A 144,179-nucleotide genomic window follows, 5' to 3' on the forward strand; every position below is an offset into this window, starting at 1 on the left:
TTGCAGCAGATGACAAAACTAGATGATGAAAAGGACAAAGTTGTGTCAGCAAGAGTCACTCTACAGTTCCTTTCCTAGTGCCACAGTATTCCCATCCTTTTTCTCCAGTGTGAGCTGTTTCCCAAAATAAACCATTTGGTGGGTTTGTTGCACCTTTCCCCCATAAAAAAATTCCTGTGGGAATCTCCTGCAGCAAAACCATCTCTGGGATTCCACCTCAGTGTCTGGTTAGTTCAGCCGGCACCATGCAGCTTCGCTCATAAGATCTTGTGCAAAAGGAGGAAGAGGGATTTGTTCACCCTTAATCCCTGAACTCAGGGGATCCATATTCCAGCAGTGCTGGCTTTGAGGACCAACTTGCTGACGTCTCCTTCATTTGAGAATGGAGAAACATGGGGCAGCTGTGCCCCAAAACCTGGCCAGCACCAGCCTGTGCTGTGAAACACATCTTTCTTGCATTGTGGAGGAGTTGGATCCCAGAATCATAGAATACTCTGAGTTGGGAGGAACCCACAGAGATCACTGAGTCCAGCTCCTCGCCCTGTAAAGGACAACCCAAAAATCCCACCATGTGTCTGAGAGCAAGAGTGTTGTCCCAACACTCCTTGAGCTCTGGCAGGTTTGGTGCTGTGCCCACTGCTCTGGGGAACCTGTTCAGTGCCCGACCACGCTCTGGGGGAAGAACCCAATCTTAAACTGCCCTGGCACTGTTTCATGAATGATGTAGACTGGATAATACCCATCAGCTATGAGTTACATCCTTCTGACACATACCTCCACAGCCAGCCCCACCTTGTACTTTGGGTGTTGAAGTGCAACCTGCCTGCTCTTCTGTGCAAACCTTTCTGGTATATAACAAAAATAAACAAAGAACAGCCTCCGCTGCACAGGCCAAAGATCTTATAGTTGCTGTAGGAAACATACACAAGCATCTTCCAATGGAAACAGTGTGATGTCTTCTTGCGTGTCCAGAAATTTTTCATTCTGTCATAACAGTGTAGTCTCTCCACTCTTCTTCATAAGCTCTTCATCCCTCTTTGCTAATGGTTTACAATATAGAACAATTTAACTGTGTATATTGGTGTAAATAATGTCACCTTCTCTGTGAATTATATAAAATAATTCATTCTGAAGAACTCATGGAAGGGTTTTTAAGGCTGCAATTCATCTTCTCTTTTCCATTACCCTGGGCAAGAATAAAAACCAGATACAAATTTGGCTCTTTCCTTCAGAAATGAAAACATGTAGTTATTTCATACCTGAAACTAGTTTCTCTATGTTCCTAAATTGGACTGTACAAGTTCTGAGGAAGGTGTGTTAGTCCAGACTCCTTCCACTGAGATCAGTGGAACTATGGACAGCAGACAGCATAATATATATTGTTTCTGAAGTCCCAGATTGTCAATAATACTAAAATAATTACAGGTAAACTCAGATTCTTTCCAAATTTTAAACTTCATACCCACCAAATATTCCTATCAAGTCTAATTTATCAGTGCCTGTACACTTAAAAGTCACTGTTGGATAGTTTGATAGGAGCTGCCCCTTGTCCCATCCATCTCTGGGGTGTAGAAGATGCATTTCCTTGGGAGTGGGGAGTCCTGCCCTATGTCCACTTTCTGCTCACTGGATGCACAGGGTTTTGATTGGTACCGTGGACTGGCAACCACTTCCCTCAAGTGGCCACCATGGCTATAAGCAGGAATGACCCTGCAGATTTCCTAGGCTGGGGAGAAATAATTTTGTAATCTTTACATGCCTGCAGTTATTTGGAAAGCTTCCAGACTTCTTTTAAAGGAATTATATTTTACTCAACTTGTATTTTCCCATCTCTGGTTGCCAACGTTAGCACACAGGGTGGCTGACTTGCACATAAGATTTGATATTGAAATACAGGCACTTAAACAAGAAGTGAGGATTTAAATTTGGTCCAATTTAGGTATATGAAATAGGACTTTCATACATTTTTTTCTCAACCTCACCACCCAAAAGTGAGATTCACATATCCATTTAGGTGGCCACATCTGAGAAACAGGCACTCAAAACATATACAAGCTCATTAAGTATGCAATTATGGTCACCTAATTGTGGTATTGCACACAGGGGCAATTGCTTGGATTTCCTGTGGGGAAGAATGAGCACAAGTTTGCTGTGGAACACGAGAACATTCAAACTGTAGGCAACTGTACTTGTATGCACAAAATGCATGGAAAATCCTTGATGTGGGGCATCTGTGTTACACCAGAAAAGGAGAGCCCCAGAAACTCAGGTATTAGGAGTTAACATTACAATAGCACAACTTTTGAAATCCCTCCTTGTACTGTCACTTTAAATGTTTTATTGATTAAGGCCTAGATTACTTAACCTAAAGCCCTATATTTATATTTAGCCAAGGTAAGTTATGAGTCACAAGTAATCCTTTTGATCCAGAGGTTGCCATGGGTCACCAGAGAAATGAGTTGAGTTGTAATATCCTAGCAAACTAGCTGTGTGTACGGAAGAATAAATTAAATAAACTCTCCTTTAGAAGGTCTCAGTGATTCCATACTCTGTTTCTGTTTAACCAGAAAATGTTGTGTTTGTTTTCTTTTCTCCCCCTTTCTAAAACTGAAATATATTTGTGATGACAGATGCAAGTACAGTCGTTGATGCTTCTAGCTAGCTGAATTGTCTTTTCACTAAGGGTGTTAGCCCTGCTGTCCAGAGCCTTCAGCTGAGAGCTGGGCAGTGGTCTTTAAAAACACATCTGAATTAACTTGACTCAGGTGACTTCTCTGTGCTGAACTCCAAGTTGAAGTGGCATTATCCAGGTGTGTTTGCATCTGCCAGCCCAGGTCTGCTGTTTACTATTACAGCCAAACTAAGCTGATCTTCATAGTCTTCAGAACCTGCAAAACATGTGAAATACAAGTATGGGTATTCCCCTCTGTGTGCAAACCAGTTCTAGCCACAATGCACTAAATCATTTCAGTTCTCAGGCAGGCCAAGCCTGCAGACCCTAATCAGAATAGGAAATCCTTTTCTTCTTGCTTTTCAAAGTTTTGGGCCGTGTTAAACAAGTGGTGAGTACCCACATCTCCCCTTCAAGTCCTGCAGGCCTGGTTTGGCATCAGAATCTGCTTCACAGACACTGCAGATGCTGAGGATGCAGAGACCCCCCTGAAGGAGGGTGCTGTGTGAGGTGACCACACAGCCAGCCCTGTGCACACAGTGGGAGAGGGCTGAGATCTCTGCACACTCTGGGGAATGACACAGAGTTACTCCGGAGCCTGCAGAAGCTGTGCTTGCAAATTATCTCTCTGGACACACAGGAAATTTTGCCTAACACTGGCCTGCTGACAGACCTTGAGCTTTAGAGCAGACATAGCCCAAGTCATAGGTCTGAATTCACTTTGAACTGAAATTGGTATCATAAAGTAGCAGAGCCTTTTGCTTTGTTTGCTTTCTTTGGTGTGGTTTATTTTTAAAATGTATGCATATTTCCAAGAAGCATCTTGAAAATTTATTTTTATCGTGGAAATGGAATGTTTCTTGGCTTTTTGTGAGTCTATTGGTGAATGCTTATGTCCTAGATCAAGTTAGTGTCAGCACTTGCATACCAAAACCATGTAGAGATTGAAACTGATGTGATTTCCCATCCACAGCAGGTAGACCTTGCCCATTTCAAGCTGGATGACCAGAGGCTCACAGGACTGTCCACTGAGTTTTTCTGCCATAAACCTACTGAGGTTTACTGGGCTTGCTCAAAATATGAGATACCTCATAGTCATCACAAAACAGATGATGAGTCCCAGATGTTCAATGCTCATGGATTACTAAGGAAAGCAAATAGAGGGAACAACTTTTAAGGACTTAAACAAAAAATGTCTGGTCCATTTTAGGTTCCTAACTTGCCAAGTGGGTGAGTGTCTGTTCATATCCAAAGAAGTGTGGCAGCCCTGGGGCTGTAAAGTCATTGCATTAAAAATTCTCCAAGAGCTGGGACTATAGATCCCATGGAAATGTGGCAGCTGGCTGTGGATTACTTCAGCCTCTGAGTCTTCTTTTAACAAATGCTCCAATTTTATGGCAGAAAAAACAGAGTCATGAATTAATCTTCATCCAAATAACTGGGGGAGACTGGGAAGAGTGCTAGTTTCAGGGCTTTGAAGTACGTAATTGTCAAAACTCCCATTTTTTATTAAGTGGCTCTTCCATCCACACCAATATGTGGTTGTGTAATTAACTGGGCTTAGTTGCACTTAATCTATAAGCATAACTCAGCAAAAGACTTGACCTCAGGAGATTTCCTGTTTTACAAGTGGCCTGTTTTTGAAACCAGAGGATAATAAACAAAGGAGTACTTTACTACCCTGGTTCAGCAAATGGTTCCATATTGATAGACTCCAGTATTGAGCAATAGAAGATCCATTTGCTTCTTCTTTCCATATACCACCAGCATTTTCTTGTTCATCAGAATTCTTGAATCAAGAATTCGGATATTTATGCTAACCAAAAGCAGAGTTAGTCTGCAAAAGCGCCCTCTGCTTTTGCACAATCTTTTTTTCTCCATATTTGATGCTCAGTTATTGATCTACAACTCACAAACCCTTCTGCTTACCTACTTCAGTGACACCTCCATCGCAAAACTGAATTCCTGTATTGCAGTGCTCAGTTTTACAGGTTAATAGTTTGTCATTTGCTTGAACGCACAGGAACTTGTTGGCAATTCATCATTCTGCCTTAGTTCCTTTTGTTGAATAGGCAGGTCCTGGTAAAGCTGACCTTTGCACAGGTTTAATGTTTCCCCTTCACACCTTCAAGGCTAAGGAGTTTGACTGACATCAATAATTAATTTTTGAACAAATACAGCACACCTTTTCCTATGGTTCCCCTACAAGGTATGAGTCTTTGTGCATTGCAAAGGCATGTCATGAACAGGAGGGTCCAAAGGACACTGGTGGGAATTGAAGTCCAAAATTCAGCCGTCTCAGTGCAGTTGTTAGTGCTGTGTCTCACCTCTGCTGTGCTCTCATGTCCTTCTGGGTGCCACAGACCAGACAGAAAAATATGTGTGTGCTCAGTACATTCACAACAGGCTGGACCAGCTGCACCGAACAACTCAAATATCTGCTTTGGGCAAATGTAATGATCACAACAGGTCATTCTGGGAGCAGGTTAACTTCAATTGACTGTGTATGTCAGAGAAATTAAAACAAAAAAAAAGATCCTCAGATTCTGCCCAAGCAGTGAGGTCCCAGAAAAAAAAGAGGGCATGATGTGGAGAAATCCTGCAGTGGCTTTGCCCCTTCCTATGCTATCCTGGCCTGAATGGGAGGTCTTGGTTTGCAGGGCCACATGAGGACTGGAACATTGCAGCAGGTCATCTCTCTTCTCTTTCCTTTCCAGGTGATGTGGGTGAGATGTAAGCCAACTTGGGTTGGCAGAGACAGAGAAACTGTCTTCTTTGACAGTCTGATGGGAATTAAGCACTCACATAAGGCAATGGAGAAAAGGGAAGATGATTTATTAATATAGAGTATTTACCTCTCCTGGTATGGCTGACCATTGCTCATCTGATTTATCAATCTGAACTAGTCACCAGTATTGGCACAAAAACCTTAACAGGCAGAAGAGGTTATTGTGAGAGCAAATGATGCAAAATTGTAAAAAAATCTTTCCTAAGTCTGCCTTGTCAGCTTTGCTGTGTATGTCAGCATGTGCTGGCAACTAAGAAAAAGAACAGTTAAAAAACAGTAAGTCATCAATGTGCACAAATAATCTGTCTCATATTTTGCTTGCTGGGTATTTGTTATTATAATTTCTGTTCTTTTCAAGGATGCTCAGACTAAACAGCCAGGGTACTTTTAGCCAATATTATTTTTATCATTCCCCTTTTCCTTTATATAAAACATTTTTGAAATACCCACTTTGAAATTTGGGTAAACTAGCATGCCAATGCCTTCAGCTTTCAGAGTCCTGAATCCTAAACCATGCTGGCCATGACTCGACCTAGCAAGAGACTGATCTGGGGAAGAGGGAGGAATCTGGACAACAGGTGCTCTGTCAGAATTCCTCGCCTTTGAGGGCAGCATAACTTACAGTGCAATTTGTATTGCAACATAAATCAGGGCTGCCTCGAGCTCCACGTAATTCCTCTGGTGCAGAGTCTGCAGTTCATGTGATACGGTGGGGGCTGAGGGCTGCTGCTGCAACAGATGTTGGTGAAGAAATGAGGTGACAAGTGACATGGCCTCCATGGCACCAGCCTCCAAAAACAAGTGATGGACAAGGGCAGCTTTCTGACGGTGGCAACTCCTCAGCAGCAGATAGACAAAGGGAAGATTTGGGGAAGGTCATTCAGTTATAGAAGGCACCACACAGAGGCTTTGGAACAGCCCATTCAGAGTTCTTCTTGCATCTTGAGAAAATGGTAAAAATCTGAATCAAAACAGAGGAAAAGTGAGATGAGTGAGGTTTGCCCTTCTGCATGCAAGGTGGAGGAGGATTTGCTTTGCTTTTGAACATACATCAATGAGGCCTTCCTGTCACATATAGAAAGGGAACACTTCTACAGGTGTGTTTAGATTTGCAGGAGTCTTTCCAAATGTGCAGTATTTAACATTACAGGTTCTGCTGGAAGATGCTCAGTGAATCCTATTGCAGGTGGTTATTTCAGTCTCCATGTGCAGGAAGCAAGGGAAAATTTGTAGGTGGATTGAGCCTGGGATGAACAATCTCTGGGAGGAACTACAGCCAGCTCTGGTGAGGAGATCTGTGTATTCTGTTGTTATGAGATTCCATGTACATAAATCTGCACTGTAGCACAGGAATCCCTATGATCTGCAGTTTCCGTGGCTGCTGAGCAGTGGTGGAGAGACATCAGCTTCTAAACACTGCTTTACATTTCCCTCTTGTCAATGAATCTGTGTGAGTTTGTAGACACTCAGCTCCTGAGGAATTCCCATCGCCTTCATTCCAAGGATGAACTGGATTAGGTTCTCCCCACGTGTCTAACCCTGCAGGGCCCAAGTCTTGCTGCCCAGCAAACCCAGCATGAAGCCAGACAACACTGGCCACTTATAATGTGTAAGGAATTCAGCTATCTCCATTCTCTTGGCTTGAGTATGACAATGCAGCTGTGCCACATGCCCATGCAGACAAGGGGGCAGAAAATCCTCCTGAATCTTGCCGTCATGGTGTTTTGACCTCATTCTGGGGCAACTCTTGTATATGCTGTAATGTCCAGACACCAAAAGAGCAGCAAAGATTGATATTTCATGGCCATTGTAGGACAAACTCAAACATATGGATGCAGGATGGAGGTGGGACATGGTTCTCATCAAGTCATACTCTTAAGTAATGTTCTTGTCACAAAACTCTGAAAAAATGGGAGTCACCTGGCGCTAGAACAGATGTCACTGTTCTTCAACCAAACTCCATTTCTAATCCTCTGTTTTTAATGTGTTTGAGACAGACGGTAAAAAAAAAAGGAGGGAGAAGGAAGTCCAGGAGAATTGTAGATCTTTACTGCACATACCATGAAGAGGCAGCACAGTGGAAGGCACTGCTGAGCTTTGAGGAGCTGGCAGGCTTGAAAGTTTGTAGCAGCATTGCAAGCAGCTTTCCCTTTTACTGGAACTTGGAAAATTCATTAGGACTGAAAATTGCCAGATCTGTTCCAAAGGGAAGAGAGAAGGGTCATGTAAAGTTTTGAGAAAATTCAAAACGCTTTTTTCTTTCCTTTTTTTTCTTTTTTTTTTTTTTTTTAAGAATTTACAGATTGTGAGAAATTGACCTGAGCTTCCAATTGAAAAATTTTGTCAAACATTTATGTTGGGTGGGGTGGATCCAGCCAGGAGATACAGTGATGAAGTGTTGGGCCTGGGCAGTTTCCACTGGCAGAGATCTCCTGGAAGCCAGGCTGGATTTTAAAGCTCCCAGCAGGAGCAAAGCTGGCCACTGGTGCTCATTCTGTTCTGCTGCTCCATCGGCACTAATCCACACGTGCAGCAGCACCCCCGTTATTTATAGCTGACTTACATTCAAAAGTTGGTTATGAATGTGCACCAGAAAGATGCAGAAGGAAACCTGGAGGATGCCAAAGGCAGAGGGGCTGTGCAAAGTGTGTATCCAAAGGGTGAGGGCAGGGGTGGGAGCACGGAGCAGGTTGATAATGAGTTCTGAAAGCTGGGATTTGTTGGCTGCTGTTTAACAAAATGGAAAAGCGAGGTAGAGTGCAATTAGGAGGATTACTGTGAGCTCATAACTCCTCCCCAGCTCCTGAGAGAGTGGTTTGTTCAACTGACCTTTTGTTGGGCTGGGCTGGAAAGATATAAATTAGCTCAATGCACGAATATTTTCATTTAATAAAACTGCCCCCAAATTTGTTTGGAGTTCCCAGGCTTCTTGGGAGAAAAAGAAAGAGATCTATTATGTTCTACAAAAACAATGACATTTTACCCTCTGTATTTACTCTCCCAATAGAAAATCTGCAGTCGGCCAAGGTCCCTATCACTGCAGCTCTCCCTCCCTGCATTCCACATGCCCTTACAAGCACCCAAAATCCACCCAGAAAAGCACTTCATTCATCAGCCAGGACTTCACCTTCCCTGCAGGAAAACAAATCGCCCCAAAGTCCTACTGACAGATAAACCTTCTTACCTTGAAGAAGTTAAAAATAGATGAAGAACAGAAAACCATTCAGAAGGGAAACCCAGGATCTGCTGGAGGCACATTTTGGGTTATCTCCCAAGGGCATTGGGGGCAGGCAGGGCAGGATCACTTGGTGCCCAGCAGCTGGTGAAGCCTGGGCATGTCTCCCTCGTGCCTGCTGCTTCCAAACTGACCATTAGAGGAGGGCAGGGCCTGGCAATAGCTCTGAAAGCTCAACAACAAATAAATGTTCATTTGGAAGCTCCAGTGGCACCCCTTGTGCCATGCTGCTTGGATGAAATGTGCTGATCTGTCCTCTCCAGCAGTGGCATGGGGAGGGTCAAGGGGCAGCAGCACCGAGTTAGGGGACATGGGCAGTGTGAAGCAATCCCTCCTCTCTCTTTGCCTCAGCTCCTTTGAGCCAAGGCACACACAGAGGTTTCGGGGCAGACACTGTCCAGTAATTAGCCCCTTGCTTTAATTGTTAATATCCCCTCCATGGTGCTCCAGACACCAGATGCTGCTGCAGGCAGGTCTGCCCATTCTTCCCCAGTGCATTTTGCAGAGCCTGAGGTAGACAGCACAACCTGAGGGGAAAATGCAGAAAACAAGGGGGTCATTTTATACCCAAACTGGAAAGGGGAATCCTGGGCCAATCACAGAATGGTTTGGGTTGGAAGGGACCCTAAAGATCATCTTGTTTTAACCCCTGCCTTGGGCAGGGACACCTTCCACTAGACCAGGGTGGCTCCGAGCCACATCATCCTGAACACTTACAGGAATGAGGCATCCACGTCTTCTCTGGGCATCCTGTGCAAGGGCCTCACCACCCTCACAGGAAAGAGTTTCTTCCTAAAATCTGATCTCACCCTGCCCTCTGTCAGTTTGAAGCCATTTCCCTTTGGGGGCTGACAGGACTCTGGTGCTCTAAGCAAGGACAGGTTTGGACACAGGCACTGAGATGGGTGTCAGTGGTCTCAGGGGCACTGCAGAAATGTGGAGAAAGGGAGCCATTGAAAAGTCACTAAAAGATCCTCTTTCCTTTGAAAACCTCCCCATGTGGTTTGCCTGAGTACCAAGCAACTTAATTGTTGGATGCATTTAAGTAATATTAAACTCTGCCTTTTTTTCTTCATGTTCAAAGGGAAAGAGGCTGTATCGGTGCGATTCATTTTTTAAAGCCTTTTAAAAGTTCTCTTTGGCAACACCTCTTTGAAGTCTAATCCAATCTGCAATATATGTCTTCCAAGTTAATCCCAACTTTTGCAGGACAACCAGAAACGTTACATAAAGTCCTTCCAAAGAACAACAGCAGTGCAAAGCACAAAATAGTGAAATCTCCTGGCAAGTGGAATAATTTTGCTATTTACAACAGCATAAACCCCCAGTTACTTCAGCAGTGTGTTGACCATGCAGGCCCAGCCCTCCTGGAAACCAATTTACTTCACAGTTTTGCTGGATTTATTCTGTATTTGCCACTCAAAGTGAGATTTCGGTTCAAAATGTTAATTTTTAATAAAGCAGCAGTTTTATTTTAGAAACTTCCAGGAACTGTTTCTGGTTTGTGTTCATTGCAGAGCTTTATAGCTTTCTCAGGATCTCTGGACCTTCCATATGCATTTTCTAAGTACCTTCCTTCACAATCTGTGCTGTATTATGTGTGATCCCTGAAGAGTGAAGTTAGGTACTCCTTCTGATACAAAAGAAAGCGCTGGGTTAAAAAAAAGGAGTGGAAAGACCCTTAAATAGAAAGGAATATCATAAGTGGAAATTAAATTCTGGGTTACTCTACCAATCAAATATGGCAAATAAACATCTCTTTAGGGTTGGCAGACAAAGTCCTCTGGCTTCAAGTCAAAGAAGGAAAAATCAAACCTGGAAATAAGAGGTAACCTTTTAAACACAGTGTAACTTATTAATAAAACAACTTCCCAAGGGACATGATAGAGTCTCCATCACTCAAACTCTGGTCTTGTTGTCCATGAGGATTTTCCTCACAGGATGCCTTTCTCCAGCTAACCCTCCAAAACCCAGTTCTTTGTCCCACAGGGTTAAACCTGAATACTTTCCTCATCTCCTCATCTCAAATCACCCTTTTTGCTCAGCCTAACAGGATGACTAACGTAATTACACACCACAGAGATGGTTTTCTAAGCCTGTGTTGGTTTTGACATCAACTGCTTCTCCAAGGGCTTTTGTGCCCCAAAGCCTCTCCATTGTTTTCCAAGAATATTTGGTCTAATGAATAAGCAACTCTTCTCTGCCTCTCCAAAACAGTCCTTTGGAAAAATCCATGAGAGGGCTCTGTCATGTGCTGTAGAATTTGGTGCAGGAAGAATTGGCTTGAGTGAGAGAAGTGCAGCCTTGTTTTTTGTGTGATCTCCAGGACCTCCCAAACTGGCCCTGTGTGTCTCCAGACTGAGCTAGGAAAGGCTTTATGGTAAGGTTTGCCCCAAAACCCCTCAAGCACTGAACTATGTTCCTGCTTCTTTGTCATCAGAGCAACACCTGGGCAAAAGCAGAGGCTGCTCTGAGCTGCTGTGGGTTTGGCTGTTGGGCTCTATGTTCCTGGATGGTAGATGCAGGGAAATGTTATGCTCCTGAGCCAGCTTTTCTGGGCCACAACTGCTTTCCAGGACTTTCATTATGTGGCACAGGTGTTCTGCATTATAACTCATTTTTCGCTCCCAGGGCTGTAAGGGGATAGGGCAGTCCTACTTATTATTGTAGTTGGTTTTTTTTTTTTTTTTTGCAAATGATCTGCATTGGTGTTCACAGTTTGCTGATGGCTCATTTGTACCGTGAATGGTATTGATACGTCTGGAAATGTGACCCAGCAGATTTACTGCACAATTGGCAGCATTAGAGAACCCTGAGACATCAGCCAAAACCCAGAATAGATTAGGTAGATTGCTATTGCATATACAATATACTTCTCCAGTGTTCTTCTTGGGGTTCTTTTGGATGCAGCTAAATGTGTTTGGCTATGGAACATAAATCTGTTTCCATCTGCATTTATTTACCTTGTAGGGTGTACAGGATGTTGGTGTGTCATCTGTGCATGCACATGTGCCTGTGTGTTCCTATATATGGGTTTAAACACATGTATATTATGCATCTACCACATATTTTTCGGTTCAAGAACCTCTCATATGTTATTCCATCTGTTCCCTTTTACTGATGTAAAAGACGTTTAGTGAAAACAGTTATTTTCCCTTATTCTCTTTCCTGAAGATGTGCTGTTGGTCTGCAAGAGAAAACATAATAACAATGTTTATACAGCAGAGACATCAATGTAGTGTAGACTTTGCAAATAGAAAATAGTGATATGTGGAACTGATAAAATCTTAGGCAAGATTTTTCTGCAAAAAAAAAGTGATGAAAACAAAATTTCCATTAAGAATAACTTTTTGGTAGAGACATACATAAAATTTGTACTTTTCAGGAGATATATTTCGGTGCCTGGGTTTTCCTTTTTCCAGTGAAAAGACAAAATTTTTAGCAGAAGCAAAGCACTGTCCATGGATTTCTTTTCATTGGAATAACAATTTTCCACAGAAAAACCCCAGCTGGGTTTTTTAAAAAAATTTTTAAGGCGGTCTAGCTGTGTGGTTTTCTGGCTTGAGACAATAATTTCAGAACTGACTTAAACTAATATCTGTCTAGATGGACAAACCTAAGCTAAATGTAGGTCCAATGCAACACTCATGTCCCAGATCTTTGCCTTGTGGCCTTTATGACTCCACAGTGTTTCACCAGAATAATCTGACCCCTTTCTCAGAGTGATAAACAACTCATTAGATCATGCTGCCACCTTCAGCGTGGGATGACCCCTTTTTCTGCCCAAAAAACTGCTCCCCTTACTTGTGGTGAGCACAGGACCCAACAACTGGTTATGGAAGTACTAAATTTGTGCAGCCATAGTGGGGAAGGACATGTCCTGTACTCCAAAGGCTGCACAAGAACATGGAACAGTTATTATATGATTTCAGATGAGAAAACCCATATTTGCATCCAATTTGATTTTACTAAGTTTATACCTGAAGGTGACTCATGCAAAGGCAGCAGTTGGGTTTTTTAGGCAGCCAGGGGCTGCTACAGCTCTGAAGAGACCATCTGAATTCAAGTAGGATGAATTGAAGTTAATAAAAGGATTAAAATGTCCACAGGTAAACACCTGTGCCATTGTCACTCCATCCTCTAAACTTTACCTCACATGGAGGCTTTCCCAAAATCAAAACACCTATGGATTTCTTTTTTCCTGCCTGCAGAAGATCTGGCCTTGAGCAAAAAGCAGTAGAAGAACTTCAGCAAAAATAATTCCTCTGCCCTTACCAGAGTTATATTTCCAAGAATACAGTCCCTGAAGAAAAGGGAGACCAACTTATTATTTTAGTTTTAAACTGAAAACTGAGATTCTACCTCAAATTTCTTGGTCTCCTCTGCTGAGAAGAAAAGTTAGAAAGGCCAGTGGCTTTGCAGACCTACAAAATTCACCCAGAGCCGTTCTGAAAATAAACAGCATCAGAACGAGATAGTTTTGCTGAAATAAAACCCTGCAGTAATAAAACAAATGACTAACACTTTCTATTGGTCTACATAGCATAGAACACGAAACATACATGTAAGCAAGTCAAGATGGATGAGTCATCTTGACTTAATAAAACTTACAAATACTTGCTAAATATTTGAGAAGTCACATGCCAGGAGCCTTCATCACTTGTTTTGTTAGACTCCTGCTTTGCCAAGTCAAAACAGTCAGAAATCATAAAAAATAATCCACACAATCTGTCTGAAAACACAGTTTTCTTGCATTATTTTTCTTGCTTTACAGCACAGAGTCCTTCATTCTGCTGTCAAAATTTTGCAATAGAGAGCATGACTTCCTCTTCATAAGGTAAGCAAATGTTTTGCGTTTATCAAGTTCCCAGAGTCTAAATGGAGGGAGAGTCAGCAGACCTCACATGTTTATGTTTCTTTACTGGAAATGAGCCACGGGAAGTTGCAGTTAAAAGGCTGCTGTGTCTTGGGGTTCAAGGGACACAATAGGCTTCAATGACTTTAACATTGCTGAACATCTGAAGCTCTGTTTGCCTTAAATATGAATTATAAGTGTTCAGAGCCTCCACAAACAGGGCTGGAAACCAGAAAACTACATTTATTCATGAAGCCCACTGCTGGTTTGCATTGGTTCACAATCTTGTTTTCCTATTAAAAGAATAATAATTGCCCTCACCCCTGCACCACCAACCTAAACCACATCCAGCCTAGAAGTCCAACATCTGGGTTTCTCTGGACACATTTTCACTCTTTTCTTGGAAATTTTGCCTGAGTTCAATTTGGAGATTTTAAAAAAAATTTAGGAGGGGATATCCAGATGTTTAGTAATCCATCTGGGTTATTGTGCCAGTTAGGCTGCTGACCACCCTGAAATTTCAGCTCTGTCCATTGTCTGTGAGTAGATCAAAGCAATCCCCAACATGCAGTGAGATAAGTGCTCTGGGGATGGTCAGATCTTCAGCTCAGGAGCTGCAGGCAGAGCCTGCACCAGTGATAAACATGATGTGTTCAAGACACGGTGGGCTTGCTGTGCCAACACATGCACACAGGGACTGAGGCTTCCCAGAAATGTCAGGCTTGTTAAATATGTCAAAAAGTGGAAACCTCAACTGGTTTCTGGAAAGAAATATTGCAAGGCAACCCAGCAGTGCATGAAAAGTCCACACAGGTGACAAGAAAAGCTTGTCATTTTGAACAAAAGCAGGGGATACAGCTGGACAGGTGGAAGAACAGAAGTTTCCGTGCCAATTTCCCTCCAAATTACCTGTGCAGGTTGAACCTGTTACTCACTCAGCAGAAATGTGATAATCAACAGTGAAACAGGCTGCTCTTCCCTTGCAACTGTGCTCCATAAATCAGAGCTCAGGTGTGGCCCTTTAGCAACAGAGATAAAACAGTGATTGAATGGCAGTGGAACAAAACAAGCAGTGGAAAGGGCTAAACGTTATACACCGACTTGCTGGGGAATTAAATTAGCTTAATTGACCATAGATGGATAAAATTTCTCTCATTACCTGCTTGTGGTGTTTCATTTGCCATCGAGGGGCTTAGTGAAGCTTTAGCTCTCTGCTCTGCACATGTTCAGTGCCTGGGAGGAGTTGGTGCTCTGCTGAGCCAGAGTTCTGCAGTTATAAACAGGAAGAAATATCATTTGGCTTTTAATGCAAAATTTGTGTCCCACAGCCTTCCTCCCTCAGAGTCATCATTTGTCTCTGACACAGAGGAGGAACAGCAACATTACTGGGAAAAGGAGAGAAGTTGCTCCTTTTTAGAGATGGCCTCTCTCCAGCATTGCTCCAGGGACAGCAGGTTGCTGAGCTCCAGTTGTAACTACAGAAATCAAATTTGCATCTGTCTGATCAGCTTCCCCATGAATGTACCCAACACTGACATAGGAATCACCTTTACCCCCGGAGGCTGTGGTTTGTCCCACATGGCACACCTTTTTTTGCTGTTGTCTGCAAGTGAAGGTGGAACACACTCCACAGACAAATTCGTGCAAACAAAAAATCTGTGAATCTCAATGATTTTGGAGAAGCTTGTCTGAGCAGTATACAGGGCAGTACTGGAGCCCTGGTGAAGAATAATGGAGTCAAACCCTCATTCACAGAGGGAAAATCATCTTTCCCATTCTATCTACATACTGCTGGAGTGTTGCTGTGCTCTACATCTTCTGTTGCTTTGCTTTGGGTCCTAAAGGACGCTACTAATTGTGAATTAAAATTGATTCCCCATGTCCTGCTCTTCATGGTGCACACAGAGGGAAAATGCTCAAAGTTAGGCAACCTGTAACTGGAACAAAATGCATAGACCAAGTGTATTTCTTTCAAGGTTAAATGAACATCAAATCAGAGTGAATTTTCCTGTGAGGCTATAGGGTCACCATGGCTGCTCTGATCTGCTCTGCCTCTTCAAAGGCTGTTTGAAAACACTTTTTTTCAAGCAGCCAATGATTGCTACAAACAGAATCACTTACATTATTTACATTTTGGTATGTTTGACGCTCTGAAGGAAGAACTATACATTTGTGAGCTTTTTTAATTTTTCCAGTAAAAACAAGAGTAGTAAGGATGCAAAGAGGACAGCCCTTTCCAGATAGTCATTGTCCATTGCATATCTCTGGTCCCTGGACCTTGAACCTTACAGCACATGTGGGGTCTTCAGTGCACAAATCAGGATTTTATTGAGTTTTTTTCTGACTGCCTTCCTTTGGGGAGATGGCCAATGTTATAGAGAATTCTGCTCGTCACACCTGTACAAAAAACCCTATACAATACCAATTATATTGGAGGAAATTGTGTGTGGTATAATTGTGGTTAATGCATAGTTTTTAATGTAATTTTTGGTGAAATAATGCACATTGTGAATAGGTATTAGAAATCACTGTTGCCTTAACCTGTGTTTGGTGCTTAAGTGAACTTCTTTTTTCTTGAACCCATTGCTGGTACCTTCCCAAATCCTTGCCTCAGGCCCTCTAAAAATCTGAGTTTCTGTATCAGTGGCTAGATGTTGTATTACTTCTTTTTAATTGTAAAATTTCATAAGTAGGAATACAAAAAAAAAATTGTAAACCTGGCAGTTGAGCACTATTGCCTCTGCCAGTGGAAGAGGTGCTTTAGACAATTCTGTCTGAAATGAAATAACACAAAGCTCTTTTACAATATGTTAACATTACTGAGATTTAATTTTAATTAACACAGATCTTGTGGAGGATGGGAAATGAGCATCATTAAACCACCACTGTACTGGTAATATCTGTGGTGGCACCACTGGTTAAATTTCCACCAAGTTTATTTATTATTACAACTACAACTACAATAACAATAGCAATTACAATTACAATTGCAATTACAACAACAACTATATTATTATTATTGCACATTCCTAAAATGTCTAGAAGATGAATAGATTTCATTAACTGTACAAAAACCCAATTCGAGAATGAACAGGGATCTTAGCAATAAGCACAGAACAAAAGGACAAATTTTGTAGAAGATCTACCATGCACAGGGCATTTTTGGACCAGAAGGACATGCTCTTGCATTGTTTCTGTCTGTCTTCAGGAAAATTTGTATGTCCCAGGAATATGGTACTGCTTGTGTGAAGAAGGGAAAAAACTGCAGTGTTTTAGCCTCTTGGAGAAAAAAGAAAATATGTTCTTACTTCAGTCTCTGTTTTTCAACAGCTTGGGACTTCAGTTCTACAAACCCTTTCAGATAATTTTTAAAAGCTTATGTGGAGAGCATGCAGACAGTTATGAAGTCATTTGTCTGTTGCAACAGAAGATTAGGAAGGGTTTGATCTTCACTCAGGGAAGGACATTGTCTCTACTCATAAAACCTTCCCTTTGAACGTGCAGGGGTTCCTCCCGTGGGCCTGGATTGCACCCCCACTGCTGCCCCATAAACCCTGAGAGAGCTTTTCCCTGTGGATTTCCCATCCATCACCCAGCCAGGAGGGCAGAGGCTGCTCCCCTCCTCTTCCCCCAGCTCCATCACTGAATTCCCTCGTGGGCTGATCCGTGGTTCACAAGCTCCAGGGACCCCCTGGGATCCAAAAGGTCTGGTTGCTTCCTGGACAGACCTTTTTCTCCAGATCCTCCCTAGAGCTTCAGTGTTGCTGCTGCTCAGCCTCTCCCTTCGGAGCTCCCTGGACCACCTGGGGGTTTCTCTTCCCACTCCAGGGTGGAAAGACAACGCAGGCTCACATGTGGTGTGGTGAAAGAAACAGACTCTTCCCTTGGGAATTCCTTCTGGGAATTTTCCAGGAATACAAAAAAGCTAAAGAATATAACCTCACAGCAAAACAAACTCAACACAGTGATTTATAAACTGATTTTGGAATTCTTTTGTATTTGTTGGCTGCTTTCAAGGAAATCACTCAATAATATATATCAATGACAATAACTTCACTCTATTACATTTTTAACTGCTGATATCCAGTGTTCAAACCATGGAGGGTAAGATTTATACAATTAGTTATTTATTAGTGCTGAAATTTTAATGAATAGGACTCTCTTTCCATTACTGGCATACTTAAATGGAATGGCATTATCCCTTTTTGATAGTATCTGCCTTGGTGTTTCCTTCACTTCATAAACAGGGACACATCAAAGATTTTATACTACTGTAAAAAAACTCTGAAATAGAATTCAGTGCTCCTATACGCCCGTTTTCCTAGCATTGTCAGAATGTGGAACTTATTTTCATTTCTGAGTATCTTAAAGGACTTAGCACCCTTTCCTTTTTAGTAATCTTCTTTGTGTTTGCTGTGCACTATGGTCCTCCTAATAAAACAAAATATTCAGACTCCCATTTTACAAGCTTTTAAAAGAACACCAGACTCCAGTGACTTGGTAAACCTCCTTTTTTTACCCAAAGCTTAAAAAAAAAAGGAGTAGATAACTTGGGAATGTGTGGCATTCTTATTTGCCTCAAAAGCCTTTGATTTGACAGTATTTGCAGCCACATTTTGTACGCAGTGGTTCAAGACAAGCAGTGACTGGGTCTGCTTATCTGGGGCTCTGCAGCTCCTTGGTGGGAATGACTCTCTTTACATAAAATCCAAGCAAAATGTACTTTTGCTCCTATTTTTTAATTGCACACAGAAAGCCAAGGAATTCTGGCAATTTCTATGTAAATGTAGGGGAAAGGTATCTTTTAAATTCAATTTTAATATTATATACTAAATATATATATATTTATTTGGTGTATTTGTAAGATCTTTCATTAGGCCTGAAGAGGGAATGTTTTGTCACAACAACATTACTGTAATTATTATTAATTATGATACTCATAATATTATGAATAATAATACTACTCATAATATCGGAGTTTCAGGCTTCTACTTCAAATTCATTTAAATCTAGTCAATTTACAGCTTTACAAGTCTTTTAAATAACCTCAGAGAATTCTGAATCAGGTCCTAAAATACTTCAAATTAACTGAAAATTCAATGTCAAGAAAAAAGAGACACTGCAGGCTAGCTGAAAAATTATACAAAATCTAGTGGCTGTGTGACATTGAAAGTACATTTTCCATTTTCAAAAATCTGTTTAAATAATTTCTAAAACCTTTCCATTATTTTATTCCTTGAGTGTTTGTTTTCTACAAATGAAAACAAGTAATTTCAAAACATGGGAGCTGCTGATTATTTTCACAGAGTGATTTCCTCCAGCCCTACATTTCTTAAGTCAGTAAAAATAAAAAAACCCAGCTGTTAGCTGATTATCTTATTTATTCTTCATGTAGAAACCCCCTTCAACCAAAATAAGCTTTATTTTTATAGCAAAAAGTGGGAAGAGGTTTTGAGCTAAGAAAATGTGTTTTCTCTGCATCAGCAGGAATAACAGAGATGAACAGCTTAAAAATCAGTGGTGGATCATAAGCCTCTTCTCATGTTAGTCTGTGCAGCTGAACTGCATGATAGCAGCTTGTTAGGCTGTAGGTTTTTATTGAAATGCCTATTGAGCAAAACATAATTCATGCTGCTGCTTGCCCTTAAAACAGGAAATAATATACCCATTTAACTTAATCACAATTTATATTACATGTGCATATTTCTAAACAAGTGCTGTAGATGGAGAGTTTGGTAGCAATAATATTTATGAATTACACTTTTAGTTAGCAAAGGAAAATGTGTGACCTCTTACATTTTGTTTGACATTTGAATTTGGTATCCCGTATATGTGACATGGGTGATGGATGCTTATTAGCACAGTGTATAAACAGGAAATGCTTCTAAGCTGACCATTTATTAGTGCAGTATGTGTTCAAACTGAAATTTGAATTTTAGCTGCAGTATTCTTTTCTGATGACTGCAGAGCTGAGGTATAGGTGGGTTTCTTTTTCTTTCTCTTTTTTTTTTCACTTCTCATTTGCTTTCCTCTACAGAATGGTCAGATTTACCAGTAAATTTTATATCTAAATCAGTTTTCCCTATGGAGCTTGAGTAAGTATATGAACACAAAGACATCTCTTTGAACTGTAAAAACAGAGACATAGGAAACGTGTGAAGTGAAAGAATTTTGTAGAATTCATAGTGAATTTTCCTGGTTAAATAAATAAGTATATTCACCCACATTCCCCGCTGTGTCCTGACGTATGCACTGAGCCATTTCCCATTTACTTCATTCCTGTAGAAAGGCAGGGAAGAGCCATTCCTTCCCCAGGAGTCTGACAGCTGATCCACTTTGGGTCTGTCCTCCAGGACTGGAGACATCATCATTTTTCACTCACACTTAATTGCTCTTTCTAAAGAACCCACCCTTAAATTCCTGACAAATATCTGAAAAGCTTTGTCAGTGAAAGTTTCAACACTTCATCTTATCAAAGCAGGAGTGAAAAACTCCACGTATTTAGAAGGTTTCTCCCAGCAGAGGAAAATAATACAGTTTTTTCTAAAAAGAAGCCACTCCTCTCCACTTTTCCTGATGACTTACTAGAGGAAATATATAGAATAATACAGAGACACTGTTTCCCTTTCTGTATCCCATTTAAAAACAGCCTTCAAGAGAGAGAACATATATCTATTTTTCCTAAGCACAGCCTTAATATTCCAAAATATTTGGATAAAATTTATTTGTTTAACAAAAAAACTATGATGACACAGTAGAGTGACTCAAAGGAAAGATTTTATTTTAAATATCTCTCTCCAAAGAGCTCTACTGTATTGTAAAGTGTCTGTCAAAGAAATTATTTTCTATGTAAAAAGTTAGTGGAGAAATTCCACCTAATTCGTTAATAAAAGTAGCAGGTATGAGACAATCCCAATGGTTACTGCTACCATTAAATACCTTTACTAAATGCACAGCTTTCCACTGTGCAGGACCCAATCACAGGAAGGTTAGCAACCTGGAAATTGAAACTGGCAGATCTTTAACATTCTGCTTTTCAGTGGAAAAAAGTAACATCTTTATAGATGAGAGTCAAAGGTTAAATTTAGTTTGTATCAAATTACAAAAATATGCTTTTGGTGAGGTTAGATTCTCATGCTCAGAGCAATTCAAACTGTAATGAAAGCAAACATTGAAAGAGATAATCCCATTAAAGATGAACTATTCACTTTAACCTCAAATATTTGGTAACTAAAATAAAACCATCTTAGTAGGAGGATGAAGTTCAGCTCTTAAGGGAAACTGGAACTCAATATTATACCTCAGATTGCAAAAGGAAAAGAAAAAAAAAGCACTCTCCTGTTTCTAAAATAAAATGTTATTTGGGGGGAACAAATTAATTCGTGTTCTTCTCTTGAGGTCTACACAAAACAGTGGTGACCTTTGTGGCAGTGTGTGCTTGTGCACTGCAGGGTGAATTGTGCTTTTCTCCAAGCAGCAGCTTTTGCAGGAGCAGCAAAGCCAAGCAGTGAGGAGCAGGGATGGATGTCTGTGCTGGGAGGTGGCTCAGAGTCAGGGTGGCACCCATGTGGGGATGTCTCCTTTCATGTCAGCCCCTCAGCCATGCAGCTGCTTTCTGATTCTGATAAAAACCTCGAGTTTCAGCTCGGAATAAAGTCTTGAACAGCCCTGATTTCAGCCTCAGTCTGCCCCCTGAGCCACCCCAGCCTGGCACCAGCAGGGAGCACAGAAGGAGCCCTGAGCTGGGGCTTGGCCCAGGTACTCAGTGTGCTTTGGAGGTCTAGGCAGTTTAGGATTATCCACTTCTCTGAACAAAAAGGGGAGCAAGAAATATTTTTAAAGCCCCATTGCTAAAGAATTGAGCTCTTTAATATAATGTGACAAAGCTTTTGACTTTCAAGAAAGACCAAAAAACATCTTTAATCCCTGAACTTCTGATACCCCATTGAAAACTCACCCATAAATGCAGCCACAGCCAGAGTCTTTCTTCACTCCCAGAGGCCTGGATGATGATTTAAAGAATTTGGGAAGAGACTCATATTCTTTCCTTTTACAACTCAAAATAGACTGAAAAGATTTTTTTTTTTAAAGGTTAAGAAAAAAATATCGTAGACTGATATTTCTTTTTCATGCCAAGTTTCAGCCTGGAGAAAATTTTATGGCTGAGTTCTAATCCACTGGAACCCCTGGTTTATAACAGAAATGCTGACACAATGATAACTGCAGCGTTACGAATGCTGGCGCTATGATATTTATTGCTCCCTAGTGCCAGCTGGGGTTAATCCTTATTAAATGCATTCATTTTCTGGCCTGGTGGAGAACAGATCACTCAGTGATCAGGCAGAGTTTGGGTCCCTGGTAGCGTTAATGGAAGATATCACAGAAGACACAGTAAGTGAGGAGACTTTAAGGGGGCTACTGAAGGTGTTTTTGGGGATTAAGTGGCATTCTCTGGGGGCTTGAGCTCAAATCCAGGGTGTTTGTACTCAGAAGTGTCTTTTGGAGCAGCACATGCTGAGAACTTTGTTCTTTTTATCATCAATGAAGGGCTAAAGGAAAGGAAAGGAAACATGACGTGGTCATGTATTTGCATAATGGGCAGTGGAGTAAATCCCAGTGAGAAAGAATTATCAATGTCCCAGGAAGGATATCCAGGTGTGAACCCAAATACCCCAATTGTGTGAACCTAAATATCCCAAAACCTGTGCTATGTTGAACTGTGCTATTTAACAGTGTTGGAAGAGGGGAGGACTGACAAGATCCCTGTTCAATACACACCAATTTAATCTTTCAACATCCACCAGAGAACGTGAAAATTATGGCTTAATTTTATCCACAAGTTTTTCATATCCCACCCTCCCAACCATTTATATTTTAGCAACAAGGGAACTGAAAATCTCACAGAAAATTCTCTATGAAGCTATATGGGACAGTGGGTAAATTTTCTCCAGAGATTTACACACCAACATGGTGCTTGCTGTATTTATATGGCAAACTGGATATACATGAAGGAAAGCTGCAGATTTAGCTCAGAAAAGAGTAGGATTCAGTGGACATTTTTGCATTTTGCTCTTGCTCTGGGTTCTCCAGAATGAGCCTCAGCTCACCTGCCAAGCTCAGCCTGCAGACCTAAAGCAAGGAGGTCGTTTGCTATGAAAAAAATCTCAGGACCAAAGGAGTGAGCATGTGTGCAAAGTTCACCACGAGTTCAGTGAATGATCATATTTTCCCCACAATAATAAATACTTCTATAATTTATAAATGCCTCAAAAGGCTGAGATATGTGGGGGATGCAGAATCAAAGTGGCTTGACAGGAGAGAGACAAAGGAATGAGCCAGAGAGTGAACTGACTACTAAAATTCCTCGTCTCTGATTTGTTTCTTTTAGAGCTTGTCCCCAGAGAAAAGGCTGCACTTTCTAGAGAGGCTTAAAAAATCAAAAGAAATCCTCTGGGCTTGTGAACAGCCAAGAAGAATTTAAAAAACCTTCAATTTGAACACAGAGCCAAAGAGTAATACTCAAGATTTTATGCTCTCTATTTGATAATAATTTTTTAAAATATGAGCAATGAGATGGGGAGAAAAGTCAGGCTTTTTATAAAAATGTTAAAATCAGAGATATGTTTTCTTCATTTCAATGTTCTGCCTCGTTACATGGAAGCTTTCTAGTAAAAGAGAACCAAAGTAATTTTCATCAGAACTACTTAAAAGAAAAACAAGAAATGTTCAAGGGAACAGAAAGCCATGTTTTCAGTATTAGCAAAAACATGAATATATGAATGTTTTTATTAAAAAGTAATTTTGAAAGAAATGGGGCTAATGCACTTTCCCTTGATATTCAGAGAAACTGGAAATCAAAATAAAAATAGCTTTATTTTTGTTTAAAATTTCCACAGGGCAAAATGCAATGTCGTGACCTTGTCTAACAGATGGAAAATAGAAAAATGTTCATGTGAAGAAAACAGCCACTGGAACATTCAGGAAGGTGCCTTTAACAAGGAGGCAAAAAATACTCATTTTCATTTTCCCTCTGTGAGGTACAAAGGTTTTGTGTTGAACCATGGACTCCAGGGAAGCAGGACAGAGCAAGCACAGGGCTGTAAGGTCCCGAGTGTCCCCAAAGCCTAGGAATTTTTAATGGGAGCTGGGAGGGGTGAGTGCAGGGCAGAGCTAGTTAGAATCAACAGGATGGAGCTGTGGAAGGACAGGCAGGGCCAGCCAGAGGTTGCTGCTTCAGCCCAGTGCTGTTCCCTGCTCCAGCCAGGGGAAACAGCATTTGAGCAAAGATGGGCACTGGGCAGCTGACAAAACTTCTGACACAGAAAAATTATTAAAAGGAGGAAAGGACAATATTAAATCAACTTGAAACATTTGCAGGGATGCCAGAAGCTTTCATTGAATCGCGGAATCACTGAGGTTGGAAAAGATCTCCAAGATCTTCAATTCCAACATTTCATGGTCTTCTCTGCAGAACAGAGGGGGAAATTCAGAGGTTCATTCCTTACTTGTAGGGCTGCTTAGCTTCCCTTGGCCACTAATTTGTTCTCTGCCATCATTTTGAAGAAGGATTGAGCTGTACAACTGGAAAAAATGTTTTCTCACCCATTAGCCATTTGATACAGAGAGAGATTCTCACAGAAATCAAACACAGCCTCTTATTAACTGCTCCACCAGCACAGACTGGTCCAACACAGCTTTGTACATCTTTGAAGTTCACAGCCTAAGTGAGCCAGGTCTTTTTATAAGGTTGCATGTGAAATTGTCAGAAGAATGAAACCATTTGCAGATGGTGGAGTGATAAAGATGGTACAATATCTCACTTGTATTTGCCCCCATTTCCTTGGGAAGAAAAGGAAAGGGGAGAAAGGGGGGAAAAATTAAAAGCAGGGGAACAGAGAAACTCCAACAAACAAAATTCTTTTGACAAATCGGTGTTGAAGGAGTTAGTGAGATTTCTGGCAAAACCACCAGCACTCTGAAGACAAGCTGACTGCTGCGATATTTATTACTTTGCTTTCATGAAACCTCTGACATCAAGGACTTTAGTAGTGACTGATTTTTGTCAGGATAATGCTGCAGGAACTGGAAGTGACAGATGATTTTCTTGGACATGAAGCCTGTGCGTAATGGCATGAGAAAGAGGACATAAAAAAGTCTGCCCTGAAGCAGCCTAATGTGGCCCTGGAGAGCAGAGCTGTTATCACAGCTTACTGATGCAGCCACAGCAAGAGGGGCTTTTGCAAAGAAATGGATCCTGAAGTCAGACAGTTCAGCATGGGAAAGGTTTCCTGTGAGTTGTGCTCCCTCACAACAGCCTCGTGTAGGCTGGGGCTGGCAGGAGGGAATCAAGCAGAGAAATGCACCTCCAGAAATGAAACAGAAATTGGCATTATTGTGTCATGTCTGTCTCCTGCAGTGCAGCACCAGAGGATCACATGCAGCAGCAGTAAATGTGTTGAGGTTGATGCACACAGCTGGGGCTCCTGGCTGGTTCCAGAGCAGCCATGGCATCACAGCAGCTCATGTGCAGGCAAATTTCAAATGGAACTAATACAGAGCATCCAGGATTATGTGATTATAGAAAAGCTGGGGAATAGTTTAACATGTAGGAAGAGCTGTGGAGGATATTTTCAAAGGCAACTATTGATTAAAATATTAACCTGCCTTGTCCCAACTCCATAGGTCTTTGAAATTGCTCCAAGCCCCATCCAGCCTGGCCTGGAACACTCCCAGGGATGGGGCATCCACAGCTTCTCTGGGCAACCTGTGCCACTGTTTCACCACCTCATGGGGAAGAATATCTTCCTAATATCTAACCTAAGCCTGCCCTCTGTCAGTTTAAAGCCATTTTCTGTTGTCCCTTAAGGGAGACATCTGTTCTGATTCTCTTCTCATCAAAAGGTTCCAGTCGAAAATCAGAGATGGAGTCACAGTGCTCTGCAGCAGAACTGATATTTTAAACCTAGAGACCAGTGTGACAGCAAGATACCATAATCCTCTCTGGCTATCTCAGTACATTCTCTGTGCTGTACAAACACCCCTTTCTGCTTTGATTGCATCTCAGGCAATGCAACCATTCCTGCTTCCAGTGGGAGTATTGTGAGGCATATAGCTGCTATTTATATATTTTGGTGCAAAAAGGCAAAATCTTGTCAGACCCCAAACTGTGTATTTATTAAAATAACATTTTGTTTTGACTTGCCTAAATATTGGTTGTGCTTTTGGAAACATAAATATGCCTGAATAAAAATAAGAGCAAAATACCTTATATTTACTTATGTTGGAAATGTAGAAGATTACCTGAATGATAAATACAACTCTTTCTGGCACAGGGAAGTACAGTCACAACCAGATGATGCATCACTCTGGAATGTGCTGCAACTCCTTTTGTCTTTTTTGTTACACAGAAAAGGAAAAATAAAGAACTACTATTGAAACATCCATATGTGTGAGGCCATTAGTGGGAATTTGTAATTCACACAATCTCACAGAATGTGACAGGATTTCCAAGTACTGAACTGGCAGCCACTTAGAGATGCTGTAAATTAACCCACACGTGAACCTGCCGAGTGTCCTTTCTCTCGGCTGCCTCATTTCAGCTGGATTGACAAGACAGGATTTCTCTCTGGATCCTGGTACATTACATACACCTGTCAAGCAGAAGCTTCAAGTCAGCCCTGGGGAGCATCTTTACAAGACAGTCCTGCAATACCAATGAACTCTCCATCCACTGGCAGTCCCGTTCTTTAATAGGATCATCGATTTAAGAACACACTGACCAAACCACTGCCATTTTCATGCACATGCTCAGGGCAGAGAATGATAACATCTGGGGTTGGAGCTGCACCTCCTCTTGCACACCCACAAGTGAGGGTAGGCTGAGCAGCAGTCAGGGGGAACTGCCTTGTGTCAGAAGGGAGGGCAAGGACAGGTTGCCCAGAGAAGCTGTGGATGCCCCACCCCAAAAGGGCTCAAGGCCAGGTTGGACAGGGCTTGGAGCAACCTGGGAGAGTGGAAGGTGTCCCCACCCATGGCAGGGGATTGGAGTGAGATTAGTTTTAAGGTCCCTTCCTGCACAAAATTCTGTGGCTGCGTGACAGGTTCCTCTGGCCAGACAGTGGCTGCTGTGCTTGCACAGGTCTGTGGTCCTGCAGGATGCAGCAAGGGATGCTTCTGCAGAAGTCTGGCTTTCAGTAGCACACAGCTCCAAGTCGCTAAGATTTGACAGCAACTCTGCTGAGTGCTGCTGATATCTCCTAGCCAGTATTACAATGTCCTGGCCCCAGTGCTTGGCTAAGAGCTGGGCACACAGAGCTCTGCTCCCCAGGGCAGCCATGAGCAGCCTGCAGGTTACTCTGAGCAACTCCTCCCCTGACTTGTGTCTCCCAAACACTCATCCAAGAGGCTTGAGTGCTCAGCTGGGTCCAGGGGACACCCTCTGCACTCCTCTGGGGCTGGGGAGTCACTGGTCTGCACATGTCCCTCTCTAAATCCTGGCTGCCTGCTCAGGAATGTGGATACCAGCTTGGCCCTGGGCTCACAAGGCATTTGAAATGTTGCCTTGTGCTTCAGAAAGAACACCTTAACACCAGCAGGACTTTGCTGGCTGTTTTTGTGCAAAACCTCTTGTTTGCTTTGAAAAAGATGGGAGGATTCAGCTGAAGTTTAAACTGGGCTAAAGTATGTCACTGACTTTTTTTCTTTTTTATTGTATTTTTTCAGAGTATGCTGGCTCCTAAATTTATGAACTATTTTTAAAGGACTCCTTACATAAGCATATTTAGATGGTTTAAATTTGTTCTTAATAAGTGGAAAGATTTACTAAAACAGGCCTGATGTGATGACTTGGGAGGGATTATTCACTACTGATGCCAATATATTCCAGACAGCCTGAAGAATTAAGCACTCTGGGTGTCGAAAGCAATCTGAGTATCACCTAAAACTTGTGCTAATGGAGCTCTGGTCTGCAAGGGCTGAGAGTGTCAGGAATTCAGTGCAAACCAAGGGACTGAATGGAGGGCAAAGGCAGGTAAGACTGAACTTTACATTTTTATGGGAGCTTTTTAAATGATTATGTAGCCAAGATCTGCAAAGAAATCTGTCTGATAAAGATGTGAGGCAAAGCACAGCTCTGATAAATGATGGGCTACAACTGCATTCCTACCAAGTGCTGCTGTCACTCACTAAGTAAATTTATCGAATTTTATTCTAAAGTGCATTGGATTCCAGGGTTAGGAATTTTCCTCTGACCCTGTTATCCTGCTTGTGGTTTCACTTTTCTTTAAGGAAACAGATTTAACCACTTATAAACCGAATTTGCTAATAGATTTTCATTACGCTCTCTCAGACGGGAAAGGAATCCCAAGGAACTGCTGACACTTCCAAAGGATCAGTGCATGCAGGTGGCACTGGCATAAGTCACAGCAGGGTCCTGGCAGGATGGCACTCTCTGTGAGGAATGCTTTCCAGTGGGGTCATTCAGCTCTGATGTGCTGAGAAATAACCAGAAGGAATGATAGGGGTTATTCCCCTGGATGAAGTATGGCCAAATACTTGTAGGATACTTTTTTTTTTTAAACAAGCAGGTTCAGCTCCATTTGATGTACCTGCTTGGGTAACTCTGAGTGCCCTGCAGAAGGCAGAGGTGTCAACTTATATCATCCTCTGTCTCTGATCAGTTTTCCTGAGTGAGTATTTTCCCAGAGCCCATTCCATCGACAGCTGTAAAACAGCATGAAGGTTTCTGTTCAGTAGCCCCAGCTTTCCGCCTCACGGCCACCTGTTACAATGTAATACAGACTGCTAAAGACCTATTTAAAGGTGAGCTTGATATTTTCTGTTTCTGTAGCAGCTACAAGGAAGTGATATCATTGTTAATGGAAAGAAAAAAGGCACATTTAATTGCAAATGAATTGTCACTCAATGGCAGAGCCTTGAAACTCCTTTTTAAACCCTGTGTGGATCTTAATTTATTTGATTTATTCAATTTCCTGTTACCCTCTTTGGTCAGGTGCCATTTCTATTCCAGATGACGCACGACTCTCGCTGCCACAACGACCCAAATCACACTGACCATTCAGTTCATCTGTTCTGTGCTAAGATAATTACCAAAACTTGCTGACATTTCACTGGCAGGGAAAACGTGCATGGGTTCACTTCCTTTTACCACAGCCTCTTGCACATTTTATTAATAAGCAGGTGGAAGCCAACACTTCAGGAAGATATTGCAACTGCAGAATCTAGAGTTGGAAGATGACAAATATTTAAATGATTTGGTCATAACAGGGGGCAGAGATGTGAGGAGGAGCCTTACTTGGAGTCCTGACCAAGGCCATCCAGCTGACTGCACCACGAACAGGCTGAGTGACAAGGCTGGGCATCAAACACCTCCAAAAGTCCTGCTAGTGGCATTGCTTCTTTTTACTTTTTAACTTCAGAAATCAGCAAGCCTGAAATGTGCCAGGCTGAGGTCCAGGTCTTTCTGGGATCTGTGGAAGGGTGTTTCTAGGAAGACTGTAGAAAGTTCCACTTGGCATGCCCTACTGGATGACATAACTAGTGATCAAAGCACAAATTCCAAATCTTGCTCAACATCTGTCCTTCTACAGCTATAAAAACTGAGAACAGCATGAGGTGCTAGAGGCCTTACTCCAGGAAAGAAGTTCTGTACACCAAAAACATGGATTTTTTTGTTACTGTTGTTTTTGCTAGTGTGTTTGTGAGGAGTGATTCAAAGATGTCTTGACTACACTAAGAGCAAGATAAACACTGACATAATTTTATTTCTATTTTTATCTATCAAATAGTCACCTTTGAAATGAAGGTCTGTAAAGTCTTGGCTAGGGAAATGGCACCAGTTCCAAGTCTGGAATCTCACTTGTGGTACACACACAGCTCTCCCTATTCAAAGTTAGAGGCTTGCTTGGACTTCCCTACAGCTAAACCCTAGCCAGGAAAGTTGGGATACAGATGTCCATTGGATTACACACAATCATTTTCAACACTATGCAGCATGCAAGAATGTCAAGATCCTATTCCAGTCAGGACAGGTACAGCTGAGGTCATTTTATGCTGAACTCCCATCCCCAGTGTTCCCATTGGCAATGCAGGCTCACAGTGCATGGTGGAAGACAGGCTGCCAGGGCTGGGATCTTTGTATTTCAGGGTGTGAAACTCCCTCTTTGGGAACTAAACACTTCAGTGGTACCGGGGTCTGGTCATAATTCTTGAATCTTCCTCTCTCCTTCTCTTGTGCGCGTTAAGAACCTTTATTACTTTTACTTACCAGATAAATTACTTTATTCTACATTATTTCTTCATCAGAAATGACTCAGTTAGAAGATCTGATTCACATTTATCTGCTATGTAAAACATCTCAGAAGGGCAGTAAATTGTACTGCTATTTTCAAGTCCCAGGTGGTAAGAGGCAATCAGCCCAATCTTCCCTCCGTTTTAGGTATTCCTGCAACCTCTTCATTGTAGGAAAATGAATTGGCTAGATCCATCTGAAGCAATTCTGGCAGGGAAAACCACACTCAGCTGAAAGATATGTTTTAGCCTTTTGGATACAGTTTCAACTTTCAAGATAACTGTTCCTTTGAGGAGCTCTAACTCTAAATCCCCAAGTGCCCGCAAGGAGTTGGGTAGGAGCCAAAAATGCCAAGTCAGGGGAAAATAATTGTTTTCAAATGGTGACAAACCTGCAAGGTCGGCAGAGAACAGAGGGGCTGTACTGCTGTATGGACATAGCCATGCAACTCAGGGCTGTGAGTTCTGTACACTAAACAGAGCCTAATGTCTCCACAGGGTGTTTGACGGCTGCAAATGCAGAGGGGAACTGGTCTGCACTGGTCTAACTCACATGGCAGAAATGATATTGGAAGAGAATCTAAAGATGTGGGGTACAGACACAGTGTGCAGTGCTAAAGGTTTGGCTCATTCTGGTTTCATTTCCCTGAGGTGAAGAAATGACAGATTTTGTATTTTTTAAATTATTGCAATGCAAATAATTTGACAGCTTGCTCTGGAGGTTTTGTGCCATGAAATGTTGTTTGAAATTGTGCAAGGCAATACAGTAATTACACAGTCAGGCATGTCTAAGGATGAAGGATACCTTGAGTAGAGGCTGGGAATTTGCCACTGGTGTGGGTCCACTTTCCTTCATGCCTTGGACAGATTCCTACGCAGTGTGGGAGGAGTACCCAGGCTCTGGGAATAGCACTGCTTCGAAACTGCAGTTGCAAGTCATGAGGAATCAGCTTGAGGGAGCCTGGTGATTACTTTCTAAGGATATCTACATATGAAAAAGTATGCCTGAGGGTATAAATCAGCATAGCTCTGCTGGCTGCAACATAGCTGCATCCATCTCCTCCAGCTGAGGATCTGGACAAAAGTACTTAGGCAACACAGAGAACTGAAAACTACCAGAACACCTTTAAAGCTCTTGTGCAGCACGCAAGAGAGGCATTCAGCTGTGTGGAGTGGACTTCTTTCATCTGGGGCAGTTAAAGCAGAGAATGAACTTTAGATTCTCACAATTTTACTGCATCTGTTAAAGCAGTATTGGCTTTCAGCAATGAAATGAGTATTCAGGCCAAGTGTCTCTGCAGAATTTCGGGCACTCCATGAACGGATAAAATTTCAATTGCAGAAACAAGAGAAAGTACCAGACACAAATGCACCACGTATTACATTTAAGGAAAGACAGTGAAGGGGCAGGTTATACCGTGGGAATAGGCAGCAGCTGGTGGCTGACTCTGGTGTTATGACTAAGTCATCGATGAGGCCACAAAAAATCAAGAAAATTAGTAAGTGAGGGCAAGAAATCCAGGAGGGCTGGTCTGCAGGCGAGCAGCAGAGAACAGTTATGATCCAGGCTTGGGCTCCACACCGGGTCCCTTGTTCCCAGGCAGACGGAGTTGGCAGCAGCATGGATCACTCTCTGGTGGCCCCTTGGGCCAGAAAGAGGAGGTCCGTTGGCAGCCCAGCCTGGGGACGCAGCCAGCTCTGCCTGCCAGAGCTCAGGTTGCTCCATCGGTGCTGAGAGAAGGGCTGGAGCAGGATCCCCTTGGAGCAGCAGCCACAGGGCTTGCCAGGAGCCCCCCGAGAGCTGGGGAGCCAGGCCAGCAGCCACTCACCTGTCCGAGGGTCCTTGGGTGCTGTGGGGCAGAGCTGGGCATGTCCATGGCAGTGACCCTCTGCCCCCTGGCCAGCTCTGTCGGGCTCAGTGCAGAGAGTTCCCAGAGACACCCGTGCTCCAGTGGCTCCTGCGGCTGGAAAAGGCTGCAGCTCTGCTTCCCAGTGCACATGGCTTTTCTCTTTCCACTGCTGGTCTGGACAGGCCTCCTGCTCATCCTTTCAGTTCATTCAAAGGGCCTCGGCCCCTCCTCCAGCATCTTAAACACAGTGCTGGGAAATTCAGCAGTGGCAGGGGTGACAGGCAGAGCTGGAGTAACCACAGCCTCTGCAATTACCTTCTGTCTAGGCGAGACTCTCAGCCATTATCTGGCTCTTCTGATTTTCATCAGCTGAGGAGCTGCATCTTTGGGATTATCCTCTCAGCATCTTTGCCTACCCCTCAATGTCACAGGCTTTGGCCTGTTGGTGCACTTATAGCTTGTCTCAATTCCAGCCTCATCCTCCTGCAAGGGTAACTCACAAATAAAGCAAAGTGGGAGTTGCCATGTTGATGTGCTTTCCTTGAGCCCTCGGGGAAAGGTCCTGAACATGATTTCTTCCGCTTGGATGGAAAGAGGAATTTCTGTTAGAGCCTCCATGAAATTACAGTCTTCTTTTTTTATGAAATGTAAACCAAAGTAAATATTACCTTAGAGTCTCTTATTCGTGTTGCAATAAAATGAGACACTTCCTTGGAAATAAGTTTTAAGACACGAGTCTTGTAATGTTGGGATTTATTGGAGTGGAGTTCACAGCTGACCTGAGGTCTGGAGGGTTTGGAAGCAATAGTCTATGTGAACTTCCCCTTCCCCAGCACATGAGGTGCAAAACTGGCCAGTTATTCAGAGACTTCCCCACCCTTTGTAAGCTCGTGTGCTCATATATCTCTCATGGTACATAAAGAATGACATATTGCAGTGAATCTGCTAAGAATAGCTTGTAAAATACATCATTATATGAATCAGCCTCATTAGAAGTCTCCTTCTTTCATGATTTAAACCAGACACGGTACTTGCAGGAATGGAAACCAATTTTTTTTTTCTCTCCTGCTGGCATGTTGTGCACAACCAAATGTTGAAACAGAGGAAAATAATTCTCTGAACTCAAGGCCAGAAGTAGAAAGTAAGTACTGCATTACCCTGATGCCTCTCTGGCATAATTAAGGTCTTGGGTGTTTCCCTGGATGTATGACTTTTCAGCTTTGTTAATAGAATATTATGTTGCTCTTCCAAACAGCACAAAGCTACATTCCTAGCATACTCCCAATCCCCCTGACTGAGGACCCTGTAACACCTCACTTTCAGCATCCTTAGCCATTCCAGGCTTTTCTCCCACAGCTGCTGCTGTTTATGAAGGGGATTATACAGCGTGGTGCCTGTGATAGCAGGAGACAAGGCTGGGTGACCCAGGAGGCCTCTCTCAGCCCTTTCTTCTGCAAGGACTGGAGCTCCAGATGCCATGGCTGCATGACTCAGACCTCATTCATACTGCCTGTCTGCTGGGGCAACCACTTGCCAGTGAGCTCAGTTTAGCTCAGACAAGGCAGAGGCAGCCCCAGTGACGCCCCAGGGATGGCTGCAGCTCTGGGCTAGTGGCCATGGCATGCAGGACTCATGGAAACAAAGGGATGGCTCAGTGCTCCAAGGCAATGAAACAGCATTTCACTCCCATTTGTAGAGCTCACTGACACACTGCAGGTACAGCAACTTTTTATTGTTTCTCTCTTGTCACTTCAGGATCAGAGAATGTTGTATTTCTTGCTGTTGTTTCTTTTAAACCATGCCAGCATACGCCCTCCACAGCATGCTGGCTTATAAACCTCTGGCTGCACTCTTCTGAATCACACAGATATTTTAATTAACTGTTGTAAGATCAATTACTCAGCTGCCCTTGGTTGCTTTGGCCTCCTGTTGCTTCCAACCCTGTAAGCCATTCTGTCTCCCTGGTCTGCTCTGCATCGTGGTCTTGTCACCAAGGAGCCTTGTTGGGTGAACACTGCCATGTGTTTGTCTCTCACCCAAGATTTTGGGCCAAGGACATCTCCAGGAGGCTGGTCACAATCAAGACATCATGATTTTGCAGGCAAGCTCTATTTCTCTTGAGCTTACTTGTTTGTTAGACTCTGCTTTCACTTTTGCAGAAGTAGGTCAGAAATGCAGTCTGGATAAATATTACCCACAGAGGTGATGAGCAGCTTCTGCTTAGCCCATGGAGGCTCCACAGAAAACACCACTGCCTGTACCTACAGGCTTTAAATGCTGCCCTTCTATCATGCAGTGTCCTCAGGCAGCTCTGGAACCTGCAGAGCCTTTGGTTGCTGTCAGTGTGGTCGCTTCTGTGCACCTGGGAGCATCTGCAGCCTGGATTTCAGTGCTAGCTGTGCTTGGAGGTAATGGGCCTACTGGGATGGTCATCAGCTGCACTAAATAAGTCATAGAGAGACACAGGTAGGAGTCCTGCACTAGGGATAGAAGGTTTTCAGGCTCCACCCGTGCTTTGGATATCTATTTCCTTGTCAGTAAGGAATACAAATCCCTGATTCTCCTTCTGCCAGAGTTGGGCTGTCCAAGCAGGTGATCAGTGGATGGTGCTGAGGGTTCAGCATGGTCTAAAGATGAAAAAGTGTTTGCAAAAACCTGTGTACTCTACTCTCTCAGGTGGTGGCATTTCAGGGCATAGAACAAGCACATTTCGTCCTTATTTCTAGACTTGGTCATCTTTTCCCACACATTTGCCTACTGTCATGGTTTGAAGGAATTCTTTTTTAATAGCAATTCACATAACCTTCATGTCACTGCTGGTTTTGCCACGACACAAGTGGGTTTACTTTTCTCTAACTCTCACTTTGTTCATCAATAACCATTTTACAAGCCCTGTTGTGTTTCAGCTGTGATTTTACCTCAGGACTGTGCATCCTTTGCAATACAAACCTCATCTGCTGCCCCTCGGATTTGAAAGTGAGGATCTGGTTCCCAAAGCTGGGATTTCACAGCTGTGGTCTGCCTGGTTTCCTATCAGCACATACAAAAGGAGTGAGCACACAGCAACAGCTCAATACCCACTTCAAACCTCAGCCTTCTCAGCTGGAACAACTGTTGCGGTTTGAAGTTGTTTTGTTAACTTCTTTGGCTAATTGATAACATCTGCACCTCTCCACCCTTCCTCGCCTCTCAAGCTACTTTCAAATAGATGGACAGATAGTGCTGGGGCAGATCTCAGTTTCTGTATTAGTGATCTATTGTTACACTTCTGGAAAATTGTGTGAGAACTGGGGGGTGTCTTCGAATAAAGCCTCCTTTATAAAGACTCCTTTCACGCAGGCTGAGAAACAAGCCCAGAGACACTAATAAACCCTCATGCTATTCATTTGGCATTTCTCTTGTGATCAGATAAAAGAACTTATGATTTCACACTTTTTCCCTCCCTCTCTTTTTCCCCACCATGTTTTCTAAAGTTGGAAATTTTCACTTGGGCTTTAAAATGTTGGAATTAGCATTTATTTCTTGTTGGTTTTCATTTTCTTAGTATTACAATAGATGGATCAGGAACTGGTACATGTGATATTTCAGTAAATAAAATCCTTGTATTCAGGATCACTCTTGAAGTCTGGTAATACACAGTGACACCATATAGGTCCCAAGGAGCAATTGTGGTTGTAATGGAAATATCATATATCTCATATCCCAGGTCTGATGTATCAACTCAGCAATAAAAAGAAACAGGATATTTGCAACTATATTTTAAACAGGGATTTTGTTCTTACTATGAGAACATGGATTACTTAGAAATTTCAGTGAGAAAACTCCTTAATGGTTTCATCAATGTCTAACCCCTGGAGATTTCAGTTCTCTCCCTGTTATTGAAATAGCTATTAGTGCAGTGAAAATCAGAAATAAATGAGTGTGGCTCATTGGTGTCTGCATGCACACCGAGGTAGGTCTCAATGCAGGTCAGATGGTTCCTTCTCTCACATTGCAGGGTTCCCAGGATCAGATTTGGGTCATGCCTAGAGACTGTGCACTATGAACTCTCCCCACCTCGACACCTTCCCATTTGGGCTGGGGAGATGTTCCCTCCTCCATCCCCCTCCTGGCATTGGGGTGGTTGGTGGTGTTGCTAAGCCAGGTCTGGAGATGTTGTGATGTGCAGGGAGCTGACGTAAGCTGACACTCGAAGGGTTGGTGCTGCTCAGCCAGCCAGAAGAGCCTGGTGAATTTCCTTGTAAAAGGAATTTCTTAGGATTCAGGGAGACTTGTGTTACATAATCCTTTGAAAACAACATTTGACACAGGATAGGGCTATCCCCTTTATGAATTCCCCAGCAGAATCTGCACGCTGCCATGAGCACTGTTATTATTGCAGCTCTTTTACTTTGTGCCCTTTCAGCATCACCAGCATCTACAAAAAAGTTAGATAAAATCCCAAATACAGATCTCATAACTTCACCTAATGCAAGCTCAACACATTTGGTCTTAATCTGAGTGCCTGGACTGGGATGAGTTCTGCAGGGCTGTAATAAAATAAATATTTTCCTGCACTGAGAACAGCTCAGGGAAAGGTTCAATGTCAGGTCAGCAAAGGGAGCTCTTTAACCATGTTGTGCTAGACATGGACCATATCCTCCTCTAGGAAGCTGTCAGAGCTCCATAGTGGCTGGTGGATGGGAAGTGACTGAAAGTATTCACCTCTTGCTCATTTTAAATGTTGGATTTGGTTGGCATTTGAGCCAAATTGGGCAGTGGGTACAGCCCAAGCTTGCAGCAACAAGAATGTTTCTACCAGAAAAACAAAAATAAATAGTGAATGAAGGATTTTTGGTTGGAATTCCCTTTCCTTCCCTGCCCTGCTCAAATCGGATTACTTGCAGGAACAAAGGGAACAAGCAGTCTGTTGCAGCAGACCAGTCCCAGGTGAGTAAGGCTGAGCTACTTAACAATTGGCAGTGTAGGGAGAGCTCCTTTAATTGTTTTTTCAAACAAACCTGAGCCACCTGTTCTGCCATATTAATGCAGGAACCAATGGAAATGTGATCCACAGGTGCATTATAAAAGGGAAGGCAGAGGTGCTTGGGAAGGAAGCTTCCCCTTTTGCTGCAGTGTGAGACAGTGCCTGAATGTTTTGTGTCATTGCACAACTGGGGCAGAAATAACCTGAACATCAGAAGAACTTGTTAAGGTTAGTAGTTTTCTATTCCTTTGCAGACATGTTGTTTATTGGTAAATGAGCAGAAAACCCCATCTTGCTGCCAGGTCATTCAAAACATACTCCTAAAGAGACTGTGCCTCTACTAAATCTCTTGGTCTCCTTTCTGTAGGTGGGTACTGCTATAAACTCAAGATAGTTCCCTTTCAGTTTACTGGGAACTAATTATGAGCTCTAGAAAGAAAATGTGATTCTTTGGGGTGTGATTCCTTGCATTTAACTGATTTATTGAGTAACTTCCCTAAAGGTTGATACTTTTCTAGTTTGAGAAGTAATTAGTCTTCAACTTAAGCGTGCATTTAGTTATTGAATGAACGTTCTCTCTTTTGTACTAGACAGGAGTGTTTCTTCTCATTTCCAGACTCATACCAGCCCATGCAAAGAACTCTAGGTTTTGAACAAATTCAAAAAGAGGACTATGAGCAGAGCTGGAAATGAGTGCAGGAGTTCTGGTTCCAGGTACCCCTGACTAACTAATTATCCACTGATACAATTCAGTCTTCAGGAAGATCAGACATGCCCACACAGACTAAGCTCAAAGCAAAGGTGCTGGGTGCACATCTGCAGACCTAGGTCAGCAAGAAAACCATTATGGACTCATAATAGCAGTGGATGATGCTCTATACCTGGGCCTAGACATTTTGCTACTTATTTAAATTCAGTAAATGCATTCCATGTGATCCCATACCTTTTGGAAGAACCTAATTCTTCCAAATTTCTTTGTTCAAGGAAATACATATTTATTGAAACACTTCAGAGGCCACTCAGGGGAAAGCAAGTGGCTCTCATGGTTAGACTTAGTTAATGAATGAAGACTTTTGCAGCATTTTCAGCAGAGAACTTTTAAGGAAAGATTGAGTTGACTATCTATGGTTTTGTTTGCTGGCTATCAGTGAGAGGGTGATGTGTCCTGTCCTTGCAAAAGTTGGTTAAGTGAAAGTATTTCTTTATGACCATTGCCATTTATCCTTTAACTTTGGAGCAGCTCTAATCCCTCTCCTTTCAGGGTGTGTCAGTACTCTTACAGACCATGATAAGTTGCCCAGCATTGAAGGTTTTACAACCTTATGTATATTTTTGAATTTTTTTTGGGACACATATAGATCATGTTAAAAACCAGAAGTCCATTGTTCAATCAATCAAGTTAATCCTGGTGCTCCTTGATAACTATAGCTATCACATTTCAGAGTGATTTTATTGGATATTACTGGGATTACTTGTAGTAGCCACTCAGTCTAGACAGGGGTTTCTATTACAGTGAACACAGACAAAAGGGTAAGAAATATTAATGCCCAACATCCATTAACCATGCACAAGCTGCATATCAGAGAGTGGATCCTGTTCACTTGGCTGTGGGTCTCCCTCCCTTTTGTTTATCTCTCAGAAGGGCACTGGCTTCTTAATTAAAAGGAAATAGGTTGTCTTAATAAAGAAGTTTAAAAAAAAAAAGGAGCTGATTGAAAAATTTACCTCTTAGAGCTAATGGAAATTGGAGATCTTTTGATCAACTGTGCCAATACTGAAAGGTCTGAGTACTTTGCCCCAGAAGTTGTCTTTGGGATGACATTCTCTTCCCACCTTTTGGTGGGATGGGAGCAGTCATGGTGATCTTGCTTAGAAACTTGGATCTCCAACAATCCTGCTGTTGTGAGAAGTGTGATGAAATGGACCTCCAATACTCACCAGGGCTGGATAAAATTATACAGCCCATGGTTTCTGAAACAAAGCCTTTTAGAATGACAAGCACTCCAGGAATGCTGCTCCTTGAATAAATGTGATGTGGTAGTGATGTCGTTCCCACCATCCCCTGGAAGACAACTCTGCTCAATTAGGGTCATTGACTGATTAAAATAAGACCTAGTTAACGAGGCACTGAGTGAGGTAATGAAGCTAAACTCTAAAGCATTTCAAAATCTCATTTTATACTATTCCATATGTTCATAGAATTGTAACACATGGGCAAACATTGTATTTGCTGCCTAGACCACTTGTGTCACAGACTGTATTTTGGGTAGGACATATTTCAGATTGTTGTCAAGTTGCCCATCATAACATGAGCTCCACCAGGTCTTTCAGAGAATTTTGGGAGTCGGGGGAACAGTAGAAACACTCAAACACTGCTTGCCTATGGCTTGCTGTCCTGCATTCATGCACCCAAAGATCTTGATGTCCTTTTGTTTCTTCACATCCTTTTGGGATCAAAAGTTAATTAGCTGGCTGTTGGGAAGGGTCTGTGGATCATGCAGAAGAGTGAAAATTTTTTTTGGGGGGCTGAATGAAAAACCAATTCCCTAGTTATATAAGAAGCTTGCAATTATTTTAAGATTCCCTTAATTCCTGGGTTATGAGGTCAATTATGCCCTATATAGAGACATAAATCAAGATTTTCCTGCAAGACCTTAGCTTGGTGTAGACTTGGAGAAAATACTCTGCATGCCAGTGCTCTCAACCCCGTTTTATATCTGACAGCTGATATTGGTGTGCTTGAAACCACTCTGGGGGCACTGGGGGCTGTGTTAGGGTTGCTCTCACTATGTTTGTCATGCAGCTCCTGTAGCCCAGCCCTGCTCATCCCTAATCCTCCACAGCAAATTGGTCTGGGACCGGAAATCTTGCCTGCTGTTGGCAGAGCACAGCAGCAGGGTTGGTGGGTCCCAGTTGGTTTATATCCCTGCTTTATAAATGGAAATGCTGCCATCATGAAGCTCCAGATTTATCGAAGTATGAATGCCTGATTCTCTGGGTTATTTTAAGCAGCAGTTACTCTCTTATACGGTTATGGCTATTACAGTAAGTTACTTGCATTAAACCTGTGGAGCAGGGCAAAGCAGTTGGGTTCTCTCAGATGTTATACTTAGTAATGAACACTTTTTCTCTGTGTGTTTATCTTGATCCAGCAGCTACAGGTCTGCTCGCCCTGAGAGATCTCCTCCCTTAAACTTTCATTTCATGGTAATAAACCACGAATTTCCAGGGTATTTCTCAATGTAGTGTCAGAAAGGAGAAGGCAGCATAAATTTCTGCCCTTGTTTCCAGGAAGATTATCTTCCAAGAAGAATTATTGTTATATAACTTTAGGATCACAGTATCAAGCGATACATATAATTTGAGGCTGTTTCTAATAAGCATTGTCTCTAGCCTGTGGTTCGCTCTGGTTTAAATGTTCTCAACTTTTTGGTCAAATGACAGCCTAGAACAGTATTTTTAGGAAAGATGATGCTTGGCAATGGCTGGGGATTCTGTGGCTTTCACCACCCTTCAGAGGGTTTGGGCTAACGTGTGTACTTTTCAAGAAAGCAAAAAACCACCCCATACTGGGAAGGCTTTAACAGAAACACCATCCAAGACAACTTGCAACTTTTCCTTTGATTGTGTTACTGATGCAAGGGTTCTTCTTTTCTCAATATAACTGGACTTTCTGAATCTCTTTGCTAAGTTTCTTCTTTTTTCCTACTTTCCTCTGGCGCTTTCCAAGCGCCACTCAGGCTCTTGCAGGCTGAGCAATCAATGGTACTACACCAATGTCATTACTTTTGGATCAAACATTTTTCTTTAAACTTTGTCAGAGATGAGAACATTTTGGAAGTTGGACTGTGAAGGAGGCAGTTGTCCATGGAAAAGGCTGGCTGGTGCTGTTTCATCAGCCATCTGGCTGGGAGATCCTGTTTGTCCCCCTTCTGACAGGTTTTGGATGACTGCTGAAGATGTAGATGTTTAAATGATAATTGATAACATTACTCATCTCAGTGATTCTCTTGGCAATGTTCTTGCTTTAACATTAGTTTTCAATAAAGCTTGCCACTTTAAATTTCATGTTAAGCAGAAAAAAATGTTTTTAAAGTTTCAGATTTGGAAGCTTTTACAGAGCTTAATAAAAACTCACTTGGGCAAAATGCAACAGACAACTGTGTTGGTACTGATGGTTTCTATTTAAAAAACATGTCCCTTTTGTTTGCTGCATCTTGCAGCTGCTGAGATTCTTTGTCTTGCTTCCTCTAAGTTTTTCTCTTGCCACTTCACAGGCATCAGAGAGGGGGGGAAAGTGCCTCCAGCACTACCTTTGCAGAGAACTTGATTTTCTTCTCTCTTGCATGACTCAGATCTTTGCATTGGTCTGGGCAACGACCAGGGATGCTGGGGGAGAAGGAGATGCTCTCGGTAAATTGGGATGGTCAAACACCTCACCATGCTTTATAAACTATTGTTTGATATTTAGGCAGCAGGATGGAAAAATGCACCAGACCTTCATAGAGGAGAATAGACCCTTAATCCTCACCCCTGTTCTGTGACTGTCCCATCAGGTAACTGAGCAAAGTGCTCTGAGAAAAACTTGTTGGGACAGAGGATATGTGTGTTAAGCTGCATTAAGGTTCTATTGAGAAAGGAATGACAGTGCTCTGGCAATCCTGATCTGCTTTTGGATTTGGCATTCAAAGGACAGAAAAGCAACAGCAAAACAACTCACAGAGTAACACAGACTATTCCAAGAAAATAATTTAGGGGAAAAAAAAAATCACATCCGAATGTGCTGGGTAAAACATCTCTCTGGGGAGTCTGGGATCTGACTCATCCTACTGTCACATTTCTGGATGTCCCTCGCATCTCTGGGGAGAAGTTGGCAAAGTGAAGAAAAGGAAATAAATAAAGTTAATCTCTTGCCTAGCTAGTAGCTGTATCTCTTTACCAGCTTAGCACTTCTGGGCTGTATATCCATGTAGGAACCCCAGTTGTACTTCTTTTTATGTGTATTGACTTAGTGAAGTGCAAACATGTTAAAAAGTTCACTTTCTCCTTTATACGAGTCTATAAAAAAGCTCTTAAAATGGAGTCATAGTGTTTCAATGAGACAAATGAATGATCAGCTGAGACCTAACAGTACTTTCCAATGGATTAGGTGCTTGAGTGTGAGAAATTCTAAGATGCTAATCAGCCTGGAGAATTTTCATGCCTCCAGCACTATGTAATGACACAAAATATTGTGATGCCTCCAAGTTATAATGGGATAGGCGAGGGGGATTCAGTAATAGGTATCACTCCTGATATTTGATTCCAGCTAGAACTAGATGTTCAGAAGTCTCTAGGCAGCAGAGATTTCTTATGCATTTATGGACATTGGGGTAAAACTAAACACATCCACACTAGCCTGGAATTTTTTTCTAACAGCTCTTTGGACACAGTAATGTACAGAAATAATTATAAACACATGCACAAGTAGATCAGTGTGTGTGTTTTCAGTGCCTGCTTTTAGGAGGAATCACACATTAACATATTTTCTGAATTTTGCAAATGCACTGCAAAATTGCAGCTCAATAAATAGAACTTTATATGTTCATCTAAACTGATGACACCAGTATAAAATAAAGACATTTTCCAGTTGGGATTTAGGAAGCTGTAAGGCATGACAGAAGTGTTCATAATTAGACATTTCAGCACAAATTTGAATTCCCATGGAGTTGATCCAAAAACAGTTCTCCAGCAAAGCATGTATCTGTTTAAACACTTACTGTGGAAGGGATCGATCCCACTGCCAGAGCAGTAAAACATGTTTGCTGTGATAGCATAGAAGTGGGTCACAGTTTACCAGAAGGAATCACTTACTGTACAGAGCTGTTAGACTTTATTTCTGTACACTTGGAATTTTTGAGTTATGTCCTGTCACAGCTGCAGGCGTGCAAGTGCTGTGTTTATATTCTGTGTTAGTCACTGAGAAAATAAAGGAGAAAAAAAGGGCATTTCCTCAGCAGGAGAGTGGGGAGGCCCTGGCACAGAATGCCCAGAGAGGCTGTGGCTGCTCCCGGATCCCTGTCAGTGTCCAAGGCCAGGTTAGATGGGGCTTGGAGCAGCCTGGAATAGTGGAAGGTATCCACTGCCACTAGGGTGGAACTGGATAAGCTTCAAGGTCCCTTCTAACCCAAACCATTCTAGGATTCTATGTCTTTCTAGGTGTGGTATTGTTGTTTTGGGAGATAAAGAGTAAAACTGAGGCATTTGAAAACAGCCCTCAGGATGGCTGGCTCTCTACAGGCATCAAAAGATGCACCTGAGTTGGTGCTGAAATGGGTAATTAATATAGGGCTGGGAAATCAGCTTTCTCCCTGGCACAACTGCTTCAGGAATCCTGCCAGGAGCCAGTAGCTGAAAGCCCCACTAAAACCAACATGGCAACACTATTAAATGCCTGGAGTCTTAAATGATTTGTGGTTTGTCAAGGTGACACACTTGTGGTCTTTACGGAAGTGCAATCTGAGAGACATCTCTGCTATTTACAGAGACGTGTAAGCAATGCAGCTCGTGAGCATTGACGTTGTCATCACAAGAACAATATGTTATCTGCATAATTACAAAGTTATATTCTGATAGGGATTCTAATTTAAGCCTGTTACATGCTCCAGCGAAACAGAAAATCCCTTCCTGAGCACCATAAATAATGGAGCATTAAGAATACACTGTTTTCTTTTCTTGCTTTGTATGCACCTATTTATTTCTAAAACAACTATTTCCTGGTGCTTTCTAGGATTTCTTTCCTGGGTGCTGGAGAGAGCATTTCCCTGGAGCTGGCTACAAGCAGGAATGTCTCTGCAGCCATATCTGGTAATGTTCCCTGTGCTGTACTGGGATCAGCCCTTTCCCACCACAGTCTGCAGCAGGGCCTGGGACAGGGGTTTAGGTGGGCAATAGGGTGGGAGAGGTTTGTCAACTCTGAGGAAAGTGCATGGCCCAGGAGAGGCTGATAATGCTCACAGATTTTTCTGTAAAGATTAAACTGAGCTTCATTGTGCAAAAAGTAATGGTACTTAGAGGTGGGCTTGGCAGTGTTGGGTTAATGGTTGGACTTCATCATCTGACACTTTTTTCAAACCTAAAAGATTCTGTGGCTCTATATGATGCCAGAGGACTAGAATATATCTCATTTCTCCCCGTGGCAATCTTATTAGCAGAATTCAGTGAGGTGCACATGCCCTCAGGGATGCCTGAAGCATGAACTCACACCTGGGCATTACCTCCAGGATGGAGGGCACTGGGAGTCCTTCTTGGGGGATGTGGGAGCTTTTGAGGATGTGCTGTTATTCAGGGTCCTTGTTGCTGTTGGTGAGTGGCTTCTCAGAGGGCTCCACAGCCATTTCTAATGGGCTCAGCCACCTGAGCTGCAGAACCAGCCCTGCCCTCTCCAGACCTGGGGAGTAAAGGTGTTTCATCATCCTGAACAGACCTGAGATGAGTTTGGGAAGAATTAAATAATGTTCTTTGGAATGAAAAGGGAAGGAATGGAGAGGTAACCCCACAAAGGGAAGCAGGTGAGAAGGAAGGCAGGAGAGAAGGGCAGATAGGATAACTTCTGGCAATTAAGCCTTCCTGGGGCAGCTCCACTCCCTGGGTAGAACCTGCCTGGCTGCTTCTTCCACTGGTCCAGCTTGTCCACAACCGGACAAACACCCAATGATAGTAAAAAAAGGCCACAATCAATAATCAATCAGGTTTTGCTTGTTGAGTCACTGGGAATTTGTATCTGGAAAGGCTGAGGAACCTCCTCTGTTTAGTGCTGTCTCCAACTGAGACATGATGGTTGGACAGCAAACAGGGCAGCACTCTAAGGAACCTGGTTTCCTACAGGATTCCCACACTGCAGTCCTGTAGTGGGAGGATGGATTAGCAGGATAACCCAGACCAGCTCCATGCAGTTTCCTGCAGTTGCCCAGGGATGCATCTCCCAGTCCCAGTGCATCACCATTTCCTAGATGTGGGAAATGAGCTGGAATTGCCAATTTTGTTAAGGTACAGCAATAAATTAAGCAGTGGTAAAAATGCAGGATTGAACCCTTTCCTGGGCACTTGCAGGACTGGAAGTGTAACACCAGTGTTAGTGGTGTTATTATGGGCATGTGCATGCTTGGATTCAAGCCAGTGGTTGCACTGAGCAAACATTCAGTGTGGCTGGGAGAAGGTAAAACATCTATTTTCTTGTGCCAGTACAAAGGATGACTAATTACACCAGGAACAGCTGCAGTGCACTTGAAACTATAGAACACCAGCTGATCCCCACCATGCTTCCCCAGCCAACTGGCAGCACCTGAGCCCTGCCAGGTAAAAACCAGCTCTGTGATTTGTCCAAGTCATTAGAGCTCCACTTGGAGAGAAGTGAGCGAGGAACAAGCTTTGCTTCACTGCTTAATGTTGCTCAAAAAGAAAAAAAAAAAAAAACAAAAACCTGGAATAAATATTTCAGTCCAAAGTAATATTTACTTGGGTGCTTAAAACTTTGTAAAATGCCCTGAAGGTCACAAGACATTCATCCTGCTGTGTATTTCTCTTTAAGAAGGTGCTTGTAAGTACTACTGGAACACATGTGTGATGAGGAGTTGCCATGGCAAACAGGTTTTGGCACTATTTAAGAGAGAGTTTTATTGCACAGCAGAATAAATAAGCATGTTAAAGCCACATACAGTAACTTGTTGGCACATACATTAATGCTCCCAAGGGCTGCAATAATTTAAGCACCCTCCCTTTAAACATTTTTCAGTGTTTTTTCTTTTTTATTGACTACATGCATTTAGTATTAGGGCTAGGAATGTCCCATTTCCACCCTCTTTTGAAGTGAGTAATTGAGGCAAAAAAAGAGGACTGTCTAATAAATCATAAAGGGGCATTGTGCACAGACAAGAGGGGCAATTTTCCCATTCCTAACATACATGAGGATAAGCCAGCGTGAGACCTGTCTGTGTACTAAATCCTGACTTGCTCCCTCTAGACACAGGAGTAGATTGGTGTGTTTATATTTCTGATGGAGCCTGAATAATCAGGAATAGTTTCACACCATTTTCAGCAGTTTCTGTCTTGCTCTGTTGTGCCAGCCCAGTCTTCTCCCACATCACAGCAGCAAACTCATTACTTTGGCTTTACTCATTTTATGAACCACCTGCTCTGTTCCCAGTTTGGCTCCCAGTTCACACCAGTGAGTCTCAGCAGGTCTGGAAATGCTCCCAGGGTTGAGAAAGTGCTGCAGGGAGGCAAGAGGCAAATCTGTGCCTGTGAGAGGGCTCAGGTTTGTGGTGTTCTTAAAGGTGAACATAAATTACATTTATAATGAAAGCTCTGGTTTAAGAAGAGTTATTAGTGTATTAGTCCGGGCTTTATTAGCTCGGAGGTTTCGGAGCCATGTGGGAGGTGTGACATTGGCTCCCTCTTCTGTGGGAACCAGTAACTTCCCTGGGCTGGAGAACTTGAAGCTGCCAAAAGCAGATGAAGCCCACAAAACCTCCCCCATCCCTCCCACCTTGGGACATTGGTACAAACCACATTATGGAAGATGCAATCAGATAATGCCCAGCTGCGAGGCAGGGGCATGGCTGCTTCCTCCCCTGGGGAGGGCAGGATGGCCAGAGTATGGAGCTGGAGCTGGTGGCTACTGTGCCTCGTTTAAATCTGGGGCACTGGTGAGTCTGATGGACCCAATTCTCCTTAGTTTATTGGGGACGAGTGACAGAAATTACATCTCACCCTAAAAGAAAGTGTAGGTAGTGCTGACTCCCATTATAATCGGAGGAAAAATGTGGTTTACATATTCCCTATGGTTTAGGATAGAAGCTGTAACATGTTTTACTCTTAGGACCCTTTTTGCCTCCTGCCTCATCACCAAGATTATCCCACACCCTTCAGTAAGGCTTGGACTGATCATCAGAGCAACTTGTTTCTCAAGGCCAGGTTGGATGGGGCTTGGAGCAACCTGGGGTAGTGGAAGGTGTTCCTACCCATGGCAGGGGGTTGGAACCAGATGACCTTTCAGGTCCCTTCCAACCCAAATCATTCTGTGATTCTCTTCTGTGATTCTAAACTTTCCTGTACACTCAGCAATCGCTGAAGCATGCTCGAGCCTCAGGAAGCAGGGGAGGAAAAAACAGAGTTCATTATTTTATGAAAGGTACATGTTTGTAATATTGCATACTGATGGGTACATTATGAATTACAATTCGCTGAACAGGAGGATTTCTGCACGAGTGACAGTGCATGGAGCAAAAAGAAAGGCAAAAGAAGGGAGGTGATTTTTATGCCTGTAAAAGTGTCTCCTGGGCATAACCAGAGTGGAAGATGTACCATTTCCTTCTAGCTGTTTGGATTTGTTTGCAATTAAAGTCTAGTGGAGCTGTCAGGGGCTGTTGACAAATATATTATAACCAACTTAGGTTAAGCGAGTTACTTAAAATTAATCCATCCCTGCACAATACTCCTGTTTCACTTTAGAAGAATGTGCCAGGAGGAATGAGTACAATCCTGACCATGTTGGGAGAACCTCCTCAAGGTGGAAATTTGCAAATAGGGCTACTGTAGTATGTAATGAGAAGCTGCAGGGCTTTCAATTATCCCACATAGTCTGTCTCTTTGCAACTTGACTGACAGCTAATTATGCTGGTGCCATTTTTTTGGCAGTGGAATTTAATCTCCCAGATGGAAAGCAAATCAATCTGCCCATTGCTGCAGCTGAGACATACTTTGGCTCAACTTTAATTTATTCTCCTAAGCCTAAGAAGGTTAGTCATTTCAAGGTACAAAAATATCAAATTTCTCCCGTTAACCAGGCTGGTGAAAAAGTGGGGAAGAGTTGGGATTTTATGGGCTGTGCTGTGAAACGTTGTCACTCCTTCCTTTGTATTAGGAAACAGCAGAATCATCTCCCCTTGATTCCTGGTTGTGGAATCTAACAAGGAAGAAGCATTTATGAGCAGGTTGCTAGTGATAATGGTTAAACATGAGTTGTAGAGGCATTAAGTGGGATTCTATGGAGGGGTGAACTAAATCTCTGAAGAACTCGACACAAAAAGGAATCTGTGGCAATTTTCAAGCACTTTAGCCAGTGTGCAATAGCCTGGTTCCCTTTGGGTTTCATGCCAGGGATATAAATACAATCCTCCTACTTACCTGCACTCTTCAGGCCTATCAATTATGCTGCTCCCTCGGAGTTGCTGTTACAACTTTAGGTATTACCATCCTCTGTAAAACCAGCACAGAGCAGAGTATGTGACTGGTTATCACAGGCTACAGACCTCATCTTTGAGTAGACAGCACCTGCAGCTCCTGTCAATGCTGTTTCTCAGGCTAGAAACCCCAATTTTAGCCAGGATCAAGGAGAAGGGAGCTCACAAAAACTTGGTGCTAATGAATGCTGGAAAATCGGAGCCTTATTTTTCTGTAAACTTTTGCTTCTCGGGTTGTTTCAGCCTGAATATGGTTCTGATGTCTTGTCTGTGTGGTTATTTTCCCTTTTGGGGTGCCCTTTCTGAATCCTCTGGAGGTGTTTTAAGGCCAGGTTGGGCTGGGCTCTGAGCAACCTGGTCTAGTGCAAGGTGTCCTTGCCCAAGGCAGGGAGTTGGAATGAGATGATCTTTAAACTCCCTCTGACCCAAACCATTCTAGGAATCTGATTTTACTCTTGTTTTTTTGTAGAGTTCATACAAATAGAAAGGCTCCTGATTCCCCTTCTTACTTCAAAAAGCATTTCTAAGTGCTTTGTTTACACCTTATGACTCCAGTTCCAGTCTTCCTCCCATTTTACAAAACCAGGGCCATTCCAGTGACTCTTCCTTAGTACACTCGGTGGCTGAAGAATTACATGTTCTCCTAGCTGTTAACACCTTTTTATTTTTTCGTATTATCCTTATTATGTTGATACTGCTCCCAAAGGACCCTTAAATTGCATTTCCCAATTGTGATAAAACCTTGTACATGGAAGCATTTTTTGTGACAAATCTCTGGAGATGCCCTGATGTTGTCCCATTGGTGCATTTGTTACCCTGCTGCACACTGTGTTTCTGCAATGCTATGGTTAAGATGGTTTGAGTTATAAACCTAAAATTGGATAATATTTTAAATAAATCCATCATTCATTAAACAATTAGAACAATTATTTGCTCTCAGCTATGCTGTAAGTTTAAATGCTGATGGTAAAATGCAGCATCAGACCTGTAATTTCAGAGTCAAGCACACAGAAGCAATGCAGTGCCACCTATTCTTTGCTGAGTTGTCTGAAAGTAGGGAGCAGTGGGGTCTCCAGGCTGCAACAGGGATCAGGACAGGGAAAGTCTCTGCCATATGTCTGAACCTCCTGCCAGGGTCATCCTTGCTCAGCTACCGGATTTCCACTGCTGTGCATTGAAAATGCTATTGGCCACAAAATGCTATAAAGCTTTGAAAGTACTGAAAAGGTTAGAGAATGTCTATTTTAACTGCTGTGTTCAGGTGAAATCCAGAATGGACTTACCAGTAAGAGAAGAAGCTGTAAAGGCATCTGAGATTCTTCCATGTGTGGTCTTCCCAAAGAATGATTTTTTTTTTTTTTTTTTTTTTGTGAGTCAAGCTTGCATGTTTAGCTCCAATAAGCAAAATGCCACAGAGATTCCCAAAGTAATTTTAGTCCTGGCCCCAGTGCACATGTTAGCAGGAATTTCTCCTCTTGTTTTCCTTGTTATGAATGTAACCTGATCTGTTACTTTTTAGGTTCTTGAATAAGTGCCATAATCTACTTGGGCTGCCCGAGGTCAAGCTCGCTCTGGGATCTCTGGCTCTCCTGACAGAGCCTGCTGGATTTTGGGACCTTGGAGCAGCATTTCTTGGGCTGATGTGGGTGAACATGGATGGCTCTGGGATGCGGGAGAAGAGGATGCTCTGGTGTTTGTATGGAAGGAGAATAAGTTGATGCCCCTTATGAGACCAGCTCCAACACTGCAAATTATTCCAGTTTCTTTTCTTTCAAAAGGACCATAATCCCAGCAAATAACATGGCACATCACAGGTGATCCCAATGAAATCAGCTGAGCTATTTACGGAGCACACAGCTAAATAAGCAGATGAGATGTGGGGCCAGAAAAACCAAGTCCATGTCATTTGAATTACAATACAGCTTGCTTTAGGATTTTCTAGTTGAAAGACAATAATTGGCCCTCCCAGCCTGGTGTAACAGTGTAAGAGATGTATTAAATGCCATTAGAGGTTGTACTTTCAACGACCTAGAAAAAACCTGTGGATAAACACTTCTGTTGCCATTAAAATTTTAAGACTTTAAAAAAAAAGAGAGTTAATACAGTGTAGTAAATTCTACACTGCAAAGAGATCAGGCATCTGTAATCTGAACACTGTGTGATGTGTGCTCTCCTGTGTTAAAAATCCTCTCCTGATCTGAAAAAATCAAGGCCCATTTCACTCCAAGCCAGCTGTGCTTATGAATTTTTTCATATTTTCCAATCCTTTTAGTGACATCTAGTGAAATTTGGGGAAAGTGCAGGTTCAGTTTAACTCAAGGATCAATCCAACTGTAGTAGCAGATGCTTCACAATTAAATGCTGAATTCCTATACCTCAATTTATTTATTGTCCCTTAAGCTGCTGTCTTTGAGGAATGCACCAAATGATCAAACACTTTATGGATTTGAGGCACTAAATTAATTTACTGTTTGCCCCTTTTAACTTTGGGTATACATTTAGAATAGCATTTTTATTTTTTATTTCAAATTTTCCCTTTTGTTGTTGGTGATGTTGCTCCTCTACGCTTTAAGGCTCCAACTATCTTGACTCTTACACAAAACACCCCAAACTATTGCAGGACTTCAAGCTATACATTTTCAATATTTGGTATTCCTGAGCTTATTGAAAAGTCAGATTTGGTCTGCTAATTGCTCTGGACCAATCCAGAGCGGATGTGAAGCAAATGAAGTTTTCAACAGTGATGGAAAACGTATGCCTCCTACCTAGAAATCAGCAAAAAACTTCAAAGGAAGAGCTGCCTTCCTCAGAGCAGCATCCACATGCAATAGCTCTTAGAAGTGTAACCTCTTTTTTCTCAAAGTACAAACCCAAGTGGCTTCCATAAAGGTCTGTGTTGGTATGGATTTCAGCTGTGCAAAGGATAGGCGACCACTACAAACAGGGCTCATAAATATTTGGAAAAAACACAAAGTAGCTTCAAACAGGCCAATATTAGATGACTGGAAATAGTTCAAAAAATCTTAGGCCTTGCTTGATCTAAAAGGCTTCAACCTCCCAAACTGAATAGGCAATTAGGGCAGATTCTGAACAGGAGGATTTGGAGGAACAATTGGGAAGTGTGAACACTCTCTGGAAAAACCCCAGCTGTGGGTGCCACTGAGCACACTCACATCCAGCCAACACAGGGAAGATGCCCAGCATGAGCTTCCAGGACACTGGTTCTGATCTGCTCTCATCCCTCTCTGAGCTAACTTCTCAGAACTTAGAAAATAAAGGCTTAAGGGAAAAATCAATCCAAGTGCACCATGAGCAACAGTTCAAACATTTTACTAAATCAATTCACACAGTTTCAAAATTGTAAATATAATTAAGGACAACAGGGTTTCTGTATTTTTTTTCTTCCAGAATCATTAAGACAATAAACAAACACAAATTAGGTTTATAGCATCTGTTCTTTTAAAAAATGAAAGGAACGCCACTCGATGTATTGATAAAGCACCACAACACAGTTACAAAATAGGGTTGGCCTGTTTCTTTCACAAGTAAAAGACTACATACTCCTAACAGCTTCCTGCTTCAATCCATACTTCATTAAAATAAAACTATAAAATCTTCTAGATTACACTAACTTCAGACAATGCCTGGTATAACAGTGCATTAACAGCAGTAATGCCAACTATCAGTGCCAACATAAAACAGTTTAGAGAGGAAAAACAGAACAAACAAAAATTCCAAAACAAAACAACAAAAACCCCACCTTTATTCCCCTAGATGAGCAAAATTTAAAATAAGGGATGCTCTGCCTCACAATGAGTTAAGGATTTGGGGATGCAGATGGGGGGAAGAGGGGGCTGGTACTGTAGCTTTCTAGGCTTAGTTGGCATCTAGTTTGGCCATTTCCTGCACATATATCCCTATACTCTCACTGTCAAAGAGCACAAAGTACACTGTCTTGATTGAAGAGGACATCGTTGACACAAAATAGCTGGAGATGGCTTTCAGGATCAGCTGAGCAGCTGTTTGCTTTGGGAAGCCGTTTCTAGAAGGAGAGAGGGAAAAAAAGAAAATCAAGACTTGCTGAACCAGCTTTTGATGGTTTAACCCCCCAGGGAAGGCTCCTGCTTTTCTCTGACACCTGATAGCAAATAAAGCTGCAAAGCCATTGTTTACAGTTTGAATTAGAAGCTACAAACTTGTTGATTTAGGCAAGACTTAAAATGCTCAAGCAGAACAAAAGCATTCTCAAAATATGCATACAGAATCTACACACAATAATGGGTTGAACCTTATCATACCTGAGGGGTCAATTATTCAAATTTAATAGGTAAGTAAACCAAGAGCCTGATGTGTTCTGGAAAGCAGTGTGTATGTTGGAGATGTAAAGTTAAATCTGTACTGAAAGCAAAGCAACTGTTAAAGCAAAGTCAAAAGGGACAGGGAACTTGACATAGAATATGAAACATGAAAAGACCCAAAGTACAAAATGGTCTTACCACTACTAGTAACTAAGCACAAGATTTTACAGGACATAACCTGACAAGCTTTCTTACAAATTTCACATTTTCATCTAGCAGTCTGTCTGAAAGATTGATCTGATCTTAAAACAGGCCAAGCACAAATAGAATGGTCTGCACAAAGCTATGACCTGAACTGTGAATTTTATAGGTCATGGCAAACTCCTGGAATTACACCTGGAAGCTGCTGGGAATATGGCCTGAACTTTGTTGCTGTGTTACTCCTGAAGTACTGCTACTCACCCAGACCTTAGACCTACTGTGCACTCAGCAGTCAGTCTGAAGGTGACAGGACATGACCACTCTGTTGGGAGTAGCACCCCAAAAGGAATTTGAAAGAGCCTGTTGAACATCACCTGGTTCCTTGCCATGCACTTACAGATATCTGATAGTTAATACTCCCCATTAAAAAGTGTGTGCTATTAATACTACAGATTACACAGATGGATGAGTTTCTCAGCATTTCCTAAGCAGTTTAAAGAAGCTGGGCTAAATTCACCTCTGGCTCTAACAGGTGAACATTTCTCAGCACCTGCTCACTGAAGAACCACACTGGTAGTAAAATGCTGCTGTAATCTCCCTCTTACTCTGTGCTGCAACTCACGAAATGTGAAGGACAACTGCCTGTGTTGTGGCCCACTTGTTGCACATTGCCTTACCAAAAAACATTCTCAGAAGAGCAATTCTGTCAGTCCTGCCTGTAATGTGATATTATACATACTGTATTGAAGATAATGTTTGTGGTATTTAAAAAATGATAGCATGAAATAGCTCAGACTATTTTCTTTTCTGAAAATGCCCAATTTTTTCTTGTATTGAAGAAGAAAAAAAAAAGGAAAAAGCATGGTGAGAAATGCTTGTACTCTTTTAAAGCCAAATGAGGTGGACAGGGATAATCAGCTGTGTGAGAAGTTAATCAATTGAGAGCAGTTTTGACACAGGAGCTACTTAGGAGTCAGCTTACTCAGAGAAGAAACAGACTCAGCAGCCTCCATACCTGAGTACTTGCAGGTTATTTATGAATGCTGCATCCTGGCATATACTTAAAAGATCTTTCAGGAGTTTTGCTCCTGATCTGTCATGCAGGGCAGCACCAAAATGGGGATAGGCACTGTGTATGAATTGTTCTCAGGAGCCTCTGAAGTCACACAACTTCTGAGTGCTCTGGTAGGGTGGTCACACCAGGGCACATGAAAGAAGAGTGGCCTGGTGAAAGGAAGGCACAGTCCCAGGGAAGCTGATACAACCCACTGCTCAGGACACCTCTCCCAAAAGAAACGAGAGAGATAGAGCAGAAATATCAGCAGAAAGGTGCTGGCCTGATGGCCATGTGTGGGCTGCAAGAAACAGAAGCCTTATGCATTGATCTAGGGGTCTGAGTTAAATTCTTGTGAAAAGGCAGTTTGGGACTTCAGCCAAACCAGTGTCAATTCAGATCAAAGTCAGAGTCTCAGAATGAAATCCCTTCTCTGAGGATGATTTCATGTTCAATCCCTAACTCTCCTTTCCCTTTTCTCCTGCTGGCCCTACCAGACTGAACTCCAGGCTACCTCTGAACAGCACCCAAGTTGTGCTTTCCATAAGTTGGCTGTAGCTGAGCATCTGGCCCAATGAATGCTACAAGTATGCTATTTTATTTCCCCTTGTGATTTATTTGAACTGCCCTCATGTAATCCCATTCCTCAACTATAAAAGAGAATGAAACTGTTTATGTGGGTTTATTGGGTGATGTCTGCTTGACAGATGCCTGTACTAGAACAGCTGCATACATGTGGTATCTTTGGCATTTGCTATCTTTTAAAGCTTTACTTTTTTCTTTTAATGCTTTTGACTTCATAAAAACAAGTAGAGAGTATTGTCAGAATATATTATGTTCTCTCCAAAATTAATTTATGATTGAATATCTCTAATTAAGGGAAAAAAAAAGAAAAAATACATAACCTCATATAGTACTTAAGGCTTTTTGATTCCTCTCCATCTTTTAAAAGCACCCCTTCAACTGGCTGGAGTGAGAATGATGTGTATATGCCAAGTGGAGGACTCGTCCCAGATCCTGCCTGTCAATAAGCAGATTTCAGAACAGAATGTGGATCCTGATGATTGGTCAGGGCTTCATCATCTTCCCATACCAATAACTTACTTTGCAACAAGGGCTGGGCAGGGTTCTTTGCTGGGAGCTAGCCAGAAAAGACAGGGCTGTGTGAAAGATACTTTACATCGTCTCACGTTTACATAACCCATTCAACAGTCACTCTGCACTCTCCACATTATTCCGTGGAGGAATAGAGTTTCTCCAACAGAGCAATTCATGGCTTCTCTTTGTACTGACCAGCCTGTGACCCTGGCAGCTAATTCAACAGGTTACTATGAACCTTCTGCTCTATTTCGCTACTGTTCTGCAACATTTGTTCAAGTTACCTCCTTGAAATGACACCCATGCAAATTAAGCTTAACTGGTTATAATGTGAGATGCTTAAATTTATCATCCTAATGAAACTTTCATTTCTTGTCACTCACCCAAACCCTCAAATACTGTTTTCTGTCCTAGCCCACAGAATATGCAAGAATTAATCTAGTGTTGCAACACAGCACAATGGGAAGAATATTCTTGCTGTACACCAGCCAAATTCTTTCACAGCAAACTCAAGAGGGCCAGTTGTTCAGGGTTAGAGACACAACTGTGTAATTCAGCCTAGATTTGGCCCTTGGTCTTCATACTGAGCCATCCCGGAGGACCAGGTGTTCCCAGTCTCCCTCTGCACCCAAAACCCAGGAGCCTCAGACTAAAGGTGCAGTCAGTCTGGATTGAGACTCTTAAGAACACGATCCAACTTTCAAAGGCACTGAGTACACTGTACAGAGCCAGAGGACCTGAACTTTAGACTTAGGCTTTCAAAGAGCTTGGCAAGGGTTTTTAAGGTCTTTTTTTTTTTAATGAAATAGTCCCATGATGTAAACTGCAAGGAATTCAGCTTATGGATTTTGGATGAAAGCTTGAAGTGACTCTGCAAATCCTGAGAATCAAGGCACTTTAAGCTTCCTGCTTCAACAAACACTATGGCCACTCCTTCTGGCTGTCCTAATACATAGGTAAGTTTCATTATGCACTAAAACCAGGCAAAAGAGACCCCTTTTTTTCATGTTCTCTTCCATATCCCCAATTTATATGAACAAACTGATAGCCTGAATGAAGTCTTTTAATATTCTCTTGAAAGTTCATTTTATGCCCTTTATCCCATTTACACGCTTTAAGATTCTGCAGAGCTCACTACGAGATCTGCCCAAACTGAACTACCAGTCAGGAAAACACTGCAGGCTCCATGCACTGCCTGAACAAACCTGGAAAAAACACTTCTTTTAGGGAACTGATTTAAACAAGCAAGAAAAAAGCCAGCATTGGAGCAATGTGTTTTGTACATGGGAAGGGACTGGAACATCAGATGGCACTTAGAGAATGTGACCTATTTGGCATCATGTTTGCCAGACAGCCTTACCTGCCACTGCCAATGGAAGGAAACGCGATTGATTTCAGCTTCTTTTCATCAGCCAGAGCCAAGCAGTTCTTCACTGTCTTTTCCAGCAGCTCCTCGCATTTGTCTGAGCCCCAACCTGGGCTGTTACAATGGATCACAAATTTTGCAGGCAGTCCATGGCCAGCACTGACAACAGCTAGGAAGAGTTGAAAATGAAACACAATTACTTTCCTCTCTTTAGGATTAAAGGAGTGTACATATGATTAAAATAGCAAACAATCAACAGACATTTCTTTAGCCCCTGTCAATGTTTTAGATTACAAATCACACAGCCTTAAAATACAACATGATTACAGATACTCTGTATTTCCAATTTCCAGCTGCATTTTGCTGTGATAATTTATAAATCATAGTTAAGATCGAGCTTATTTGAGAGAGAGAGCAAGAATTCATGGCTGACATCAAAGGAAGCACATTTATACTGAGGATTGGGTAAGGAGAAGGGCAGGATCTCTTAGAACCAAAACCAGACAAGGGATGATCTTGCTTTGGTTTGGTTTACTGCAGAACTACAGTGAATATCAGGATGCTGGACAGGCACAAGGAGTTATTACTTCAGTGACCTTCAGCTAACTCCTGCTAAATGTCCAGTGTTTAGCTGGCTTCTGATCATACCACAGCCCAAACTGGAGCAGTTCAGAGCTACTAGCGCTCTGCAAACCCCTAAGGAAGGATGGAAAAGAGGTGGATTAAGATTCTGGCTTTATTTCCAGCTTTGTCTCTGAGTAACTATAATTAAGACATTTTATGTGATTTCAAGACTTTGGGACTGGCCTTATGTAAGCTCTTGTTGTGTATGGGTCATCCAAGATCACTTGAACAATGCTGGGCTTAGTTTCTCTTTTTCATCACATTCTTGACAGATGGGTGGAGAGGATGCACTTACAGATTTGCAATGTTTGATTCACACTGTTTATGTAACAACAGGCCAGGCCTTGTATGTACAAAGAAATGAAAAAGGATTTTTATCATGCTAATCATATCTTATCACCACAATATTATCATGGACATGTGGGGACTAAGAAGATGCAGCAGAGCCTGCCTACAAACTGCTGACAGGCAGGGATTCTCCAGATGAGAGGCCTCCTTCTCTGCTGGAGTCACTGCTCTAGGTTCACCACTTTGCATCACAGAGCAACAACAGACTGTGCTCTGCCTGCCAGAAACCAGGGTAAGAGGATCTCTGCCATTTCTGAACTGGGCTGTGGTTGCAAAGAAAAAGTTGTAACTTCAGTTTGTTAAAAAAAAAAAAGGCAGGGGGAAGCAAACCACCCTAATCTTAAACTGAGGGAAGAAAAACATCTACCTGAAATCTCACAAGAGCATACAGTGAGCCTTCACAAAACCACAATAAAAATACCAGTAAGTTTTTTAAAAAATTAAAAAATCAGGTTTGCAAAGGTACTTAGAGGTCTGAAATCCTCTATTCTATTCTGGAATGTTTATGAGGCATTTTGCTATATAAGTATATTAGAAATAACTGTTGGCACATGATCATCACATATGGATACTATCCCACGGCTGATGCAGGAAAGAGAAAATAGATTTTATCATATGGCATCCTGGCCAGGGGTTAACCAGAACATTTTGAAGGACAATGGAAGCAAAATCATTAATGTTCTTATGGGTTTGCCGAGTCCCAACATGTTGAATAGCCTCAGTGTTAGGCAATGTTAATTTGTCATAATGTGCAACTAAAATGTTGGCAGATTCAGAATACATCATAAATTCAAGAAAAATCTATTAAAAACAGCTGACATATCTCTAGTCAGATGTGAAATGTGGATATCATCTTCACCCCGAAAGAATAAAATACTGTATTGATACACATCAGCAAATTTAATATTTCTCAGGGAGTGTTTTCTAGGGTAGTCATTAATTAACTCATCAGGACTCTGATGAGGACAACTGTTCATTACCAAGAGCAGCTGTCCTTTACTTAAATGCAAATGCACTGAAATGGGAAGTAAGAAACAGAAAGCCAACTATGGACTTATTCTGTGCTAGTCACATTCGAGGTAAACATCTTGGTTATAGGAAGATTAAAGGGATGTCCAAAGAATTGAGAAATCTGAAAACTGGGTTATCTGTAGGATTGAAAAATGGATGTATCAGTTCTGCTCTAGAGTCCTCCAAGAAGTCCCTAATAGCCAGTTTCTCCCAGTGCAATGCAGAGCTGCCCTGGGGTAAGACAGCCAAGCAATCCCCAGATCTGAGAGATGCACTGACAGCTGAGAAAAAGAAACTTTCCTTTCTGACTTGCCACCTATTTGGAGCAGTTTGGTCTGGGCTGGTAAGCAATATTGTACAGAAGTTAGTAAAAAGAAAAAAGTGAGTAACTGATTCTGCATATTTTTGCAGAACAAAAATTCCAAGAGAAACTTATTAAAATTTTTAAAAAGCAAGGGAGAAACCCCCAAAGTATTAAGCTCCAGAAGTAAACAGTTGTAATTTTTCCTGTCAGAGCTGAATTCTTACATCTCCCCTTCGGCTGTAGTTAGGATTCGTTTACAAAACTGTGCACACTGTATTTATTTTTATAGCATAAACACAGATGGCAGAATCAGCCTTCTATATGAACAACATGGATCAGCAATTTCACAGATGGTGTAAAATTATATACTGCCATTATCAAACTTTATTACTCATATAGTAGATTTTTCTCCGATATTACATAAATTTTGATAACTAGGCATCAAAAAGTCGTAAGCTTTTATAGTGATGATTTTGGCACTGATTAAACTAAGTACCCAAGCAGATGCTGAACTTTAAGCACATGCTTAAGTTCGGTGAAAGTCAGCAGCATTTCAGCAAAGCAGATGTTTAACAGAGTTGGACTCAAAAATAAGCATCTCATTAATTGCTTTTCTGAACTGTGCCCTTAATGATCAACACTGACTGTGTATGCACATACCTGTGAACAGCCTGGTTTGACTGTAACACTACAGCACTGCCCATTTCCCAGGTGCTTTGGTAAAGCTTACTTAAGATGAACGTGTGTACTTTAACTGTGGAGAATACAAACATGTAACCCTTGGGAGCTGCCTGCAGACAGCAGAGCCCCAGTGCTGCTGCAGGAGGAGCTGGGCTGTGTGAGCCAATCCCAAACACCACCCACGGAGGTCTGGTTGGGGTCCCGAAGCGCAGCCTCACCTCCGGCTATGTCCAACGGGCCGTTCTTTTTGCGGAGCTCAATGACAGCTTCCACAAACTCCTTGCCGCCCTTCTTTTCCAAAGTGCTCCCTGAACAGAGAATTGTTAGTTTACTCCTCTGATCTCAACAGACGTGACTCATCATTCACTTTTGTTACATCACTCTAGAGTTTTCTGCCCAAACATTTTTTGGGGACTGCAAAGTAAGATCTAAACCTTTTGGGACTTGAGAATTAGCTAGTCATTAAAAACAACAACAACAACAACAGAAAGAAAAAACCAAAAAGACAACCCTAACAACCCAAAAACCTCACACTGGTATCCCTTGCTAACATTCTCAGACTTGAATTTACTGTCAAAACACATTTGACATGACATCCCTACCTCCTTCCTTCTCATGAGCATCTCTTAGTGTGAAATGTTCCAGAAGAATGTGCTAGCTCAACAGTGGTTGAAGGTTCATAATTCCTTCCCCTAAGACTCATTTCCCCTCTTCTCTTACAAATTGTTTTAAAGAGCCATTTGCCACAATAAGAATTTGAAACTCACCTGATCTTGGTCCCTGACCCCAACAGGTGGCCCCAGGAATGAAACAGTCTCGTGAGTGCAGCGGGCTGCTTTACTTGGTAACTGCCCAGCTTGTTGAGCCACCTTTAACCAAGAGGAAGAGCCTCAGAAATAAGGAGAATCTCTAAGGAACATATTCCTCCAATGAACTTCTCTAACTACAACTAAGGAGCTGGACAAAGTCATTCTGGGATAAGAAGAGCTGTGCAGTGTGTCAGGGCAACCAAAAGGTATGCTGTTTACAAAGGCAGTCCATCACTAAATGGTTTAGATCTTATTTTGCAGCTCTAGTTTTAAATATTAATATAAGAAAAAACAGCCCAAGAAAGCATTTTCCTAACTACATAAGCATCCCACATAATTTTGCATTGTGCATATTAATCATAAAGGTAGATAAGTGAAAAGCAGTGATATCATAAAGGCTCTGATTTGAGATATTGCTTTGAAAAGTGATTTCCAAAAATTCAGAACTAGGATCTCTAAAGATCTAGACATTTATTTGGTGACACCCCTTACTTTCATTGATGAAGAAAGAAAAAAAATGCAATTTCTGATGGAAGTGCACATACTATATGCTCCAGGAAGCAGAGTCCCTCCTCCAAGATTCTGGTTACTAAATCAGGTTATAGTTCTAGGAACTAAGAAGACTGCAAGATGCTTTTGTTTCACTAAATTTCTTCCAAACTGAAAAGTTGAAAACAATGCATTTGTTTTCCATTCAAAAACTGACTCTGTGACCCTGAGTCTATTTTGTTAGCAGGAGTTTATTGCTTTTGGGGTACAAAAGCTGAGGACAATTACAAAATAAATGCCTTTCCTTTGGCTATTTCATAACCAGTTCACAACAGGGTTTGCCAAAAACTGGATTGCAAGGTCAGACTGTAGGTCAGAGTGTAATTTGCTCCTTGTGCTCATTTAAGCTTTTAAATATAAATACCTCAGCCAAACTCCTGAGAATTTTCTGAAACTTAAAGTTACCTGTCCCAGAGCAACTGAGTGGGAGGATCACCTTACAAATCTCCTAGAAAAGACAGTAATAGCTTCATTTGTAGCAGCAAGGTGTCTTAGGAGAGTGCTGGGAAAGGAGATCCAGAGCAGCACTGAGGTGCTTGGAAGCACTCTGCCCTTCAAAGGCAGTAAATTACCAGAAAGCACAACACCCTGTGCCCTTTGCTGAGCCCATCCAGCAGATACGGCTGACTCCAGGGTCTTACAAAATCACCCTGACAGAGAAAGGAAGGGGAAGGAATGAAACAGCGTTCCATTCTAGTTATATTCTTTTTGTATGTATCTCCATATCATTCCTATTTATATTTATATATATTCCAGTTATATTCCCCATGAGTACATGAATTCTGATCAGTCCTAAAACCCATGACATTCATAATCCTTAATTTCTCTTGTTTCAAGGGGAAATATAATTAAGCCTTGTGCAGAACCTAGGAACAGCAAAGTTCTATTAAGTAGGTCATTTCTTTGCCATTGCAAAGCTGTTGTACGTTTAATGGAATTTAGCCTAGTTTGGTTTAATTCAATCCAGAAGGATCAGCTTTTTCCCTTCTACAGGGAATTAATTTATAATTAAAAGCAATGAACAACCACATCACTTTATTTCACTGAGCTCTCTTCTTGCAGATCTGGTACAAAGAAGAGAAAAAGTAGTAGTTGGTATGAATGAGTGAAATATTCTGAATTTACTCCTCAATTATGCTCTTATTCTGATTAACAGTGAGGATTTATACTGAAATCATACTTGACATCTATGTTGTAAATTAGCCTAATCTGGCAAAGGACAGACTGTATTTAACCATTTTCCACCACATTAGCAAATTTCTTGATGGAAGTCTTGCTTCACAGCTTCAAGGTTAGTATCTTAATTTGCTCATAGGCATAAATATGTGTCACTCCCATGAGAATAAGATCATTATCTCATGCTTTCCAAGCAGGCATTGGTATCAGTGTTGAAAACAGCGTTAGCAGAAATTTAGGCTCTAAAATTCTCAGGATAAGCCCCCAATACATTTAAATTGTTAGGGAAAAAACCAACAAAAATTTAAAAAAAATTTAGATGGGTAAAAGTTAATCATTGGAAGCTAAGCATTTGTGCACTTCTATTCTTTCTTACAGCAGTCAGAGGCAACAGGAACCTATGCTAAGGAATGAGCAGTTCAGCTTAGAGAAACAATTTTCTTTGTAGGGTATCAAAGCATTTCTTTGTCACAGGGTAGGAGACAGGCACGTTGGCTAAATGGGTCTGACAGACTTTGGAAGCATATTCTTCAGGTACAGGCTACTATGACACTCTGCATATGCCAGACAAGTCACAGTGCTTCTGCCCAACAGGCTGACCAGAGCTACATTTCTCTGCAAGTTACTCAGAAAGCAGCCCTTTCAGAAAAAGCAGGTGGTGCAGGACATGTGTCCCTCCAAGTCAGTACTGAAACAAGGCCTCAGGCATGGCGGGAGCCCATTCTCATAGTGATGGTGGGATCAAGATGAGATGCAGAACAGAGGCTGGGATCAGCTGACTTGTTTTTAAGCATTGCCAGCAACTTCTGCATTCAGCCCAAATTCTGATTTGCCTTCTCAAATTACCAAGGCAGTTCAGTGAAAGTACTCCTACGCTTTTATCAAATCCTTCAAAATTCAGAATGCAGAAAGGGGTAAGAGAAGGGTTCCTCAGGGGACAGTTAAGGTGGCTAAATTAAGAGGTCTGTCCCGTTTCCTGTCATGCCTTCTCTCATCCATGTAGCTCAGATGCGATGTGTGTGCAGAACTAGCCTGGGCTTGTGGGCATGAGGACCATGGAGCAGGGCTAGGAAGATCATTGGTCCATGAGGATAGTCTTAAGAGTTTGGAAAATACAGACAGGCTACATCCAGCACATGAATCCAGATGTGAACATCTGAAACTTGGCATGAAGAGGGTGCACTGGAACTGGTTAGAAATCTAAAGATCAAGACTCAAACCACATTCAAACCAGGCACTTAACATGTCAAACCAACAACGTAGTAATTCATTTTCCTTGGTTAGGTGCCTGCATTTAATGCACTGTTCCTGCACTTCAATTTTGGTGGTGCACTCCATTGTTACTTCAGAAAGTCCGATTTGGTGATAAAACCAAAAATGCCCACTAGGTTTGCAATTGTTCCTTTCTTTTTATGATCAGTCAGGACTGCTGGAAGTGAGAAATGAATGCAGATCTGCATAGCTACAACAAGCTGGTGGCTGCTGATCGACCATGCACACACATACGAACTCCGCAGCACTGAACTTGCCATTACCTACTTCACCACCGGTGTAGAAGTCAGAGTTTGTCGGGTGAACGACAGCATCACTGTCGATCGTGGCAATGTCAGCCTGTACAACTTGCAACTACAACAGGTAAACAGATGTATATCAACCACGTTGGACAGAGACCCAGCACAGGCTCTACATTTACACATGTACCAACGTCCATATTTTCCTACCTTTACATCTCCAAACCTTGCGCCAAAGGAGTATGCTGAGTTGTGTGTGCAGGTGTGTGTAGAGAAAGGGGTGTAGGGAGCAGGAGGAGGAATATTGAGTATGACATGATCAAATAAATGTTAAAAATGACAAGTCAGAGCAATCACATGAGATCATTTCCAAAGTTTTAAAATCAGCTAATGCCCCATTTCACTTTGTAGAAACCTAGAACAACCAGTTCCCCACAGAGCATGACATTAAAATATGGAATCTGTTTAAAAAAGAGAAATTCAGGATCATCAAGCCAAACAAAATAATTAGTTTCTCCATTTTGTCAGCACCAATAAGCTGACAGGCACTGATCTTCATATGTAAAGCCATTCATAATTTTGTTTCTGAAAATGCCCATCTCCTTGCTGTGGAGGAAACCATGTATTTGCAGCCAGGGTTGTACAGAATTTGCTTTAAAAAATACGAATAACTGTTCTTATAGTTTAAAAACAAGGCGTGTTTTTTAATTATGTGCTGGAATGGCTAAGAAACTTGTAGAAATATATGAATTTCTAAGAAAGGCTGATTTAAAAATTAGCCTTCTTAACCTTTTTTCTTGTTAAGTTATTTCTGTACATTCCCATAGAAAATACAGCAGTAGCAGAGTTATGGGCTGTATTCCATTAAGGAAGTTTAAAAAAAGTCAGAAGCAGGTGTAATCAAGTAAGAAGGGAATGCAGTACATAATGCATGAAAGGGAGTTTTTGTTTTGCTGAAGAACAAACTTCTGTTAAAGAAGGATTTTTTGATTTCTTATCAATCTGAAACATGAGAGAAGCTTTAAAAGCGATTCTCCACCTATGATAGTTCATTCTTGGTGTAATACCAGTATTTGTTTTCAGCTGAATGGAAAAGTGACAGGGAAGAATTGAAACATAATGGAAACAAATTATTGACTGGATTAAACATCAAATCAAGGTAGGGACGATTTGGGGACAGCTAATTATTCAATGATCCCCTCCAAAAATTAAGCCTACTCTAAGTATCAAAATAAAACCCCTAAGATTGCAGGTAGAATGGAGAAACTGCTTATTTTGAGAACAACCTGACAAAAAAGTATTTTAGTCCTCCAAGTATCCAAATAAGAAACCCCCCAAAATAGCTAACAGTCACATACGATCATTATGGAAAAGAATTTAAAATTTTTGAACTGAAATCAGCTTGAAGACTAGCAACAGCTGTAAGTATTCAGAATTGGTCAAAAAGTATTTTGAACATAGTTCTTCAACAAAGCAGGACCTGCAAGATTTGAATTTCTGTTCTGATTAAAGGTATGAAGCCCTAGAGATTAAATTCCGAGTTCCATAATTTCCATGTGACCGTTAGTTGTGTCAACCCATGCCCCATTTACCTAGGTCATCTTTAAGGTCAATGTCAGCATTGGTAGGATTGATAATGGCCTCCACCTCGAAGCCGGCTAAATTACTGATTTCACTGTGAATAAGGTTCAGCTGAAAAGAAAAGCATGAGGTGGGAAATAACAGGACAGCTGGGAAATCACAGAGAAGCTGCAGAAAAGTGAGCTTTGCAACACAGATGGAGATAGCATCACTGCAAACAAATATGCAAAATAAAAGGCAGGTCATAAAGGGTTATTATCCCAAAAAATTCAAACACAAGACTCAAACATTGTTCACTCTGGGAGGACATGAATGTACCTACTAGTAAGCTCTATTTTGGTTTTATGCTGATCACTATTTGGATTCTTATTATTACCCAGTACCTTAAGGGGGCTTACCAGAAGTCTGGATAGGCACTTTTCATGAGGGCATGGAGTGGCAGGACAAGGGGGAATGGCCTTAAACTGAAGGAGGGTAGGTTAAAATTAGTTATTAGGAAGATAGTCTTCCCTGTGAGGGTGCTGAGGCCCTGGCACAGGTTGCCCCATCCCTGGAAGTGCTCAAGGCTAGGCTGGATGGGGCTTGGAGCAACCTGGTCTAGTGGAACATGTCCCCACCCATGGAAAGGGGTTGGAAGGAGATGAAGTTTAAGGTCCCTTCCAAACCACTCTGTGATTCTTATTTTGCCATTAAAAGACAGTATTTGTTTCTTCCCCAAGTATAGATGAAGAACACCCTAAGCATTCCTAAAGCATCAATTACAGGGATGTGCTGGGACTGTTCCACACTGAAACAGGATCAAACCTGCTGCTCCTTCTTCTTCAAACCAGGAAACACAAGCCTATCTCTGAGAAAGCACACACTTGTCTCCAGCAATTCCTCCATCCCAACAAGGGGATGTGGGTTTTTTACTTTCCTTATCAGTGGTCACCACATTCTGTACTATGGCACTTCAGTTCTCATTACAGCTCTGCAGCCTTTGGGAATGTCTGGTGAGGTACCATAAGCAGGCACGTGATATTATGCTTATTGCATTTAGTTTTTATTTTATTTGCTTTACTTCCTTTCGTCCCTTATGAAAGCAGAGACTTTTAACCCCATCCATTAATGCCCATTTAATCCTCTAAATACCCCCATATATTTCAAGCAAGTCTTTCAATTTCTTTCTTGCTCTAAGTCAGAAGGATTTCTCCTGGGCAAGCAGGAAACTGAGGAAGGTAGCACAGAGGTCTAGAGATTGAGCTCTCATTTGCACTACATGTTCTTACAAGACGGTTTGGGTGTCTCCTCATAAGATGCCACCCACACCTCAGAACCAACTCTACAATTTGAGGCAACCTGACAGGAATGCTCAACCTGGTAAAGGTGAAAACTAGGTATGGGAAGAAGTTTATAACAAGCATTTGAGCAGTTTGTGATGCTGCTTCGTAGCTTCTGTTGGAAGTCTGATTTCATAGGCACCAAGTTTACTACTGTCAAAACTTTAAATAAAAGTGTTCCAGACTCTTTCATTTGGGAAAATACTTGAGCTACAGCATGACCTATGCCTGTGTCTACAATATGTATTTAAAGTGTTTTTTTCAGTAGCTGTTTAGGTGACATGGAAAGTAACCATGAAAGAGAAAGCTCTCATTCATTTATTCAAGTTGTGAAACCAGCTGTGGTTTAGCCAGGCTTTCCTTTTAATCCAAAGCCCTCAGCCTATGAAGCATAACATACACCTTGAGGCATGGTACTTTGTCTCATCAATAACTGAATTTTATCTCTTGTTTGTAGTCCATGTTCTGTAAACTTAACTCTTCAAATAATTTCTTTGTGTATGTTAATTTATTAACAGGGAATATGAGCCAATCCATGAAACCCATACAAGTGAATGGGACATTTAAGGAGGCCACCATCCCTATATTTAAATTTTATGAAAAAAATATTTCCATTTCATTCATGTGATTCTATGAATTGACCTTCTTTCTCTTTTTAAAAGTCTGCAATTTCATATAATTTGCATATGTTGCTTGAGTAAGCTATGTTGCCTCAAAATAGGGTGATTTTGAGTGAAAATGAGTGTAATTCAGCCCTGTTTTAAGTACAGCTCTGTTCGGGAATTTGTAATAAAATCTAAGAAAGCTTCCTTTCCAAATAGCTTGGAATCCTTTAATACTTCACACGTGGTGAGTTATTCATACTGGAGTTTGAGTCTTGAGTTTGACTACAAGCAACTGCTGTTTAAAAAAAAAAAGTCAAATCAAATCAAACCAAAATGTTAAAAAAACTTCATGAATTTTAAAATTAAAAAAAAAACCAAAACAAAAAACCAACAGCAAAACACATGCTCACAGCAAGACTGTTTTGTGGAGATTTTAGTATGTTCCTAAGCATATTTTGCTCATTCTGTAAGAGATCTCTTTGATTCCTAATTCTGTGCTCTACAAGTTTTTACCCCAGATCTATCAGCTGCAAACTGTTTTTGTTTTGGACCTTAAATCTATCCCTGAGCCTACTCATATATGGGATTTACATAACAACCAGCTGGTAATTAAAGTTTCAATTTAACAGCAACAAGAAAATGCTTAAAAAGCTGCCCACGACTGATAGCATGTGTTGGCAGCTAAGAATTATTTTACTAAATTCTGCATTTACTGCTCAATGCACTGTTAGCTATCCAATCGCAAACAAAAAAAAATTAATCAGAATTTTTCCTGTGGAATTAAATCCTCCAATGAATAATTGCTCAATTTCACGACCCAATAGTATGAAGCATGTATTAAGCAGAAGAAGTGATCCCCTAAAGGGCCACTTAAAAAAAAAAAAAAAAAAAAGACACAACTTGCACATACATGTGCAACAAAGAATGGACATAACTTCAGGTAACATTTCAATTAAATGTTAGTTAGATAAAATGCAGATGGCACTTAGCACATCCATGAGTATTTTTTAAGTCAAGCCTGGCATTACTAATTTTAGACAAAATTACCTTAAAAGTCTTGAAGCTTTTTCTGGTATGAGCTTCATACTGAAAACTGAAGATACCTATTGCAGACCACAAGCTCAGGTGTCTTGGAAAGGCCAAACCTTAAAGCTCAGGCTTGAGGTCCTGCAACTCTGCCTCTGCTTTGTAATTCTCTCAGGAAAAACAAACTAATTAATGTGCACAATGACACATTTCCACTGGAATGTCACTTGTAGGATGTGCAATCATTTACATATTAACTAGATTTTAATAATTAATGTAGCATTAATAAACTTCTACAGGTATAACTGAAGAGTTCTTTGCCGTTTCATGACCTCTAATAATTTCCGGCTGAATGTCAGCAGTTACCTAAAGATTTAATGCAGTAACAGTAATTTAAAAAACTGAACAATACCCAGGTTTGCAATACTCTCATTTGTGCTTTTTGCATCAAATTAAATCTGGGGTTATTAGAAGGATGAAGAGCTCCTCTTGCAAATAAATCCCTTCCCCTTCCTTCTGCAAATATGGAGCCATGAAAATATTTTTCCCATTAAACACTTATGAATGATGTGATATCAAAACCAGGATTATTTTCTCCTTCCTCTGCATTTAGCAAATGATTTTCTGATTTGGCAGATAATGGTTTTGCAAACCAAACAGACATGCTGGAAAGGTGTTCAAGAATGTCACAGGAGATTTGAAAGATCCTGATTGATCTCAGCAGCAATTCTTCAAATGCCTTTTCTAACCCTCAGATCATGATCTGTTTGATTTGGAGTGTTTCCTCACAGGTTTTCATTTTCTTTTAATTATTGTTTTCATTATGTGTTACAACAAAAGGCTAACACCTGGTCCCTCTCACTTGCAGGGCTAACTGACAAGGACCCAGTGCAGGGATGGATGTGTCACGCCAGTCATTTTCTCAGGGGGCTGCACTCCAAGTGAAGGAGAAAGCCTTAGAAAGTCCATTCCCCGGTACTATGACTCCTTGGGTAGCTCTACAACAGACACTGGCTTTGCCCAGCACAGCTTAAAGCAGTCCTGGAGTTCATGGTTTTCTTCCACTGAGCCCAACAGCAAAGCCCCACTGATTTGCTGGGCCAGGAACACAACACTAGGTCTTATTACAGCTTTCCTATGGTAACTAAAACGAGCTCAAAATCACCTCCAGAAGTCTGATGTTACTTGTTTTCTTGAAACAGTAATGTAGACTATAAATTTTGGGTTCTAATTTAGTCACCAAAATGTTTTTAAAAAACCACCCCCCTACAAGGAGTAAAATAAAAAAAAAAATCCTACTAAACCAGCCATCTAGTTGTAGCTGTAAAATTAAATGTGGAAAATCAGAAGTCTTGCAAAAAATGTTACTCTCATGCATGTTAAAGTTGGCAAACAAACTGAAGGATAAATGGAGAACAACCTCAGTATGAAATGAGTCAGAGGAATTACATTCCACAATGGACAATGGCTCATCTTTTATGGCTTACAACACAATGATCTGATTATTGAATGATAGCAGATAGATGCAGTTTTACTTAAGAAAATTTTGCATCACAAATTAAAGGCAGGTTTCGGATAAAAGACCAAATTAATTTAATGAATTGTCTCTTTAAATGGATCCTCTTTAAGCAGTTATGTATTTGTATTAAACCAACCCACATCCCAAAGCATAGTCACAGGGAAAAAAAGAATTATTGATCTCTAGTTTTTCATAAAAGCATCATTCATTATTACACAACATTAACTTCTGTAAATCATAAAGCAGAACATAGCATAAAACCATTATTATGAACAAATGTCTAAAATAGGTTTTGATAAAAACCTGTAAATCATTTACATCAGCAATGAAGTGGGCTGACTGTTGGAAAAAATACATTTTATTCTTGGAATAATCTCTTTGGCAGATGCTTATCTGTAACAATTATGTTGTTTATTAATGAGACAGATTACAAGCACACAGGCTTTCCTTCTAATTGAGTATTTAATTATGTAGCCACATGAAGACTTATTTATGTATTTTTAAAATGTTCTAGAAGTTGTTTCAGAAAATTTCTCTGAAATTAGAGATACTAATATCATACATCTCCTCGATTGCTCGGTGGGGAAATGTCCATTGTACCTAGATGTTTTGTGGAAAGTGGAGGTGGTAGGAGGGGGCTATGCCCTAAGCAGCACAGAAAAATAGGTATTCATTTATAAAAATGGAGGATCATACCTTCTGGCCAAGAAACAGGCTTTTGGTGGACAGGACTGTGAAACCATCTGCAGGAGTTCCCTCTGTTGTACTGTCAGCACTGGCTGATTTGCTCACTTCTCCCTGCTTCTTCTTCCAGAAATACAGTTAATTAGTTAACTCAAGGCTCTGAGAAAAACAGTTTAATGACACTAAGATATATGACATGCACTAAATGCTTAGCAGGCAATAAAATGCCTGTACAAACAGGTGTTGGATTTTATCCTTTAGTCCAACCAAAGCGCCTGATAACAGCTGAGGGGATGAATAGGAAAAACAACCTCAATGTCTGCAGATCTACAGGCGCCTTCTCTTGCCCACACCAGTGCACAGCTGAGATGACAGTTGTCTTAAATGTTGCAGCAAAACATATAAACAGCCCCAAACTTTTAACAGCTTTCTAATGGCTTGTGTGGACAAAGATTACATATCTCAGTGTGTGGGCAGACATTCATTCTAAGCTAAAAACTGACTTGTCAGAGAATACATTTTATCTGTGATGGGAGGTGCTCCCAGATTTCACAGACTTATTTTTAGAAATGTTCCTTTGTAATATGGCTGTCCTTAGAAGCAGTGTCAAAAGAATACATCTACTTTCTATCTGCCTGGTTGCAGGAAATGGGCTGAACAATTTTCTGTCTTATTTAACATCATCACCTACTTTTATCTCCAGTAAAACTGCTGGAGGAGAAAAAAGGAGTTCGTTTTAACCACCAGTTCTTTTTTCAACTCTATTACTGCAGTGAAATAACAGGTTTCAGGAATGAACTGATTTACTAAACAAAAATGAGAATTAGGAATATTTTGAAAAGGAAGTCAATTCACAAAGGCTATGGTTATAAACTCAACTGAAGCCAAAAATCATTTCACATTTTCAATAAAATTACTACTTACGATTTCATATAAATATTTGGTGCCTCAGCAATATCTGTGTTTAAGCAAAAAAAGCACACCTGGAATACTAAGCAAGCCACTGTTCTCCTACTGTCTCTTTCCAAAGTATATAAACTAAGTCTGAGGCTGAACAACTACAATTACTTTGATGCAAGGCTATATTGGACTTTTAGAAGCTGTAACCATGCTTTACTTTACACAAATGTTTTGAAAATTAGATTTTCATGGGTCCTATTTCAATTCCCCAGGAGTTTATTGTTAGCCAAATACCAATATAGTAAGCAGACAATACAGTTTATTGTGTGGAAGAAAAACAGAACCCCACAACAGACTTCCTGCTTTTGTAATCAAGTAGGGCAAAAAATTCCAGATTTAGGGAAATTATTAGGGCATGGTTATTGGAAGTACTGCATGTGAAATGTTGACTAATAGGTGTTCTGAGGGAGAAAACTAAATTCAACAATCTAGTTCAAAAAAACAAAAACAAAAGAGTGAAACAACTAGAAATGTGACCAAGTAAACAGTAACAGAGACACACAGGATAAATAAAGAAGCTTTGCTTGACTCAGAGGCAACTTTCACATTCCTTGCCCATTTCATGTGAAATTCCTGTACTTTTCTTCCTACTTGCACAACTTACTGCTTAACAGTAGTTGTTTTGCAAAAGAAAAAACATCCTTGGCTACACATGTACACACTAAAAAGATTCCTTACTCCTACAACCTGAAACCTGTAAGGCATGACCAGTACAGCCCCTAGACACTTTCCTCTTCTGTCTCCTGGCACCTCCATCCTCTGCCCACCTCAAAATGTTTCTTACAAAGAACAGAGTATTTATGGCCTATCTGCCTGTGCTGCAGACCTGGGCCACTTCTGAGGGTGTTCAGACTCCTGCTGCACCAGACAGAGGGTGGTGCTCCTCCTTCCCTACTCACACTGACTGAAATCACCATTGTTAACAACACACGGAACAGAGAGCCGACCCTGTGTGAAGCTCCCTGCAGCTACTGCTGGCAAGCTTGTTTGGGTTTAAAATAAACACATTACCTTGGATTTCCTCGCTCCTTTCTTGCCGCCTGTTTTCTTTGATACAGTTTTTTTCTGTGATGGAGACTTTGCCTTCTTTGCTGGGGGTGGAGTGATGATGGCTTCCAGTTTTCCTTTTGATCCCCGCTTCTTTGCCAACAGCTCTGGGTGAATATTGGGTAACACTCCACCACTGGCTATGGTGACCCCTTTCAATAGCTAATTAAAAAGAAACAAAACTTGTAGATGACAAATTCCAGCATTTACTCACCGATAAACAGAAAACAGGACTCACTGCAAACTCTGTACACTGCCTTGAGTTTCTCCACCACTATCCTTGAAGAAGAGAGATGTGAAATGCATGAAATGGAGCTGACCACATACTAGGTTTTAACTACAAAGGGAGTATGTGTTCTTCTTGCACACATGCTTGTTACCGTCAGCATCTCTAGGGCTCACCTAAGGTCTGTTTCTCTGAATCCATGCCACGAAGGCTGTTACCCAACAAGGAAAAAAGAAGAAAGCCCCTGCCATATACCTGAGGACCCTGCAGGGCAGCCTGTGAGACATCAATGGGACTCCAAAGTCCAGGCTGTGAGCCTGCAACAGGAGCCACACTGTGGAGAACCCAATATATGTCCCAAGTGCTGAATTTTCCTGAAACTGTGTTTTTGAAAAGATTTTCTTAGAATAAGAAACGTCAAAATGCAGGGCAACATTTATACAAATCTCTACAGCTGTAAGTCTTTCTCCAAGCAGTTGGAGATCAATATTCAAAAATGTGCAGTTCATTCAAACCTTTTAAAGCAGAGATGAAATATATCATGTTCTGTATTTAAAACCACTTTAACCCATTTTTATACATCTAATTGGGACTAATTCACTATTCAGGAAGATACAGACAGTGACACTGAAGTCCCCCAGGTACCTCCACCTGATTTGTGTTTACTGCTCCCAAATCACAACTCAGTAAGGCTCCAAGCTTATGAAGAGATAATCAATGGAAAGTATTACCAAATTTCATGCAAAGCCAGAAGGAGGGTGGTTGTGGGATATTATTTTTTTTCCTGCTCCATCACGATACATGGGTTTGGAAAAAACATCTTTTCCAACAGGTTTTCACAGCACCTCACACAAAGGTACATTACTCCCAGTCACTGCCTCTGGCTGACACCTCAGCACCGTAATAATAATGCCCAATTTTTCTGTGGCTAAGTTAAAGGCATCTTTAAGTCTACAAAGGACACAGATTTGCAAGAGTTTAGAGCTCTTCTGTAGCCACAATAACAGGCTTCAGTGGGAACAGGATAGGTCCCACTGAGTCCTCAGCTGCATAAGGGGGACACTAAAAACAAACAAACAAATAAAGAGCATCTGCAGGATATTCTCTGTGTCCTTGAAGAATTTATGACAACATCTCAGTCCAACAGAAGTGGCTGTAATAGCGTTAGCAAACATAATTTCACATCTCCATTGCATTTTTACACATTTTAGCAGTGCTGAAATACACAGTCAAGCTGAGTACTGTAGTCAGTTACACAGCCAGCATGATAGTTAATGTTTCCTGGTGTGCTACTCAATAAGCAGAGGTCTTGAGTTACAAGTCAGCTATATGGAAAGACAATTTAAGAAGCCCTAAAGGAAATCCTGGCCTTCACATGGCAGAGGTTTTTCTTACCTGATTTAATTCTTCATCGTTTGCTACAGCCAACAGGATGTGTCTAGGAGTGACTCGACCCTTCTTGTTGTCCCTTGCCGCATTTCCAGCCAATTCCAGAATTTCCGCTGGGGAAAAAGTAAGCTCCTTTTAATTACAATGTGATCATTAAGGAAAGTCAATGTGTTATTTAGCATCTATGCAAAAAGATATGGGAATTACATCATGTTGCTCCTAACTGCTGTAGATACCCTCAATGGACATCTAGCTCTAAAATTATCATTTTGTTTTTATATGTCTAATCACTGAAAAACAAATGCACATTTAAGTCCTGTGCTTTGAACTAGATTTTTTTTTTAAATTGTTTTGAAGCAATTTCCCTAGATTCTTCATTTTTCAGTGTTCTTCTCAAGGCTACTGTGTGCTTATCTCTTAGGATCCCTCTCCTATCAGCAGACAGAGTACAGTAGATGCACAAATTCTATCAGTCTTTTTCTCAAACCTGTCAAATGTGAGTTCTGGCTTGCATCACTTCTACGTTTTTATTACTGGAAAAGACACTATTCTCAATGACTCATTTTTAACATTATGGAACCATAACATTATTAAACCCCAACCATATAAGCACACATCCAAGTGTATTTTAGGACACTAAAAATACAAATTCTGCTGCTACACTCAAAGATATTTTTCTCTATTTGAGAAGAAGTTTTTAACCAGAAAAAGTAATTGATGAATCATGTTTGTTTGCTCCTCATAAATTATCTCCTTAGAAGATATTTCCAGTGCTGACAAAATAATGTTCAATGGCTATGCATATAATGGCTTTTACTGAATTAGGAAAGATGAAATTGCACCCCTGCAGATATCTGTGAAGTGAAAGGCTAGAGCATTACCTGCTAACAGAACTATCTGCAGCTCAACAAGCCTTGGGCAAGGATGCAATTAATTACAACAAAGTCTGGGGAACAATTAAAAAAAATGACTTAACATGTTTATCAGACTTTGCAATTATGTGCTACTGCTGTCTCCATTATACCTAACCTTTCATCTCTCTCTCTCCAATTTGTTTCACTACTGCATTTGGTAAGTTTCCTTTTGCAAATCTAGTAATGTTTGGAGAAAAAGAGTGGAAAAAAAAGGAAATGTCTTTTTTTACATCTATTACACACTACTATTAAAATATAACATTACAGTAATATATGAGCTTGATTTCACATTTAAGAACTGACTATACCATGAGAGCTCTCCCATAAGATTCCTTTAGAGGGAAACAGAACTGAATTAAGGCATTAATCTGGCAACAAAGAAGACTAAAATCAAAGTCCAGATGACCACATGCCTTTACCATAGGACACAATAAATCTTAAGTAATAATATACAGCAGACTATGGCATCTCATTAGACTGAAATTTACATGATTCTCCAGTTATTTTTCATCCAAAGTCCCATAACAAGTAAGTTATGATGTTTCAGCTGCTTCTGGATGTTCTACAGTTAAAAGTGATTGAGGATTTTGGTGTGTTTTCACTATTTTTGTGTTCTTCAAAGCACACAATTTATTATAGCGTGATGCAGAATATTAAGTCTAAGCTCCCCAAAGTAACTCAACATTTCATGCTGACAACAATTGACTAATTTATTTTTAAAGCAGGATTAGCAGGGTAAGGTCAACCTGCCCATGCTTTCCACACCTCCAAAGAAGTGAATAAACTGGCATAATCCTTTTCACATACTTCTCCCAAGGCCCAGGTCAGACACATGAGGTTTAGCTGGCTGCAGCCTGTGGTGTCAAAGCCCTGCATCACCTCCCAGCAGACATTGTGAAATCCCGGATCCACCCCGGGCATCCCCACTGACCTCAGCGAGGCTCTGTCACTGAGTAACGCCACCACCTCTCCACACCAGCAATGGAACTGTCTGTACCTCAGACTTAATCCCAGCTGAAGAGCAAGGGAAGGCTTTGCTGCTTTTTGGTTTGCCTCTGCTCCCCCACCTCCGCTGCTTTCCTGCATCAGGCCCTGCTGAACAGTCAGGCCGTGTTATCCTCTGCGACTGATCAGCACAACTATGCAGACAGGTCATTTTGGAACTAAAGACTCTAAGAAAGTGTTATGCCTGTAAAGCACAGAGGAATGTTTTATTTGTTCCTCATAAAACTAAAATGTCTGCCTCGTACAGTGGAGAACTGTTCTTGTAAGTGCTAAGCCCTCTTCCTTGGACAGGAAACTCATTTTAAAATTACAGTTTTCTAATGGTCCTTTAGGGAAGTTGAGGTACCCCACTTCCTCTTCAGGAACAGAACGCTTTGCACTGGTGTTGAGGACCACAAAAGAGGAGCTTGGGGAGACGGAGAGAGGAGGAGGGCATGGAGGTGGAATTTCTCTTCTGGCCTTCTCCTCAGCTCTCCAACAATAATCAAGTATTGCTTGTACATGCAGAGAGACCCACAGCACCGAGAACAGCCAAACTCAGCTATGTACACAAGTCTGGTCAGAGGGGGACCCTCCTATTTAAAAACAGAAGATTAGGAGGTATTCGAACTGAAGCCAACATAGGCAAGTTTTTTGATTTAGCACTGACAAGAGACAAACCTAATCCAAACCCAACAGATCAGAGCACTTAGAAATGCTGGAAATTAAGACTTTCTGAATGCAGACAGGATTCAGACTACTTGCCTGGATTTTGCTTACAGACAGTTTTATTTTCACATCTGTTTTATGCTTCTTTAATTCTAAATATTTAAATGGTGTTTCACCCATGTTTTAAATCAATTTTAAATTAGATGAAAATCTAGATCTCTCTGTAAGGGAGCTGATTAAAATTTTCAGAAGAATAACTCTGGATTTACCTGGAAAAAGGAGTAGTTGGGGAAAGGAATTTAAAATTGAGACTGGACTTGAACTCTTAGGTCAGACCCACCTTTGGAAGTGTCATTCTACCAGATTCAAAGGTTTGAGTCATTGAAGAGCTCTGTTTCATTAAAAGTAATCTTCCCACAGTAGGAAAAAACAGACATTCAAAAATCAACTCCTCCGACTGAGCAGGGTGAAGAGAGAAGGCTTTGCTTAGAATTGTTGAGGCAAAAGAAAGTGTTAAGAGCTTCCATGACATCAGGATTCACTCAGCTTGTATTTATCCAGCCAGAAGACCAAAACAAGAATGTTTTACAAAAATAAGGCCTCACAAAAAGAATGGAAGTTGCATAATGTCTATTCCATTCGTTTCATATATTTACTCAAGGCATTTCCCCCCTAGAGAATAATTACATCACCACCACTCAGGCAACAGGCAACTACAAGAGTCACTTTACAGAACTACAGAACATGAAGAGCTCTGTTTTTTGGGTTTTTTAATAAAGAAAAAACCCAAGTTTTTCAATATTATATGGTTTGGAAGGCATAATCCTTCAAATATTACATACTGAAATCAGCTGAATATGAACAGAAACTCCATCTGCACAAACTACTTTTTCTGTGCTTTTGAATTATTTCAAATAAAAATGCAAACCAACATGCACTGCTTTAAGTGCAATTATAAAACAAACCAGTCAAAAAGGTGTGAGAACTGTACAATTAGGAAAAAAATTAATTAGGAATGCTATGTCAGCATGTGCTATATTCATGTATTGACAGCTGTAGCAAAAAAGGCATAGATGCCTCAGAAAACTGACTCTATTGTGAACATACCAATTTTATTAAGAAGACACAGTCATGATTAGTATTTTTATTTTCAGTCATCATTAAAGTAGAAGGGTAAAGTGGGAAATCCTAAAAGCTAAGAAATTTTCTCTTAAATTTTATCTCCAAGGCAGTTTTTATTAAGATCACTTGAAAAACTCCTTTGTATTAGCTAGAACTAGGATATGGGTAGTGAAAACTGGCCCAAACCTGTTCTCAGCACTTGAACCAAAACCACTTTTCTTCAGCTGAGGTTTTTACAAGTTCAGTTAAATATTTTTGAAGGAGAAAAGCAAACCAGTTGCATATCTTCATATTTAAGCTTGAGATAAGACCACAGGAAAAGCTGTTCTCAAGACATTTCCTACTCAAACACAACCAAAAATTGTCAGAAGTCTCCACAGAAACCTCATCCTGAATCAAATTTTCAGGGTGAGTTCCTCATCCTTTACTTTCAGAGACTTTGGTCATCTGTTAGACATCCTACTAAGTTCCCAGTTTCACTACTTGCATTTCCCTGTTTCACAGGGGGCTGCTCTCTGCCCTCAGTACTGTTACACTGCTATTTCACAACACTGGCAAATTCTGGAACCAGAACACAACACAATGTTAAAATGGAACTAATTACTATTAGGCCAGAACAAACTAGGCACAGTGGGAACTGCAGACCTGGATGCTACAAAAGCAAATGCTCCTCCCACTGCTGGACTGTGCTCTAGTTCATTTATCCTAATGTTCAAACAAAATATTACTAGTCATTACTGACTAAAACTCCTCTCAAGCCTAAATAACAAAGCATTTAGCTTCTCATGCATTCCAGGCTGTAAAACCTTCTCAATGTAAATAGTCAATTCAATTGGTCTGACTTCATCCCCAAATTGTTTTTTTTTTCTCTTTTTTTTTGGTTTACATCTCAAGCTAAATCACTGCTGTTGCATCAAATCTTTGTCCAGCTTCTCTTCGGGGAGATGAAATCATAGCTTTGAAAATTAAACTCTTAACAACTAACAGGTGATGTGTTGACACAAGGCCAATTTCTGAACATGCAAATTCCAACAGAAAGAAGTCAGGGGTTTCTAAAACAATTGTGAAGCCACTCCTCAAAAGAAAATTTAAAACAATATCCAGAAATCAAAGAAAAATGAATGTTGATACAATTCCACTGAGAAAAATATGTATTTGCTACAAAGCTAACTACATGACAAGGAGTCTGCTTATTGTACTTTAAATTAATCGTCTTTCCCATCAGCATTTTATTGGCTTGAGATTCATTTTACATGATTCCAGAAGGTTTTAACCCAATCAACCCAAATCAAGACTGTTATGAGTTTCCTGCATTCTTTTTTCTGTGTATTCCACCCAATCCCCCTGGAATCTGCAGTTGCAAGAGTGAAGGTAGAATCACTTAACAACACTTTCCCTCTTATGCATTCCAATAAAACAGTTCTCAGCCTTGGTTCAAAGTCATGGAAATCTGATGCAGTGAAAATCAATTCAAGAAATTTTACTGCTTTGAACAAGCCTTGATGAAACCTTAACTCTCAGCAGGGTAATCGTTCTCTTAGGATGTGATAAAAACCCCAAACCTTTCAGTCTTGAGTGTCTGAGCTGTATCAAAAATAGGCCCCTTAAAGGAAAAATGTTAACTTTGCCAAGTTACTGCACATTTTGCATTTCTGTGAGGCAGATGACAGGCTGCTGTTTACATAAAACACAAATTCAGGCCACAAAAGCCACTTCCACCTAGAGCCTTCTGATCTAACTTACACAGCTTTTCAGCTTTTTTTACACTTTAATACCATCCATTATTTTCTTTTGTAAGAGATCCAGAGTTATTTAACTTTCTTTTTTTTTTAAATTTCTTGTTTACTATTGATCTGTAAAAGATTTGAGTGTTCAATTTTCAGGGAAATCTGAATTTCAACTCAGATGTTATTTAATACAACAGCTACATCCTGAGTACTAATTTAAAGAGATAGCCTAGCTCTTCTCCACAAGAATCCTGATCTAACTCAGATCAGCCTTTACTCTTTTTCAGTGGAGCTTCCTCTACCTGGCAGTACACTTTGCTGTTTCTCATAACAGCTTACACACGTTTTAGAAAAGCACTCAAACATGATTAATGTAACTGCTACCAGACGTTACTTGATCAAGTGCAGCATGTGGCACTTGGGGACATGGTTTAGTGGTGGACTTGATCTTGGAGGGCTTTTCCAATCTAAATGATTCCATGTATGCTTTGGTCTGGCTGTTAAAGAATACAGAAGGCTACTCATAACCTGAGACTTGGTCCTAGCTTAGTCTTTCACGCTGCATTCCAAACATGAAAGAAGCCTAGAGGACTCGCTGTAACTTCACTGGAGCAAAGCCCACAGCCAGCCTGACCTCCTCTCAGCCAGTGCCCAAGGGCATGTGGGCTGCAGGATTAAAGGAACAGGCAAACTTCAAATGATATTTTTCCAGAACATTCCCTCTGATTTAAGCCACGTGCAGAGGAATGGTTGCACAAGTTAGAAATGCCATCTTTTGTTTAGTTCCCCAATGGATTTTATTTCTATGGATGTGTCTAAATGTTTTCTGAACCCATTCAGAAAGGTTTAGCACCATTTTTAGTATTCATAACATCTTGCACTAACAAGGCTTGTTACACCACAGATATTTGTGCAATCTGGGAGAAAAGTGCCTCCTGTTTGATTTAGAAATATTGTATGTCACTACATAGCCCCTAAATTTATTTTTCCCCAGTGAAGTTTATATTGAGAATAGAGCATTTCATCTGATGGAACTGAAGAATCCACATGGAATTTCATTTCTAAAAGTAATTCAGGGAAAAATATACTTTGGAAAAATGACTGAAGACCAAAGACAGAACATTATCTGAATTCAGGCATTCTAAATAATCCTCATGGAAATAAGAGGAAAAAAAAATCATGCTTACAATACTTCATGTGAGAGCTTCAAAAATTTGAGAATATCTGAGGAAAGAAACTGCTTGCTAAATACACTGTGGAGTTAGAATGTCTTCCTGCTTTTTAGCCAGTTGTGCTACAACTGTCATTCCAAGAATAAAGGACCAAAGAAGAAAAGACTTAAGCTTTATAGATTCTTTTATTCTTCTCAACAAGGAATTAAAGTTAAGACAAAGGGTAGGAAAAAACTGTGTAGTGAAATCAGCCACATTTCTGTTTTACACTTCTCTTACACTCCATTCTTCAAAACAAAGGCTGATACCAATATTAAATTGAGCAGCAATTTATAATAGAAGTCATTACTTTGTTGAAACTTCACCAAATGGATGAAATTACTTACTAGGAAAAAAAGTATTTCATTTTTGGTCTAAGGATATTAAAATATAACTGAAAAAAAGCAAAAAATTTAACATTTTCAAGGGAGGAAATATTCACTGACCATGACATAAAAACTAAGGCAGCCCCATCCAGCATTTTGTACATTATTGCAATAGGACACATGTCACAATGCAAATTCTGATGAATATTTACCCCTTTGAACTATGCTGTCATATCAGTAAAAACTGTTAGAGCTTATTATATTATAAGAAAACACTCCTGTTGGCTCTTACTGTTTTTCATCAAACCTGGCCTGTGCAGCTTGGAGAATACATTCGAACTGTAATCAGGTCAGTAATTTTGTACTGACTGAGCTTTTGTAACTCAGAGATCCATGGAAGTTTATGGGACTACACATTAAGATAGACATGACCGTTAGTGCTTACAGGGCTGGGGCCAAGGGAGGGTTTATCAGTGAGAGAAAAATCTTCATTTATATACATTTGAAATACACTGATTCATGCATTTATAATTCAGAACACTGGTCATTCAGTTGGTAACAGTTCAAAGTTTTATCTCTAAAGAGGCACTTCTTACAAGTAGAGCAATTTAAAATTGTGATAACGACACTTCACTTGAGAACATGACATGACTCTGATGTAAAAGAAATGTTACAAAGGAGCTTTCCTATGCTGATATAGTCAAAAGGTCTCTGCTTGTGAGGTTATTGCCATAAACAACCCTGCTGTATTTTAGATGCAGTATAAATCCATATTAAAAGCACACTACATGAGAAGAGGTAGCTTTGTTCTTGCTCAGGGAAGGCACAGTTCCTCCAAGCCCCTAATTTATTTTAAATGTCTTTGGGACAGAGTTTGTGGTACACCACCATAAAAGGAAGTAGTGTTTTTAGAGCTGCCTGTTTAAACAGAAGAAATGTATTTTGGTAGGGAATGCACATTTCAACAGTATCAAAAAGATATTGGTAATTAGTTATCTTCTTAAATTTCATTACTCCCCAGGGATGGTTATTTACGTGAGTCTCAGAATGCCTGGAACTTCAATTTGCTTTTAACCTACTCTTTTTTACTGTGGATCCCTGAGCTCCCCTCTGCTTCCAAGCAGGAGTTCAGTGGAACATCTACTTTGACAGAGAGGGCAAATCATTGTTTTCCTCTGTGACCCTGTGAAGATTTTGGGCAGTGAGCAGAACACAAGAGGTGAACAGCAGTTCAAGTTTCTCAGCTTGCACATTGCAAAGTGAGCATCTGAAGTGAGCAGTTAAACCTGCTGCTCTCAGGAAGGACTTTCCTTTTACAGCCAATCAGCAGCTGGCTCAATAGTTTCCCACATCAAAAATTAATCAAGATGAAAACACAATGAACTGAGCTTCCAGCACATGAACCCCCATTATTTGATTCTGTTGAGACAAAAAACCAGGTAAAAACAGGAATGGCTCAGATGCAATTCTAACAGTGGGGTTCAAAAAGTGCTTCTTTTACATTTCAACAAAATATATGATCAGCAGTATCCCTGTGCAAAAAACCCCACAAAAACACAGCCGAGAAAAAGATCTAATGGAGAAAACAGATATTTAACATTTTCTCCTACCTTCCTACGTACATAAATATAACTCAGAGTCTCATTTCTTCTGTGTTCCTGTGCTCCTGCTGTTTTATAAACTTCTCTTTCTCCTCATTTGCTATGACATTTTGGCAATTGAAAATTATTTACAGTGTAGAACAGATGATGGGGGAGGGGGAAGCAGAAATCACTTGCAGGCCTGGCTCTTGCTGCCTTTAAACATACTCAAGAGATTTCAGTTTTTCAAGGGCAAAGGAGTATCTGTTTCAGTTAGTAAGAAAGCTTGGTCTACATTGTAACTTGTGCAAGTGCTACATGTGAAAACACCACACCTGATTAGACATCCGAATGGAGCAGCTCTGACAAACATGAACCATCTAAGCTCATGTGAGTGGCTACAATGCCCCAAATGAAGTCTGTGGCCATTCTTTAGACTGACCTAATGGGTTTTTTTTTACATAAATGATACTGACGCCCTACTTTGCAGATAAATTAAGGAGGGGATTGCAGTTTTCTGTTAGTCTACGTTAGGGAAAGTAAACAGGCCACGAACCATTGGAAAATAATTGCAATAAGGAAATAAGACAAAAGGAATTACCAACACTGAATGTGCCAACTGAAAACTGTTGATAATGCTGATATGCTTAAAATTAAATTCTGCTTATGCTGCAGAACTGATCAACCATTCTGACTATTCCCTGCAAGACAGGAAGCACTGCATGAACTGCTGCTGCAAAGAAGGAAAAGAAACAAGAATGGTGCATTTATAATTCTTTGGCATCCACACTATTCCTCCAGAGTAAAGAAAGGAAGTATATCCACCTGCTTCAATGCTGGTAACACTCAAAGGTACTTTCTGCACATTTATCCACAAAAGATACACTTGCATCCTATTTACAGTGGATATAACACATTATTTCCTTAGATAAAAACCAGGAAACAATAAACAACTTGGCTTACAAAACCAAACTGGATACACTAGTTGTGCTGATGAGAGAATTATTTTGTAATATTACTTCTAGGTAACAAGTTCCTTTAGTGAATAAGTAAGAAAAGGAGGATACTCACTGTGAAACTTGTTTATATGTGAAATATATTGAAATCTAAGGACATGAGAAGTCATGGAATATGTACTCTTACTTTCTGGTAAGTAGTTGTACATACATGATAAAAATAAGCTACTTTCAAAGTATGAAGTGGATAAAGTCATGACTCCACATGAATCCAGAACAGAACTCCAAGTCTGAACAGCTGGAAGCATTTCAGAAGTTCAAATCTCAAATTGAACACAAAATCCCAGATCTGAGCACATTAGGGGCTAATTTCAGATGTACATCAAAGTTAAACCTCAGCAAAGGGAGCAAAATTTAGCACCTCACCTTCTCAAGGATTAAAGTTGGTTCCATATTCTGCACACTGATGAACCAGTTTTTAAACCTTAGTAGGTTCCCTTCTATTAGGTCATGTCTCTGTCATTTCCCCTCCCATTTTTGTTTCTGAAGTTTCTCTTTCCTACAACTGCTTTTGATATTTTATACTTCTCCTTCCTGGATGCACAGGATTGCTTTTTTGATTTAGCCAATTTATTAGCATGCCACTTCACATGGTCTCCTTCCTATTATGTCACGTTCCTGCTTTTACTTTGAAATGGTTGAAATGCTTTGATTTGGTCTCAGACCATGTGCTGCTGACATGAGGATCTTTAAAAACTCTCCTGGAGAGAAGTCAGGATTTCTCTGGTTTTGTGAAGTAATAACTGCCAAGAGGTAAAAAGAACACAAACCAAAAATTTCCAAGCATCCCATTTCAAGGGGCCATTTTTGAATTACACTGAAAAAGATGAATGACCTCAAGTTCAGAAAACATACTGAGCACTAAAAGCTAAAAAATTATACTCTACAGAGTGTGAAAAACTTACAGAAATGAAAAAAAAAAAAACCCCACCAGATTGAAACAGTCAGGGGACTACAAGAAAGCTGGAGAGGGAACAACTTGTAGTGATGGGACTACAAGGGGAAATGGCTTCAAACTGAAATAGGATAGATTCAGATTAGATATCAGGAAGAAATTTTTCCCTGTGAATGTGGTGGGGCACTGGCACAGATTGCCCAGAGAAGCTGTAGCTGCCCCATCTCTGGAAGTGTTCAAGGCCACCAAACTGGATGTGGCTTGGGGCAACCTGGTCTAGTGGGAGGTGTCTCTCCACGGAGGGGGGTTGGAACAAGACGAACTTCAAGATATCTTCCAACCCAACCACTACATGACAAAATTATTACTAACTCTGGAAAGAAAAGGAAAGAATAAAAGACAACCCCAAGATACAGGATACTAGGATTATCTACCTAATGTTCAGAGGAGACAGAAAAAACCACAACAAAACTGCTAAAAAATATTTAAAAGTATAAAGAAGGAAGGTACTTTTCCCTTTAGCTATCCTTTCTTCCTGCCTTTTTTATTTTTCCTAAAGTGATGTGTGTTACTTTACCTTGGTTTTTCTCTTGTTCTTGGTAATATCCTCAGACAGTCTCCCAAGATGCACAGCTGTTAAAGAAACACCTTTATTTCCCCAGCCTATTCTTAACTGCCTGAACTATCACTGCCTCAGTGAATACTTTAAATCAAACAGTTAACCAGTAACATGTGCTGCTCATTAGCAGAGCCTTAAGCTCACCTGTATTGCTCTGTTTCTTTAAAGGGCAGCATTCAAAGCACCCTTCACCCCAGAAGCCTTTTATTTGAGTTGTTATTGCTGTAAGCAGGAACCTAGCTAAAGGAAATGTTAATTTTTTTAAGGCTATCTATGAAATTTAAAAGCATTCTTTTAAAGAAAAGGTGCAAATAAAGAAAACTGAATGTCAACAAGTGAAGGGGGGAAAATATATTTGATGTATGTATGAATACCCTACAGAAGACACGCACTCTATTAATTATTTGGTAGTATTTCCAATCTTCATCTTCAGGGGAAGAAGACACTTTATAGGAAGCAATCTTCTGCTCTTCAACGTCAATAGCCATTACAAAATGTATCTAAAATCGCGGTAAGGCCAGGTTGCTGCAATTTTAAATACTCAGCAAAGTCGAACCACACGCTTAGTAACTTTGTGTTCAAGTCAAAGAAAAACCTGTATCTCTTACAGGCTCAGCACACCATTACAGCTTAAAGCTTCCTGTCCCTTGAAACACTTGAACCTGCAGCAAGTACAACACTGACACAAGCAGATGCACTGGAAAAAGAAACACTGCTATGAGAAATAAGATCCAATTCAATCTTTTCCTTAGTCATGCTAATAGAATCTGGCTCCAATCACTCATCCATCTGGCACTTGTGCTTTTTGCTAGATCCCTACACCACAGGTGTATACTTAGAAGTCAGCCTGGCCACACGAAGGTGACTGTACCCTCTTATTTATTTTTTTTTTACTTTAAGCAAACCATTATTGAAAAAGCCCATATGTTGATGCTATTACAGTTGGGGTTGTCTGTCACAAGACTGCTTTTGTAGTGCTCTTTGGGGGGTAAACTTGCAACGTCTTAAGTCTTGTTTGAGAAGAAAACAGCTATGTAAAGATCTTTACTTGCATGTCTAGCTGTTTATGTCATTGGGCAAAGCATTTTCTTCCTTTGAAGCTTCTTTCTACATGGAGAAAAAGTAATACTTTTGTCCTCTGAGAAAGTACAGTGACGATGAGATAATTATTTAAGGTATTCTCAATTTAAAGTAATGAGAGGAACAGAGCAAGAACTTCAAATGTAAGCAAACAAGCTACATAGATCCAGGGCAGATGAACAGTGTGCATTTATACAGACTCTGTGAAACAAATTGCAAACAGCATGTGTAGTCTGAAAAGAAATCTGTAAATTGAACAAAAATGTTTAAACAAGGCTGTAAGCAATCTTAGCCCTGTGTAAACACTAAGAAGCTCTCTATTTAAAATTAATTTATATGCTTAACAGACAATTATAACCCAAACAAAGTCATCAGGCACAAAATCAAAGCAAGAAGGACTGCAGCAATGTAGGCCCCATCCACACACACTGATGGCAGTAGGAACCCTGACTGCCTATGTGGAAGGAGAGCGTTTACAACTGGGGAAAACAAATCCAATACTGGATTGAACAAAAGCCATTGAGGCTGTAAAGCAGGGGTGAGGGTACATTGATTTTGTCCTAGATGTGTGATCAGAATAACATGCACTTCAGCTGTTATTTTTTCAGTCATTTATAAATCAGAGGACCTTTTTAGTTTGTTTGAGTTTTTTTCTGTGCAAATTCAGTTTGTGTTTTAACTTTCACTGCTATCATTTCACATCATTCAGCAAAACCTACCAGTTAGATATTCCAGTACAGCAGCCATGTACACAGGAGCACCAACACCAATTCTGTACTTAGGGTGGCCTTTTTTAATGTACCGGAGCATTCTTCCAACAGGGAATATTACCCCAGCCTTTGCGGAGCGAGAAGTCTTGGTTGACTTCTTCTTTCCACCCCTGCTGGACATCTTGTCTGTATCAGGTCTGAAACAGCACTCTATATATTAGGAGGAAAAACAAAACAAAACAAAACACAAAAGGTCATTAATAAGGACTGACGCTATAAGACCACACACTGAATTCCAAGACAAATCAGCATTTTGGGGTAGGCAATGCATTAGAGTGCCAAAACATACAGACAAGTTGCTTTTTTAGAGTATACACAAGAACCTAAAATAACTTGGCAAGTAAACATAAAATATGTAAGACAAGTTATTTCTTATAAATCCAATTCTCTGAAATTCGTAATAGATTAAACCCAGTACCACTAATGCAGCAAAGAGCGGTAACTACAGAATTTGAAACAGAGCTTCTGCATTGAAGCAGAGGATGCCTTCTGAGATGAGACTGACACAACTCTCTGATCTTCATGAAAACCTTTCGATAGGGCATTTGAACAGCTGTGGTAGGGCAGTTAAGTTCATTAATAATTACATTCCATTCTAGGAGAAACTGTATCCATTAAAGCTTTCATAAAGTATTCACCTTCTTCAAAAAACTCAGTTTTCAAGATGTGTGAATTGACAGAACAAAGACCTATGGATGGCAAAATGCATCTCCTGTACAGTAAATGTTCTATTTTTAGAAAGATCTGAAATGACCCCCTTGAGATTTGAATCTATCAAAACTCAGCTGTCTCCACATTGAAGACCATATTGCTCCAACATTCCCTCCAGGAAGCTGACGATCTTCTATCTGCCACCTTTCCCTAACAGCACAGTGATCTGAACACCCAGCACGTATCTGACAACTGTATCTCAGTTTATCTCACTGAGGGAACCTACTGCTGATACAGCTGTCAAACATATTCTATTCTCTCTTTCATTTCTGCTCAGGCTGTAAATAGAAGCTGACAAATCATAAGGGGTGGAGGGTTCACAGGCTCTCAAGGTATCTTTGAAGGCTTAGGCAACTCACTGGGTTTTGAAATTACCCCAGAGGAAAGGAAACAGTGCTCATCTCCCCATCTCTCCCCTCCCGCCCATCTGAACTCTAGGGAAACCAGCAGAATGTATCAGTGATACACACACACCTCTGTGCATCCCACTTCTTCCCATGCTGCACAAATCCTACCTAATACACATGCAAATTCACTGATGAGTTTATACACTCCACAATGAAACCCCCTTTAACCCTGCTTTCCCATCACACCATTTCTCTGCTTCTCTTTCTACTTTTCACTTGTTTATTCTGAATTCTCTCCTTGCCCTTATGAACCTAACTGTATTTGCCACATGCCTTAATCCGCAATGGAGCCAGCTCAGAATTAGGCAAAACAGGTTCCTCAACCCCACTTCTAGGTTTTGCAATTTCTGTTCTGCGCTGACACATCCTGCAGTCCTTGAAATCTCAATGAGTCACTAAGATTCAGATTGCCAAAGACCACTCAGGATAACTAAAGAAACACAAGTATCAAAGGCTTCTTTTCCGTTCTACTTCCACTTTCCATTCATCAGAATCTACACCTGTACAGCACATTAAGTAAATTATATGCAATGGGTTTACTGTTTGTTGAAGCTAAACAAAATAATCCCATCCTCATAGCTCAGATGAATGTCACACTACATTTAGGAAACTTCTGTTAAAAAATGGATAGGAATCTTCAGAAAGGGGGAACCATCAAAAAGACTCCTTCTTCTTTCATCCGCTATGGACTCGACTCTGTAACAACCATTATTCTGTGAAGAAGAGGACAAAAGCCAATTTTCTTGCCTTAAGAAATGGCCTAACTGCAGCTCACCAACGATTTTAAAAACATCCATTCAATTGCATTTTCTCATCTAGTTAGCTCTTTGTTAGCAGAAAGGCAGGGTGGGGCCTTGACTTGGCTATGGACCTTCTCCCAGGAATTATTTTCATATTTCATAATCCATTTTCATCAACAGTACTAGGGATGTTTAATCTCGCAAATGTTTAGATGTTCATTGAATCATACACCAGGGAAAGTGGCACAAGAAATATCCGTGCTGCCCCTAATATGTTTGGTTTGTAACTGAGAGGTCAGTGATAGAAACCGTAATTTTTCTAGAGAAAGCCTGCAAGCCTTAAACAGTAAACTATTATTAACAACTTAGTAAGTTCAAGGGATAGTCATAATAGCGGCAAGAGAACATGAAAATCCTTCCTAGTGTTTTTTCTTTGGGAAAGTGTCCTCTTAGCTATCAGCTGCTGTAACATTTGGCTCAAAGCATTAGTAAAGTAGGTAGTAATACAGTACAACACCAATCCACATGTAAAATTGTGTCTTTCTTTTTCTTTCATAAGCTTATTTCATCACCTCTGCAAATTCTACAGGTAATTTCTCTCTTTATTTTATTTACTTGGTCACACTACTCACATTAGTATTTCGGATACCCTGGACCTATCTTGACAATTAACCTGATACATTAAAGACCTCTCTAGCTGTAAGTTTATTTGTGAGGAAAAACTTTGCCTGAATCCAAAAGGTGCTGGTGAGTGGGGCTGCAATGAAAAAAAATCAAGAACTTCTGGAACTTTTAGTATTAAAGGTAAAATGTGATACAGATGAGTTTCAGATCCTCCCATCTCAAGGATCCCACTCCTACATGTAGTAAATCACTGGATGCTCAGATTCTTTAGATGTTGAGGGTGGAGAGAGGAAAACTTCAATTAGATTTCAAGTATGATTTCTACTGTTACCAACCATGTAATTTGGAAGGTGAAAGTGAGAGCCTGGCATGGAAAACCTTTTTCAGAGCTTAATTGTGTATTCAGGATCATTCCTTTGCAGAACCTGTTTGTCCTGCCTTTGAGCTGCAGGATGGCCCAACCAGCTCCCAAACATCTCTTCTCTACTTCTAGTTCTCCACAGAAAAAGAGAAGGGAAAGATATTTCACTTGCAAAAGCCAAAAGAAAATGTACTGAGGTGAAATGTAAAGAGCATGGCAACAGATCAAAAACCGAAGAAAGCAGTGTGCCTTACATGTTCTGAAATGGTTTATCTTTGTAACACCAGAAACTCTGGAATGCTGCCAACACTAATGAACCAGAGCTGTTTGCTGAGTCACTGGGAGCCTGCAGATCAGAGAGGCAACCAAAGGGAACCTTATCACATGCACCATAGTCCAGACAAGATTTGAGCAGTATAATAAAAGTAAGTAAATATATTTTTAAATAAATCACAGTCAACGACGGTCAATGGACCTGTACTTTCCTTTCTTTCCTCTCTACTGCTTTGGCAGTGGAATTATTGAGAACTTTACCAAATACATTGCAAAGTCTCCAAAGATTTGACAATTAAATGACTTTGTTTCAATGTGACAGTTCACAAAATTATCACTGTGATAATCAGGGGATACCACTGAGGAGTCAAGTATCCAAGTTCACCTTTGACTTCAAATCGAATTTAACACTATATTTCTCAGTGGCTCTGTTGTGCTTGGACACAGACTGCCCTAAATACAGAATTTAGCACTCAATTCACAGGCTTTTGAAACCCCTTAAAGACTGTAGCAAGATTCACACTGCTTTCTAAGATCTCCAAACGCACAAACAAGATTTGATGGTGTATTAATTGGGTCACAGCAAAGATCCAAGCTACAAGGCTCCTCTGCTGTCACGTCTTTGCGAGCCAGAAATACATTTCCTAAGAAACAACCTTAAGGTGTAGCAATGAAATCAGCATAATTAACATTTTTCTCTTTGAAATTGGCTGGAGTAACTCTGGTTGGCCATATTTTTCTGTGTGAAGACAGATACTCTGCTAAACCACACTTTCAAATACCATCTTCCTCAAATGTACACAGGCACCTGTTTTTCTGAAAGGTTTAACATCCCATAATTCTTAAAAGTACAGCCTGAACATCCTGGTAAAGGGATACCCAAATTCCAAATACCAGTACTTTATTAGCTAGGTCAATTTGACACTTTGATCAAACAGCAGTAATAAACCCACTCTGTTATTAATAGTTTTCAGGTAGTGGTTCTTAATGACTAAACAAATGACTATGAATGTTAGTGCTGTCAGACAGAAACTGTTCTGACCATGGGCTTACACTGGTGTATTAACTGCACTCAGCAAAGAGATGATTCAATTTAGGTCTACATCATCATATCAGTAAGTGCAGTGGAATCCAGGAGATCATTACTACAATAGGAAAAATACTAAGAAGTAGTAATTATTTTTCTCTTCTTTCAGACAAAGACTAAACTGGAAAGTTCATTTTTGTATCACAAGAGATTAACTGCAATGCTATTTTTTTCCATTGTTTCAAAAGATTAACAATGTAAGTGCTGCCATTCTCTCTTAAATCTGTTTATGTCCTATAATAATAGCTCCTTGCTGAACTCTTGCTGAAGAGGTACATTAGAATTTGCTGTGACAATGAACTTGCTCTGTTCTTGGCTAATCAGAAGCTACTCTGACATATTTATAAAATGATATAGAATGGTCTCTAATAATACTTGCCTAGCACAACAGTATCTCAGCCTGGCACTGTGGTTTCTAGGTACAACAGTATTAAAAAGAGCTTATCACTCAGTTATCATTTGATCTGATGTGATTTCAAACTTTAGCTCAAGTTCTTTATCAAAGCTGTTATCTGAAACAGACAGAGCAGTGAGACCAGTTGTAAAACAGTTGTTCCAAAACTCCATAAACTTCTCCTCTGAAAAGGGAGCACCATATATACATTTATTTTCATTTGGAAAACCAAGAATATACTCCTTATCTAGGAATGCCCAGTAGGTGTTCTTTCTGTTGAAGATTAAGACAACTAAAATTCCCATAGCAATAACATAAAGGATGGGAAAAAGAGGAATAACGTTTTCACAAAATCTGTGTGTTAAACAAAATACTGTTGCACAATTGTCTTCAACTGGCAGAAGTCCCTCCCTCCCACAGTGGGTCTGAAACACCAAAACAAATACCCCTTAATGTGCAAACCTCCACTACGAACAGTGCTGGGAGCATGACAAGAGTTTCTCCTGGGCATCCTGCCACCAATAGTCAGGAAAACGTAAATACAATTGTCTTCACTGACCACTGCTGGGAGAAGTGGCCTGAAATAAGCCCATTTATACATCATGAGGTTTTGTATACTAGATAGAAAGCATAAAAATTGATACAGGCCCTGAAGTCGCTGGACTGTTTGTGATTTCAATGTTCAGAAAAACGGTTTTAAATATATTTTCAAAACAACTGTGCCCCCTGACAGTTTTGGAAGAAAAGAAAAACATAATAAAGAATTCATGTGGATGCTTCCAAGGCAAAATTCAGATGCAGAACAAAATTTCAAATAGGTATTATACTGCTGAGGGATGGGATTGCAAGAACTTGACCCATTGAGGAGGTCATGAATGGTGTGATTCTTGCATCATTCCTGGAACAAGGACCATGAGCTGAATTCTGTTAAGCTTCTCTTTAGAATGGGCCTGGGTAAGGAACTATATCTTCTTTATGTGTTCACAGCATCTTTCCCTACCAAGCAAGCAAGCCAGGCCTGCACTCTTTCCACAAGCATTGCATTTTTCTTTTCCAGTTTTACCTCTCAAGACGACAAAACCTGATGCTCACAGCCGTGCGCACAGGGCTGACGTTTCCTCTCCCAATGGAGGATCTATCTGGAGGCTCTTTTTTCCTCTTGTGGCATCAGTTCCAAATCCCTGCTCCTTTATCCCTACTTTATAACCTTGTTGGGGTAGGACTACCCTTTCTGTGGAAGAGACAGCAGGCCTTGATCCTAGGGGACAGAGTTGTACAAAAGTATTTCTGCATCTCTCTGAGAGCAAAGGTTCATGCCTATTCTTTCAGAGTGTGATTATATCACCTATCTTATCAAAAGAGTACCTTTTATCAAAGCTCATTGCTTTGTATTGGCAGAACCAGGCAAGTCCTGAAAACAAACTTAAACACACCTGTTTCTTTTAAGACTAAGCTTGTGGTGGTGGACTTCTCTTTTCGCTCATATTGATCTACAAAATAAGCACTGCTTAAGCACTTTTCCTACATTACTGTCATAAAGCCAAATTCTAGTCTTGCAATTAGTTTTCAGATCAGTTATGGCTTAATCTACACTGTCAACATTTGGCTTTACTGGCAATCAGAAGGGTATACAGTACACACAACAAAGCAAAGTTACTATTTAGAAACCCAGAAGGCCTAGGAGATCTCAGTGTGAAATGTTATGAAACATAATGCAGCAAAATAACCTGCAACCATGATGAAGTAAACAATGTAATTCCTTTATTTCACAAAACTTTTTTTTAAAAAAGAGCCCCAAACCTGCTGGATAGTTTTCTAGGGACTACTTGATACAAAATCTTTCATACCCAACTGCATTGAAACATGATTTTCAAAGCAACTGTAATTGTCTTGTTCCCACATAAGTCTTTCAACTCTGGGCTGTACCTAAGAACCTAGGTACTGTTTTTATTAATTGCACTCTTGCTCCTTCACTCATTTATTTCTTCTGCTCTTCAGAATGGGGGAGGCAGTGGATTTGCAAAGTTCCCTACAGACCTGTTGCTAAGTGACAGCCACACACAGTCCTGGGGAAAAAATGGTTGTTCACTTACATGGTCAAGAGATAAATAACAAGTCTCATCCAAGTACATTTCAACAAGTCTCCTTCCATCTCTACAAATGAAGCAACCTCAGTTTTATACCACCCTGCTTGCATAGGAGCTGGTTCCAGCTGCTGACTTCAGACACAATTGCACGGGCCTCCTACAACTTACTTTTAAAGATTACAGAAGAAACAAAAGGATTACAGGGAGATGCAAGTCACAGAAACAGCCTGTTGCCCTCGCTGTCTCCTACACGCACAAACACGTCAGCCTCGAGTCTCCATCCCAGCGCTCCCGAGCTGGAGCCGGTGCGGAGCTCAGGAACCTGCATTCACCTGCGCCTGCAGTACTCGCAGTCCCCTCGGAGGAACACCCACACCAGACAGTCCGTATGGGCTGCTCAAATCCTGCAGGCAGACATATTGCAGCCTCTACAAGAAGTGACAGTCCTAAAAGAATAAGGAGCCCCGTTTCCAGACAAACATTTATTTTTACCACCCTCGGAAGCTTTTGCTTAAGGTTTAAAATACGTCATTTGGCTTGTTTTTTAAATTAAGTCATTCACACTAGGCAGGTAACTTTTATGGCACGGGCTCTTCATCCCGAAGTGAAATACACGGAAAACACATCCTGCTGTTTTTTGCCTTGTGCTTTTAGCAGTCTCCCTCGATTATCCTGCCCTGCCCGGCGATCCCCGGTGGGAACGACGAGGACGGAGCGGGGAACAGGGGACATGGGGACCGCGGCCCCACAGCCCCGGCCGCTCCTGCACCCCCGCCGGGCTCCTTCCAGCCCCACACCGTCATTCCATAGCGGATTCCATGGAAATACAGCCCCGCTGCCACCATTTCGCGGGGCGCGGGTGGATCTCCCGGCTTCACCCCAGGCACAGCGAGCAGCGGCTGAACCGACCCCCGGCTTCCCTCAGGGGAGGGGAGCGGCACCCCTCCTTCCCGCGGCGCGCCCGGCCGGCTGGGGCCCCCCCGCCGCCGCCGGGTGTCACCGCGCCGCGACACAGCCCCCCGCGCCCCCTCCTTCCCGCACAGCGGGCGGGCCCCGGCGGTGACTTACAGCGCGGGCAAGATGTCTCCGGTCGGCCGACGGCGGCCCCGCTCCCGTCCCCGCTCCCGTCCCTGGTGCCGCTGCTCCGCTCCGCTCCGCCCGCGGGGCCACCGGGATCGGCTGGACGGGCTGGCGGAGCTCCCACAATGCCCCGCGCGCCCGCGCGTCACATCCACCGCCCGCCCCTCACGGCGGGGCCGCCTCACGATCCCGCACGATCCAGCACGATCCAGCACGGTCCCCGCGGTCCCCTCACGGTGCCGCACGATCCACTCACGGATCCCCTCACGATACCCCGCGGCTGGGCCACCAGAGCCGCGATCCCGGAGGTTCCCAGGGGTCCTCCTGCTTCTCCTCCCGCCCGTGCGGGCTCCAGGCAGCAGCTGGCCCGGCTCGGCTGTTGAAAAGCCCGGTCCCTGCGTGGGGCTGGGCTTTGGCACCGCGGCCTCCGCAGCTGCTCCCGGCCGAGCCATTGTGTACAAACGTATTCGCTCCTAAATGTTCGGGACAGGGAGGTCAAAGCGGGGGGTTCGCGCTGTATTCCTCCCAAGTTTGTTCATGGAGGGAAGAGGAGAAGCAGCTGGATTGTTCTGTGAGGCATTACTTTCTTCCTCATGTTGTACAAAAATGGCTCAGTGCCATTTTACCCAGGCCCCAGATGGAGCCTTTGGAGGCGTTTGTGCATGGGCCACAAAGCTGTCCTTGAGCTCACCTTGCCGGCTTGGGAGCGCTGGGTTGCCGCTGCCCCTGCCGCACGTCCGTGACACACCGAGGGCTCAGTCCCTCTGCCACCTCTGTGACACACCGAGGGCTCAGTCCCTCTGCCACCTCTCCTCTCCTGCCTTCTCCAGGCGCCTCGCCCGCCGGCTGCCAGTGGGAAAGAGGAGCTGCCACAGCAGATCTTGGCTGCAGGACAGACACGTCACAACATACTGCCACTATGTTTACAATGGTGGGACTAGAGGCAGCTGGAGTTTTGAATGTCCTGGAAGATTCCCGGCTTGCTGGTGCTCCCAGGCTCTTGTGCCACTGCCGTTTGAATGGAGCATCCTCTTTCTTCATTACCCAGAGCAGAATACCAGCCCGTAGCCTCCTCCCCAGTGTCCCTTTCTGTTCTTTCATGGGTAGAAGTGTAGCAAGTGACAAGTGGCACAATACTATTACTACCAGAGGGCAAGGAGTTTCTCTCCTGCTCTTCTCATCAACTCCTCTGAGCTCCAGCTCTCCTTATTTTGGTGAGTATCAGCATATCATCACAGTGCCTTTGTCATGCAAATAGAAAGCAGTAAGGAAGGAGGGGCTTTTAAAGGAAAAAAAAAAAGCAGGGAAGTGGAGACAGCCTATGTAAAACATGAGGGACTGGTCTGAGAAATATCCGTTCAAAAAGTGTTTCAGGCATTATAATTGTGGTTCTCTCATCCATCTAAATGGCCAGGTGTGGTCTGGATTTTAACACAGCTAAACTCAGTGTCTCCCGAGGCATCCTTCATTACTTCTCAGTGCTCCACACGGTCAAATGCAAACTTGTCCTGACTGCACTCTAAGTGCTAATTGTACCCTGCGTGTCAAGCAGTGGGGCAGTTTTGCCTAACAAAGGCTCCCTGCTGGATAAGTACTCTGTAGTCCTTGATTGCCCTTAACCCAAGGATGTGGATACAGTCCTTACTAGGCCATCTGCCATGGCTTTTCTTACACCGCTGAGGACACTTTCCCTGGGTTCCTATCCATACACATCATCTCCTTCCCACCTCCCCCTCCTCCTCCTCTTCCTCCTCCACATTGCCCCGCTCCCTTTTTCCTTGCTGGTAGTGCTGCCCACGCAGTAACCTTTTCCATATGCTGTGCACAGCACCCAACAGAGCTGGTCCTCCAGTGCTTGGCTCTTCCCACTCTGTTTTCCTGTTACCCACGCAAGTTTTATTTAAATTTAAAAAAATCCAACAAAGCAAAAAACAAACCCAAACCACAAAACCAACCCCCCCTCCCAATATCTCTGTTCATTTGAGCTGCAAAGGCCCATGTGAAATTTAAAGAACTCACAACATTGTCTAATGGGGTTGATGGAAGGCTGCAAGGGGTAGGGAGCTGTTGGCTGGAACTAGATGATCTTTAAGGTGCCTTCCAACCCAAACCATTCTATGATTCTGCAAGGGCAAATAGAAGGGAAACGAGTGTAGGTAGCTCACTAAGCTCTTCTACTATCATTGTTCATTTGTCTGGTTTGAAGGGGAGTCCATGGATTTTGTGCTTTTGAAGAAAGCCTTCAAAACACAATCAGTGAGAATTTCTGGAGTGGGAGCTGCCTGAGTTTGGGCCTGAACAATTTGTTCATGGAATAGGATGTTAGCATGAAGACTGCTGTTGATAATTTTTAATGTTAGCATTGACTGGCTCACCTCCCACCAAAACACAGATTTATCATATTGAACATCTGCTGGGTCTACAAAGAGTGACCATTTTGAAAGCACACAATGTGTCATGACTGTCTAGAAGTTGCTACAAAAGCCTGTGAAACTACACTTACATGAACTACCTCACTAAAACAAGCCGTGGCTTAGATTTTGTTCTCTTTGCCAGTTGTGCTTTATTTATTTATATATAGAATGATAAAAAGCACCTTTCCAGGGTTCCACTGTCTTTATTTCTAATATAAACTGTTCATGTTCTTACATTCTTTTTCCTCTTATTTAATTTTGACACTCTAATTCTATAATCAATTTTAGCAACCTCAAGGGACTGTTTGCAGAAGGTTCTGAGTGATTGAGAATATAAACACTTGACTTGTTTATGCAGCAGAGGTGGTGGAGAAGGAAATACTACCTGTGAGGGGGCAGAGCAGTGTGGGAAGGGCTGTGGCTGGGAGTAATCCTCTTAAACTTAGGTGTTTTCACTTTGGGATAGCTATCCTGATTCTCAATGCATCACCTCATTTGTCACTGGTATTTGGTTGTTGTTGTATGTTTGTTGGCTATTGAGAACATGTCCTAGGTTACTGCAAGTTGCTGAAATATTCCTTCAGGATGTCGTGTGCCCAGCCAGCAGATCCCTGCTGTTTTTCTTTCACCTTCTCAGGGTCAAAAGAAAGTGCATATTGCTCAGACACAAGTCCTGACAACTGAGATATCCTGATTTTTCAGAACATTTCTTCCTGCCTTGACATTCTCAAGGCGGTGGTGACTCTGGATTAATTGCCAGGTCTGTTGTTCTGCAGTAGAAATGCTGACTGGTGCTGATATGTTATGGTGAGATTAATACTTCCAGAACACAAGAAGTGGATGTCTGGGCTTTCTTCCTGGTAGACAGAGATAAGTTAGTACCAATAACTACTTTGTTCCAAATCTTTATACGCAGGCAACCTCTTATTGTTTTCCCCAAAATGATATTTGTGCACCTTTCTCAAACATATATGGCATTTGTCATTGCTTTCTTTTAGAAAAAATGTCAATTATGGAAATTTTTATCAATGTTTATACCCCCTGTCAGAAAATGTTTAATTGCTTAAAAAATATTTTAAATAAAATGTCACTTTTTTAAAAAAGAAGGCAAACTTTTTTAATTCCTGAACTGGAAAATGAGGGCCACTGTGATAACTACACCTTTTTAACAAATTTTGTAAAATCATTATTAATCTGTAGTTTTGGGATAATATTAACCTGCAATATAATTATTTTCAAAATCTGCTTCTTCTAAATAAAATCTAAGTGCCTTTTGATTTATAAAACCAACAGCCCAATAGCATTATGACACAATGACATAAGGAAACATAAATGCCTCTTTCCCAGCAATATGGGAGAAGAGGAAGAAGTGTGCTTTAAAACAAGCCTGATGCAGCCTGGAGCACCCAAGGAACAGATGCAATTGTCTGTCTCTCCTGTGGTCACAGCTGCTCCCAACATGACCTGGCTCCCAGGTTGTCCTTTAGGCAAATCAGTTAATTCCTTTCTGGTATTCAAAACAGCCTCTTGGCATTGCAGCATTTTTAATGTCAAGTGGCAGGGGAAAGTCCTGCATTATTGTGCAAAGAAAATATTAAATCCAAGAGCTGTGATTTATATTATTAAGTCAAAGAATTCAAAATTACTTCCCATGATGATCAGCTCAATGGTTCCTGGTAGCTGGTGTAAAGCTTGGCAGATAGTCATGTAGTAATAACTCGTATTTTTAATATTTAGTTATTAAATCCCGTTGCTCCACTACATTAATTTTCCATGTAAGCAATAGCTGTAGTTGCCAGAGGGATTTTATATAATTGCAGATGGTAGGAGACATAGTTGGTAATTGCAGAAATGCAGAGGGAGATGTCCAGGAGATGATCTTCTATTAAGATGTGGCCGTTGCTATGGCATACTTTCCTAGCTGCTGTTCTGCATGGGATTGCTATGATGCATCATTTCATAGAAGAGGTTATTTTTAAAGCAGACCCATTTCTTTGCCTGCAAAAGCAAAATCAGATCACCTCTCTTAGGAATATTAATTAAAAAAGCTTCTGTGCTGGACAGCAGACATTATATAGAATATGGTTCATGAAGGAGGCAAGAGAATTAGAGTCCACCATAATAGCAGGCTGCAATGAATTCAGGCATTTTCACATCCATTTCATGAGACAAACCCTACTCCTTAAATGAAACAAAACTTCCCTTACAGATATGAAGATTATTGGCTGTTTTAGCAAACAAAAGTTTACCAGAGGGCGATGTCCTCAGTTTAACCTGAGCTTCATAAATTCATTATATCAGAGACAGCCCATCATTCCTTCTGTTCCTTTTGAAGTATGTTCCCTGCATGGAGGTACAGAATAAGGTGGTGCCAGATATTTGTGATGGACACAGAAGTATGTTCATGTCAAAAGTGCCTAGTGACGTGGTCAGCCTGGCTTTTGCTGAAGGATCCAAAGAGCGCAAGGAATGCAGGAGCTGCTCGATTGCTTTGTAGAAACAGTTTGCATCTCCATCCCTCTTTAGGAATCACAGAATCACAGAATGGTTTGGGTTGGATGGAGCCTTAAGGCTCATCTCTTTCCAGCTTTCTGCCATGGGCAGGGACACCTTCCAGTAGACCAGGTTGCTCAAAATCCTGTCCAGCCTGGATGAACACTTTCATGGATGGGGCAATCCCAGCTCCTCTGGGCAACCTCAGCCAGGGCCTTGCCACCCTCAGAGAAAAGAATTTCCTCCTAACATCCAAAATAAGTCTCCCCTCTTTCAGTTTAAAATCATTCTCCCTTGTCTTATCACTAGGAATAGGACATCTGCCCTTGTAAAATGTTTCCATCCATTTGTTTTATAAGCACTATTTAAGTACTGAGAGTTCACAGTGTGGTCTCCCTGGAGCCTTCTCTTCTTCATGTTGAACACCCCCAGCTCTCTCAGCCTGTCTCTGTAGCAGAGGTGCTCCAGCCCTGTGAGCATCCTCATGAGCTCCTTTGGGCAGGTTAAGAAAACAATCAGGAACTGTAAATTCAGTAATGCTGGCTCAAAAAAGCTATATGGCAGGACAATGGGAAAATTTAACTCAGTAATAGACATGAGTGACAAGTATTGGTGAATGCTCTGCTCATCTTAAAAATCTTCATGTTGGGAAGTGTCTGCACCGTGACTGGAGCACGTGAAGTTTTGCCCATGTCAAGGACAGAAAAATTTTAGAATAAGGAAGAAACAAAGCAACATCTCCCTCTACGGGAACCACCTGTACTGCAGCCCCAGGCTCTGGGCAGCTGAAATCTCCTGCAGCACTGCCTTACCTGTCTGGCCAAGCCTCTGCTGCTCCTGATAATTCCAGACAGGCTGGGTAGGCTGATGGGGAGCAGATGCTGAGGGTGTGAACCATAACTAATTGTTTCTAACTAAAGTCTTGGTTTCTTGACAGCTACTCAGAACCTATGCTTTAAAAGAGTTTACACATGTTAATGAGAAATCCCATGATTATTGCTGGGTTTTGCTTTGCTTTTTTTTTTTTCTTAATAGGCTTTGCACTGTGATTGTCATCACATGTGCTACTTTTGAAGGGGCAAGCAGCATGAAGCTAACAGGGTATCACCAGCTGAACAGGTCCATCCGCCTGTCATGTGCAGAGTCTGTCACTAGGCACAATAAGAATAAGCAGGTGCCTGTAACATATATATTCTTTTGTGTGCATGTGTATTTACATAAAGTCCTACAGTTCATGTCAGGATATGTTATTCTTTTCTACTTGCTTCTTGCTAATTCATCTGATGACATTTTTGTCCATAAAAAATGGCTTATGGAGAGCACTGGGGTGAATGTCATTGAGAAATGGGCCAGGGTATTTGTTTGGAAGTGCTTAGAGGGTCATTCTGAAGCTTGTGGATTAACCAGGCAAGCAGAATTAGTCTCAAGTGTCAGTTGACCTGCCCCACAAATTGAGCTACGGAAAGTCAAGCATTCTCTGGTTGATAGCTGGAGGGAATACTTTCCAAACAATTCGTGCAATATAAATACAGCCACATAAACTGTTTATTGGATAATAAATGAATATGAAATACTAATGCAAAGCAAAATTAATATATTTTTATGCACTGTTTTGAAAAGAGAATAGTCATTGTTTGATGACTTTCTTATTGTACTGATTATTGTCAATAACCCTCATAGCTTGGGAATATGCCTCTTAAATTAATTTTTGATTTCCGTATATGCCATGCACTGAATTCTCAGAGATTTCTGTCCCATTAGTATTGTAAAATTTTTCTACAGTCTGGCTAGTTTTAAGAAAATAGAAGATAGGTAGTTTTATGCTAAATTACCCTTGTCACACATGGAAAAATTTACTAATGCCCAGCATTTTTCCTGAATGCGCCTCATTTTCTTAAACTGCTCTGTAGATTGTTTTTCCACTGAAGCTGCTTTTTAGGTACTAAAATAGAAAATGAAAACTAAATCCAAATTTTCTTTCAATGTATGTTTTTTTAAAAAACATAGGCCTGTAGGAGTCCAAATAGAAGTAAATGTGAACTCTCTGCACCAATTCCTCATTGTTACGTGTGTGCATCATATCCTGTGTGTGTATGTGCAGTTAGTGAAGTCCACTGTTCTACAGTTACTTGAAATGTATCTCTGGAAACTGGATATGGGAAACAAAACAACATCTGGTCACTTAAACCCCTGTTTCAAGCCTTCTTTGTGACATACATTCCCTCTTTTTTAACTGAGAGGAAATTTGTTGCTTCTCCTTAGACCCATTTACATTTCAGAGTATTTTAGGTCTGTTGTTGCCAACATGTTCAAATGTGATTAGTGATTTTGCAAATCAGATCTTTTAGACATGTTTCTATTAAACTGAGCTGTAGAGATCCTTAATCACTTTAGAAAGTCTAGCATGGTATTTTTCTTAATGGGATGTATCATAGATCTTTCTTAAGCCCTTTACTACTGGAAGGGGAGCATCCTTAAGCCCCTTTACCATCTGTATGTGTAGACATGATGCCATTAAGGAGCTCAGCCAGCAGGTGGAGTTTAAATTGCATTTAAACAGTAGTTTTAGACTTTGCTTAAGGCTTTTCCGGAGCTGTGCTACTGGAAATGCCTCTTATGGGCACTTCTGGTTGAGTGTTGGGTCAGTAAAGTTTTGTCACCTGGCTGACTGTTTATATGTAGACCACATTGCTGCTGCAAAGTTGGCATGGGCAGTTTACAACTTGCTTGCCTTGACTTCGGAGTAATGTGGAGGAGTGCTAAATAATTGTCATTATGTGTAAAATAGTCATCTGTCATTTTTATATATACCTGAACAGATGTGAAGGGAGAAGGAGAATTCAGATGAACTCAATTCCCAGTTTAAACTGTTTTATTTTTTGCCTTAATGGCAAAAAATAGGATTAGGATAGGATCAGTGTAGGATTTGATGGCAGTGCTTCACTAGAAGCTGCATTAAGCACTGAAAGAGATGAAAGGGTCAAGAAGTATCTGACAAGAATCATAACACTGCACTGGTAGCAATGGGAGGTAGATGAGAGCAAGGTTTATTGCATCTGTCACTGAGCTTTATTATGAACCTAATGCTGAACAACAGCCAAAGCAAGAGAGACTGGAGCTGGCCAGCCCCTCTGAGCAGGATATGGCTATGGCTGGCATCTGCCTGGGAATGAAGCCAGGCTCCAAGGCTTGTACCTCAATCTTAGAGATGAACTGTGCGGTCTGGCATCATTTTGTCTTGCGCTGTGAGTTCTGCTTTGAGGTTAAAGACTGGAACTCCTTAGTAAGTGCTGCTATGATAAGCTGCTCTGTTCTGGAGGCAGCTTTTGCTGTTATCCAGAAATCAGTGTAAGGAGTGTGTAAGACTGTGAAGAAAAACAATGACAGGATTTGCTTTGGCTAATAGAGTTGTAAGCAGTACTGGTATCCAGGGAAGACCTTATGTCACAATTTTCAGGAAAAAAAAAATTGTTGCACTGTGCTGTGGCGATTTAAAGGTGAAATTTTGCATCCTTTCAGCCAGGAATGGTTGGCAGAACCTCACATTAATGTAGTCTATAAAATCTAGATTTCTACTGGACACAAATCAGACAGAAACATGCAAAGAGGAAAGGGAAAGCAAACCAGATGGGCAGATCAGGGAGTGCCAGGTTACCTTGACTTCCTCTGAGCTATGCAGGAGAAGAAAGGGAATTGGCAGCCATTGAAAGCACATGATGACCCAACTCGATTGCTGCAGAGACAATGCAAATTACAGGCAAAGCACTGAAGCAAATTATACAGACTGAAATTTCAGTTGTAGAGGCTACAAAAAAATATTGCTTTCATCTAAACCAGGTCTGTCCTAACTAGTGGCACTAAACCTGTGACAAAGGACTTAAAGGAGAGGTGCAAAGCAACACAAAAATCATGCTCAAAACAGGTCATGCAGGCTGGAAAAAACTTCTAGAAAAATCCAGATATTTGGAAACATTGAAATGTTTGTCAGATCCTTGCATCTGAAAATAAGCTATTATTCTCAAATCAGTCAGCAGAATGCCTTAGGAGAGAGAAGGGAATAACAGGAGCTATAAAATGAGCATCTCAGTACCCATAAGGGTTGCAGCACTAGGGAGCAGATGGACAAACTGCACTAGACCCAAGTAACATTAAACAAAGCCAGAGCAGAATTTACTACCAAATACCCTCAGTTCAGTGAATACATTTCACCTGGCAAAAAGAAGAATTTTCTCCATGGTAAGTGCCAAAAAAAGGAAAGTTGGCAACCGATGCTGGAGAAGGAGAGCGGCCGTGGCCACGGAGGCTGTCATAAATAATGCTGGGAAGCGTTCCAGGGGGCAGGCCATCCCTGCCTGGGTGGTAAAAAAACCACCCCACCAACCCAAAAAAAAAAAAACCCCCAACCACCCACCCAAAAACCAAACACCCCAACCCCCCAACCCCCAAACCCACCAACCCCCCCACCCCCCACCCCCCCACCCCACCCAACCCAACCAAACACAACCCCACCCACCCCCCCCAAAAACCCAAAAAACAACAAAAACCCCACCCCCCCCCCCCACACCCAAAAAAACCACCACAACACCCCCCCCAAAAACACAAACCCACAGGTGGGCTCAGCCAGCCAGCCCCGGCTTATTCCTGCTGTCTCGCCGACTGCAAAAATTACCAGCGTTTTGCTTGCCACCTTAGAAAACCTCAGCCATCCGAAGGCCTGGATGATGTGCTTTCTGCCATAGCAAAAGGCTGACTCTGCTGATCTAAGGATCTGTTCCAGTGCTGGGTCTCGTGTTTCAGTTTCACATCATCACCCTCTCATGGCTCACCAGGAGGCAATGCTGAATCAGCATCTTACTCCACAAAGACTTTTTAAAGAAAGCTACAAAAAGCAAAGAAAATATATGGCATTCCACTCTTGAAATGGTATACTATAAACAGCCTTTCCAGCCTCTTGGTGCAATGCTTCATGCCTGATGTCAGCATACTTGTGTTCTTCAGTGCTTATGGTCCCAACATCATTATACCTGCCAGGATGGAAGGGAGTTACAGACATAAGGGAAGAAAAACATGCAAAGGATGAAGGTTGAGCTACTGGCAAGCTATAAACCTCCCTAAACTATAACTGGAAAATTCTGCCAAGAATTTTCTTTTTTAATTAAATAAACTTTCCTCATATTTCTGTTGGACTCTATGATCTTAATGGCTTTTTCCAACCTAAACCATTCTATGATTCTATATTATTTTTCCCTTCAGTTTCTAAACAAAATCTAGCTGCCAATGTATGGGGGTATGAGGTCAATGGGATGCACCTGAAATCAGATGGGATTCCACAAGTAATGTGCTGCTTGGATTCCCACATATTAACTGTGGTATTTCCAGTACAATGATTTTTATTTCAGACATCAAAAGAAATGAATAAGCATTAAAAAAAAGAGAAGAGGGAAAGAATTCAAAGTCAAGGACAGTGAATTGCTGTACAAGATAAAAGAGGTGATGGTGAGGTAACACATGATTTCACCTTTTGATTTGCATCTGAACCTCAGTCAATCAATTCTGCAATGAGCTCCAGTTTTACTTGGATTTGCTGTGTATTCTGTGTGATCTTGTCCTTTACTGCCAACACACAGCCACTGAGAGAAAAATTGCTGCTAGAGTATTGCAAAACTAACTCTATTGTAATGTCTTTCAGTGAGGGTCAAACAAAGTTTGGTGATGTTACATTTGCCAGGGTTGAGGAATGTTTGGACAGTCACCTCGAGACTGTCACAGAGACTGTTAGAGGAGGCAAGCGTTGTTTTATATATGTACCAAAAAAATGGCAAATTGCAGTGAGGCTGGGGAGAGCAAGCCTTCACTTCATTAGTCAGTAAATTACGACAGATGGTTTTAAAATGACTTCATCAGCAGTGAGGCTTTGTTTTCTGCAGAGATCCTTGCCATCACCTCAATCCGAAGACAAAGCAGACAGTGGGGGTTTTATTATTAGCACATCTTTGCTAACTTCTAGCAGTCAGAGGGAATAAGGAGGGAGGAATCTAAGACTGGGAAACGGCCATGGAAGGGGATTATAGGAGACCATCACTTTGGTTTCTGGAAAATTCACCATTTTTTATTAAAGGACCGTTGATTCTGTCCAGGAGCTCCTGTTCTTGCATTGTGTAGCTTTAAACGTTCAGGAGACCTCTGGTAGCTCATCACCAGGGTCTGTAGTTTTTTTTAGGTTATTCTCCTCAGGGTTAAATGTTGCCCTCCTGCTACAAAGAGCAGTGTGGTTCCTGTGGTTGTGCCATGCCCTGTGCAGCTCCCCTGCAGATGGCTGTGCTGGAGTTTGCTGTGATACACACACAGCTCTGCTCTGCCACACTCCTTTCTTTAAATCCCAGAAACAGCTCCACGGCATGAAAACAGTTGTTCAGAAGGCAAAAGGCACCTGCCAGTTTTTGTTTTCTGGCTGGGGTAATTACTGGATTAAAATGAGGAGGCTGTTGTTGGTTTGCAGTGTGTAAGAATTGCCATAGACTGTTTTGAAGAGGGGCTTATAGCAGGGGAAGCAAAGGGGTAGAACACTGCAGCTGGAACAAACAGGTTTGAGCTGTTGAGGCTGCAAGAGGCTTCGTCAGAAGAGAGTTTGGTGATTTTATCCAATAAAGGCCTCAGACATACATCCTGAAGATGTGTATTTTCTCATTAGGCAGTACTTGCAGTGTATCACATGAAGTATTTATTATTTTGCCTTATAATGGTATTTGTCAATGCTCTGGATTGTGTAAAACATGCTGAAGGAGCACATTCTCCCTGGCTCCTGGACTACCATTATCCAGACAGTATTAGCTGGGCTAAATCTGTTTTTCCAGAAGGCATACACAAGACATGGAACTATATTACAACATTTAAATATACAACCCAAATATCTCTGTTTTGGTTATCAGAGAAGCTTTCAGCTATAAAAGAAGAATTAATGTAATTAAACAAAAATTCAGTGTTAAGATCATAGAGAAACTTGCAGGGAATATAGCAGACTGTGAAGACAACCTCTCCACAGGGCAGTGATGTAGTGTGATTGTGTCTAGGACTTAATCTGTACTTTCAAGAAGAAATAAATCCTGAATGTAGCTACAGAGCTGCCAGGGAAATGGAAATGAAGGGATGCTGGAACAGTTTCTGCAGGGTCTGGCAATAAATAGTAAGAGGATTAGAAAAATTATGATTAAGTCCAGTATTTTACTGCAGGTGTAAGGGTGCAGGAGGGGGGAGTGGCATGACAGAAGGTCATGTCCCATGCACAGCCAGCATGCCAGGAGGTCCCTGGTTTGATCAAGAGCTTAAAATAGTTGAGACCCACTCAGCTCTTTCTCTTTTTCAGTCAAGAGAGGCTTCACTGCAGGAGGTTTCAAGTTTCATCCATTTCATGATTTGGTTGATGCCCATATATGAAATTATTAGGAATATGAGCTGATGCTGTCCACATCCAGCTGGTGAGTAACAGAGTTGGGATTTTTATTTCTGGGAAGTAGCAACCTTTCCTCATGAGCCAACTCAATTCCAGCCTGTGCATCTAAAGTTTTCATCAAAGAAGTTTGGATAGGAGACAGAGCTGGTGCCAGAGACACTTGTTATGGTTTCAGGCAGCTGATAGCAGGATAATGCATGTGCAGCAAAGATTTTCGGATAGATGTCAGGAAAATATAGGGGCAAACTGATTTGTTAGAGAAGCAGAATTAGTCCAAGTCTTCTCTTCATACTCCCAGGAGCGCTGGCTTTCAGGGTCACAGTCTTTCTCTGATGGCAGGAGGGAAACCAGACTGTATTTTCCTAATGAGAAAGTGAATCTGGGAAGACATGTTGCAGTTCCACCTTTCAGTACACAATGGTTTCAAGACACAGCCTTTTTAATTACTGTGGCTTGACTGCTTTGCCACACATCATTGTGTTTTTCCAGTTTGGACTCAGGAAGACTAAAGTAAACCAAAAGAAGTCAGGCCAAATTTGTCCCTCCAAAGAGACAGTTAAAAATATTTAACCCAAAACATGTCGAGGTTTACGTTAAATGTTGGAAACAAGTGAAAAGCAAAACAGAACAATATGAAGGACAATGTGAACATCTCTAAATAGATGTTTATAAACTCCAGTGACTGGCCACATGTGCTGTCCAAGAGGTCAATCTCCTCAGATGGACTCCAGGTTTTGAACTCATCAAAGTCTAAAGCTCTAGGACAAATGTCAGTGAAAAGAACTTATTTTGGTGTGGTTGCATTTTTGGGCTGACAGCAAAGAGAGTCGACAGGGAAGAGTAGAGAAGTTTTAAATTGTCTTTGATTAAACTGGCTTAAAAAATATAAATAAGCAATTATACTAATTAGAAATATATGGCACTGAGTTGTCCATTTGGGGTAAACTGGCACAGCTCCACAAAAATTACAGTTCTGCACCCTTAGACACCAAGATAAAATCTGGGGATGGTATTTAACCCCAGTGACACTGTGAAGGTCACAAAGCAGCCCTGTTAAGGAGATATTCTGTGTTTGGGATGCAGGTTGTATCTCCCCCATCATCACTTCCCAGGTGTGACTCCTAGCGCTGTGTGTTCAGTCACTGCTCAGCCCTGCTGGTGAAGCCTTGCTGTGCTGTGAAGGCACCAGCAGGGCTGTACATTCCCTAATAGGCTTTGCTTCTGTGAGAAGAAAATTACAGCTCTGACTTTTATTATCACCTAACCACCACCTCTTTTTCTATGATTCATATTGCTTTAAGAGATTAGTTTTCTTTACCATTTAACCTTTCTCAATATTGCTGCCTGAACCAAATTTATGTCTTGGATAAAGCTATGTCCTCCTTTTATTGAATCCAGGTACTTTTCATAATGAAACTAGGGTCATGTGATCTTTGATTGTGGTACTTTAAATTCTTTATTGAAAATGTATATTATATATTTTTATGACATTAATTAAATGTCGCAAAATAAATGACAGCATAAAAAATAATTAATGTCTCTGTTTGGCTCATTATCTCTTTGGATTTGATTTGTGTTCAGAGCTGGAAATTCATCTGATCCATATAGATTTAGATGTTTCAGAGTACTGCCTCATGGCAAAATTTAGGACTGAAGAGAGAGGGCTCATTTCATGAGTGTGGTACTGTATTTTTTTATTTGCTTGCAAGTTCCTTGGGTAAATTGCTTTCTCCTCTATACAGGATGTTATTCCACCTTCATCACCAGAGAGTGTCTGAGTGCCTTCCAGCTAAGCATTATGTGATCCAGCTAACATCTGCCATGCTCATTCTCTCTTTCATCCTTACCCCGACGTGTGCATGTTTGGTTGTTGGGTTTAGATCTACGTGCTGCCATGTGTCAGTGTTACAGAAAGTCATATGTGCATCAAACACTCTTCTAAATAACTTGCATATTGATCCTGCAAGACCCCTCTGGTTTATGGCCTGAGATTCCGAAAACTGAACTGGAGGTACAAAGCTATTATAATCTTGCAAGACAGAAATAATTACAAAATCCATCAGGATTTCATTATCTTTATGTATATTTTTCTGTTATTCCAGCATCTTGGAGATCTTTAACCATGAATTAGAGTGTTTGTATGAGAAGCTGTAATTTGCAATCTAATTATAAGACAAGAGATCGTGTCTTTTGATACATTAAACCACCTTAATACAGAAAAAGGATGCAATTGCCTATTAAATCTCATAGAGAACTTCTAAATGTCAGTAGAACTAGATTTCTGTTAAGTCTTGCAAGCAATTCCTGTGTGGGTATTATTATTAATAATAATAATAACATTGGTTTTATTATTCTTCAAAATAATGGTGTGCTGTACAAACACAGAACTACGCCCAAAAGGTGTTTAAAATCTCTTTCTGGTGCACAGCAGGGAGTTCAGGTGCTGCTCAGATTCTGGTTCAAACCCTGCTTAGGGCTCCATGAAAGAAACCATCTGATGAGGTATTTCAGGGGAATGTGGAAGCACTTGAAAGACAAGTCCAGTGTTGGAGGACGATTGACATTTATTGACTTCCTGCACCATCTAGTGGGGATTAAAATTAATTGCTCTCATTTTATGAAGACTCTAAACTGTTCAGGATGCCCGTGGCTTCCTCTCCCAGGCACTGAGAAAAGCACTGGAGGAGCCAGTTCTCGTTTTCCTTTGCACAATGGCACCAGGCTTCACTGGGATCATCAGTGCCACCCAAGACAGTGAATAACTGTCTCATCCAGTGTCATACAGTGATCAATCCACCTGAATTAAGGCCAAGAGGAGCACTAGGAAGGGCAGACCTCAAGGAGCAGTACTGGTCTGTCATTGAGCTGTGGGCATAAGCAGGACTGTGGAGTCAGGCAGATCTCCTGGCCATGGGAAGCAGAGAAAATATCTGCATACAGTTCTGATGGGCTCACATTGGGGTTGGCATGTTGAGATGAATTTCAAGATATCTGAGTGTGATTCCTCCCTCTCTCTCATGACCTGGCTGGAATTAAACTCTGAGACTGTCTTGAGTGAATAGGACTTTGGAGAAACACTTTTCATCCCACATAAAGTTTTTAAGTTCCTCCATAAACCACAGAGGTGGAGCCAAGATCTGATTCTACCCGTGGAAGTAAAATTCATTGCTGTAACCTTAATATAAGGCATTTCCTTGAACATAATTTGCTTAATTGTCAGTGAACAGGATGGCATTAGGTGATTAAACTCCTAATTTTCTGTACAGGAAACAGGAGCAGCTTTTTCTGTTGCTGGGCAACACAGATATGCTTTGAAATTTGGTTAAAGTAGCAAGGGATAAACATTTTTAAATAGACATGATATCCTGACAGAGGCAATCCTGATTACTATAAACAGCCAGGAGGCTGGGAAATCCCACCTACATAATATAGTTTATGAATTTAAAAATTGCTCAGGCTAACTCCAAGGGAGGAATATAAAGAAAAGCTTGAAGAAGCAGACAGAGACCTCCTCCCCTGAGAAACAGCTCTAATTGTTTCCATATGACTGTGTTTGTTATTCCTGGTGCAGTCCTGGTTCAGTCCACCCATTACCCTTCCCTTCTCAGAGACTGTTGGCTGGGCATGGTTGTTCATGTGCATATGTGTGTCATTATAGCAGGAAAGGAGTCACACTCTGCTGGGAAATTGGTGCATCAGAGGCTGGAGTTTGTCTGTGAAAAAGGTTCTTCACCACAGAATTTCTCCCTTTCCAGACCAAGGCTTATCTTGACCTTATTTCTTGAGAAATAGGGACCGAGTGGATTTGAAATGCTGCCCATGTAGCTTGGAAGGTCTTCTTTTAGCTTCACTTCAACAGAGTCCCAAGGAGTTCATTGACCCATAAGGAGCTGAGCCCTGCAGAGACACCTGCTCATCTTCCTCCTCCTTGAGAAAGTCCCAGCAGTCCCTATGAGATGTAATGTTGACATGGACTCTGGGAGCCTTTCCTGCTGTGGTCAGCTTTTTCGCATGACAGAAATCAGACAGGACAAAGACCTGAATGTGGAGTTTGCTTTGTTTTCTCCTTGTGAGTGCAGGATCCTTGTTTTTCAACATTAATATCACACTGGTAGAACATCATTCAGTTGTTGCTGTAACATCCCATTCTGCCTCCTAGTTTGCAGTGGCAGGATTTCATGTAGCTTTGTTGCAGGTTTTTATTTTTTTCTACTTTTTTGCTTTTTGGTTTGACACTGACTGTCACTGACACCTACTTCACTGCTTTGTCTGAGAGCTTGGAAAGATCTGTTGCCTTATCTTGATGTGAGAGGTAACTGGTGTGTAAAGTCTGTTACTGAGCCACTAAAAATACACATTCCAGCTGCCACACTGTTGCTCTTCAGACACAAACTATATGACTGTTTTAAAATAGTGTTTCCTTTAAAAGCCCACATCGCAACATGTCAGAGCAAATATCTTCCTTAAAGATGGTACTGCATTCACATTGACCGCCACAGCATTTTTCAGCTCTAAATAATTTTAAAGCTGGTGGAGAAAGTCTTATTTCTCCCCTCCCCCAAAGGCAAAGGGCTTCCACCACAGAAGTGTGATGTGACATTTCCCCGTGCTTGGGATGGAGCAGCAGTAGATGTTGTTGGAACTCCTGTCTCATGGGTCCCATCAGTAAAAGCCAACAACACCTTCTCTGGAGAGGTCTCCTGCTTTTGGTATTGACAGCTGTCTGTAAACACAACCCCTGCCTGGTGAGCACAGCAAGCTCCCTGGTCTTAATAGTTTTCAAGAGCGTCAGAAGCCGCCTAGCAAAGCATCTTCCTAGGATAAAGAATCCAGTTTTTATAGACATTTGTGACTATTCATATTTAAATTCACTGAGGAGAAAAGAGGGATGTCAGCAATTTTGGATGAATCTTATACTGAATTCACTTCTTTTCCTTTCAGCTTTTTTTTTGCAATAAATTTTGCCAAAAACATACTTTAATTGTGAGCATTACTTTGACAGATCTGTCAGAATTGCAAACAGAAATGACGGCAGATGTCATGCTGAGCATGTGAAAATGGAAATTCCATGAATATCCCTCTTAAAAATCTGGCTTTAAGGACTTGGTTTACTTTTATTTATTTTATTAATTAATCCAGGTGATAAGAGACTGAAAGTGCTGCTTTGAAATGCCCCCTCTTGTCTTTCTCCACTCAGCTGTGCCCATGCACTTCAGCCCTGATCATCTTTTCTAATTCATATCTGGCCTTCTTTGACAAATTGTGGAATCACAGAATGGTTTGGTTTGGAAGGGATCTTGAAGATCATTTCTTCTCAACCCCTCTGCCATGGGCAGGGACACCTTGCACTAGACCAGGTTGCTCAGAGCCCCATCCAGCCTGGCCCTGAGCGCTTCCAGGGATGAGGCAGCCACAGATTTTCTGAGTTTGTGCCAAACTCAGGTATTTTTGCTGCTGAGACTGCTGACTTTGTCACTTAGTCATGACCCCAGTAAGCACCATAACCTCTTTCCAACCCCAAAATGAATAAAAATTAAAGGTCCCAAACCTGTCCTGTTTATACTTTGTGCTTGAGCTTAGGAGTTTTCTTGGCTTTGTTGTTCATTGCTTTCTACAGTAAGATTGTCTGTGTACCTTAATGCATCTGTCCAGCAAATACCTGCAGACATTGCTTTCTTTGCTTCTGATTTTGACTCTGATCACAACTGTAGCAAAGAAAAAAGCCGCTCTGGAACTTAGGTGGGTGTTAATAACTAATGGGACCCCAACAAATCTCTTGAAATACAAAGGTGGGTCAGATGAATGGTTTGTATATAAGTAACTCTCGGTGAACCATCAGGTGGGAATTAAAATTTAATTTAGAATGTACTATCACTGCTGCAGTGGTGGTGGTGGTGATTTACTTGATTGACTGCTGGTTTCTTTCACCTTTGCGAGCCTTAGGTTTTTACTATCTGAGGAAATTAAGGCTGAATTGCAGCAGGAAATTCCTTGTACCCAGGTGTTTCTGGTTATCCGATGAATAACTCGGCTGGTGGGGAGGCGAGGATTAGGATGGGATGGTTTGGAATCTAAATGATTCTCATTGCTTAGTACCACACATTGGCATTCTGTCAGCCCTGTATTTGTTCTCAGCGAAGGATGGGAAAATCCTCCTGAGCTGGGCAACAGGTCCAGCAAGCAGCGATAATTCCATTGTTCTCTTTCAGCACTAAGGATGGAAAACTGGTTTTATTAGGTTGTCCTGATTTAATGCACTGAATTTAAAAATCACTATTGAATTCTGTTGGGTTGTGATTTGAGTTGCCTTAATAATGCAGTGGTCTACTCTTCTGCTTCTGTTCTCCAGCCTGACTTTGTGTTATTTTCCTTCCAGATGAAAGCAGAGAGGGCCCAACCTCAGTTCCACTGACTTTCTGGGAGATGGATCAGGCTGAAAAGGTCTCGAAGTGGCTGAGCTGCTCTTTTGTGAGTGAGCACAATCAAAACCAGTGTTAATTGAGGGACTGATGACCCTTTGCTGAACTGTGGTGGTGGTGATAGGCTTCATAATTCAGCTAAGTAGATGAATAAAGAAAAAATACACCTGCGTGAAAGTAGTGCTTTCTGACCTTAAATTTCATGATGCAATGGACATACCATGCAGTGGCAGGCCAGTTTGATTGGCATGGAAAACACACACTGATTTCCCTTCCTTGCCCAGCTTTGGGAATGCACTTCCCCAGTGCTGTGATGCTGTGATGGAGCTGTTCCATTAGCTAGTGGCAGCTGTGACCTCTGTGCTCTGCATGGCCCATTCCAGGGGTATGCAAAGGTTACACAAACACAACATTTGCTGTCTGCCCTGGGCTCAGGAGCCTCTGAACTATGAGACCTTGGTCAAGAGATCCTTCAGCAAGAGTGGAATAATCAGGAATAAATCTTTTACCACCTCAATACACTTCTCAAAATGTAATAATGCTCCATTCCCACTTCAGCTGCTCATGAGAAATAAAGGTATTAAAAGAGATTGAAATGTCCTTTTGTTTTCCCAAAGCTGAAAAGCCTGTGTTTCATGTACTGCAGGGAAGCCAGCAGCCAATTCTGTGAGCTGCTGTGATGTGCAAGCTGGCAGCCAGGCTTGGAAAAGAAACAGTGAGGGAGCAACAGATTTATTTCCCCAAGCCTCCAAAGCTCTAATTCCTGCAGACTCCTGGGCTCGGTTGCATTGTCAAAGCTAAGTGGATGGAAACAGGACCATTTCCCTTCAGCAGTCATTAAGGAAAATTATTTCAGATTATTCAGGGTTTGAGGTACTGCTGCAGCAGCCTAATGGAGTGATAACCAGTTAGATCTTCCTGGACTGCACCAGCAGACACAACCCAAGTTTGTAAAGCACTGAAAGTATCAGTTCTCCTTCAAACTGCAAATGGAACAGCCCCAGAATAGAGTAAATCTGTGCAAACCGTCTTTGGTGCCAAATGGAAATGTAATTTGCAGGCATGTCTCAGCAGAGAAAGTCCTTTCCTACAACAGAAGAAATTCAAGCAGCCACATGGAAATACTTTAATTTCAGCATTAACCATCAGAGGAGATGGCTGTTGCAGATCATGGAAGCCAGGTAATTTAGTTCTGTACTTCGAATATGTGCAGTGCCAAGAAATATTAGGAGATGTGGAATGTTTAATGCAGCCCTGCACCATCAGTGCTGCAGAGTCAGGAGAGGAACCAGAGCAAATCAGCTTGCACTGAGCTGATTGATACCTTCATGGAGCCACAGCACAATATTCCAGCTGGGAGCCGGCTTTGAAAAACCTGAGCTTTGCTGTTGGCCTCTCAGTCATGAGATATAAAATGAGCCTGGATGTTGCCACCTTCTCCATGGTGTGATTCTGACAGCAACCTGTGATTGCCAGGGGGTGAGGCAAGGAGCTGGTGCCCCCTTCCAGCCTTCAGCCCTCCCTCCCTCTCTCAAACTTCCCTACCTCCAAACCTGTGAATTCAAATAGCTCCAGGGTAGGTGGATTTTTCCACCCCGTTCCAGGTCTAATTTCTCTTTCAAACTAGTACCGTATATCTTTCCCCACCTCCCACTTGTCACTTTATGGCTTGCTGGATCTGTTTCCTTTAATGCTTGAAAATATACAGTTAAAATCACTTTAAAATTTACTAATATGCCTTTTTATTTGAAAGGCTTATTTCCCTGAAAGGCTTTCCCAGTCTTATATGAGGGCATGCTCTCTAATATTAAACATTTTTTTGTTAAAAATGGGTGCACATATGTTTGATATTTAACTCGAAACAAATGGTGAGAGTGGAGAACATAAGCAAAATTACGCTTTAGATAGCTATAAAAGGTCATTTTTGCTTTAAACTACAAAGGATGAATAGGGGCATATGACACACATAATAAAGGCAGAGGTAGGTTTAAAACACCCTCAGGCTACTCTGAGGTCAGCTGTTAGCTTACAAGAAAAGACACATTTTGCCCCTCTTTTTTTTGCCACCCAAAACTGTGGAGTAGTAAGCTGGGATCTGTGTGCAAGGAAGATCACTCAATCCCTATCTTAAAACCCATCACATTTTTTCTCTATCATTTTCCTAAGGGATATTGAACTCTCAGGTCTAATAATTAAATAATTGGCTCCAAACTAACCCCCCTCTCTTCCTGGGTGAAAAGTGGAGGAGGATTTAGCTTGTCATGCTGAAGAAACCACTGCTTGTGCTCTGCCATATGATGAGAAATTTCTCATTATCAGGCATCTACATGATCAGCAAAAATTATGTGTGTTCCTTTCTGGTGTGGACAGGAGGGTTTCTGCCAGAGATGCTGAAGAGGAGCAAAACTTGCTCTCCCTGCAGTGGTTCTAGTGCAGCAGCACTGGGCTGAGTAACTGGGTTTGCTTTGGGTTGTGGATTTAGCCTGTGCTGGGCTTTTTGGTCAGGGCTTGGTTTGAAAACTGCCCAACACTCCCTGTGAATTTTGAAGGGGAAATGAAGCGGGAAATGAGCCATTTCTCATTTAGAGCTGGCACATGACCAAACCAATGGGAGCAGATGAGATTTCCAATAAGACCTCTCTGAAAGGCAAAGGGAGGGTAGAGACAAGACTCTGGTTGTAATCTGGCTCCAGCCATCTGCTCCAGAAGCATAGGGAGTACAGGGCAGGGCATGACTAGCACCTTGTGCATAAATGTGACATGGAAACTTCAGCTCAAATTTGGTCATCAGGTAGATTTTGCATCTGCCAGAACATCTTTTCTGCTATTAGAGACAGATTAAGGAAGAAATATGGAACAAGAAGGTTAAAACCTTACTTGTAGCTCCATCCCTCTAAGGCTTATTTGAAGCCTTGTACTTGTTTCTGTACTGAAGGGGCAGAGTTGGAGTCTTACTTTTTCTTTGCAAAGTAATGCAACTTTTTAATTGATTTTCCCCTTCTCCCCAAAACACAAGTAGGTCTTTTATGCTGGTGGGAGTTGTTTGAAGTTGATTAAATCCTATCGGCAAATCATGGGGAATTTTTAAATTTTAAACATGAGATATGTAAGCACATTTAAAGCATTTGGAGCAGAAACTCAATGCATTTTCTGATTATTCCTGAGCTTTGTACTTCAATCTGTAATCACTAGAAAGCAAATTGTCCATAGCTCCATCCCACAATATAGAGGATATTAATGGGAACCAGGTATCCTCCTTCAAAGGAACAGGACCATCAGGGATCATATCTGTTTCTCATGTTCTAGAAAACATTTCACAGGTTTAATGATTACTCAAAGGAGGGGAAAAAAATCTGGACAATAAATTCAGGAGCTAGCTCAGTTACATAGAGGTACAGACACATCCCCTGGTTGAAATTCCTCTGATTAAAGCCCAATAGTCTGTGCTTTATCACACCAGGCACACGAGCTTCCAGCTGCCAACATGAGGGCACGCTGGCAAACAGCCGACCCAGCTGCTGTGGTGACAGTGCCATTGTAAACTTTTATTTTTTATGCTCAGCGTGTATTGAGAGTGATCCCTTTGTTCCATATGGCTTCCATATAGTGACACTGCATCCTGTGTAGGAGAGGTCAAGGAGTGGATTATCAGCAAGTGTTTCAAGTCAAGAATGAAGGGAGCTGGCAGGGCAAATCCGCACAAAGCCTGTTCTGTGCTTCCCATCGCTGCGGTGACCTCTGGGTTTCGGTGTCTGTGTGTTCCCCCCTGCTCCCTCCATGGCTGAGCACAGCACCGGCCAGCGTGTTAGCACAGCATTTCCCTGGAAGGTTTGTAGAGGCAGAAAGGGAACAAAAGCAACCCTGAAAGGCTGGCTGAAATGTTTCGTTCCAAGCAGGGAGGCCAGGAGCAGGGAGGGAGCAATGCAGGGAAGGATGTGCTCCCATCCCCATCTCTATCCCCACTGCCCTTGGAGCTAGGTGCTGTGGGTGGGTGTCACGTTTGCTCTCTCACAGTCACCTGGAGCCTCCCCAGTTAGCCAGGACTGATGATAAATGATGGAATTGGCTTGGAACCCTTGGATGGATCCCATTGGGCCCCATGGATCTGTGTGTGCCTAAGTGCTGTAGAAGGTCACTGCCCATTTCCTATGTTGGTAGGTATGCAAAATTCATAACTTCATTTTAATAACTCCTGACCTGCAAGACCTGAGCGATTGTAAACCTCACAGAATTATTACCGGCCAAGTAAAAATTATATTCCATTTGAACATTCCTCATATAATATCCCCACTGCAGCCAGCACTGAAAGGAAAACAGTGTTGCCACGGCTGTTTCTCTGGTACCTAATGAGTTAGCTTTGGCTGGGGATCAGGAGCTTTTGGCCGCTCTAGGTTACATTGACCACTCAAAGGCTTTAGATATTCTGGACTGTACCTTGTTGTTTAATGATATAAAATTAAATTGGGGCTGAGGGGAGGGTAGTCAGCTGGTTACAGCGATATTGGAGAAAGTGCATGCAAACCCTTATGCTCAGCCTGCCTCAGCAGGAGCAATACTGGGAACGGGGCTGGAGAGAGGACAACAGCCAAGGGGCAAGGACTGAGCTTTGGCATGGCCCAGGATGCTGGGAGCTTCGGGGATGCTTGTGGGGAAATGCATGTTGGCACCTTCCCTCTTCACCCTCACATCATCTATCAGTAGGGAAAATAATTTCTCCTTCAGTCTGTAAGTCCTCTGAAGTTTGTAAAAAAGGATTCATGAAGACACATAACCTCTTGGATGGGAAACTGAATGGAATGGGTGAGGAGGGGCTGTTGCACCCATCCTGCTTAAGCAGCACTCAGGGGTGGAGGCTGGTAACCCCTCTTGAAGGAGAGATTTCAGACCGGGAGTAGTCTGGGAGTGGTCCAGAGAACAGGGAATATGTGAATCCTCACACTGTATTCATCTGCTTCACATGTATTCATCACATGTGAATGCTTCCTCATTTGTTTTTTCACAACCCTGAGCACCAGCCACTGTCAGGTGGTTCATCTTTGTGTGACCCATTACAGACATTCTTGAATACTTCTGATTTTATTTCTATTTTGCTGTTATTTCTTTGTTCGCCTACGAAAACAGATAATCGTTCTCTTTAATTTTATGTGACAGAAGGAACAGATGCCAGCAGTGATAATAAATCCAAAAGTTCCTCCCTTATGCTCTATTTACACTGGATCATCTTCTGTCTGATTTGATTTCAGCATCAATATTTTTCCTTTTTTTTACCCTTGTGCCATGCAAAAAACCAGAGACAGTAAAAGGGATGGCATGATGACATCCCTGTAAATAATATTATGTTGACTCTGCTGCATAGTACAAATAATTTATTTGAGTTGAAAAGAAATATTATTGAGCATTTTTGCCTGGCAAGTCTGAAGCTCATTTAGAATAATAAAACCCACTTTTCAGCTGAATACCCTGGAGTGTTTAATATTTCACTTTTAATAGTGTGGCAAATGGATCTAGAGACTGTGGATATTTGGTGCCCAGGTGCAATAGAAAATCCTGCTGGTGGACTGTGCCTTTCCAAGAGCCTGAGTGCCCAGGTGGCTTACACAGCATCCAGCTTGGCAAGCAAATTAAGAGTAGAGGAAAAATGTCTTTTCCCCTTCCTGTACCTTCTCTGTTAGACTCTTTTGAAGGAAATATGGAAAAATGCTTCGTAAGTGGCATTTCACTCTGTTGCTAAAATATATCCAGTTCTTCTCCCCCAACAGTGTCAGCTCGTTTGCTGGGGACAGTGAGGTGCTGAACTGCCTGAGGTCTGTCTCCCGTCAGAATACACAGAACCAGCTCATCCCATTAAATTAAAAGGAAAGACTGGGAGCCTCACACTGCATAGGAGATTCGTGCCTTACCACTGTGCAAATGCATAAAAGCAAACACTTAGGAGACATCAGTCCTGCACAAAGTATTTCATTTGCCTAATTTAAGCAAAGGCCACAGAGATTTGATTTAGGCTTCCTGGGTGAGACTCTTCATGGATTTTTGTTGGGAGATTCATGGCACTGGAAGCTGGAAGCACATTAGATGAGGTACAACTCATCTATCACTGACCAATAAATGTTGCCCAGCTCATTTCTGTTTGCAACCTCATTACTTCTGCTTTGCCAAACACATCTTCCAGGAAGACATCCTGCCTTCGTCTGAAGACCTCGAGAGGTAGAAAATCCAATTCTGCTTTTATAATGTGTTAATCACCACCATCACTCAGCCCAATGCTGGGGTTCCGGTTCCACTTAGCTGACATGCAAACAGCCATTAGGGCTTATTAGAGCATTAGAACTGCTGAGAGTTTGCTCTGGACTCCTTTGGACTTGGCTCACATTTTCATGAGAGCATCACCAGTATTTTTGCATCTATCATTTGTGACCGTTCTCTGTGTGACCCTAAAATGTTTACAAACTTCCAAAGAATGGTGAAGATCTGCTGTTTTATCTGGGAATGCAGGATCAGTTACTTTAGTTCAGATGTGCACCTTTTTTCTTAGTCATGGTGCAACCAAATCATTAAAATTTCCAAATTTTTCTGTATCACATCAGCATATTAAAACCTGCATGATCTGAAGCATTCATTATTTATGGCTGTTTATTGTTTAACCTAAAAATGCCATGAGGATTTTGGTAATACTCTCACTTGTTGATTCCAAAATAACTTGATGCTTGTTTGCTATCTAAACCTGTGATTGTAAAATATTAGAATAAAATGGGAGCAATTTATTGTCCAGATCAAATTTTCTCTCAGCAGGATTAAAACTGCCACAGCAGTAAAGAGTTTACAAACTCACTAAAGAACTGTAATAACTTCCCTTCTCACTGCCGGGTCAAGGAAAGGTAATACATGTTTCCAATCAGCTTTGAATTGAACTCAAATTGTAGGGTTTATTTCACTTTAATCCATATGTGAGTTCACGTTAAAGGTAAGAGAAATCACAGGACTGCGAACATGGAGTAGAGTTAATTAAATTCCGCGGCTCCTTTTGGAAGAAGCCCTGGCTCTGCTTATGCATGAAGGCTTCCAGGGTGCTCCTGAGGGCAAAAGCAGCTGGGAAGTGGCTCAAAGGTGCAGCAAAGACAACAGCATATGAACTTACAGGGACCAAGTGCACTGAGAAAAACCTTGCAACACTTGGGAAATACTTCTTTTTGCTGATCTATACATGCCTCCCCCCAAGAAAAGGAAAAAGCTTTCTCCTTTCCACTTTTCCTCCTTGCCCCAGAAAAAAAACAACTATAGTTCCTCAGGCACTGGGGGACTTGGTGGAAACACGGCATGTTCTCAGCTCAGACCCATATGAGGTCTTTGTCCAAGTCAGTCACCACTGCAAATGCTGCTTTTAGAAATTATAAATGTTTGTTATGTTTATTATTCTTCCTTCTCTGTTTCCCACTTACTGTGGGAATTGGCCTTTTTTTTTTTTTTTCTGTCCAATCTCATTTTAAATGTGTTCCAGAAAAGAGCTTCTGCTAAGTGGGAGAGGCTATTCATGTGCTTACAGTTAAGTCTTCATTTCACTGCCTTGCAGACCTGGGACCTGAGCTCTGGCCACTTTGCAGGATCAGGTGCACTAAGCCCTTGCTTATCCTTTTGGCAGGTCTCATTCAGAGATACTGCAAACCTCAGCCCCTGGCTGCATGCACCTGGGAGGAGATTCAGCTTGAAGCCATAAATGCTTATTTAATGTGCCTTTTTTGCCTTTTCTTCCACATCTGAGATGAACTCTTGGAGCATCTCCATTATTGAGCGCAGTGTTTGGTGCAAGTCAAAATGAAACAGATTGCTCAGGGAGGTGACAGATGCCTCATATCTGTAAATATTCAAGGTCAAGTTGGATGGGGGCTTTGGGCACCTTGATTTGGTTGAAGGCTCATTGCAGGAGGCCTGGACTGCATGGCCTTTAAAGGTCCCTTCAAACCCAAACTATTCTATGTCTATGATTCTGTGACAGCTGTGGCTCACTCAAGATCTTCACATCACTAAGGACACATTAGGTGTTGAGGGATGAGGGATGAGGGATGGCTGGTTACTGCAGGGAGGGTGACACACTTCTGGTTCTGCTTGTGTCCTTAGCAGTGTGCCAGGCTGATCAGCAAGGTACAAACCTCAGGAAAATGTGTTTTGTATGTATTAGTTGAATGGTGGATTTCAGTCACTCTGGATGTTTTGGAAAATTGAATGTTCACCAAAGCACCCAACAGAAAGAGCTCTCTTGGTGCTCTGGTTGTTGATGCTTCTGTCTGGAATCCCTGCACCCAGGAAAAAAAAATTCTTTCCATGTGAATCTGGCAGTGAAAGGGTTTTCTGTCTAAAAAGGAATCGTGTTTCACAACGAATTGCATTACATGTGTGAGGTTCTGGAAAAGCAAGCCTTCCTCAAGCACTAAAATGCGACATTTTAAAAATATGAATTTTAAAATATTGCACCATGCATTCATTTTGCCTCATGCAACAAAAAAGTTCCCCTTAAACAATTTTATTATTCTTAAACTTTCCACAGAATATAATTGATAATGTGAATCATTTAAGCATCAAATGTGAGATTTAGTGTCTCCTGAAGAATTTCTTCCTGGCTTTAACAAGCCTCAGATCAGGGTCTGCAAGATCATCTTCTGGGATGCCAATGGCAACTGGCCTTTCTAGGTAGGTGCGGAGCTTCACTTCCTGCAAAAATTCATCCACTTGTCAAAGGAGTGCTTCAGACTTTGCTGAGAAGAGCTGGGTTTGTTCCAAGGAGTTCTGCAGTTTGGCATAACCATTTTAATAGCAAATTCTCATTTTCCTGTATTCCTCTGCTCAGATCCTTGCAAGAGTACTTGAAAGTTATTTGTCCTCAAGGGCACAGATCTATGAAGAGGTTGTTTTCATAGATGTGCCCAAGAGCCTTTCCTGCTTCTCGTCCTAGCTACTTAATTTTCCCTCTATAGAGAAATGTCCTTGGCTACTCCAAGGTTCTGTTTCCTGAAGTTTCCTTGTTTGCCAACTCAGATGCTCAAGTGCTCAGTTCTCGGTGCTTAGAGGTGATTTCAAAGCAGTTCACTGGGATTCTTCTTCTTATATAAACACTTCAAAATTACTTCAGCAAACTGAAATACTTGTACATCAGCAAAACAGCTTTTGATGATGATGATCTGGTGTTCTGTGCATCCAAGTACCTTTGACTCAGATGGTGTTCTTTTACATAACAAACTTTTCTCTCTTGATAACTTCCTGACTGCAAATTCAAGTTTTCTTTTGGGCACATTTGGAGATACGAGCACAGCCCTGTTTTCTCTGTTAGCACTCAAGTGTTTTAAAACAATTATTTTCTTATAAACTCCCATCTCAGACCTGGTGAGTTTTTTAATGTTGCTTTGGTCTGTAGAATTGTCCACTCATGGAAACAAAGCTAATTCAGCTAAATCAAAGCTAATTCTTGGTATTCTAGATTTTATTCTCACATAAAATTTTTGGTTTTTTACATCAGTCACCTTTCTTTAGTTGCATTGATCTATCAGCCCAGGTTTGGGGCAAATCAGTTCCAGATTTGAAGCAAGAAGACTCTTTAGTGAAAACATCCATAACTACATCCATCCTGCTTGGACTCCATAAATGTGCAGTTCACTACCTCATTGCAATCCCAGTCTCTGTCTTTATGCTGGTGACTTTCCTTGGTCACATTTCTGAGGTCAAAATACCAGGAAAAGGTTAATGTCAAAATATACAAGTCAAGAAGGCTGACTTAATATCATTCAGCCTGAATCTGTATGTGCTCTTGCAATGAACAGATCATTAACTTTTGCAATGCAGCTGCTGAGAGATGTCTTGAAATACTTCAGCTCTCCAGTCAGGGTGATAGCAGCTCATTAAAGCACAGTCTCTGAGCCCTCTGTTCAAAGAGGGCTTGGAGATCACTGCTGTTTCTCCCTTCTGTTACCACAGAACCAGGAAGGAAATAGAGCTCGGTTGATATTTTATGTCCTTGTGCAGAATGTGGTGACCTCAGAGTTGAGGCACTTGCACAGACATCCCTGTCCTGTTCAAAAGCAATCAAGGGTTCATTACCCAACACAGGAACCTCAGTGCCCATTGGATTAAACTGGAAATGGACTTTCTTCTGGGAGTTGCATTAGGAAGATAAATCTGTAAGAGCTATTTGATATTCTGTAACAAACTGAGATATGTAGTTAAACTAGAAAAATACATCCTTTTTCTTCCTTCTGCCCCACCATTGCTGTGCCTGAGGCACTACTCCTGAACAAGTAATTTCACATCAGTCTCCAAATCCAGCAAAGCCACATGAGGAGATGATGAAGGTTCTCTTTCAGAGCTGATTGTAAGTTTTGTCATTACTCTGAGCTGAAGATGTTCATATTTACTGCTAATGTTTAATCCAAGAATATTTATAGTTGAGAATCGGATGCCAATGTCAGCAGTGTTTGTTCCTGAGCTGCTCCATTGCTCCTGTCAGTGGTCCCACATTTGTGCATGCAGTGACCTCTCCCTGTTATTGGGTATGAGCAACAGGCAGAGAATGGTTTTAGAGGAGATTTGCCTAATGATTGTGATTATTTCCTGGAGGCAAAACCTAAGAGGAAAATCCAGCAATTCCATGAAGAAATATCTCAGGACCGTGTATGAGTCCAATGAGTCAAATAAAGACAGGGAACATGTTTCCCTCGGGCATCTGCAGGAGTGCAATTCAGCTTTTCTCCTTCTCAGGAGCATGTGAATTATCAGGATGCAGCAGGTACATCTTGGACACAGCTCCCAGTTGCAAATGCTCAGGGATGTGAGTGTGGTCTTTTGTCTCCAAAGTGTCCATGCTGCAGTTCCTGGGGAAGGAATAGCTCAGGGAGCAAGGGGAGTCCTCACAGCCTGCAGCTGCTCCCTCCCTAAGCTGAACTTCATGCAGAGCTCTGCAATCAGCACAGCTGCCATTAGGTTTCTGGGTGAAATTCCACGTCTGGAGCAGAGCTTGCAAAGCCTTAACCACTTCATGACCTGGGTAATAAAGAGAGGGAGGGGAAGAGGGAACTCCTCCCTCCAGGGACCTGCAGCAGCAGAGGGCATCGGAGGGGCTCAGGCCAAAATCCGTGGTGATTGGGGGAGTAGGTGACAGGGCATCCTGATCACAGCCCTGCTTTCTAAAACGTGCTTCCTCTCATTTGGTCTGTCAGGCTTATAAAACTCACAGGCAAGCTGCAAGGACCATCTGTTTTCCAGGGACTTCAGGGACGAGTGGAGCAGGGAGGAGGAGGTGGCTTAAGGGGTAATTGAAGGTCTTGCAAGCACGTCTGGTTTTCTTTGAGGGAAGAGTGGTTTTAGGCAGGCTCTTTGTCTACAGCTACAGATTATAAGTGATGTGATATATTTTAATGCATTGTGGGGTGGTCGGATGACATGGTAAGACCTGACAAGGCTCATTTCACAGACCATGCAAAGATGTGCTGCTGCTGCTGCAGCTGCAACACAGGTCCATCCAAAACATGGAGGGAGACAACAGCCAGGAGAACAGCACAAGGCTTGGCTGGGCACCAGGGAACTTGCCTTGAGTTGGACATTTGCCTTAAACAGGATTTTTTCTGACTTAGATTCCCTCCCTTCCATGCTCTTAGCCTGTTGTGGTTAGAATGAAGTAGAGCAAAAGCAGTCTAAAAGCAGAAAAAGAGACACAGTGCTGAACTGGAGGGGCTGTAAAGGACAGAGGGAACCTAAACCCCAAAGAAATTATGACTTCAGAGATTTAATTTTCTGTCTAGTCTGTTGCCTCCAAAGATGACAGAGGAGCAGAATCTCTGTTTGGTGAGACTATTGCCTTACAGAACCTTGGAAACATTTATTGCATTAATTTTCATTGCATTTTGTCTGAAACAACTTGAAATATGTTTCTGTAACCAACCAAGCTCATTCTTAACTATCATTGCTACACATTCAACAAGAATTTATAGGTAATGTTGGAAGTATTCATATCCTTGCCTATTGTTTTTGCCGAAAGCCTCTGTCCTGGAAAAAGAGTTGCACTTGCTAATGCTCACCCAACAGCACTGTAAATCAGGAGCTGGGATGAGCACACATGCATCCTCTCCTGCACTGGCCATGATGGTCTAGGAATGTTTATTTTTACAGGAAAGAACTACTTCGCCTATCTTGATCCCTCAGTCAACTGGGATAGATCTGCTTTGGTCCCTTAGGTGGAAAGATCTGCAGATTTACCTTGATGAATCTGAGAGCCAAATCTGCCCTGAAGTATCTATAAAAATTTATTAAGGCTTTGGGACAGATTGTGCTTTTCTTGAATATGTTAGGGGGGAGGGAGCAGGAATTTCCCTCCCTTAAAAACTTAAGCATAGTATTGGGGAACAAAAAAAAGACAAGAAAGCAATGGAGATGACAAATAATTCCTCTGATGCTGCCTGGCCTTTAGACTGATCTTTGGCTATACCAATGTTCTGACAGTAAAATCGCAGCAGCTCTGCACTCCTCATTCCCTGCTCCCAGTGGAAAAACCCTGAGGACAATTATGGCTTTCTCCAAACCAGTCTGTTAAAGAGCTGTGTTCTCTGTGCCATGTCTGGAGGCTCCTGCATGGGGAGGTGTGGGGTTCAGCCTGCAGCACCCACAGGAGCTGCTCTGGGATGCACTTGGCTCCACACATGCTTCAGGCAGCAGCATCTCCATTTCTGTTTGGTGAGTTTTGAAATCCCTGAGGATAAGCTGAGCTGTAAGACTGCAAGAAAACATTATCTATCCACACAGGAAAGCCACAGAGCAGCATGCACACTCTGCTTGGTGCTGGGGCATACAGTCTGATGGAAAGTAGGGACTGAGTTAGTTTTGCTAAGAGATTTAACATCTTCTGTACATTGCTGATTTAGTTCCCAAGAAGTAAGTAACATAACACATGCTACTCTCCTATTTCATGGTAATCCTCACCCTTTGTTGTCAGAATACAAGCCAAAGGTGCATATTTTTCAAGGAATTGTTTGAATTACTTTCCTCATCCTGATTACTTTTCTTCACTTTTTCCTTCATCAACCATCCTTTGGGTATTAACCTTATATTTATGCTCACATTAACCAGGGTCAGCATCAGAAAATGCTCTTGCTCTTGCTTTTGCTCAGCCACCTGGAGAAACAGAGAGGGGAGACAGTACCAGACACACACTAATTTCTAACATGTGTTTCCTGCCAGTACTGGCCTCAGCAGCTCAACCACATAAGTCACCCCGGGAATAATTGCTGTTTGAGCACAGTCTGTGGATGTGCACGAGCCTGAGAAAGCTCTGCCATTGAGTGAGTGTCCTGCTGAATATCAGCAGGCTGAGGGCAAGGAGGAGGTAGACTTGGTACAGACATCACAGTATTGGTGAAGTGCAAAAGATTCAGTTCAGCTTCATCTGAGCTACTTATAAGTTGCTTGAATAATAAAAGGGAACAGCTGTAAACTGGGATGAATATTTATAACTGGAATAACCTCCCCCTTCTGTTTGAATATTAAAAGTGAAGCTGGTAGGCTGGGCCTTCTGCTGTCCAAGCTATTTCCAAAACATCCAGCAGTAGCAGAAATGGTTTGGGTTACTTTTGTGATTTTTCTGGACACATGAGTTTGGGCTTGTGGGCTTCTGTCTCATGCTGTGCCCTGGGGTGGGCTGGAGCTGTGGTGTGTCCCTGGCTTGGAGCAGATGTGGCTTGTGATGCCGATGCCCTTATTCAGCTCAAGTGGTGGAGGCATCAGACCCTCAGTAGCTGCACAGAATGCTGGGGGTTTGGTGACCTGGAAAAGAGATGTTAAGGAATGAGATAATTTAGTGACTATTTATTTAACTTTTGTCTGCAAGTGGATAAATGATATCTCATCTAAGAAAGCCACTTACGTCTGACACCTTTTCTGCATATCTGTAATTTTCATTGCTATATGGAATAACCCCAACATGTCGATGGAGTGGGATTTTTCCAAAGTGTTTTGCTTTGGCCCATCTTTTTCCCTCACTGGAGAAGATGGAAATTTTACTGTTGATTTCAGTGGGAACGGAGTTGGGTCTGGAAAACCCAGCAGGCTCCTGTGGCAATTGGGTCATGGCATGTGATGGGAGCTGTTTTGTGCCCTCCTAGGGAGGGACATATTTAAGGATCAGCCCAGATCAAACTCACTGAGTCCCAATGACTTCAGAGCTGAACCTAGCCAGGAGCACTGCTCGGAGCTGAGACCACATTCCTCCTAATTTTGGAAAGGATGATGCTGTGGAAACTTTTTGCCATTTGGAAATTAAGACAGAGCAGCCCCAATCAGCCCGTGATTTATCATGGAAGTGAGTTACCTAATGCTTGTGCTCCTCCCTGTGCCTGCCCTCTCCTACTTCTCTTGCCCTCCTGTAACTTGTGAATCGATCAATTTTATAAAAATTGAGCAAATGATAAGAAAGCTCTGAGATACTGAAATGTTAGAAGTTTATGAGCTCTGTCTATACTGGCTGGGAAACATTACAGCACCAGCTTATGCAGAAGATACTCTGGAGTCCCCATATGTGATCAACCCCAGAAAAGACTGCTCCTGCTTCACCTTTAAAATCAATCACCAGAAAAAAAGGGGAGAGATCAAGGCTTTATTAGTTTCACTGTTCACAGACTACATCACTGTGCTAGAACTCATGAAGAAATTAATATCCTCCTTTTCAGCTTTCTGCCGGGGCTGGGGGGAAGGTGTTCAGCAGTGGGAATCTGTTTTCTTCTAAGGGCTCTGGCAGATTCCTTTTCTGTAATGTCAGAACCTTTTCCTATGCCAAGCCAGGAAGCTGATGCTTTTGGATGCATCCTTTGCAGCAACAGCAACCCCCCAGGCAAGGGATGCAGCTCCTGGTGAGCCCCTGCCTGCCCCCAGAGCTCTCCTCAGACCCATGGCTCCTCTGGAAACTTGCTGTGAGAACAAGCAAAACCAAGGGCTGAACTTCTGGAGCTCTGCAGGGGGAACCAGCCTTGCCAGCTTCTCCATTATGCTATTTGTTACATGTTCTCTTATTTCAGTAGATGTGAAACCTAAAAGGTAAAAGGATGCTGTTGGAAATGTGGTATTGGAGGGAAGCCCTTCTCCACCCAGCTCTGCTTACCAGGCCTCGGAGCAGAAGGGATCACAATTCATTTCTGACTCTATTTTTTCCATGCAGTAATTCCCAAAGAAGTGTCCCTTCTTTAAGCTGTCTTTCTTGCTTTTGGAATTTCACTCCTCCTTGCCTCACTGCTGGGACTATGAAACCAGACTGTGGCTTTTCATTTTCCTAAACTGAGTTTCAGCCAGTGCTGCTTGTGGGTCTTTCCAAAGGTAGCCGAGGTGTGAGTTCTGCTGCGGCTCCATCCCAGCTCCCATAACACCATTCCTTCCCCTGTCACTCCCTTTTTCTGGAGTTGAGTGTTTGGAGGACTGGAGAAATGAGAAACATAGGTTGGGAGGAGACCTCAAGCCCATCAGGTCTGCTCACACTTTCCATCAGCTTGCTGGGCTTGCCCAACCAGTGTGGCTCCCAGAAGATATTTTTCTTTCCTTGTTTCAATAAGCTGGGAGCTGAAGCCATTTCCTTTGGTTTTGTTGGAATTATTGTATGTGCTGGGTGCCTCACAGGTGTGTAACAATCCTTCAAGGCCAATTCTTGTGCAGTTGCATTCTTGTGAAGTTGCCTTTACCAGCAGATCTCCACGTGCTTTGCAAAAGGGGTTGACATTGCTGCTCTGGTTCTCAGTGGGGAAACTGAGGCATGGAGCAGGTCTGTGTTCAAGGAAAACATAGATGTGGCACTTGGGGACTTGGTTTAGTGGTGGGCTTGGCAGTGCTAGTTAAAGGCTGGACTTGATGATCTGGGAGGTCTCTTCCAACCGAAATGATTCCGTGAACTGAGGCAGAGCCTGGCCTGGGAAGAGAAGCACAGTGTCCTGCATGCTGATGGCAAATATCTCCAAGCCACACTGCCTGGAGTGTATGAATGCTCCCTGCTGGAATTCACAAGCCTGCTCTGTGTGGGGACATGGAGCTGGCAAGGCTGGCTCTTGATTCACCTTGTGCCCAGGGCTTGCCGCTCACTGAAATCCTCAGCCACTTTTTAAATGCTGTCTTTCTGTTATTCTTTATGGGCCTCCAACAAGGGTTTTCTCATGTTGGGTCAGTTCTTAATTAACAAGTTTAACAGGAGCTGGGTTATCAGCCAGAAATAAGGCTTTGCTTTCAGCAGGAGCAGATGCCCCATCCATGACTGCTGTGACAGGGACACACAGGACTGGCACAGGCTGGGGGTGGCAGTGGGAGGCTGGGCAAAGGCAGCAAAATACAGCCAAAATCCTTTCTCTTTTCACCTGCAGGACTGTTAAAGCACAGCCTGAGCCCAGGTTATGCTGCTCATTGACCCAGGGAAGGGCTGATACAGCCACACAGCTGCACGTTCCTTGCATGGGGTTAAGTCAGGATTTTAAAGCCTGCATTTCAAGGCATAGTCAAACCTACAGTTACTCTTTTATATCCCAGCATCTGTCTGTGATACAGAAACACTGTTTATCACTTCCACAGTGCTTTGGTGCTGCATAAACCCCCAGCACTTCAGCTGAGTCTTTTTCTGAGGAACAAAAAAGTTGCCCAGTCCAGGCTGCCCCTGAGGCTGTTATTGCTCCAGGGGCAGCCCCAGCCCCGTGTGTCTCCAGTTCTCCAACACTGGCGTTTTATTCCATTTGCATTCCTCCTCCACCTCAGCCTTTACAAATCTTCCTTGCTACTGCACTGTGAATGAGTAAGATGATTGCATTTTACGCTAGTTCTCTTTTCATGTTGCAGCTTGTTTTCATAACCAAATAAAATATCTGCTGACACAAGCATCTTCCTCGGGGACATTGCGCTGGGTCCCCTCAGTGATACCCAGGCTCCTTTCCTGGGTGTGGACTTACAGCTTTGCTGTCCTGGCTTTTGTCTCACCTCCTCAGGCAGACCCCACTAATGAGAAGTTAATTATTCCCGGAGGCAAAATGTGGGGTCAAAAGCTGCTGCTCCCCCCCAGGTGTGACATGGCCATGTCTGTCACCCCACAGCAGCCATGGGGTGATGCCAGCAGGCAGATCTGTGCTGGGGCTGCTGTCATCTGGTTTTCCTAAAAGAAATATATATATAAAAATATGCATGTGTATATGTTTATATTTATATTGCTCAGTGTTTATCCAGGAGCCAGGAGATTTCCACTGCTGGAAATTCAGCTCACGCATTCCCCACTGCAGTGATCCAGCGCCGGTCACAGAAGAGCTGGGAGAGGAATGCTTCTCGCTAAAAATAAACACAGGAAGGCTGTGCTGGATATCAAGACCTTTCTTTGCCTTTCATTGCCAGCTTAAAGGGCTCCAGCTCACATGATCTTTTCCCCCAGGTGCTGGCAGCTGAGGGATGCTGCCCTCCGGCTCAGGTCGCTGCTTCCCTTGCTGCTGCAGTGCCATCCCTGCCATCCCTCTCTCCTTTGGTGGTCCCCGACATCAGGGATGGATATAAAGGGCACTCCCAGTGCTGCTGCAGCATTCCTTGGGCGTATGGAGCCACGAGAGTGTGTGCTGTGCTTTGTGCTGCACCGCAGACCCCCAGATCAGGAGTGCTGAAGTGATGACACAAAACTGGCAGCTGAAACGTCCTCACTCTGGAGGATCCAGGACCTCTGTGCCGTCTTTCTGCACAGCCCAGGGATTTTCGTTTCATTTTTTACTGTAACTACCTTCTCTGGTCCATAAACTATATTGTTTTCATTTAATTCTGGGAACATAATGAATTTCTGTGGGCTTGTTTCCTGTTCAATGTAATATCTTTGCTAGATGTGAGGTTTATTTCACAAGCTAGTTATAAATTCGTTCAGACTAGCAATTGTTTCATCTTGGGAGCAATCAATAAAAAGAAACATGAAGGAGATTTTAGACCCTTCACATCCACTGAAATTCAGGGATGTAAATCTGTCATCTGACTTTTTTTTTCCCTGAGTGCTGAGTAATGTCGGAAAAATGTTAAACCTCATCCTAGTACCTCAGTGTGCCTATGGAATAGTCAGAGTGTGAAATTCTCCCTTCTTTACCCCCAAAAGAGTCTTCAGCATAAAAAATCTCATTGGGTATTGTGAAGAGGCAATGAAAAGCTGCCAAAAATGGAGGGTGTAACAGTGTCAGGGTTTGCTCCTTGGACAACCATCCTTCATGTCATGCCCTTGCCTCAGCTCAGTCTACTCCGCCTTATCTCACTATCAAGTGGGTAATATCTATTTTTTCCTCAGTTTCCTGGCAACTTAAGATAAAAGCTAACCTCCCTGGAGCTAATCTGCAGCTGGCCCTTCTGTGCCTCTTAGCAGAAATACCCAGATTAAAGCTAACATCTGGCTATCAGCAAATAGATTTAGAGCAGCAGATATATATTTAATTTTCTAGATTAATCCCCTTTATTTTTTTGCCAATAGCAAGAACCCGAGGAGCTGCTGAGCACTCTTTTGAAAGGCTTGCCAAAAAAATGCCTAATTTCTCTTCTCACTTGTGCAGGCCAGTTGCAGATTGCTGGTGGTGTCGGTCTGGCATAAATAAAAACAAAATCAGGCCAAGGCTCCCGAGGTCACCAAGAGCCACCTGGGAGACTCCCCAGTATCCTGGTGTTTCTAGACTCAGCCTGGGGATTCTGCTTGTGCCATCAGATGCTGTTCAAGGGGGAATAAAATTATCATAATCCAGCCCACTTCTCTTAAGGCCACACATGTCATTGGTTTTCTCAGTATTGTGTTTCTAAAGAAATTCACAGCCCTTTTATCCATGGAAATGTGTCTTCTGTGTCAGTGAGCTGGGCTGGTGCTCAGGTACAGCATCTGAAGGCACACAGGCACTCAGGGCAGCAGCCTGAAGCTGGGGGCAGCAGAAGCAGCCCCACAAATGCCCTGCAGATTTGCAGCATCCCATTCATTGCCCATAGGCCTCCTTCCTCTCACAGGACCCACTATGATGCTGAGAGCTCAGTTTTTCTTCTTGCTAGTAGAGAGCTGCTAGTAAACCAAAATTGCACTGAGCCAGGGCTCAATTTTATTTTCTTTGAAGGCCAGACCCCAGAAAGCCTTTTTTTTATTTTTTATTTTTCTTTTCCTGGAGGTTGTTTTGCTCCAAATTTGAGACAAGCATGGAGTTTGAAACAGCAACATCTTGAGATGTCCCTGTTCCCAGTCTCTTGAGATGTGATGACTGTTTAAGTGCTCTTCATCCATTCCAGTGCAGACTGAACTAAATTCACATGAACCATTATTGATGGTGACGATTAAGTGGGTGAGGAATTAATTTACAAGAGCAAATTCTACATCTAGTATATTGCCAACCCTGTGATGCTTTAATAATAAACCAGGTCTTGCCACTGAATTCAGGGATAATTTAGGACCTCGTGTCATTAATTAAAAGTAGAAAGGTCTTTTAGCAGCAGATGAATGCATTTGTATTGATTTTGTATGGTTTTGCTGCCTACTTCTCAGCTTAGTTTCAATCCTAGGCCCTAAGGCTTAGTGATGGAGCAGCAATCTAAAGTCACAAGAGCCGCGTGAAATGTGGATGTTCAGGGTTCAGTGTCTCTAAAATTTCCCAGCTCAGTTGTGTGGACAGCCTTAGGGGTTTTAGGTGAAATATGAAAAGAAAAGCCGGAGATATAAAGACCCAGCATTTAGCATTGGCTTTCCACCTCCTCAACATTTTCTCTCCTCTGAGCTCACTCCTTCCATGAGGTGCTGGGTGGGCTGAGGCAGGACAAGGCCCAGTGTGACCCCAGTGCTGGGCGTGGGGCTCGGAGAGGGTGGAATGGCTGCAAGGGGAAGATGAACACGAGCTCCAGGCACAGGGTTTAATTCTCCTTCGCTTACAGTTTGTGCTCTGTCTCCTGCACTGCTCTGCTCCCCTGGAGGAAGGAGGGATGTCGGTGAGGCCAGGCTGCTCCTGTGTGTGCAAAGACATGGATTTACACCTCTTGCCTGGAGAGCTGTGGAGCAGACAGCCCCACTGAATGTGGATGCAGAATAACTGCATGTGAGCCTGGGTGTGAGCACAGATGTGGCATTTAATTCTTGTTCGAAGCATTTGTGATCTCAAGGGGGAGGGAAAAACTGACAAGAGAATCACTCCTGATTTCATTTGTGTTGAGGACACAACACACACAAGCTGTCACAGAAACTCAGAGGAGCATGTGTCCCGTTCTGCTGTAAAAAGAGGGAGCCGGGAAGGATTCTTTTTAATAGATTTCCGGACAAAAAATAAAGTGCAAACATGGCAATATTACATCTGAGAACTGTTTATCGATGAAGGCTAAGTGCTCCTACCAAAGGGGGACAGAAAAAGGAACAAAGAGGGAAAAAGACAGACGGAGAAAAAAAGAATACTGGACAGATCGTCACCGCTGTACCCCGGGCGCTCGTCTATGAGGGTTTGCCAGATGGAGGTGTGCGCTACAAGCTGTGAGAGTCTGCGCGGCTGGCTGGGCGCGATTTCCGAACAGCAGCAGCTACGTGTGCCTGCCATGGGCGAAGAACAGGAACAGGACTTGAGGAGCAGCTGCAGGCGGGCAGGGTCGGAGCTCCAGGCTGGGTGCACGCAGGGTGCAGGCCGCGGTGGCTCCGTCGGGGAAACGGCGCACACGAGGTTGTCGTGGCGACAGAGCTGCATCGGGGAAAGAAGCAAAGCAGGGCAGGACACAGGCAGACAGGACTGCCAGCCAGGGAAGCAGCAGGATTGCAGGGAGAAAAATGCGAAGGGGGAAAAGACTCCAGGTGAGCCCCCGCTGCCTCCAAGAAACCCAGAGAAAATGGCTGCCGGGCTGTGCCGCAGCCGTGCTCGGCCCTCCCACATTGGGACTTCCCGCGCGTTTTTCCCGCGCATCCGGGGATCTGCCCCACCAGCGAGGGGGCGGTGCCTGCAGAGCAGCAGTGGAACATCCTGTCTCCTGATTGGCTGCCAGGCGAAGCCTGTCTGGAGAGAGAGCTCCCCACACGTACACAGCCCCTAAAGTAAAATTTTCACCTCGTGGATAACATAAGTTGAGACGTAAACAAAAATCAGATTGGTCTCTTACAGCAGGGCTGCGTCCCAACATCGTCCCTGTGGTCACAAGTGGCTTTTGCTGAGGAGTTGTCCTGCCCTGGATGGGCAGGTGAGCTCCACAGCCTCCCCTCAGTGCTGCTCCTGCCCCACAGGTGACAGGTTTGCTAGTTTGCTTAAAAATCCCTCATTAACTGGGGGCGGTGGGAACGTGCCAGGTCCACACAGGAGAATTTGTTCTGTAGTAATTTGTGCTCAAACTAAAATTGTCAAGTACACAAACTCATTCCTTATGGTGAATCCAAAGAAGCCAAAACTGCTAAGGAAGCACGTTCGGAAAGCAATTCAAACCCACCTTTGTGCTCAACTCTGGCTGTGCCAGCTCACCCTGTTCCATCTGCCAAAAAGGGTTAGAAATGCAGTGTGGATCCCAGGGCTTTGTTCTTCCCAGCAGTCGAGGAAAGTCCTCAAAATAGGTTTTCACCTGGTGTTTTTCTGCTTCCATTTCCAGATCTGTTCAAGATGCACAGGAGAAAAGGTACATGACAAAATCACTGTGGTAACAGACCTGAGGCTGGTTCAGTTGGATGTTTCAGTGGAAATTTGGACCTGAATCCTGGTTTCCTATTCTGATGTAAGTTTGTCTTCTGGCTGGGTTTTCTCCAGCATTTGCAGCTTTTTTTCGCTTTCCCTCCCTCTTTCTTTCTCTCTCTCTCTTTCTCTCTCTCTCTTTTAATTTTTAGCCTGTTTTGAGGGGGATTCTTTGTAATCTGAAATCCAAATCTCAGCCTCCTGCTCTGTGAAGAGGATCACACTTTGCAGTCCTGGGGAGCTGCTGCTCTGCATCACATCTCCTGCTCAGGGCCACCCACAGACTGCTCCTCCCGGAGCATTTACAAACAGTTTACTCATGGAAAAAGTTGTCCCCACCTGTAATAACTAGAGCTCAATTAATGCCCAGAAGTGCCATGGATGGGCATGTTCCTTGCTATGCCAGTGAGGGGCCCTATCCTGGCACACACACCAGTGTCAAGTCTGGCCCTACTGACATCATGGCAAAATCCTCATACCTTGAGTGTATTTCATCCCTGCTTTCATTTCTTACTATTTCTCATCCAATCCATTAATTTATTAATATTCTTCATTACCACTTCTCTTCTGCCCCTCCGTATGTTTATTTTCAGCATTTGTGCCCCTGCTCTGGTTGTGCAAATGGGTCAGAATTCTGTTTAGAACAGGTCCACAGTAAATCAAAGCTCCAGCTGAGGACATGGAAGCTTTGTATGGCAACAGGAAATTTGAGTCCTTTCTCCTTCTCTCAGTGTCTGCCTTATTTATATCTCTAAATTTGTGATCTTGCCTTGAAAAAATCTGTAATGACTCATTGCCTCTTCTGGATCTACTGTCAATAACACAGTTAGTTATAACCAGCTAATTAACTGGAAAGTCTAATTGCTTAAAATTCAGTCCTTTCTTGGGATTTTGCTGTTGCAGGAGAATGCCAAATAATAACTATACTTTTCAATATACTGTCATTTTATTTTTCTTGGGGAACATTCAAAAGTTATGTGTAAATATTTCTTTCTCCAGCAAACACACTTTATTATCCCTTTTCCTTCAGCTTTCATTAAAAACTGCTCCCACCACTTCTTTGGTTTGAACATATAAATAAATAATGCTTGATTCAAACAACCTCAGCCATAAAAACCTGCTTGAAAAGAAACTCCGGCAACTACCACATCTGGAATAATAGTCAACATATTTTAGAAAGAGACTTCATTTTTCTCACACAGGATACTAAATCATGATGGCTACACGTGCCAAAAATAACATAGCGGGATATGACTATGGGAGGACGTGAACCTATAATGAGGTTCAATAAAGTACTAATCTTATGGGGTAATGCAATCTGGTTTGCTTTTACTTAAAGAAAAGCCTCTGTATGTGTGTGTGTGTGTATCTGTGTGGGTGTGTTCATACTCATTGGTGTGCCCACAACATTGCTGCCTTCACGCCTTTCACATCAGGCCATGCATGGGGATGGGCGCCTCAGTGGCACCCCCAAACTTGCTGAAAGGTTGGTGTAAGGGTTTCGGAGAGCCAGGAACACTGTCTGGGGCAGTGCTCACCTGGGCCCTGAGTGGCCAAGTGACCAGCAGTCCCACCTAAGAGGAGGGCATATGAGGGCTGTGGGGCTTAAAGAATGCAGCACAAGGTCAGCACATGGTCACAGGCTAGAGCTCTGCACTGAGTTCCTGTCCTGCCCCTGCTGCAGTCCTAGGAGATGGGAGCTCTATGTGTGTTTTTCTAGAGCTCTTCTCTCCTTCTGTCTTCCTCACTGCCTCTCTTTATTTTCCTGCTTCTCATTGACAGGAACTTTTAGGTGACAGTGCATTTCATGACATTCAAGGTTTTTCATGGTAAAGCTAAGTTTATGCTAGGTGAATGCTAAATTAACAATGAGTACTGCTATGGTAAGTGGTTTATTGTTGAATGCTGTGTTTTATTTCATCCATTTCTAAAGATGGTTGATTTTTGAGCATTTCATTTTAATATTTTTGCCAGCAACCTCTAGCGAGATTTTCACCTCCTGACTCTTATTTGCTGGGGAATTCTCCTTTGTGCTAAGAGAGAGCAACAGAACCTTGAGTTAAACCCCTAAATCTCAGGCTCAAGGGCTTAAAAAATGCCTCAAGTGCCAACTGCACACATTTTAATCTGTGCCAGCTATGGTGATGAGCCCCTCTGGCCCAGTGACAGGGTGCCCTTAGGGGCCTGGGTGAGGCATGACAGATCTAAAGAGCCTTGAGCTCCAGGGACACTGGGGCTGGAAAGGGCCTGCCTAGGCTATCACAGCAGGGCCCCAACATTGCCAGCTCTCCATATTTTTATGTCTTCTGTGCTGCTATTACTGGTTTGGTTATTGTTCAGTCTCGGGTTAGCATTAGGGTTAGTTTTGAGTTTGTTTAATCTGAATTCTGGGGTCTTCTTTCTATGTCTTTTCAGTATTTTGTAATGCAAATAAATATTTCAAATATCTTTTGGTCTTTCCCAAGTCAGCCTCACTCCAGTAAGGATTCTGGATTCCACCTGTCCTGTCATTGTAATAGAGGCAAATCTAATGCGTCAATGTACTGCTGGGAGAGGGCAAGAACTTTACCATTTACTGAGCATCTCTAGTGGTGGTCAGTCAGAAAGCACATATTCTTTAGGTCTGTCATTATCTCCTTCCCTCAAGTTCTCCTTCAGTTAGAAATGGATCCCCTAATTACAGGACTGGATTTTAAAATAATCCTTTAGTTTAGGGGAAAAAAATATGTGTGTCTTTTTGCGCCTTGGAAATGGGACACGGATCAAGATGACAACAGGAATCAAAAATATGGGAAAAACCTAACCTGAGAGCAACTCTGAATTACAGAAAACTCTTTCTAATGCTGAAAACCCATAGCATGTAGTTGCTGAAGGGAAAGGGAAAAAGTTCTGTTCCTTCAGTGTTTTTTCTCTCTGTGGTAGAGGAAGACTGGCATGAGTGGTTGTGTGCCCACTCTGAGATGATACAGTTTTTCCCCTTTTTCCTGGGAACCCATTTTTTCTAGTAATATCTTCTGCCAGCTTCATCTCCACAATCCAGGATCCAGCTGTGCAGTGGGCAGCATCTCTGGCTGGGAAGGATGTCACCAAGGTGGCTGCACAGAAGCCCAGGATCGAGGATCCCACCTTCTTCTTCCTCCCCTTCCCTTACACTTTTCACAGTCCCAGGAGGAGGCACTTTACTTCTTTGCTTCCAGATGATGTGAAAACAGTGCAGTAGCTTGGCCTGGGCCCCAAATCTCTGGAGCCTCATTTAATGTATTAGTGGACATTTTAATCCCACACCATTCTCCCTTCCCTTCTCCAACTTTATCTGCTGGAAACTAGTACAAATATATTCAGCACTTGGGTTTCTTGTGACACAAGAAAAGTATGACACATGGATACTTTGGCTCAGGGAATGCTGTCCCGGGTGGCTTTTATCAAACATATAACTCAACATTTCCCCAGACATCTTGATTGCCAATACAGTGCCAGCCCCTCTGAGCAGCCAATTTACTATGCTGTAAATAAATCTAACTTCAACCGATAGATTTTTTGCCATGTAATCAGTCTGCTTTCATAAAAATTCCCTTCTCTTGGCATTCTTTCACATGTGCCTTACAAATGTGCACACTGTATTGAATCAGATGTGTGGGAAATCTATATTTTTTCCATATGGATCACAATATGCCATAAAAGGTTTTCCCCTGCCCCCCTCTCCCCTACTCACAGTCTCTTGAGGGCATATATCATAACAATTGAAATCTGATGAGAAAATGAAAAAATGCTTGGTGTTCATATCTTCCAAGTAGTTTTCCAGAGTTCTGCTGCTGAAAGGGACATAAATCATCAGCAGCACTCAAACAACGTTATTACCTGAATATACAAAACAAAACACAACTTTTTCTTGCTACTGGAAAGAGGAAAGTACTGCAGTCAAAAAAAAAAAGAGCCTTCAAATTGTCAGTCAGGCTATATTTAGCTGGAGAAGTTATGTGTGCTAGAAGGGATGGTAGCCAAAAAAGGGGTGCGGCCCATTGCAGGCATCTACCTGGCATGAGGAAAGAAAGCTGAAACATTCTGGTGCTTTTCTACCCTGGATGGTGTCCAAACTGGTGCTTACCCAAACTGGCATCACCCAACCCTGGATGGACTTCCAGACCTGCTGGTGGCAGCATCCCATGGGATAAAGCAGGGGTGAGACCCCTGTTAGCAGCTGCAAAGGGCACACAAGGTGCTTGGTCTGCCTGCTGCTCTTGGTTTCTCTCTATATCTTCACACCAAGGAGAAGGGGACAGAGCAACCAGCAGGACCATTCTTCAGACTCATCGAACCTCCAAGGTGACAGTGCTGAAGTTTTCCCCCTAGCACTGGTCTGGTCTAACCTGTCCTCTTGCCAAAATAAAACTAGTAAACCAAAAGAAGTAAACCAGTAAGAAGTCTTTCACTAAGATGTGAGGTTCTTTTAGTGTTATCTTTGTAATTGAAACATCTGAAAATGACAAACAGTGTTTGGATAGCTCTGCAGACAGACAAAAAATAGGTGATAACTGTTATGAAAACATCATGCAAATAATTCACTTCCTGACCGAAATTCTGACGTTATGCTATGAATCAAACCCCAAAATGCCTTGAAAATATCTGTGAGGTTACTTTGCTTAAGGAATATTTTCCCAGAAACTACACTGATCCAGGATATGCTGTCAGCTGGAAAAGGGGATAAGACCTGGCACTGAGTTATAGTTTGTGAGTGACAGCAGGCCACTCTGTGCAGCATCTCTGCTTCCCATCACAGGCAGGTTTAGCATCCTGTGCTCCTGAATCTGCCCCCTCCAGCAAACACAGGGACACTGACTGGTTCAAGTTCTTGTTCTGCTTTGGACAAATCAGCAGCAGGACTGCAAATTAAACTCGTGTCTCCTGATCCCTCCCTGCCAACTTAGCTGCATATTTTTCCTCTGACATGGTGCAGAGGGTTGTGCAGCAGAAAAGAGGAAAATCAACCTCCTTCCAGCAACCCACTGGTACCCCATGGCATCTCCTCTCCCCATTGTGAGCCACCTGCATCACCTTAGGGCAGCTCTTGAGAAGGAACAGGGCTTGTGCATGAGCAGGAGGATAAGGCGGCTTTCCCACACCGGAGCAACTACTCCCAGCTTTCTGGCTCCATCTTCTGGAAGTGAGACAAATAGAGATTTCTCAAAGCCTGAGCTTGTATAATGAGTTTACAACAACGCCCTACAATGTGGGCCTTGCTATATGTCTGGCACAAATAAATCTCTTTCATAATGTATGAAACTTGTAATTAATCTTTGTAAAACGCCTCTGCAAGAAAAAGAAAATATGAAAAGAGGACATGGCAGTGTTTAAGTGAAACCGAAGCTGCAGGTCAGGAGCAGGAGATTAAGTATTTCAGCGCTCAACCATGCAGGGTGGCTATGTTTTTTATGGATGGATCTAACAACAAACAACATTTTCTGTCTCCTTTTTAAGTCATTCTCCAATTCATATGGGATGACAGGGAATCGAGAGCATTAAAGCACTGTGATCAATCAGTGGCCTCTCAATTAGGAAAAAAGAGAAAAAGAAGAGAAATAGCTGAGAAATTATTTCAGAGTGTGGCTGAGCAGGGTTTAATGATGGGACCCAGTGGCAGTGACACTGGGACAGGACTCTAACAATTTCTTTCTAAATGAGCCAATTCAGAAATCACAGCTTTCCCAATGCCATCAGACCGGTTGCCTCAGCATACTCAGGATGGAGCATCCCAAGTGCACAAATCATCAGCTCAGGGTTTGTGGTGACATTTCCCCACCCAGTGTTTGGCTGCTGCCTGGGGGATACTGAATGCTCCCATTTAAGATGCAGTAGATTTTCCATAGCTTTATGCTCAATGTCAGCCAAACAGACTCCGCCTCTGCTACTTTTGTTTTGGTTTATGCTGCCAAACTTAGGTTCCCGTGTAAAGGTTCTCTTTGGCTTTGGGTGCTGCTCCTGCAGCTGGGCAAGGCAGAGACTTACATGGGATCTGCAGGTCTGATGTACACTGGGGACAGTCTAGCACAGGCCCCAGGAGCACAGGTTTAAAAGTTTCCTGTTGCTCTTTTGTTTTAGGGGTGCATCTTGCCTGCAGACTCTAAGCCCTGCAGATTCTCTTAGTGGTACTAATTACTTTTCTGTGGCTACTGTAATTGCACAAGAGCATCTTTGCTCCTCTCAGAGCTGCAGTGCCATACACAACGTGCCTCAAAAGGAGTTTTTGTAGAATCACAGAATGTTTTGGATTGGAAGGGACCTTAAAGATCATCTTGTTCCAAGCCCTCTGACATGGCAGGAACACCTTCCACTATCCCAGGTTGCTCCAATCCCCATCCAACCTGGTCTGGAACACTTCCAGGGATAGGGCAGCCACAGCTTCTCTGGGCAACTTCTGCCAGGGCCTCACCACCCTCACAGAGAAGAATTCCTTCTAATGTCCAATCTAAACCTACTCTCTTTCAGTTTAAAGCCATTCCCCCTTGTCCTATCACTATCTGCCCGTGTAAAAAGTTACTCTCCATCTTTTTGGTAAGCTCCCTTTAGGCACTGGAAGGCTCTAAGTCTCCCTGGGACTTTCTCTTCTCCAGGCTGAATGAACACCCCCAGCTCTCTCAGTCTGTGTCCAGAGCAGAGCTGCTCCAGCCCTCGGAGCATCTCCATGCCCTCCTCTAGACCTGCTCCACGTCCTTCTTATGCTGAGGACCCCAGCCCTGGATGCCACACGCGGAACTTTTATCTTCACGGATAGAAATCCTTTCTCCTCTGGGCTCTAGTTTAGCTTTGTGCCAGACGGTGGTGCTCGATCCAAGCTCTGCCTCCCTCCTCCCTCTGCCGCGGAGCTGTACCTCGGGGCGGGGGCGGAGGGACCGAGGTGGCTCAGCGGGGTCCTCCCGTTCCACCTTCGGCAGCACTAACAACTGCCTGGGATCAACCATTTGGGGAATATTGCACCTAAACTCACTCTGATGGGACGCCTCTGAGCTTGCCCTGTAAAGTGTTCTTGAAGTTTTTACTTAACTTTATACAGTTTACTTGTAATGACCTCCTGCCTCACATTAATCAAATTTAAGGATATATTAGGTATTAAATATGTTTAGGATTATTATTTCAGGTTTGTAAGCTCATCTGTGGTAAAAAAAAAAAACACAGAATCACAGAATCACAGAATCACAGAATAGTTTGGGTTGGGAGGGAATTTAAAAACTCACCTCATTCCACCTCCCCTGTCATGGGCAGGGACACCTGTCACTAGAACAGGTTGCTCAAAGCCCCATCCTGCTTCTGCAGGATCAAAGTCTTGAGCAAAACAGAATAAGTTCAAATGCAGAAACTATTTTCCAAATTTCTGCTGAGACAAAGATGGGCAGAGGGTCTGACTTTTGGGGCCAGAAGCCCTTTATTTCCCTTACCAGCCTTTTATTTCCCTTTTACCAGCAGCATTTCAGTGTTTCCAAGGACATCCCTATCATGTTCCAGCACAGGCAAAATCTTCCTCATGTTCATGCATCCTCCTTAAACTCATCACTAATTAAGTAGATTATTAATGGTTACCCTATTTAAAAGGCAATTATTACAGTGGAAAGATTGATGCCCTGAGCAAGCAGCAAAAGAATTCCACAGCTACACTGCTGTTGCTTTAACTAGACATTGATCCTGAGCCATCAGAAGAGACCTGTGAGTGAAGCACATGAGCACTTATGCTCACTGGGAGAGCTGCAGAATTAAATGATGAAATTCCCAGAGATACACCAAAAATGTGCACAGTGAATTCCCAACTGTTTCAAAAGTTCAAGGATATCTAATCCTGCAGGCATCTTGTGAGTCTCGCCTCCTTTCCCTCCATTCCTTGCCTCTCCATGTATAAATCTTTGTTTCTGGTGTGTGAGTTATGATTTTTAAATGCTTATTTTGGCAATGTGCGGTTGTGGGATGTAGCAGCTTTGGAGAGGCCAGAGAGGGACTCTCTCCTTGGAGATAGGTATAAATGTGAGAGACTTGGCCAAGAACTTCCTAGTAGAAATTGCTATTCTCTGAAGCAGAACTCTTTAAGGAAAAAGCCAGGAAGCCAATTTGGACATCTGTATGGTTTTTGACTGAGATAATTGTAACCACGGGATAGTGACCTGAGCAAACAGCAAAGCAAACCACAGATGATCTGATTAGTTTTCTGCCGTGGACATCTTATCTGTATGTTCAACACAGAATGAAAGACCATTCTTCAAAGCCCCCAGCGTCTTTGGGGAAATCTTCTGTCATTAGTCCCCATGGTGATGTCAGTCAAGCCATACCCTGACTCCCGGGCAGAGAAATCCATACCTTGTCCCAGCCAGCCTCCTGCACAGGCAAAGGTGAGTGGCTTTCTGCAGGATGCTTGCAGCAGATATGATTATACTGCTGAGCAGCATTCTCTTGCTGCTGGAAGGCACTTTGAAAGCCTCTCTATCTCTTTGCTTCCTCCGGGATAGGAGAGCTTCCTTCTTCTAATGGCATTCCTAGGCATATTTGGGAGTCACTTAATCTTGAAGGGACATTACTTTGTTGATATTAAAATGCAAATAAATTTAAACTTTTTTTCTGGTCATTATGAATAATAAAGTGAGGTGGTAATATATGAATACTGCTTTTTTATATGTCTTTTCAGGACTTAGAAATCTGAGTTTGATTATAGCAAAGAGTTTTTAGTGTGTTTTAGGTGTGGCAATGTAACCAACCCAATGGGATGTGGTCAGACTCCAAAATGGTTTGTATGTCCCATGGGTATAGAGATTGAAGATTATGCTCTTCCAGCTCATCATGGTATGGTAACGACTCCATTAAGCATTTAGTAAATTTAAATAGCTCTTTAAATTCCCAGCAAACCTTTGGCCACATAATATATTTTATATCTAACATAGACAACAGTTGCAACATTTAAATGTTTTCAACATGCAGGATATGAAAATGCTGTGGGATTATTTTGCTCCCCTGTTCTGCTTTTAATCTGCAAACTGTCACTGCAATGATGGACAAGAGAGAGGGAAAAAACTGGGTTTTATGGGCAAAGACTGGGTTTTATGGGCTGGCAGTCACAGACTGCCTGGTCTTCTTGGAGAATTGGCAGGTCCGCCCTTAGAGAAGCTTGTCCTCCCTTGAAGGTCATTTTCCTTTTTATCAGCACCGGTTTCACTTTTTCCCTTCTAGTTTGCCTTCAGAGACAGCTATTACCAAATATTCAGGTTGGTGCAATTAACAACTTATTGCAAAATAGCATACTAAGGACACCAGCTTATTTCCAGCAATTTTCCACTTTTCTCCTTTCATGTTCTCCATCGTGAACCACAGCTTTGGAGGTCACCCGTTTTTCCTATCCTAGGAAAAAGTTGGGTGAGAAATAAATTATAGGCTCAAATTTCAGTGCCTTGAGAAGTCATTTGGTTCCAACTTGTCTCCAAAACCATGAGCCCATCTCCTTTGTGTGAGAGGGCAGGCTGGAGTTTGGTGTGGCCCCGGGAAGATCCCATTCTGACGGGCGCCATGACAATAAACATGTTAATTAAATTAATTAATTTAAAGGGGCAAAGGTTCAGTGGGCGGGTGGTGCTTTTGTATTTCCAAACCAGTTAACTCAGCTCAAATTCAAAGCTGACCAAGACAGATCTGCTTTGACTGGCAAACCCCAGCGCTGCCATGCTCTTTGTACGAGCCTGGCCCCTGCCAAGCCTCGGTGGCTGGGATGAGGCATGGCCTTAGGTTAGCAGAAATGCAACAAGATATCAAATTAGTTGGAGC

At 42.0% G+C, this 144,179-nt stretch overlaps 1 protein-coding gene and 1 long non-coding RNA gene across 6 annotated transcripts; one reads left to right on the forward strand and one right to left on the reverse strand.

Moving 5' to 3' along the window:
- The first annotated feature begins 36,621 nt into the window (after window positions 1-36,621).
- Window positions 36,622-51,965, forward strand: LOC146431198 (uncharacterized). The gene is made up of 4 exons (XR_014854904.1): window positions 36,622-36,636; window positions 36,739-36,901; window positions 43,443-43,519; window positions 49,415-51,965. It is a non-coding gene; the product is annotated as an uncharacterized LOC146431198 (long non-coding RNA).
- Window positions 51,210-94,101, reverse strand: MACROH2A1 (macroH2A.1 histone). Of its 5 annotated transcripts, none has more exons than XM_085073567.1 (9): window positions 93,947-94,101; window positions 86,144-86,344; window positions 73,288-73,394; window positions 71,631-71,828; window positions 69,672-69,779; window positions 62,950-63,040; window positions 59,099-59,188; window positions 55,907-56,081; window positions 51,210-51,937 (listed from the first exon to the last, which is right to left on the reverse strand). In XM_085073567.1, exons 2-9 carry the CDS (start codon window positions 86,313-86,315, stop codon window positions 51,772-51,774), a joined length of 1,107 nt encoding a protein of 368 aa, XP_084929693.1. In that variant the 5' UTR covers window positions 86,316-86,344; window positions 93,947-94,101; the 3' UTR covers window positions 51,210-51,771. The 5 variants fall into 5 exon arrangements, with proteins under 5 accessions (XP_084929693.1, XP_084929691.1, XP_084929692.1 ...); XM_085073565.1 differs by lacking the exon at window positions 62,950-63,040 and adding an exon at window positions 64,518-64,617; XM_085073566.1 differs by having other exon boundaries at window positions 69,672-69,782.
- Between the last annotated feature and the right edge of the window lie 50,078 nt (window positions 94,102-144,179).

Source organism: Lichenostomus cassidix, chromosome 13 (genome assembly GCF_008360975.1).
Source record: "Lichenostomus cassidix isolate B80296 chromosome 13, HeHo_3.0, whole genome shotgun sequence".
Lineage (NCBI taxonomy): Eukaryota > Metazoa > Chordata > Aves > Passeriformes > Meliphagidae > Lichenostomus > Lichenostomus cassidix.

Excerpts from the sequence above, each read along its gene's own strand:
- MACROH2A1 (XM_085073563.1), bottom strand. The coding sequence starts at position 86,315 with ATGTCCAGCAGGGGTGGAAAGAAGAAGTCAACCAAGACTTCTCGCTCC. Across the intron at positions 71,829-73,287 it reads ACGATGAAGAATTAAATCAG|CTATTGAAAGGGGTCACCAT; the intron begins GTAAGAAAAACC and ends CTTTTTAATTAG. Across the intron at positions 64,618-69,671 it reads GCCTGTTTCTTGGCCAGAAG|CTGAACCTTATTCACAGTGA; the intron begins GTATGATCCTCC and ends TTTTCTTTTCAG.